Genomic DNA, 144,179 nt, shown 5'->3' with positions numbered 1-144,179 from the left:
ATAAACAGTCAGTGATCACTGTCGACCTCTCTCACTTTTTTTTTTTACAACTGTTCATTCTTAATGGTTAGTTTTTAAACCTTACGATGTAACTACGGCCTAGCCCATGCAGCAGTATGTTAATGACTAATCTAACATTGTGGATGGATTATCTCAGTTGTTCTCCTGTGTGAAGTTTGGTCTGTTTACAGCATCCTGCCATGTGATTGCATTTGTCCCTAACTATTGGGAACCCTCACATAAACTTTTATTGAGTGGAAAAAAGTTAGCATTCATCCTCCAGCTTCACTGTGTTTAAGTTATGCTAACCACAGCTATGTATGGCGTTATTTTTGTGCCACTATTCTGAGTGCACGTAAAAAAAATTTGAGGCATGTAAAAATGTTTTGCAGGAGCAATTGTTGCATTTTGAGGAGAAATTTACTTTGAGCTAAATTTGAGTGAACAAAATTCATTGCTGCGTGCAAAACCTGTATTTCAGTTTTTGCTATTATCCATATACACACACACATAGCTGCCCCTCTCGCTCAGTTTTTGCATTTGTGCTTGCTCGCAATGTGTTGCTTGCGCTCTCAACATTTCTGTCCGTGTGTGTTCAACTTTTCTGTACACCGTTATCTTTGTGCCACAAAACCAAAAACTCACAGACTTGAATGCAAAAAAAATCTAAATTTAACTGTCACATCCTGGGTCGGTGACCCAGCGTTTTCTGTTTTGTATTATTAATCTTTGATTTCTTTATGTCTTTGTTTGTTCATAGGTGTTGGTTATCGGGTCTCTGTTTTGTCAGTGTATGTTTCCTGTTTTACTTTGAAGGTTAATTAGTTCCAGCCATGTTTCCACCTGTTCCCCATCTCCTCTTGTTTGTTCCTGCCGGTGTATTTCAGTGCCTTGTCAGTCAGTGCTCGTCGTCGTATCGTTAACGTTGGTTCTTCCCCATGCTGTGTGGTACCTGTGTTTCCCCGAGAGTGTAACTGTTATCATTTTCCAGTTTAGTTTTGTGTCACCTTGTTTCATCTGTTTGCCTGCAATAAAGCAGTGGATTTGAGTTTAAGTTTCCGCCTCAACGAGTCCTGCATTTGGGTCCACCATCCTGCCTGACTACACACTGACCATGACATTAACTTGGCAAGCTAATAACCAGACAGGTTCACATGAAAAAAACAAAAATATAAACAACAAAAAAAAAAACAACAACTTTTTTTTTGAATAAACTTTAAATTAGCACATTTTCTATGTAACAATTGTTACACTGCAGTGATTCCGTCTTTCTAGTGCCTAAAATAATATACTTCTGAATGAACAGAACTGTATTGTTTGTAGCAAACCAAAAAACATGAACACAAAATTATGTGAAAGGTTTTTTTTGTTGTTGTTTTTTTTACCTCCGCCCTGGCGACATTTACCAAAGTGATGCAGTCCCACCAACAACAACAGAGCACTCAATGAAATAGTGGCAATGATCCAAGATGTGGCACATGACGTCTCGTTGAGACTTTCTGAATGAGTTGTTGAATGTTAAAGAGTTAAAATTGTAAGGGGAACATAAACAACCCTAAATTTTCATTTATACTTCTTTATAGTGCAACACTGTTTAAAATTTGACATATATGCATTCAAAACTTAAAAAAACTCCAAAAAACCTTACTTTACATTTGATTATCGGAAGGTATATTTTGCACATTTCATAATATTTATTTTTTATATTTCCTAATATTTCTAAAACACGAATAGATTCAACGGCTTTGCTTAAAAATCAATGATTGAAAATGTGTCTACATTTCAATTACATCACACGCCTGCACCAACCTTATATTAAAATGTAACACAAAAGATACCATACACGGTTCCTCCACATGACTTAGCTCAGAATTACAAAGTGATGCAGTTGTAATAGTACTGCCATTAAAAAAGAAAGAAAAAAAGATATGACCTCTTCAGGGTCTTACCTGTGACACTGAGCCAGCTCTCCAGTGACTGTCCACCTCCTGAGATGTTGAACGTGTAAAGTCCCTCATCTGACTTTGAAACTCTGTGGATTATCATGTCTTCTGTGGCGCTGCTGTGAACATGAGCTCCATCTTTATAAAAACTAGAAAGTGCATTTCTGAAGAAACTGCAGTGTGAATGCTTGAATCTGAATGTATGCACTGAAATGAATTAATTGCTGAATTTTGAGTTAAAAATATTGAATGAGATAAAAAAAAAAAACAAAAAAAAAAAACGAATTTAACCTGAAAACAAAGGTGCTGAACTGCTAAAAGCTGAAGGTTACACAGAAGAAGGAGTTGGAAAAAAACTGAAAATGTTTTAAATGTAAATTAGAAAACCCTAAGAAATGAGAAAAGAACATTTAGAGTGAGAAAACATCTGAATGAATATTAAAAGGTCATATTCTTTGAATCACTGAATGACTCAAATGTGATCCCTCCACTTTGATCCACACAGTTTAAAAAGTTTAAATGCCTGAGCTTTGAAAGATACGGTGTTGGAAAGAGAACAATAATGGCGACAATTTGAGGGTAAAATGATGGCTGTAACACTGTGGACACAGCAGCAGTTGAAAGAGAAGTGTTTAAGATGAATCTTGGTACAGTGGCAGGCAGAGCTCGTTAAGCAGGCAGGTGTGAGCCTGGTTGCTATAGTGACCGCACCCAATGGCTCCATACACACGTACACAGACATGCGCCTCACTTTTGCTGCTTAAAATGAACAGAAAAGTCAGGCCGAAACAAATCGTTCCCAAATGAAAAGTAAAAGTCGTATTGACAAAATTCTTTCACCGTGAGCGACAGCAGCTTCTACTCTACTGAATTCTCAGTTTTCATGTCTGTGGAGTTTATTATATGGACGTGGTGACAGTGGAAAGACACCATGCTCTTCTGATTTTCAAACCAACCTTCTGAGCCAATTTAACATTAGAGTCTATGGAAGAGTTGGAGGGAGGAGGCTGTGCATTGGTGACATTTACGAAAGAACCATAACACCTACTACAATAGTAAACACATTGGATGAAAGAGGACAGCCATGGCTACGTTTTGAGGGTAAAATCATACCTGTAGAGCAAACGCTGCGGACACAGCAGCAGTTTTAAAAAAGATTTTAAGATTAATTTTTTTGCTCCTCTCACTCTAGCAGTTGAGCTGCCTCACTCTAGCCCCAACATTCCGTCCCATACACACCCATTATAAACTCTGAAACGGCTGAAAAAACATCATGAAACTTAAACTGGAACTGAAGAAAAAGTATAATAGATATTGAAAAGATAAATACAAGTTGAATAGTTGAATGTCTTGTCTTCGTTTTAAAGTTTGAATGGTGGCTCTATGTCAATGTATGTGGAAGTAGTAAGAGTTTAAAAATGAGTAAGTTGAATGAGGATTTGAAGGGTCTCCCCATTGAAATACATTATAAATTTTTGTTGAATAAAGTTGAATAAAATTAAAAATATAAATGTTAAAAATATGAAAAATAGAAGCAGTGTTGTCCAAAAGAATAGGAATCTAACGGTGTTTGAATGGTTTTTCTAAGTTGAACGGTTTTGAAGTTATAGGATTACAAAAAACGTACGGAATACAGAATAAAATATAATAATAATAATAATAAAGATTAGAATAACAATACTGTGAATGCTTTTCAAGCATTCACACTAATTAGAGGTGAAGTTGGAGGAAGCAGTTTTGTTTTTGCAGCGAAGAGTCACAGCTTCACCCTGCATCACAGGAACAGCAGGACTCTCCAGGACCACAGATCCAGCTGAATGACAAGAATCTGAGATTTAGTTGCTGTGAAATTTATTTAAACTAAGTTTGAAACAAAATGTTGTCCCGGTGCAAACTTACCAGTAACAGTAATGTTGATGCTGTCGCTTCTGTTTGCTCCTTTAGTCTCACACCAGCGCTCCACTCTCATCTGGATACACACTTTTTATTATGCACAATGATCCTGCTTTTCCCTGGTTGTTGTGACTGCATGAGTTTATTTTCCCTTTGGAATTATGCACAACTTCCCAATAAACAGCATCCTCACAGTAAAATATCACTGATTCATATTCAAAGAACTGCAATCTGTTTGGAACGATACGAAGAGAAACTGCATCTGTGAAAAAGAAAAAAAAAAGAAAGGTACAGTTTAGACTTGTACCAAAACTGCTGTGGTTAAACAATGAAAAAAATAACACTTGAGTAAATGAAAGCAAATTAACTGATGAAGTGACTCATGACTCCGACTGATTACATGTACCAAATGTGCAGGTTCACTAGAAACAGAACATATTCTTTCCATACTTTTCATACATTGTCTGCTCCCCGAAGCAGAAAAAGAGTAAACATCATTCATATCAACAACCAAATGCATGATACACACCAACTTCCTGGTAATGTGTACACAGCAGGATCACTGAAGAGACAAAAAAATAGTTAGAGATTACAAAAAAACTCTTGTTGGCTCCCACAGCTGCTGGCAAAGGTATCATAGCATCTCATAACTACTGAAGTTTAGTTTTTATGTGGAAATAGACGTGGTACTTACATAATTTGATGCACATAGCTCTGACCTCCATGATGCCGTGCTGCTGACTGTGTCGGCACGTGACAAATGTAAAAAGCAATGAGCAGGGGCGTTTTCCTGTGTGGCTTCTTTCTGCACTTAAAGCAATGCTAAACCTTTAAAAAGAACTTTCAAAGAAGTTGTTGCCTTCAAGTTACCAGCAGTGTTTCACTTCACTATGAAAGAGGCAACAAAGACAGAATAATGCTGCGTTCAATACTTTTAATCATTTAATATGCATTTATTTTTTAATGATGTTTACTTTATACCTTTATGTATTAGCATGCTAACATACATTTAATTGTACTAAAACTAATAAGCAACTTAAGATTTGAGTAGTAGAAATGCCATCACCAAATTTGAAGTAATAATAATAAGAATAATAAGAATAAGAATACGAATAAGGATAAGAATAATTAGATTTACTAACCCTAACATCTGCAATAATGATAAGCAGTGACAAAAAGTTGGTTACCAACTTAACGTCATTTCAATGAGATTAACGCTGACAGCACTAATGGGAACACAACGAATATGACTGCACATTTACTCCGACATCATCCTAGTGCAAAGACAAGTGGAAGCAGACAAAAACAACAAGCATGCATGCTACAAACTTTACCCGAGTCATTTAGACAGCCGTTAGCACATGATTCTCCTTATGGGGACCTGATATGTTTAATATGCTGCTGAGAATATAGCCCAGAAGAAGCGTATAGTATAGCTTTTATTTTGGAAAGAGCCATTTCTCTGTAATAAACTCTTTTCCAAAGATGAGTGATTCCTCGACCAGATAGATTTATTTTTTTTATTACTTTGTTGTTTCAGCATCATTAAATTTAAAAACTGTACTTTTGAGTTAAAATATATATTTATAATTTTAATAAATGACAAATTAAAAAGGCATGAACATTTTTTTTTGTATCGAAAAAATATCGAACCGTGACACCAAAGTATCGAACCGAACCGTGAATTAGTGTATCGTTGCACCCCTAGTGTTTAGGGTAATGCAGCCTCTCAAGACCACAAAGGGGATAATTTAGACTTTAAAGACTTTTGAGTACAAATTTGAGTACAAAAATATATAATATATATGAAATATAGAAGAATAATATAGAGCAATGTAATTATACATTTACATGTGAAATTCATTCTAAATATTTGTTTTCCAATTTAAATCTGTCTAGGGTGCAAAAACTGCAAGGACAACCCATTTTTCTACCTTATATTTTATTTCCCATTTTATTTTATAACACACAAAACAACCATTAAAGGTAAAAAAAGAAGTTATAAATTTAAAATCGCTTATAAATTTAATCAATGAGATGCAAACATAAAAAATATGTAGTAATACATAATATATAAGTAATAGGTAAATTATGACTTTGTAATACATGAATAAACTAAAAAAAAAACCAAAACAACATTCTAAGAGGCTGTGACTGAAGTCGTAGAGACAAAAAAAGTTAATGCTCAGTAAAGTTCATTTCTTAGTAATTATCACCCAATTAAACTCAACCCATTAAACCAGATGTCTATTAATGCTAATACTTAAAATAATTTTTACAAGCAGTACCAGTAAAGCTACTGTTTATTAACTATACAGGAGTTGGAATAAAATTACAAGCAAGCACCAGTGGAGAAAAAAAGTAAATAAACAGTGTACCTGCAATGTTCTTTTATGGAAAAAGAGGTTTAAGAAATAGAGTCAATTCAGCATCACCAGTTAATCATACATATCTTTGTGGGAGCCGAAGTTCCATTAGAGTTCATCTCGTTTTGCACTTCTGACTGACTCTTTGTTTGCAGCGTTGTTAATGTTGATAGCCGCCCTGATTGCAGATTTCATTGATGTCTCGATCCAACCATGAGGGAAGGCTGTGTGCTCACCAGCAAAGTGCACCTTGCCCTCATTTTTAAAGAGCTCTGCAGCATATTCTAAGTGTTGGTAGGGTGTGAATAAAGCAAAGGCACCCAAACTATAAGGATCCAAGCTCCACTTCTTCACTATGACCCCTGTGCAGAGATCCCTGACCTTCTTGCCATGAATCTTTTCCAAATCTCTCAAAGCCAGCTCTTTAAGGTCTTCATCGTTTGGACCTAGGAATAGTAGGGAGTTATCAGACCAGGTGTAGGAAGCCAAGAGGACACCGATGGTCCTATTTTTTGGGAAACTGTGGCTGGGGTAGTAAATGAAACGAGATGGCCCATCTGTGATGCTCTTCCCCCCCCGGATGCCATCATCCTCCCAGAACCTGTTTTTGAAGATGAGCAGGACTTTAGTGGAGCTGTCGTAATGGACAGACCTCAGGGCATCCATCTTTTTAATGGAGAGAGGGGGATCGAAATCTATGAAAAGAGCCGCTTTGGCTGTTGTTGTTACCAGGACAAAGTCAGCTTTAAGATCAGTAAAATTTGACTGTTGGCCTCTTTGATATGACACAGTAACTTCATCTGAATGGCTAATACGCTTGACTGTAGAATTAAGAAGAATGGGGACATCAAGGCCATTCAGAAAAGCTTTGGGGAGATGTTCTGACCCACCAGTCACTTCAAAGTACCTTTAAAATAAAATAAAGAAAAACAGAGATATATATTTTTCACATGAATTTGTTAGTAATCAATGTCTAGTAAATATATTTTACATTTTAGCTTAATTTAACAATAAATTGAGGTCTCAAATGTTTTCAGTTTCATAGAATTAAATAATAAAATGTAACATGTACAAGTGCAAAGAAAACTCTGTATGTACCAGACCATAGGGTGAACCGGATTATAAAACGCATTAAGTAAAACAAAGCAGTCAGATAAGTCAAACTTTACTCAACTTATTCTTATTGCTTCCTCTACTTCTGTATCACTGATTCATTAATGTTGAATTTCCTCACTGCTGCTCTATTCTCAGGTTCTACTGCATGACTGATATCCATGAGTTTAAAATCTGCTTCGCAAGCATGTCTCTTAACAGGTGCCATTTTGTACACACATAATATAATATAATAATATTATGTTGTTGAAGCACAGTAAGTATTACTCTGCAAAGCTCCTGACTACGGGAGCCGTAATGCTCCGACAATCCATCAAGTGGTGCGGCTTTGTAGCTTACCAAAGTCATACTAAAACCTTTTTTGACAGATTTGAGTGCCATGTACCACATAAATTCGGTTCGAGGTCAGTTAGCACAACCAGAATTCATACATAAGGTGCACCAGATTATAAGGCGCACTGTCGCTTTTTGAGAAAATGTAAATATTTTCAGTGTGCCTTATAGACCAAAAAATATGGTACTGACTCCTGCTGACAGCAATACAGCCTAAAGTCAAATTTTCATTTTTTTCAAACAGAAATGATGACACATCACATCAGGAAAACGTGCTATCAGGTTAAAGCAGGGTTGGGCAACACCAGGCCTCAAGGGCCAGTGCCCTGCAGGTTTTAGATATCACCCTGGGTAAAACACCTGAATCAAATGATTTGTTCATTCATTTAAATCAGCTGTGTTGGATCAAGGACACATCTAAAACCTGCAGCACCCCAGTCCTTGAAGCCTCCCTCACTCCTGGTTAAAGCAATGAATTGTTATATCCTCTACTTCAAATAATTAAAACCTACAGCTCATCTAAATGAACAGTTGAAGCACTGATAAGAAGTTTATTCTTAATTTAAATAAGGAAATAAGAATTTCAGTTCAATAACGGAACATTTCATGATTTGATTTACTGATATATTTCACTTATGTTTATGAACTCTTCTATGAAAGAAGTTATATTTAGTTTAGTTAAAAGGTCTTACTCGACGTTGTCATGAACATCAGTTTGGTCATAGATCATTTCAGTGAGTGCAGTGTACATAAGGCCCTGCTCGTTAAGTAGGTCTCCAATCATCCTAATGGCTTCAGAACTCAGACCACCTTCTTCTTTCAGGTAATCCTATTAGGAAAACAAAGTTTCTGGTTATGAAATCAAAGTGGGTCATAGAGAAAAAATAAAGTTTAGCTCTTTTAATTAATTAATTATATAATTTAAATTTACCTTCACAGAATAGCGGTCAAATTTTTCCAGTGCAGCTCTACAACCATTTTGTGTGACTTCGTTTTTCACCTAGAGAAGTAAAAATCATTGAGACAATGTCATGTATAAATATCTAGCTGCATATCAACACAGTCAAATTTTATGGCAAGCAGATGTAATACCTGAATGAACTACCTTAGAGCAGTCTAACCTGATGTTAGAGTTGTGTTAACCTTTTAGAGTGTTTACCAAGTGTTTACCGTCAACTAATCTAGGATTTATTATTTATTTTTCTTTTATTTTATTGACAAGAACTGTGGGCCAAACCCCATCCCTGAACTTAGCAGTGACTGCAAATACATGTACAATGAGCAGTTAACGAAGTGCACTCATCAGAATTCAGAAGGAGACTAATTTAACATTCGTGGGAGGCATAATAGAAAAATCATTGGTTTCAAAAAATGACATAAAAACAAAACTACCGTGAAGAAACAGGCAGAGAGCGTGGAGTAATTAGGCTTGAGCAGATATGCCTGTTTGACCAAATTAAACTGTTTTCAAATGTGTTGTGTTCAAGTCAATCTTCATTCTTGGCACTGTATGAAATAAGAACAAATGTTCCGAAATACTAAAAAGTTTCCATGTGATGCACTTCTTTGTTCACATGACTATATATTTTTACAGAATTCTGGTTTAACAGCTTTTTTAAAATGAAAATCTTTAAAATAAGTGTTTGTATAAAAACCCATATTCACACAACTGTTCAGCTTGAAAATGGGTCTGTTAGATTTAGACCAAACAAAATCAACTCAGTTTTGGTGTTTATGTTGAAACATTTAACGCCAACTGGAAGAACTAACCCCTCCACATACCTTTTCTAATGCTTGCTGTAGGAGAGCGTCAGCTGATTTATGCTTCTCACTTGGTGATAGATTGTATTGCAGGATGTCAGGCTTTTCCTTCACTTTGTATGTCCTTTGTGGCTGTATTCCATTCACCAGGTAGAAAGTATTGTTGTCATCCATGATGAAATTATTCAGCTCAACTCCCAGATCGTTTGCAAACTGAAGGGCAATACTGTTGAAAAAAACAATCAGATTGTGAGTTTCCTCAAGGTTCGACAGATAAACTAGGAGCAGAAGTAGCCTCTATCACCACTGTGGTATTAAAAATGGCCACCTTTTAAATAACTGATTTTACTCACTGATGAAAATCAGGGATCCTCATAGCACCAAGTTCAGCATACCAGCCCTCTTTGTCATTCCTGTAGGTCTCCACACGTCCACCAATTCGTCCACTAGCCTCTAATATGGTGACCTTATTTAAATATTACCAAACACAAGTACATATTATTTAATATGTATGAAATATTGCTTGCTTTGTTTATCTACACACACTAATCTCGTTGAAAAGGAAAGTGTTATTATTAAAATTGCAAAATCTCCAACTCTTTTCACTACACCAGGACTGCTAATAGGACTTGCAGTACCTCTAGTAATTATATATTAAGGCTTGAAGAAAAACAAAGATTCGTCTGTCACAGATAATAGAACAAAATTTTAAATAACCAGAATATAAACATCTCATGTCAGACCTTATGTCCTGCGTTGTTAAGTAGCCTGGCAGCTGTCAATCCAGCCATGCCAGCTCCAACAATGACAACATGACGAGATGTGTTTGTTTGTGGAAGACCGTTCTTGGCTATCTGTAGAAGCTGCTCGTAGTCAGTGTCATTCAAACAATCAGCTAGAACAGTCTTCAGCCTGTTGGTAGTGTGACTTTGACATAGAGTGAGCCACAAAGCACTGACAGCAACTGCAGACAAAAAAGGACATGTTGTACATCAGCATGTAACAAAGCCTTCCAATAAATTTAAATCACCAATTTTTATGCTTAAAACTAAGCAAATACGTAGAGAGAATTTAAGGAAGCTACTTTGAATTTCAAAAACAGATTTTCATAAAAAAGTATTTTGTAGGATTTGTAACATATCAGTATTAAATTAGCATTTTGGTTTCTTTTCAACTAGTTTTTAAACAGTTTAACATCTGGAAGCTGACACTACTTCAGTAACAGTGCAAAATGTCACATACTCACATAATTTCACTACAAGTGGATCCATTGTTCACGTTTGTCTGCTTTTCTTCTGAGGTGACATGAGAAGGAATGTACACTTCAACACATATGAAAATAAATAAATGAACAAAATGCAACTGTTTGTAGTTTTAGCTGTCTCATCCTTTTGTGACATAGCACAGCATATAAACTTACTCTGTTCTGGTTAAGAAATCCTAACACTGGGATAGAAATGTCCTCAGTCTTTGTTATTTGGGACAGTAGTGAGAGATATAATTAAACATAATTATTAATTAATATTTTGTGCTTTACTTAGGAAAACTGGCTTTAACGTCCTACTTTCTAATTTATAATGCTAAACATTGCAAAACTATTTAATTAACTAACTGTTGTCTGCCATATATATATATATATATATATATATATATATATATATATATATATATATATATATATATATTAGTTTTACATCACTCAAAAAAAGCTTTCAAAAAAAGTTTTCATTTACAACTGGCTTTTAAAAGAATCAGTTATAATAATCATATTACTACATGCATTCTTGCTTTTTTTAAACTACTTTCTGTAGATCTTGGCTATATTTCTTCGATTTAAATCAAGTAGTAATTCTTACCACGTGAAGCTCTGTCAGAAATGAGACAGAAACTATCATGAATGGCCTTATATAGCGAGAGACTAGGTATTATCTGGAAAGGTGTGTATGTTTTGTTCCTCTGAATTTTCTTAGAAGAGTTTTCTTCTGACTATGTGACACTATGTGTGACACATAGGGATGGATATCGAAAACCGGTTCTTGTTGACAACCGGTTCCCACTGTTTCAATTTTTTGGAATTGTTTGCCATTTTTGCAAATGATTCCCTTATCGATTCCAGTCGCCCCGAATGACGTCACCACGTTGCAGAGCGTCATTTACCTGGCAGGAAACATGGCGGCTCAAACGCTAAAAAGTTTGGTTATACTTTACAAAAACGGATGACAACAGGGCAACTTGCAATACTTGCAAAGTAGATATTTCATTTAAGGGAGGAAACACTACGAATATGCAAAAGCATTTGCTCACAAAACACGCGATAACCTTAAATGAATGTTGTGTTTTTAATTCCGCAGTTCCGTCAGTTCTCGCTGCAGTCTACCGGTAGCGTCTCCTTTCAGGCCAGGATAGACGAATGTCACCGAGCAGTGACTAAGTTTGTGGTCAAAGGCTTGAACCCATTTGCCACAGCAGATGCCCCCGATTTTCGGTAAGTGAATGTGTTTAATTGTAGGCAGGGACATTACTGGATATTCTTGTGTAATTGCTACAGAATAATTTATGTTATACTTTGTTATTGCTACAGAAGAATATTTATTTTATTATTTTACATTTACAATTTTTTTCCTGGGGACCCTGTGACACCACATTGAAGAGCCGTAGGCTGTGGATCTCTTAAGATCTCACTGCTGGGTTTGTAAGGCCATGTTACTCCTAAATTTCTATCTTGTTCAAAGAGAAGATATAAAACAAAGTTCTAAGCTAATCGACCTTAGTGTTCTCCTTTTTTTTAAAAAAGAATCGATAAAGAATCGAATCGTTAAACAGAATCGAAAATGGAATCGGAATCGTGAAAATCTTATCAATACCCATCCCTAGTGACACATAGTGTATGACCACTCCTTTGCTGTTTTTCTACTAGAGATCTCCTTCATGATCATTCATAGACAAGCAGGTGCCAAGACAAGCATTTCACCTCAACCGCTTTCACCACCATCCCATAGAAATACAAGCACACATGACAAGTTCAATTTCACAGTTTCAAAATTGTTTAAAGCCACCATTTTCCTTGATTTGAGCCACGCTGGATCTACATTGCATCTGAACAGCATCTATGCACAAAGATTTTGTAGAATACCTACAAATTTTAAAATTTTCATTTTTAAGTATTTTAAGTCACTTTGGGAATAGTAATGAATTTTGAGTGCAAAATAATCTTCTTTTGGATATTTTCAAATGAAAATAGATCGATTAAATCCTTGTATAGTCTTCATGTTTGGGACTTTCTCGTATCCCTTTGGGTACATTGATCCATTTGGAGTTTTAAAAAGAAGTGTAAAATTAAATTTTACTTTATAGACCATCAACATATGTTGTCATTATCTCAGTATCAGACAGTAGAGAAAACATATATGTTTAACGATTCCAATCAGTCTCTACCCAAACAAAGTTAACAATGGAAGTGTGATTTGTTTTTGCCATAAGGTTATAATTCACAAATCCACAACCCTGAACATTATCTTGGAAAAAAAATGGATTGAGACAATGTCTTCATTAACATTAATATGTGTTCAACCATTGTCAGCTTTGTCTTGGGAAGGTACTGACCCAGGTTGTATGATGTGTAAAAACTATTGTGGCCATTGAGGTCTTCAGACATATTTAGCACCACCCGTGCCCTCTATGGATTGACTGATTTCTAAATTGTCCTCATAGTGTGAGACTTCTTCTCTTCATCCTATCTTCCTCTTCTACATTGCTGCGTCCCTGTCTCTCTTCAAACATGAGGTCTAAAGTCCTTTGACAGCTAAATCCTTTGGTTATATTAAGCATGAAAGACTACTGTGATGCAGAAGTATTTATCTCTTCTGTCCTACCCCCTTGATGTGCAGGTGTGAGGTATATAGAGCTAGAAAATATGGAAAGACAAGCAATTGGTTTGCAGGTGATGGAGGTTAGAGTGTAAATGTAAACGCGTTGGGTATAGCAGCATATGTGCTCAGTTATTATTTTTGGTTTGGAAATTTTTGTCACAGAAAAAATTCTAAGGCTATTGAGTATCAGGTAGAAACAATTTAACTTGTACTGTTTGTTTTTTAACAGAAACAGGTCAATTTGACCCAAAAACCATACGAGGATTAAATCAGTTGTTTACTAAATTTTGAATGTGTTTATGCAGCAGCAATGTTTAGGTGGAAAAACAAAATCATCATGAATGTCAGTCATATATCTGTTTTATATGTGGGTTACTGATTGAAAATATTTCATGGATTATTGTAAAACATTTCTGTGCTTCCAGCGATGAAGCTATTAATCATTTTGTTTGGCAAATAAAAGACTGCTGGTTCAATTCCAACTGGTTCAGTTCCAGAGGAAGGGCCTCTGGTGTTAAGTGTAAATCAAACATGCAGCGCTACCCAAGGGAGCAGCAAAAAATGGCTTTTTATAATAACGTCTTCAGTGTTTAAACCTTGGAAGCAATCTATATACCTGTCCATAACAACTACTCTTTAAGTCATAAACAAAAGGTTAGACACAAACTTGTCTCTTAACACATAAAAACGGTGGCCATGACTAAAAGATTAACCAGCTAATATTTGTGTATTTAAGAAACATTTGGGTAAAGCGTAAAGCAACTGACCTCTGCTGTGCTTTCCACTAAGAAGAATTACCTCTTTGTCTGCACCCTAAAAATTGTGCAATCACTTGTCTGTTCTTTTCCGTGGAAAGGAGGGTAGAACAAATAAGCTAAGATTTTGAGAAGTTGCCAGTAAGATTGCATAAACAGCTTACAGTTGTTTTTCCTGTTTGAGCTGACATTGTGTGTATTTCTGCCCCCCTCTCTCTCTCTCGCTATATATATATATATATATATATATATATATATATATATAGGAGATAGAAGCCACTGGCATTTAGACAAGAAAGTTCATTACCATTAATGGAGGGTTTAACCCCAGGCTCTGTAACCTGGTGCTGCACGCTAAGCAGAGGGGAAGATGCCAAGGACTAGTGAGTGTCAGAACCATTATCCAAGATGAATCAAACAAGATCCATGGGGTCAAATGATGGCCAGAATCTAACACGTGGCATCCAGCACATAACAACAGGGTGCAAGATCCTAGCAGGCAGGGCATACATGGAAGGCCATAACTAAGAGGCCAAGAAAGTATATAGGAACATCTGTGTTGAGTATGGCCTGGGAGTCCTGAGGTCAAAATGGGACAGGCCCCCTAGGGTGGTTTTGAATGAGGTAAGATCCTGTGGGACTTCCAGATACAGACAGACAAACTGGTCATATCTAATGAACCAGACATAGTGGTGTTGGACAAGCAGACGAAGATGGAAAAAAATTACAATGTAACTATGAACGGCCAGATTTACTAAAAGAGCTAAAACAACATGAGAGCACAATCCCCAAAAAGTGCTGGTTGGTGTGCTTGGATTTACAGGTTATTTACCAAAGTTGTGCTGTTTTCAGAAAAGGTAAAGTCAGTTCATTTTAATATCAAGCACATTTTTTTGCATTAAATATCTGTGCAATTATTACTAAATTGCATGTGGCAGATGTTAGTAAATAATTTTGTATTTTTGATTTAACCCTCCTGTTCTGTTGCTGGTTAAACCCATTTTTTGTTTCATTATGAAACATTCTGCTTCACAATTGTACGTGATAATGTAACCAACATACAGTGGGGCAAAAAAGTATTTACCGTAATTGTCGGGCTATAAGCCGCTACTTTTTGCACAAGCTTTGAACCCTGCGGCTTTTAGTCAGGTGCGGCTTTTCTATGGATTGTCCATGAGCGGATTTGTTTTGTTTGTTCCGCTGTTGTACGGCACTACGTTGCCTGGCGGAAGGATCGGAGTTCAAAAGTGGTATGTTAGTCACATGTCCATCCGCCAGGCAACGTAGTGCCGTACGAAGTAGCGCGAAAAACAAACTTCAAAGTAGCGCTACGCGTTCAGCGGGAGGCGTGGATGATGAGCGGCGATAAACTTGCAAAAAGCAAGTTATGCCCAACTCCACCACTGGATTCTGACAGCGTGGGAAAGTGTGAAAACATCCACGATCACCAACGGATTTCGAAGGGCTGGACTGCTGCCTGATGGAGAGGAGGCTCTTCAGAAGGTGTTCGACTCTGACACTGACAATGAGGATTTCTTTGGTTTTGAAAGTGACAACGAAAGAAAGGAGCTGAGAGTGGATGATGAAGCCACCCTGAGCCTGTTCGTTTCCGACACTGGAGGAGAGGACTTTGGTGGTTTTAGTGCGCAGGAAGAAGAGAAAGATGGTGGTGAATGACTGACTTTTCTTCTTGTTAAAGCCGTGTCACTGCACCTGAGCCTAAAAGGTAGTCTGAATCTGTTTTTCTGGTGTGCTGTAGGTTATTGTTATGTACTACATTTGTTACTCATTTATGAAGCACAGTACATGTTTTGTACTTGTAATTACCACTACTTGTACACATACCCTAAAAGGTTATGCAAATATGTACCTGAAGGAAACGGTTTCCAGGGCCTAATCCGTGGATCGACTTCCTTCGAGGTGTGGACGTCTATCAGCAGAGAATGTACCTTCACCTATCAGCAGAGAATGTCCCTTAGTCTGTAACACAGTCAAATATATTCTCAAGTAATATTCAAGCATGCCATTCAGCGTGTTAGTACGAGCTCGGGAGCAGCTTGGGAGAACAAGAAAACAGAGACTGCTTCAGGTTGTCTTCCCAAATTGACTCAACTTTATTCACAAGTACAACAGTTTATATAGAGGGTAAAATTCATGAGACAGCAGATTATCAGTTTAAACCAGTACAGACCAAGATAAGGGAGCGTCTTCCTGCCCTTGGGTGAAGAAGCATCCTTTGTGTAGTTTATTAGTTCAGCTACAATTGTGATTATCTCAGCGACATATTTTCAAGGCACAAAACAAAGAGTTCTTTCATTAGTGAAATCTGAAACAAAGCATTTGGCCTTCAACAGGCGTCTAAAAGATTAAGAAACTAATGTAGCTGAGGGAGTGATCTCTGTGGTATTTCAACCTTGTACCAGCCTGTGATTCTCACACATCAATTCTTGGGTCAAAGAGAAAAATAACTAAAACAAAGGGGCCTTATTGAATGACAGAGTTTTCCTGCATAATGTCACTATAAAACAATATCCAGTAAATGCTCCCATGGTACTAAAATACCTAACAGTACCCATAACTTGTTTTTCAAAATATTAATAAAAGTGGTGTGTCTCCAAACAGCCATCTCTTTCCTGACAATTCGATTTGTGCATATTCTCTTACATATGATAAGTCAACATTGAAACACCTGCGGCTTTTAGTCAGGTGCGGCTAATGTATGTACAAAACAGGATTTTCCCCTGCTTTTAGCTTGTGCGGCTAATATTCAGGTGCGCTCTGTAGTCCGGGAAATACGGTAGTCAGCCACCGATTGTGCAAGTTCCCCCACTTAAAATGATGACAGAGGTCAGTAATTTGCACCAGAGGTACACTTCAACTGTGAGAGACAGAATGTGAAAAAAAAATCCATGAATTCACATGGTAGGATTTGTAAAGAATTTATTCGTAAATTAGGGTGGAAAATAAGTATTTGGTCACCTCAAACATGGAAAATCTCTGGCTCTCACAGACCTGTAACGTCTTCTGTAAGACGCTTTTCTGTCCCCCACTCGTTACCTGTATGAATGGCACCTGTTTGAACTCATCATCTGTATAAAAGACACCTGTCCACAGCCTCAAACAGTCAGACTCCAAACTCCGCCATGGCCAAGACCAAAGAGCTTTCGAAGGACACCAGGAAAAGTATTGTAGACCTGCACCAGACTGGGAAGAGTGAATCTACAATAGGCAAGCAGCTTGGTGTGAAAAAATCAACTGTGGGAGCAATCATCAGAAAATGGAAGACATACAAGACCACTGATAATCTCCCACAATCTGGGGCTCCACGCAAGATCTCATCCCGTGGGGTCAAAATGATCATGAGAACGGTGAGCAAAGATCCCAGAACCACACGGGGGGACCTGGTGAATGACCTGCAGAGAGCTGGGACCAAAGTAACAAAGGTCACCATCAGTAACACACTACAACGGCAGGGAATCAAATCCCGCAGTGCCAGACGTGTTCCGCTGCTGAAGCCAGTGCATGTCCAGGCCCGTCTGAAGTTTGCCAGAGAGGACATGGATGATACAGCAGAGGATTGGGAGAATGTCATGTGGTCAGATGAAACCAAAGTAGAACTTTTTGGTATAAACTCAACTCGTCGTGTTCGGAGGAGGAAGAATACTGAGTTGCATCCCAAGAACACCATACCTACTGTGAAGCATGGGGGTGGAAACATCATGCTATGGGGCTGTTTTTCTGCCAAGGGGACAGGACGACTGATCCGTGTTAAGGACAGAATGAATGGGGCCATGTATCGTGAGATTTTGAGCCAAAACCTCCTTCCATCAGTGAGAACTTTGAAGATGAAACGAGGCTGGGTCTTCCAACATGACAATGATCCAAAACACACCGCCCGGGCAACAAAGGAGTGGATCCGTAAGAAGCCTTTGAAAGTCCTGGAGTGGCCTAGCCAGTCTCCAGACCTCAACCCCATAGAAAATCTGTGGCGGGAGTTGAAAGTCCGTGTTGCTCGGCGACAGCCCCAAAACATCACTGCTCTCGAGAAGATCTGCATGGAGGAATGGGCCAAAATACCAGCTACTGTGTGTGCAAACCTGGTAAAGACCTATAGTAAATGTTTGACCTCTGTTATTGCCAACAAAGGTTATGTTACAAAGTATTGAGTTGTATTTTTGTTATTGACCAAATACTTATTTTCCATCCTGATTTACGAATAAATTCTTTACAAATCCTACCATGTGAATTCATGGATTTTTTTTTCACATTCTGTCTCTCACAGTTGAAGTGTACCTCTGGTGCAAATTACTGACCTCTGTCATCATTTTAAGTGGGGGAACTTGCACAATCGGTGGCTGACTAAATACTTTTTTGCCCCACTGTATAAAATGAATGAAACAAATGTTTTATTTCATATATTTTCACAGTCACACATTTGACATCAAGTCAGCTTTCGAGTTGGTCATGTCCAACTCAATACAAAAACTCATTCTGAAAAAGACTAATTTAAAAGGACATTGTACATATTTGGGGAATTGGAAGTAAATGAATAAAATCCATTTGCATGGATTTAGATGGCTATTTGGGTCCTCATCCTGGCTGTCTATAAGTCAAGGGATGAATCAACAGCCAGGCTATGGGCTTGAATGTCTCTGGAGTCTCTGCAGACATTTTCTCCAGAGTAATATAATTTGAGTCCCAAAAGGTTGATTCTGTTCATCTGGACGTAGCTTTTTCAGTTTTAAGACAATTTAACCCACTTTGGCAAGGACTGCCTAAAGTTTGATAAGAGCTGAGCACTGTCAGATGCGAGACAGACAAGCTAGCAGCTCCATAAGAAATGCACCTAAGAAGCTAACATAACAGGAGGTTTAAACACTCTCCTTCCTGTATTTCGAGCCTGGAGAAAGGAACTCCCACAAGTACATGTGCAACAGTTCCCACCTGTAACGCTCAATCTTGTCACTGCATGCTCTTGTTGTAAATGCCGGCAGCACATTTTTTTTGCCAAAAGCCAGTTTATAATGCAACATGTTCTGGCCTTAAGTTCTTGTCTGCATGCAGTTCACAGTGAACAAACAGTTTAACATTTAACAGTTAACCCGAAGGATTAAGCAAGCTGAGTTTTGCGTTACAGTTTGTGGGCAAGTTCAAACATGTGATTTCAGTGTGATGAGAAAACAGAGGTGCAAAAGCTGTCAGCAGTCTGGTCTTCTTACCTGCAGAAACTTTAAAACACAGATATTTAGCAGAATTATTTATGGCAACATTATTACAGCATTAAATGGCATAATGTTAATTCAATTCAATTCAATTTTATTTATATAGCGCCAAATCACAACAAAAGTCGCCTCAAGGCGCTTCATAGATACAGAGAAAAACCCAACAATCATATGACCCCCTATGAGCAAGCACTTTGGCAACAGTGGGAAGGAAAAACTCCCTTTTAACAGGAAGAAACCTCTGGCAGAACCAGGCTCAGGGAGGGGCGGCCATCTGCTGCGACCGGTTGGGGTGAGAGAAGGAAGACAGGACAAAGACATGCTGTGGAAGAGATACAGAGGTTAATAACAGATATGATTCAATGCAGAGAGGTCTATTAATACATAGTGAGTGAGAAAGGTGACTGGAAAGGAAAAACTCAATGCATCATGGGAATCCCCCGGCAGCCTATGTCTATTGCAGCATAACTAAGGGAGGATCCAGGGTCACCTGGTCCAGCCCTAACTATATGCTTTAGCAAAAAGGAAAGTTTTAAGCCTAATCTTAAAAGTAGAGATAGTGTCTGTCTCCCGAATCCAAACTGGAAGCTGGTTCCACAGAAGAGGGGCCTGAAAACTGAAGGCTCTCCCTCCCATTCTACTTTTAAATACTCTAGGAACAACAAGTAGGCCTGCAGAGCGAGAGCGAAGCGCTCTAATAGGGTGATATGGTACTACAAGGTCATTAAGATAAGATGGGGCCTGATTATTTAAGACCTTGTATGTGAGGAGCAGGATGTGAGGAGTTAATATACACACGTGCTGTCTCTGCTTGTAAATATGACTGTACCATTAGTCTGTATAGTCTTGTCCTGTGGAGGTGGCTCTTCTGTGTTGTGCCATGCGCTTGTGAAGTGGCTCCACAGGACAAGACTCAGCTGTTGTTAAGGTTCAAAATATTGGGGATGGAGACAAGAGAAAAAACCACAATAACAACACTGGTCCGGCCGGGTTGAGTCAAACGATGATTTTAATGAACACACGCGTGGGAGATGGACACTGATGCAGACAGCCTCAAAATCTCAAAATGGTGGAGCATTGCTCAAACTTTTATAGCCTCTGGTGCCTCCACCTTATCATACAAAGCCTAAACATTCACATGCTTTCTCTCACACAACGCCTAAGCTACGACCTTGGCTCCCTGTTTATCTGCTCCTGCTGAAATGGGGCAGAAAACTCCAGCACACTCTGTTCTCTTCTACTCAGACAAATTAGATTTCTTATAACTCAGCAGTATAATGCATCATAAAACAATATCATTCATTCACAACAAGTCAGCAATTTAATGTAATGCAAATCAGTTTAACTAATCCAATAGTTATCAGCTTCTTCTAATTCAGGAGAATAATGCAAACTAAAACTACATATTAATTCACAATCTTTAATTAGGGGTATAACATGGCATAAAATAATATTATAATTTAACACTGTCCATCCGCATCTTAAGGATAAAGGACACTCTTTCGAGGATGCCAATGTTCACATTGTGGACAGAGAGGACAGATGGTTTGAAAGAGGAGTGAAAGAAGCCATCTATGTTCACTGTGAGCGACCATCTTTGAACAGAGGCGGGGGTTTACGACACCAACTCTCTGCCATCTATAATCCAGTTTTGAGATCCCTTCCCAGACACCTTAACGCCCACTCACATCCTGGGCCATCTGATTTCAGGAATTCGCATGATAAGGTGGGGCCAGGTTTCACAATGAACTCACCCGAAACTCTGGCTGATTGGGACCCACACCCAGTTTCACACCTTGGCTCAGGCGATTAGAGGATCATCAGGGGGTCCTTTTGTCCCTCTGTGGGGGGTTACTCCCACTAGGTTTATATCTGGGACTCTCCACCATTTGACCTTAGAACTGAAGAAACTTCTCGGATGAGAGGTGAAACGTCTTCAAGTAACTTAAAGAAGTCCAGACGCTTTTCTTTGCAAGCTCCTTTGACTTCTTTATATCATATTAAGATATCTCAGGGATTAAACATCTTTAATTTACCAGAAAGTTTCACTCATCTGGCCCACTTAAAATCAAAGTGAGCTGTATGTGGCCCTCAATGCAAAATGAGTTTGAAATCCCTGACTAAGACAAATTACTGAGTGATGTTTTTAATATCTCAGTCCACTGATTAAAATGGCTTTGAATTAGAATCAGTCTCACCTTGTGGTTGAGTGTCCCTTATGGTGTAGATGTAGTGAACAGGTCTAGAGGGCAATAAACCATCATCTTCTGATGGGGAGGGACAGTGGAAGTGAAGGGATAGAATAAAGTTACGTTGAAACCAAGCACACCATTGTTTTTCTTGTGACATTACCAATAAGTTTGATGTGTCACATGGCCCTCTTCCTATTGAAAAAACAAAAGTTGTATCCAAGATGGCCGACTTCTAAATGGTCACCACCCATCTTGAGGAGTTTGCCCCCTCACATCTAATAATGTGCCACAAACAAGACTTTAATATCACCAACCATTCCCATTTTATTACGGTGTATCCATATAAATGCCCCACCCTGTACATGAATGTGAGATGAAGCTACCTGGAGTTACTCATACATGTTTTAAACTAAAGATAATAAAAGCAACAAAGAGCCTTTCACAACTCTTTGTGGGCATATGTACTACATCCACAAATCTTCCCTTTGATCATCCTTTTTTCAGCTGGCAGCTCCATGCAATATATCCACTACCCTTCCTCTGAATATGTCCAAACCATCCCAGCCTTGACTGGAAAAAAAAGTCATAATTTCGTTTGATGATTATTGATTTCTGCAGCTACAGTTGGATGGTTGGGGAACAGTGAGATGCTTTTCATGTCAAAATGGACCAAAATCTCTGAGGAATGTAAAAGAGGGTGCACTATTTTTTCCCTCTAACTTTGCAGTAATTAAATCATGTCTTAATTTCAGCCCAACTCTAGAGTGCATCATGAAACATTGTCTTTTTCTTTTTTCAGTTGAGAAAAAAACAAACCAAACAAGAAATATGTTACATGCAGTTTGTCACTGTACACATGTGGATGACACTTTTATGGATTTATTATGATTTAGGTCACATAATTAAACAATTTTAATGACTAGAAAATATTGTTTGGCATTTATTGGTGTTACGTCCCCACAAATGAGGTCTAGGGGAAGGTGTGGGGAGCAATGACAAACAGGAAAAAATGAAGAGGAAACCAAACAGAGGTGTTTAGCTCATATTAAGGTTTTATTTGAAATAATCTTAACACAAAGAGACCGCAACAACGCTTTATCAATAAGTCAAAAAAAGGAAAATGGTCACAACAACAAAGAAAACAACAAACTAAGGTGCACTTTCGAAGGCCCACAGGGCCACCCCGTCGCTAGCTGCAGCAAGCTCTACTGCTGTTGAGGCCCACAAGTAGTGAGGTGAGTAGTAATATTTTTTTGCTCCCCACCCTGCGCGTCCATGTGAGTGCATGTATGTGTGTACTGGCTTTGCACGTGCATGTGAGTTCAGGGGTCATGTGAGTTCATAAGTGTTTAATTGCGCTTTATTTAATGAAACCATTATGTGTTTTAATTAAACTGTTTTTAAGGATTGTATAGGTCTCAGCGCTGTTATTTAGACATAGGTGATTTAATGTAACTAGTTTAGGAGCATTTCACTTTCTTTAGCGCTCCGAAAGACAGTTTTTAAACAGAGCACCACAAACAACATGCATTCCTTTAGAAAATCACTTTTCTTGTGATAAATCTAAAACCACATATTCACACCTGGCCACAGTAGCACTGTATCAACCCCCTACAATTATCTAGTAGCCACACTATGTAACAGTAAGACTCAACTACACATAGGGGGCTGCAGAGAGGGCCCCATGTGACACTCACCTCTCCTCTCTTGAAACTGGTAGATAGTGATGGCCCGCTTGAAGCTGACGCTCCGGAGCGTGTGTCGAAAAAAACAACACACTGGTTCAGAAGCACTGTGTCGAGGCTTGCTTCGTTTGGCAAACGTCACGTGACCAGTGACGTCCGAAGCTTCATTACGCACGTAACTGCTTCGGTACCTGATTCAAACGGACGGGATTCGTGGAGTGTGCTGATGGTGACAGAGAGCGAAGAGGTGATCATTCCACTGACAGATATGGAGCCAGCGAGGAAGAGAGGACGTTATGGCGTGTGGAAATATTTTGAGTTGATTTTGCTCAATTTATTTTATCTGCCGAAGTGAAAAACCTGAAATGTCCAAAATCATGTTTTCATAATGTAAATATCATTACAGCATATGACTTTAGGAACACTTCCATGTGAATTAAAGCTAATGAAGACTACAAAAATGTATTTGACACTATACGTACATTACATTGCTACAGTTTAGAAAATCATTTTGTTTATTGTTTTTAGGTGATAGTCTGCAGGACCCAGGAATACCTGCATATCTACCAGCTTGCAGTGTGGTTCCTGCACTCCACAGCCTCTTCTGTTCCATGCAAGTGGATTTTCTCCAGGGCAGGAGAAACTATTTCTAAGAAAAGAAACAGACTCAGCCAGCGCACAGTAACACTAATCCTCTTTTTAAATGTAAATAACAAAAGGGCTACCTTACATAGATCATGTTTTTACTTTGCAAGTTCTTGATTAGGGGTGGGTTTTGATTATCGCTTTTCTGATTACAATCCATGCTAAATTGAATAAAGTGATATTGATTCATTAAAATCCCGTGTCGATTTGTAAATTAACGTTATTATGCCTGAAACGCCAGCATCTCAGGTTAAACCTCACAACATGTCGTCAAACACCATGCAGCTAAAACAGTAACTGGGTTTACGGATTCTGCATACAAACGTGAACACAGAGCGCGGACCCGACGCGTCAGAATCAGATTTTGGTGTGTTGTCGGGTCCGCGCTGTGTTTGCCTCTTTTTTTTTCGCTGGCTTCTGCAGCTGCAGGTTTCATAACTCTCTGTTTACATCTCTAATTAAGGCTCACATGTGTCAGCTTTCTTTTAATAGATACGAAATTATGGATATATACTGTTAAATGACCAGAATTGTAATATTTCTGACTGAGGCAAAACTTTCCAGATTCCAATCAAATTGAATCGGATCCTGTATCGAATCAAAATGATTCTACAAATCAGTGACGATGCAGCCATACTCAGCCCCCTAAGCATTTTCCCTTTCCAGTTCACAATCAATCCCACCCCTAGGTCAAAAATATGTATAGGACAATAGGCCTCATCTAATATTTTGTATGAACCTGTCCAGCTGTCCAGTGATTAAATGACAAGTAGATGGAGGCAGGACTCCACAGCAGGGGCATACTCCATAATGTGCTGTGCATTATCATATGTATATTATATATATTGCTCACTTATTGTATTTACCAACATCAAGGAGTTATGAGCAAAGAAAGGCCACCATAGTGCATGTTTAAATAGGTAAAGTTTATTGATCAAAATGTATTACGCAAATACACATTACATTTTTTCAGCCCGCCAATCGAGAAAACAAAACCAATTACATGTTCAAAGCAACGGAACGGTGGCCCAATATCAGAGAGAACTCCACTCTTGAGCAGTGATAATTGAGCAGTCCGTTTTATTTTGCAGATTCAAGCTGCTCTTCAAAATTTTCACCACCAGATGTCACCGGAGAGGACTGTGTTGAAAAGCTTCGAGTAATGAACCATTTTTCAATACACGCTTCAGTGCTTCGGAAAGCTTCATTTGGCCATCACTACTGGTAGTGATGGGACGTTCTGTATCGAGGCTTCGGAGCGTGTGTCGAGTAATGGAGGGGGCGTTTCCGCGAAGCGCGTATCGAGGCTTGCTTCATTTATGGGAGGAGCTGAAAATGATGACGTCCGAAGCCTCGCTGCCCGGCTGTACCACGTGACTGGTTCATGAAGTGGTTCGAACTTTGCCGCGAGATATGACAGATATAAACCCCTCAGACTTCATTCAAAAATGTGGGTGTTTGATGGAGAGTTGCGGTTAGTGAGAGTTTGGAGACCGTTTGGAGGTTTATGAGAGTGAGGAGAGAAAGTCAGGAGAGAATGGAGCCAGCTAAGAAGAGGAGGCTGTCCTCCCCTGTGTGGGAACATTTTGATCTTATTCCTCCCAACAAGGTATGTAAATTTCTACAGAAGATGTATTTTCATGATACTGATGGTGCAATACAATTTATGTTAAGTGGCTTTACTTTTGTACAAGGTGAAGTGTTTGCTATGTGCCAGGGAGCTGGGATATAACAACAACACCTCATCCATGCTTATGCACTACAGAGCTTTGCATGAGAATAAGAGGAACACCGATTGTGGAGCAAGACCAGGTGAGCCATCAAATGAAATGATAATATAGCATGCAGTAATGTTACTAAATGATATAACAATATTATACAACTGTTATAAGTTACGTGTGTGATATTTATATTTGTGCTTTGTCTTTATTGTCTTTCCTCAGGAGAACAATCTCAAATAGATGAAGACCTGGTTAGCATGGTGATTGAGGACTCCCAGCCATTTAGCATTGTGGAGGACAAAGGATTCAAAAGATTTGTTAAATCATTAAATCCTAGCTATGTTCTCCCCACTAAAAAGGTCATAAAAGCAGTGAAAATTTAGTTTTTACAGAATAAAATGTGAACAGGCAGGAGTGTGTAGCTGTCCATACCTCAACGTTACAAAAGCACAACCACTGTCCACACCCCAACCACACCTCACCTCACAGTAAATGATCATTTCCATTTTAAGCATTTCCAAATAATCATTTTCCATACTGCCACTATAAATATACACAGTATACTGCCATCACTACAATATACATGTTTTACACACTCCTTTTGTTGTTGACATTTACAGGCTGTGTGCAAAATGCCACACTCTTCAAATTCATGCCAGCTATTATTTTTACGTCCAGTAGGTGTCCTGCTAGAGCAAATGAAGCTTCATGAAGCTTCGCGTTGGGGTGAACCAATTGGATGAAAAGCTTCAGTGCTTCATGGGGCTTCATCTGCCCATCACTAACTACTGGTAGAGACTGGCTTTAAATAGGGCCATCAATTTCCCTCCAATTGCCCAGCCAGTACCACTCACTCAAACTGAGGGACCTAAAACTCTACACAGATGATCTAAAAACACAAAACCTCTACACACTTCTAATATGCACATTTACACAACTAAATGGCAGTATTAAGGAAAGGAAAAACATTCAACAAATCCCTTTAAACCTTAACACCAACAAAAGGAAGCATCTCTATGGAAAAAGAAACCCCTCCACTTGGTTTGACCTGCTGATGTCATATGTGACATCATCAAGACTTTAAAATGAGGAAATGCCAGGCGGGTGTTTCCCCCACACCTGATCCTCACGAAGACTGAAGAGACAAACAAAGTAAGTATGAACAAATGACTTAATCTGTAACATAATAAAATATAAAGAAACATGTAATTTGTATTTGCCTTAATTTGCAGAATGTTTAATTTGCCGGCAACAAAACGCTTACACAAACAAACTCAGGATAGTGAGTGAAGCAATGTTATTTTACAAATAGCAAATCATAGCAAATACATAGAAACAGAATAATGTGTACAAAGTGCAAAAAAAAAAAAAGGCAAACACATATGGGACAAATGGAGAGCATTACAACTGCTCCTCCACTTTGTCACACCCCAAAGGTCAGAAAACATTTAAAGAGGCTTCCTTATCAAGAGCATCCCAGCACACACATCCCAACTGTACCTCCATAGTTTACACCTTTTTCATTGTAAACTGCTCCTTTATCTCACCATGTCAGAGGTCAACTGAAACCATGTCCAACTGAACCTCCAAAGGTTTTTAAACCTTTTTTTCTTTACATCCTACTCTTTTATCTCTGCATTTCAGAGGTCAACTGAAACCAGCCCCACCTATATAAAAACACCCTAATCAGACACACTGTATTTTTCCTCACTACTACAAAACAGCCCTCGCGAGCACAACACTTCGTTCAGCAGAACGGTCAGCAAAGCTAACAGTGTTTTTTTTTTAATTTTTTTTTAATTTATTTATTTTTTTTAACATGGACTTCATATATGGTAAGTAAAACAATACTATTATTGTATTTTTAAATTTATATCATAGCATATCATAGGATATTCAATCTGTTTTCTTTTCTAAAACAAAAGCCTAATTTTTAGGCGCTCGTCACAATAGGACAGCATACGTTTCACACAAGGCTGGTGTTTCTTCTTTTTTTTTTTTTAAATAGTCATGCGCTCACGCAAACCAGTTTGTTTTTTTTTCTACGATGTCTCATTGTTTTAGAAACAATCTTACCTGTTTCTTATATAGTAACATTTAAAATGTATGTTTCTGTCTTTCTACAGGATCACAGGCAGGTCAAACTACACCTCTAAAAAACACAAGGTATACACAGTGTTACACACATTTTAAATATAAGTATGTTTTGTTTAAACCGTGTATTAACTGTGCTTTTCCCCCGGGCATAGGGTCAATAAGCTGTCCAGAAAAACTTACAGAAGCGGGGGCGATAAGACCAAACCTTACGTTAGGTATGTATACAAGTCTCAGTATACATGTCAACCAATTTAAAGGAAAAAAGTTTAAATAATTACAAATGCTCTAATACACCAGGCCTGAGACAGAATACAGTGCGAGTGGGTGAGTATAGTCATAAATAAATCAAGACGCAAGCATATACGGTTTTTGAAATGATAGTGTGTGTGTGTGTGTGTGTGTGTGTGTGTGCATATATATTTATAATGTTTTTAACACACGTCTATCTCCACAGCAATCACACAACCCCTTCCCATGAGGTGGACCATGAAGACCCCTTGATGCTTTTGGAATATTTACGTGATATTCAACTCCCAGAACAACAACAAGAAGAAAAACCACAAGCTTTGTGCAACAGAGGAGACTCAGAGCCATTCTCCATCATACCCCAGAGTGAGTGCCTGCCTTGTGATTTCAGCGATGTTTTTGAGTACAGTCTATCAGATTTCAATATAGTTGACATACCCATCACGCCAGAATGTCTCAGAAACAACAGTGATTCAGACATAGGTTTTGAAGAAGGCTGCATAACAGACTCTCAAATATCACAGGCATATGACGCATACTTAAATGCTACAAGCACCTCTACTTCAGAACAGAGTCATTCTGCTTCAAAAACGATATACTATCTTTGATCGATGCTTGCCAAAATCAACAAGCAGTACAGAGGAACCTGCAAGAAATGGCAGCTAAACTCAACCAACAACAAGAAGCAGCACAGGGGGACCTGCAAGAAATTGCAGGTGGTCTAACTGGTATCACCCAGGCAATACACAATACCTGGGGTTTATTAGATCTCATTAGTAGCAGATTTTTAAATCGCTGACTTTTAAAATCCACACCATGGACCCACTCCGTAAATTATTCAAACACAATTTTGGTACCTTCACTCGGCTAAATGGTTTGACTTTGAGGCTTTTAACTAGTGGGCTGCGCAAATAATAAACAATTCAAAAGTTTGCATGCAAGACTTAATAGTGTCACTGTAGTAGGCAGTCTTGTGTCTAATGCACGTCCTTGCCCAACTCATTCTGAACCTGATGCTGTTTATATTGATGCTGCTGATCATGCAACCGATTCACATCCAGATTTGCCTGTTGCCATGGCTTCTGCAGGGACTGTTGTTACTCAGGCTACCACTGACTGTCTTATTACTGAGGCTTCTGTCACACCTGATCGGGGGTGTGCACCTAGCGTACATGCGTATCTGGGTGCTGCTGCAGCTGCTGCTGACGCATCACCACACAACCCCTCAAACAATGGAAATTCCTTAAGTGTTAACCATTCACAAACAGGTGCTGCAGTAGTCGAGCCCATTGTTCAGTTTGGGTCTGGCAGTCAGTCAACTTGGCATTAGAGAGATATCTAATTTCAACGCCCGAGACTTGCGTGAGCACCTTGATTTTAGGGACATAAGTCTTGATGATCCTGAACAACTGCCAGAAAGAGTTAGAAACTGCTTCGCCAATGTGATAGAGCTGTGGATGGATCTCAGCAGGGCTGTGTTCTGAATGTGGTCCTGCGAGGGCCCTCATTGGCTTCTGATGTTCAAGCTGTTTTAAATCCTGATGATCAGTATGACCTTGACCTGTTTCTCAACCAAATAGCTCAAGTTATGCAAAGTAATGACGAATCTATCGGTCATGTTGAATTAGAGTTTATTGTCACGGTTGCTCAAAACAGTAGCGATGGTGCTCGCTTAAAACTGGCAAACATCTCTTATGATGAGATTCTCTCAAAGAAGGGTAAACATTTGTACACACCAAACAACACACACAATTTGTGCTTCTCCCTTTGCATAGCACATTCATTAAATTCAACATCCCCTGAGCATGAAAAACTTGCTACTGCTAAACAGTTAAATGCTCAAGTAGGTCTATGCACTACAGCCAGTGTCATTCTCTGATGCCGGCAAATTTGAGAAACACCTAAACATTAAGGAAGTAATCTATTATCACGCAGCAGGGTGTAAACGTCTGCATAGGTTTTTCACACATGATGAGCCAAATCCAAACACTGTAATGATTGTACCTGCACAATGAACATTATCACCTGATTGAAAAGCCATCAGGTTTTCTTGGGGCATGCTATGTTTGTAATTTCTGTTACAACACATAGGAAGCACCGCTCTATCACAGCTGTAAATATAGATGCAACATATGTTTCACACTCTGTCATCACCACAGTGGTCCCACCGTGAAATGCAGTGACTGTAACCACATCTGCAAATCACAACACTGTTACCGACAACACAAATTACCAGAAATAAAACACAACATGGTCCCATGTGACAATATGAAGTATTGCATGAGTTGTGGTGTCACATATAAAGAATCAAAGAAATCACCACACAGATGTGTCCAGCCTAAATGTGAGCACTGACACGAGCCTAAATTAGCCAGGGACTCTGAGCATCAGTGTTTCATACAGCCTGTTGAAAAACGGAACCCTTGTGATGAATATATTTTATATGATTTTGAGACACGGTATCACAACGGCAGACATGGGGCCAACTTTGTGTGTGTGTGTCTGATCTGAAGGGTAACAAGTTCACATTTAATACATTAAAATGTGTGGAGGCGTTTGTGCAGCATTACAGACGTCCGAGGTTTCGTGGGTACACATTCATAGCCTATAATGCATCTGGCTTTGATAACTACATACTTCTGGAGTACTTTGTCATGCAGGGCATAACACCTACCGTCACAATGAGAGGGAGCCGTGTGATTCTGATGCATGACAGGGACTATGACCAGCGGTGGATTGATTCGTTCAGCTTTTTGCCCATGGGACTTGCCAAAATACCCTCTGCTTTAAGTTTTCATGACCTGCAGAAGGGCCATTTCCCACACAGATTCAACACGAGGGATAATGAGTATTGTGTTGGTCCGTACCCAGCCCCATCCTTCTATGGCTATGAGCGCATGTCTGAAAGTGGTAAGGTGAGTTTCATGGAATGGTATCAGACCGCCTCACAGAACCCCTTTGATTTTCAGGCTGAAGTCAGACGCTACTGTGTTAACGATGTTGATGTCCTGCGTAAAGCATGCACCAGATATTGTGACACTCTACTGGGTTGTACACAAGTTGATCCATTCATGTATACCACCCTGGCTGCGTTCAGTATGGGTGTGTGTATAAAACACTGTTTCTGCCTAGAGACACGCTCGCTCTCACGTATGATGGTGCATACGTTGAGCAGAATAAGACGTTTTCAAACGTCTCTATTGAATGGCTGTCCCACACTACCAACACAGTGATAAAACATGCTCTCAAAGGAGGCGAACAGAGGGTTGGGCCATATTTTTGTGGACTGCTTTGACCCCACAAGTAAGAGGGCTTATGAATTTGCAGGATATTTTCACCACGGCTGTGTTAAATGTTACCTGAAAGTGAAGCTATCCCACAGTGCAATCTAAAAAAGATTATCCTGTAGGACACCCTCAAATCATTTACACCAACTTTGACAGACTAGAAAATTATTTCGGTTTTGTTAAATGCACAGTCCTGCCTCCAAGAGGTCTTTTTCACACAGTCCTTCCCTACAGGTGCCATGGTAAACTGATGTTTCCGCTCTGCAGCATGTGCGCTGAAGACCAGAACCAGCACACAGCATGCGGGAACAGTGGGTCTCATTTGAGCTTGAAAAAGCTGTTGAGAAAGGATACTGGAATGTTTCTATTGATGAGGTGTGGCACTTCCCCAACAAGACTGACACAATGTTTAAAGACTATGTGAAAGCTTTTCTAAAACTTAAACAGGAGGCCTCAGAGTATCCAGAACATGTGAAAACACTTGACAAACGGCAACAAGTTCAGCTAATGTTCAGCGACCAGTACGACATGCCGCAGTTTTGTTTAATCTCTGACGACGTCGCCATGGTGAAGTGGCGCCACGCTGATGGTAGAGCATCCCGCGTGAAGAACATTAATGTCCTTGTGGGGGCCATGAAGACTTCAAGACACGCCAGACTCATGCTGTATGATTTGTTAGATAACTTGCAGCAGCGTGTGCTGTATTGTGATACAGACAGCGTCATTTTCACAGCACGCCCTGGCGACTGAATGACTGGGGGGATCTCACCAGCGAATTAGACTCTGGAAAGGGAGGTGTGGAGGATCACACAATAGAATTTGTTTCCGGTGGGCCAAAATGCTACGCGTATCACACATCGCTGGGCAAGACCCAGGTCAACTGTAAAGGTGTAACACTGAACGCACTAAACTCCAAAGTTGTCACCCACAAATCCTTAAGGTTTAGTTCACAAGTTGTAGCCAATCAGACACACGCCTAGTGGCTGTGTCTGATAATATCAAACGCGATAAAAAGAAGCTTCATTTGAAGAATGAAACCGTTGTGAAGAAGCTTAAAGTTGTCTACAACAAGCGCCGTGTGCTCCCAGACTATACTACACAACCTTATGGATTTTAAATTAGATCATGGGTTTGATGCCAGGTTGCAGCACCCGTTCAGCATGGTGGTCAGCGGTCCCAGTAACTGCGGCAAGACTTTTTTTTTTTTTTTTTTTTGTCAAAAATGTCATTGAAAATGCTTCCAGGATTATTTCACACAGCATTGATAACATTGTGTATATATGCTCATGCTGGCAGCCACTCTATGACCAGCTTCTTAAGATAAGATAAGAGACATAAACTTATACCGTTAACGGTATACCCAAATCTCTGGCTGATGACACCCTTCTGCCTACAGACAAGAATAATTTTTTAATTATAGACGATGTAATGAACGATGCCGCCAACAATTTAGAAGTACAAAATGTGTTCACAAAGTATGTGCATCATAGGAATTTGAGTTGTATATATCTGGTTCAGAATTTGTTTATTCAAGGAAAATCCAGAAGAACTATTTCCTTGAACACTAACTACCTAATATTGTTTAACAATCCTAGAGATAAATATCAAATCATGCTTTTAGGTAGACAAATGTTTCCTGGTAATACTAAATATTTTAGGGAAGCGTTTAATGATGCCACACCCACAACATATGGGTATATTTTAATAGACTATAAAGCCAAGACCCCAGATTATTTAAAACTCAGAACAAATTTGCTGTCATACCGTCTGGTTGTTTATATCCCAAAACAAAAAACAGTGAAGAGGTGAAAGGATGTCATCACGCATGCGGAGGAATCTGTCTCTGTTGGAGTTGATATAAAAGTCTCCACCGGCTCTATGCAGAGTTATTATTAGCAATGCTGGCTTGGATTTCATCAATGCATTGTGTGAGATAGCCTTTAACGTATTGCAAGGTAACATTCCGCTGACCAATCAGCAGTACAAACGGCTAAAAAAGAAAACATCTCTAATCAGACTGATTGCTGATAAAAACTTTGGTTGATTGTCTTTCTCTTTTTCAATCTGGAGGGTTTTTACTACCCTTATTAGGGGCTGCAATCCCTTTTATAACCAGTCTGATAGCAAACAGGTGACAATGGAGCATGTGCAAAAGATGTTTTTGGTGCCTCAACATCAGCTGGACTTATTGAAGCAACCGCAACAGCACACAGGCAACATCAGACAACAGGCTCAGAAAGACTTGGACAAGGAGATGCTTCAAGTGTTACAAGAATCAGACATAGATGTGTATGAGAAAGCTAAAAAATATGGCGATATTCTCCAAAGATACCTAACAGTTGTGAGACAAGGGGCCCGTGAAAAGAGTGTTTTGTCTTTATCACTACCGGAACAGTTTAACACAGATGTGCAAGTCCCACCTGCGGTCACCCCTCCTGTTTATGGTGATGTTGGGGTGAAGGATTTTATTGCAGAGAATGTTTTGACACACATACCTAAAAGGAGAAGGCGGAATGCAGAACTCATTCTGTCAGCTCTGAACCATTCGCCGGACTTGATTTCTTACAATGACAAAGGTGAAATTGTTGTTGATAAACGCACCATCCCGGGTTCACACATTTACGACCTGATTAAAGCTGTCACAACCACACACAGATCTATAGGCTGGACAGAGTTTTTAAAGGCTGTTTCAGATTTAAACATACCGTTATCAGCGTACATAGGACCATTGCCTTGTATAAAGAAGGTCACACACTGATTGACCCTTGTCAGTCCCACTGCGTGATAGTACATTTAAAGAAAAAATAAAGAATAAAAAATAAATTAAAGGGTGGTCCTGTTGAGTGGTTGGATTTTTGAATTCAGACTATATCTTATCACAGCTGTAATGTTGTTTATTTTTCTGCCAAAAATATTGACTGTTGTTTTTCTGCTGTAATTTGTTTTCACTAACTGCTGCGGTTAGATTGTTTTCTTTTATTATAGTTAATGTTTTTTCTTTTATCAATGTTAAATATATTTTTTGTTATTAATGTATTTTTGATTTCTTTATTACACTTGAAGCATGTATGATGTGACTGTATAATATATGCAACAATTTTTGATAATAAATACCATTGACTCGATTAAATCATGCTCTCATATTGTCTTTTATTATAGCCACTAGTACATATGAGTATCCACGTTGCACACACACATAATCGCTGCATACTGCCACAGGTTCTATGTTGTTGACAAAGCGACACACCAAGCCAGTGTTCCCCAGGCATTGTAGAAGAGTGAGTGTTTACAATAGCCATAGCCGGGAGTCCTTGAAGCTGTGCAATGGGTAGCTGATTGCATGGCTAACACACCTAGAAAATGTGTTTTTATTGATAATCCTGCCCATCACGGCTGATAGTTGTATAGTTTTTATAGTGTTCATGACAGTGTTTGTTGTCTCAATAGTAATCCAAGAGCACCTGTCTCATGTTAGCTATTTCAATGACTGAATCAAATACGGAATAGCACAAGATGTTCATTGTGCGGGGTAGTGGGTTTCTGAAATGGGTTTCAAGCCTCGCGTTCCCATTTTTAATTAACGATACATTGCCTGAATGTCCTTTGTCAGCTTCCAGATTGAAACAGAATAAAGTTTACCCGCTACCAAAGTCGTCACCAGTTATGGCAAGTAGTCTGTCCTTTAAATGTCTTCCAGCGGTTTGTATCAGCTGATAGAATTCTCTGGTATACTGTTTACTCTGGAAATTTGGCTGGAACGGTTTAGCAGGATAAGCCTGACCATCAGCATATAAAGAAATTAATTCTATATCACAGTTTTTGAAATTAAATGGATTACAGGTGAGGCTGCCTGTGTAAGCTTCGTTATCAATGAAGGCAATGATGACAAATTTAGGTATAAATAAATTGTCAGTAGTTATCATTCTTGCCCCAGCAGGTATGGAAAAAGTCTTTAAAGATACTCTGTCTATAGTGTATTTTGCATTTGCATGATGCAATGCCTTGCTGTGCGCAAGTGTGACGCTTGGTGAGACGCTTATGATGACAAATTTAAGTATAAATATGCCTTGCTGGTATAAATGAGACGCTTACTTTTTTGACAAACAGACTGGCTGAGACAATTTTAACTCTGTACGCATTGTCATCCGCTGTCATGAGAGCAAATTCGTCTTTATAGCGCACAAATTTCAGTGACAGATCTATTCCATTAAGTAATAGTTTTTTCTTGAAAAAACAGGTTTGCATGTACAGGCGCTATCAATTCAACAATGCTGCTATTCGCTGTATATCTGCCTCTGGTCACAAGGCCTTGGTTGTCCCCTTCTATGGATGTGTCATTCATGTGTGATGATGTATCCTTACAGAATAACCCGGTGCTGAACTGTGTGTCTAAAGTGTCCTTATTATAATTGATGACATTCTATCACACCTCTGTATGGATACGTGTTGGATGATTGGCTAGTGAGTCTATCTCCCAAATTAACATAGACTTGTTAGAACATCCAAGATAATTAACAAATCCTACATTTGCATCCCTAGTCAAGTTTGTGCCATCGGCGTTTGTGATTCTCACACGCGTGTAGATATATGTGTCGTTTAGATCCAGGTAATCTTCTCCAGACGATGAGATGTAAAACTCGATCGGGCCTCCGTCAGTGATTGCCAACACTGGAAGTATTTCAATAAATGTGCTTTTCTCAATGCTAGTCTGTGTGTAGGGAATGGTAAACCGGTCCAGCTCTGTTTTTACACATTCTCCAGATTGACTGTGTAACAGTGCCATTTAGAAAATGTCAAACGCTGTAGTTTTTGAACGACTGGCTCTGGGTTTTTTTTCACTCCGCGCGATGGTTTTGCTGGGTCTCCTGGCGGGTTTTGTGGTTTTACACTTGTTAGACATAGTGTGTCCTGTGGGTGGGGTCTTTGAAGTATTGGGCGTATACACATACACTCCGTTACCATCCTGCTTAGTGGTTGCGGGTTTGGTTATGTTGGATACGACATCAGACACTATGCCTGATGCGGCAGTTTTTAGGTGGGGTTTGACTATACTGACTCCTTTTCTAAACAGCGGTACTGCAAATCTAAACAAGCTGCGGAACAAGCCTCCCAGTCCAGCCCCATACTGCATGCTGGTGCTGATATACCCTCCAAGCTCTCCCCCAGCCTGATTCAGATAATACCGTACATATTTTGCTTCACCTGTGTTGTAAACAACCATCCTTTATTTTTTTTTAAATGCTGTCTTATCGGACAGAAGTGTAGCTTGACAAGCACCTTACCGTATAAAAAGGGTATGTGTTGATTCTGGTCGTCTTTCAAATCAATTTCTATGTCGTCAATTAATGTCTTTGACACGGGTGTGTAGTGTGGGCTGTCAAATTGTAAAATGGTTACGCGCCATCGTCGCGCATGGGCATCACCCACAAGTTGGTAATCAGTGATATCTGCATAAATAAACATGTTGTATTTTCTGCCATACAGTGGGGCAAAAAAGTATTTAGTCAGCCACCGATTGTGCAAGTTCCCCCACCTAAAATGATGACGGAGGTCAGTAATTTGCACCAGAGGTACACTTCAACTGTGAGAGACAAAATGTGAAAAAATAATCCATTAATTCACATGGTAGGATTTGTAAAGAATTTATTCGTAAATTAGGGTGGAAAATAAGTATTTGGTCAATAACCAAAATACAACTCAATACTTTGTTATTGCCAACAAAGGTTATGTTACAGAGGTCAAATGTTTACTATAGGTCTTTACCAGGTTTGCACACACAGTAGCTGGTATTTTGGCCCATTCCTCCATGCAGATCTTCTCGAGAGCAGTGATGTTTTGGGGCTGTCGCCGAGCAACACGGACTTTCAACTCCCGCCACAGATTTTCTATGGGGTTGAGGTCTGGAGACTGGCTATGCCACTCCAGGACTTTCAAATGCTTCTTACGGAGCCACTCCTTTGTTGCCTGGGCGGTGTGTTTTGGATCATTGTCATGTTGGAAGACCCAGCCTCGTTTCATCTTCAAAGTTCTCACTGATGGAAGGAGGTTTTGGCTCAAAATCTCACGATACATGGCCCCATTCATTCTGTCCTTAACACGGATCAGTCGTCCTGTCCCCTTGGCAGAAGAACAGCCCCATAGCATGATGTTTCCACCCCCATGCTTCACAGTAGGTATGGTGTTCTTGGGATGCAACTCAGTATTCTTCGTCCTCCAAACACGAGGAGTTGAGTTTATACCAAAAAGTTCTACTTTGGTTTCATCTGACCACATGACATTCTCCCAATCCTCTGCTGTATCATCCATGTGCTCTCTGGCAAACTTCAGACGGGCCTGGACATGCGCTGGCTTCAGCAGCGGAACACGTCTGGCACTGCGGGATTTGATTCCCTGCCGTTGTAGTGTGTTACTGATGGTGACCTTTGTTACTTTGGTCCCAGCTCTCTGCAGGTCATTCACCAGGTCCCCCCGTGTGGTTCTGGGATCTTTGCTCACCGTTCTCATGATCATTTTGACCCCACGGGATGAGATCTTGCGTGGAGCCCCAGATCGTGGGAGATTATCAGTGGTCTTGTATGTCTTCCATTTTCTGATGATTGCTCCCACAGTTGATTTTTTCACACCAAGCTGCTTGCCTATTGTAGATTCACTCTTCCCAGTCTGGTGCAGGTCTACAATACTTTTCCTGGTGTCCTTCGAAAGCTCTTTGGTCTTGGCCATGGCGGAGTTTGGAGTCTGACTGTTTGAGGCTGTGGACAGGTGTCTTTTATACAGATGAGTTCAAACAGGTGCCATTCATACAGGTAACGAGTGGGGGACAGAAAAGCTTCTTACAGAAGACGTTACAGGTCTGTGAGAGCCAGAGATTTTCCATGTTTGAGGTGACCAAATACTTATTTTCCACCCTAATTTACGAATAAATTCTTTACAAATCCTACCATGTGGATTCATGGATTTTTTTTTTTCACATTCTGTCTCTCACAGTTGAAGTGTACCTCTGGTGCAAATTACTGACCTCTGTCATCATTTTAAGTGGGGGAACTTGCACAATCGGTGGCTGACTAAATACTTTTTTGCCCCACTGTATATGTCTGCAGGATGTGGGGCGTATGTGTTTTTATAATGAAGTACTTCTGTTTTGAATCCTAGGATTTCTGCCAGTCTCCCTCTAAATGTGAGAACACTGCCTTTAGGCCCCATAACACTGACATAGTTACTAACTGGGCTGTATTGTGTTTTAATGTCACTGCACTGTGCTGAATGAATGACTGCAGAGCTATGTCGTCTGGTTAATCACGCATCGATGATGTCTTCTTCTGAAATCCATGAATTAAAGCTTGCAGGCCATCCTAACCATTTTACTAGAGCTATCTTTTTCCGGGCCACTTTTTTTCTAGCCAATATGCTTTCAATATTTTGTTTTTATCAACAATCACGCGCTGTATTTCAGGCTCATAAAATGTACCTCTTTGTTGAGAAATGTTTGATGTTATCAGAATACTTTATTGATCCCGATAACTTCAAACATTTCTCAACAAGGAGGTCGCTTTATCGCTTCTATAGCTGTTTAACGGTTGTATTATAAAACTCTTTACCTTCATCTGTTTCTAGTTTCATAGGGATCCTTCCCTCAGTAAGTATATCCTCAAAAGCGGCTGATGCAGCAGTCCCTGTCTTGTTTGTGAGGCATCTAACCCATGCATATTTTGAGAATACATCTATACATGTTAGCAGGTATCTAACATTATCAATATCTGCCATATATTCAGACATATCAACCAGATCGGCTTGAAACTGTTTGTCGATTCGCGAACGAAATGGCTCTTAGAGCCGGGTCTTTGACGTGAACGACGCGAGCCGGCTCATCGCGAGGCATGTTTTTTTTTTTTTTTTTTCTTTCTCTCACCCTCTCTCTCGCACTTTTTTTTTTCGCTTCACTCAGCATGCGAGCCTTGTGCTTTACGCTGGAAAGAGGGGGGTGGATGGTAGTTACACTCAGTAACACAGGAACAGAGCCAGAGGGAGAGACAAAGAAAGAGAGCCAGGGACAACAACGTCACATTAGAAAGGTATAGTAATCATCCACAACTATTTTCGGTTGCAGATGATAAAGGATTCAGAAAGTTTATTCATGCAGGTCCATATGACAGAATATGCAGCTTCTTTTTGTTTTCATATTATAATTTATATTTAATTGTGTTGTGGTTTGCAGTGTTTTGTGTTGTTTCACTTTAAATTTGTAAAAGGAAAAAGCTGAAAATTGAAATAGTTAAAAGTTGAAATGTGAATAGTTGATTTTTGTATTATATGATTTATTTATTACATTTTATGTGGAGTGAATAAATAAAATTATATTTACGGTGGCCCCTAGAGACAAAGCACATTCAAACTCCAAAGCACGTACAAAACACAACAGAAGTGCTCCAGGATGCTAGGGGCAGTGTTGAAATTTTGTTACCTAGTGGCTACACAAGCCAGCAAGTACCAACGACTGGATTTGGTGTGTGGTAGTAACAGGTAACTGAACTTTTTTTATTTTTTTTTTATTTGACTATATATGAATGCTTGTGTATAAATACACAAACAATACACACATGCTTTCATGCTTTGAATTGTGTAATTTAAGTGATCTAGGTAGCTCTGCTTTGGAAGTTCAGTTCATGCTAGAAATGTTTTTTGGAGTTTGTATGTGTTTTGTCTCAAGAGGCCACTGCATATATTTATATATAAACATAAATAAAACCACTTTTTTTTTTTTTTTTTTTACATTAGTAATTCCTTTTGTGCATAATTTTATATTATTGTTAATAATAAATTAATTAATGCAACAAAACAACCTGAAGAGCCGGTTCGGAGCCGAAAGAAATCCCATCACTACTATACATAGCTTATTTAAACTGGCCAAGCCTGCAGGATGGGCCGGATCATGATAAATTTTAGACAAGGTGTTTTCCATGATGAATGCAAGACACAAATGACTAAGATGCTGGTGTTAACATGTCTTTTTATTTCATTCACACAGACAATGAATACTGAACAGCATACATTAAACCATGTGTCACCCAGCCCTGTAGTTACCAATCATGCGAAGCATGGCTGGTTTAACACGACGGGCATAACGACTTGCTTCTAACAGTTGTGCAATATTGTCATTAATTGTGCATACTATATGTTGTGATGATCTCAGTTCGGTCATGGTGTGTTCTGCAAGCCTGCGGAATTGTGTTCCAGTCCCAGCGACTGTGTATGAGCGTACAAACAGGTGAATGGCTGGGATGAATCGGTCTGTCTGGAGCCTTATCATCACATTGTCATAGTAGGTGTCAAAGAAATACTCTACCAATTCAAGCAAGCAGCTGTGTTGCACCTGACTGGGATGACCTGTTTGACATCCGTAGCATGTGTCCTGTAGAAAGTCATTTAGCACCAACATCAGTAGGTGGTGGGTTGCAAGCTTGATGTCGATTACCGTTTCCTCACACAGACCTGATCAAGTCTGAGAGGTCCCACGCATGCATGTCTCCCTCTCTAAAATGAAAACAATAAAAAGAGGTTATAATTTGTTGCACAGACACACACACACACACACACCCACCCACCCTACCATTTGGTTTATTTAGTTGTCAGACGGCCTTATGATTTTAGGTTTGCACAGGGTAGAAGGCAAGCCAGTCTTCGGACAAGTCGCAAAATCATCAAAAACCAGGCGTTTTCTAATACCCTCCTACGCAGTGTTGAGCCTATGTTGACAATGGTGTTGTCAATCTGGCTAAACAGACGCAGCATAGCTCTCCAGTCGCACCACTGTATAAAAAAAATGTCCTTAAACCATATAGTGCTCTCTTCTATGCTTAGAGGGTAAGGATTTAACCTCCAGTTTTCAACCCCTCTGGCAGCAATAAGACTTTCCCTGTCATCACATACACTGAGAAAAATAAAGTCATCGGGCTGCGGTTGAAGCGATCAGCCTCAACCCTGTAAAGCTCAGGGCCTGTTGGACTGTTCCACTGGGAAACATACAGCATCTCTGGGAAGCCCACATTGTCCAAGCCCGCACAAACAACGGTGCGAAAGAGTTTCCAGTTTTTAGTAGACATGACTTGTGACTCCCCCCAAAACAGTCCCTCACCACAATCTACATGAAGTATAACTGCACCACTGGTATATTTAACGGTATACACATACTCATTACTGCCTCGATATTCTAACTTAAATTCAGCCCCATCTACGGCGTTTTCACAGCGTTGCTTTTTACGATGAGGGCCCCTCATATTCATATATATATTCATATATATTCATATATATATATATATATATATATATATATATATATATATATATATATATATATATATATATATATATATATATATATATATATTATTTCACCCCAAGTCCAGCACCCTGAGGCTGTACGCTAAGCGGAAGGAAGGGGGCCGGGGACTGGTGAGTGTCAGCACCACAGTCCAGGATGAGACAACGAACATCCAAGAATACATTGGGAAGATGGCCCCAACTGACCGAGTGCTCAGTGAATACCTCAGGCAGCAGAAACCCAAGAAAGAGGAGGGAGACGAGGAACCATCATGGAAGGACAGGCCCCTGCACGGTATGTACCACCGGCAGATAGAGGAGGTGGCTGATATCCAGAAATCCTACCAGTGGCTGGACAAAGCTGGACTGAAAGACAGCACAGAGGCACTAATCATGGCAGCACAAGAACAAGCTCTGAGTACAAGATCCATAGAGGCTGGGGTCTATCACACCAGGCAAGACCCCAGGTGCAGGCTGTGTAAAGATGCCCCAGAGACAATCCAGCACATAACAGCAGGGTGCAAGATGCTAGCAGGCAAGGCATACATGGAACGCCATAACCAAGTGGCCGGCATAGTGTACAGGAACATCTGTGCCGAGTATAACCTAGAAGTCCCGAGGTCAAAATGGGAGATGCCCCCAAGGGTGGTGGAGAATGACCGAGCTAAGATCCTGTGGGACTTCCAGATACAGACGGACAAAATGGTGGTGGCTAACCAACCGGACATAGTGGTGGTAGACAAACAGAAGAAGACGGCCGTAGTGATCGATGTAGCGGTTCCGAATGACAGCAATATCAGGAAGAATGAACACGAGAAGCTGGAGAAATACCAAGGGCTCAGAGAAGAGCTCGAGAGGATGTGGAGGGTGAAGGTAACGGTGGTCCCCGTGGTAAGCGGAGCACTAGGTGCGGTGACTCCCAAGCTAGGCGAGTGGCTCCAGCAGATCCCGGGAACAACATCGGAGATCTCTGTCCAGAAGAGTGCAGTCCTGGGAACAGCTAAGATACTGCGCAGGACCCTCAAGCTCCCAGGCCTCTGGTAGAGGACCCGAGCTTGAAGGATAAACCGCCCGCAGGGGCGTGCTGGGTGGTGTGTATATATATATATATTGTTATGACCCAGTGATGTGTATGTTGGTATTGTGCATCCCACCGGAGGATGGTTGGTGGTATTTTCCCTTTTCTTTCTTTTTCCCTCTCCTAGAAGGTGGACACCTAGGCGTGGCTGCTAAGTATCCGGGTGGAGTCTTTACCTATCCTCGGACTGGATAATTGATGGACCACCTCCAGTACTTAACGTCCGGATGACAGACACCTGGCAGTGCTTTTGGGGAACCCCGTTGACTCGATCACGGAGTTGTGTGTGTTGTTATTGTAGTGCAGGCTGGAGTATTCACGTGTACCTCTAGCCTTGCCATGTAAATAATTGTAAATAGGTTAACAAGTGGCGGTCACTTTTTTTTTTGTACCTTTGCTGTATAACTTTCACTGTCGCAGCCTAGTAGGCGTGAGAAGCCGTTTCTTTTGTTGAACAAGTTTTCTCCTGTTTTTCGTTAGGTAATTAGGTAAGAGACTTGTCTTTTGTTTTGTTTTTCTTTTTTTCTAGGGAAGTGTAGGGAGTGGGTTTTAGGGGGTTTTGTTTATTGTTTTGGCATTGCTCACTGCCGATGAAAATAAATGGCTGCTTAAATACTTGACAAAGGTGTCTTTGTTGGGGTTTGTGCGTGGGTGGGAAGTGAGTGGGGCAAAACTTTTGTTGCGTTTGATTGCTTGCCGGGACCAGAACGTAACAATATTAAATAAATAATATTTTGTAACTTCTGTCAGTGCTGTGCTTTTTGGAAACCGAATTTCCCAGAGGAACCCACCCGAGGGATTAATAAAGTTTTATCTTATCTTATCTTACATGAGGTGGTTGTGGCATTAGTAGAAAATTTTAACAGATCTTTTTAACCTGTTAAATAGAAGTTTACTTCATTATACTTTCACCAATTCACTCAACCTGCAAATCTTAACTTCAGATACTAATAACAACCATACAAATGTAGAAAACTGATTTCCCTTTGACTTTATTGAACAGTTGAAATTTTCACATTACTGTTGCATTAAACACACTCTTACTTTGTATGTGTACTAAACCTCACTTTAATCAGCAATATGCTCAGGCTATGCAGGTATATTTCACTGCTGACCACAAAGTTGATGTTTCTGATTAGTGGACAACCTCAGTGAGTCCTTTTTAAAGCTCTTTTCTTGTAACAGCATTCATACACTTGTAATAGGACGAAGCATATGGAACAAGTTGTTTTAAGTTCAGCCTATAAACTGACAGATGGCTGCTTTTGTTAACATTCAAATTTTATGTGTTCACAATGAATTGGCTCTAGCATCCAGCTGTACCGAATGGAACATACACAAGCTATATCAACTTATAGAGATGCACACTGAAGCTGAAAATGCACAGCTTGTTCAGTTACAAAAACAATATGTAAAAGATCTGGGTTATCTGGGTCACTCTCTCAGATGTGACTGTCTTCAGTCTCTTTGTAACCTGTAAGAGAATAAAAAATTAAAAATGGTAGAAACCATTATTTGTGATGCATATTATATACTACTATTCACTTCATAGAGCAGTTTCAATTTTTGTCATGATACATGTTCAGTCATCCAGTGAATAAATCCCAAAAGGCTAATTCTGGTCATGGTAATCATACCAAGACCCTTTAGACTTTTATGAGTAATCCTCTTTTGTGTCAGGGGTTGCTGTGTGGATGTGGAGAAGAGGGACCCAAACGCAGGACTAGTGGTGAGGGTTAAGGGTGTTTATTGTAATTTACGAATGAAGACAGCAGGAGATGGCTGACTGAACTGAACACACGGCAATGACAACATCAATGAGAAGACTGTGAACAGAAGGAAACTAGAACACAATGCACAGAGACTGACAAAGGGCTGACATAATAAAACAGGACGTGTATATATGGAAACTAAAAGTAGAACATGACTAAACTGAAAACACGGGGTCAACGACACAGGAACCCTGACATTTTGTCTGCATCTGAGGCTGAATCGCAGGTGGTTCCTGTAATCAGCGATCTTACATGCTGTTTGTTCATACTGATGTGCCAAAGTGGGTTAAAATGGACAGAATCAACCTTTTGGCATGGACATTTCTGAGGTCAGGTGGTAATTGTTTCTGGTGGATCAAGCAAACAGTTTCATACTTATATCTTGGAGGCATTGTCTAATATACTGTAACGGACTGGTTTACAAGTTAGTTTTCCTGTTGTTTTGGCATTGGCTATGGTCTACAGTAGCCTGTGTTACTGGTATTAATAAACAGCCAGTAAACACAATACCAATCGTCTCTGTCTTCTGTCAGAGGGATGCTACAATACTGTAGTTTTGGATTTTTACAGCTTGTAAGACTGCAAATACAACTATGAGAGCTGCAGAACAACAAGAAATACAGAAAGCTGTCTAAACCTAAGGTCTTAGAAACAGCCAAGGAAAGACTCACACCCTTGGCTCACCATATAGATAGAAGCCGGGGGAATAAACTCTCTCTCTACTGAACCATCCAAGGTGTTCTCTTAGTGGCAGGGGAACAATATGAGAACAGAACCAACCCACCTGAGTCCAGTAACCATCACAGTGGAAGCTGTCCAAGAAAGAGTCATAGGCAGCACCATTCCAGGCTGTTACATTGACATGGCAGATGTTTCCAGTAATGCTAACTGTACTAGTGCAAACCCACATATGGTAGTGTTAGTGAGGGCCAGGGGTTGCACCCACGTTCTGAAACAATGTGGCGTTTAGAGGTGGATTTGGAGGTTCATCTTTATATAACAATGGCTGGGATGTTGACTTGCTTCAAATTGTGGGCAACTGGAAGCAAAATCTTTTAAAAATACTGGATTCTTGTTCAAAGGGAACACTCTCATACAGACAGCCCAGCAGTGTGAGATGCACTGGTCAATATTGTCTGGACGTTGACTGTGAATGAATGATGGTAACAGTACACCTATCTTTCTTGGCTGTCAAACGATTGGTGTCTTTGCTCCACCATTTGACAGCCAGAAGAGGCAGACCCAGACCAGAAGTCCACATTTTGAGAATCTCTATCTAATATATCTAAATGACGGTTTGAATAAAAAGAAAAAAAAAAACGATATTAGAGAAGGAACATAAACCACCCACATGTTCATGTTAGCTTCTTAATACTGATACATTTAAAATATAATCCAGTCTAATTTAAATTTTTTTAAAAAGTTCTAGTTTTTTAAACCAGCCATTCCAGTTTGCACACGACAAATTACTTAGCATCCCACCCCCACATTTACAAATAAAAATTATTTGTAAAAGAATTAAAAACCTATTTTAAAACATCTCATCTACCAACAGGGAAAGTATGACAGGGCCATTAATATATTGGTCATTGTAGCAGACTGGCACTGAAATGATGGAAATGGAAGCGTTTTTTTAAGCACGGCAAACATCGCAAATTTACTCAGGCACATTTTGGATACCCTTTAAATTCACTTACATATTCTCATTTTCTGCTGCTACTTTAAAGAAATGCATCTCTGTAATGTCACTTTGTGTTCTGTTAACTCCCCTTGTCTACAGCATCAATGTGTCAAATATAAGCTTTTTCATTATGACCCAATCTGGTCTTTTGTGAGCCATTTCCTTTTTTTCATGTGAAAATCAATCATGATGTGGGGGTGGAAAATTGTGATGTAATAATTAAGAGTAACTAAAAGTAAATTAACAGTAACAGATTGTCAAATGTTTACTGTAATTACTTAAGATCAGGCCCAGAGGCACTGAGCACCACCTTCCACCATCAAAATCAAATTCCTTTCTTGGCTTTTCATGGTTTCATTAACTCTCTTTCAGCTTCTAAATTTTGTTTTCAGACACAGTCTAACACTGGCCATGCAGATAGTCTCACCTTTGGCTTTATTGAACAGCTGAGGTTATCACAGTTCTGGAAGACAAAACAAGCTACAACTTATTCTGTCTGTGTACTAAACCACACTTTAATTAAAGATATGCTTTATATCAAACTACAAAATCATATTTTACTCTTGACCACGCAGCTGTTTTGGAAAAGGCAACGCAACACTCAGATTAGCAGTTCACCACAGTGAGTGCCTGTGAGCTGCAACCATACATATGTGAAAAGAGAAAGCAGAAGCCACAAGTTAGCTTTAATTAGATGTAAACGTAGAGAAAAGCAGAACAGTGTCTGTCTTGGTAACTGAACGTTCTACGTACTTTGAACCACATGGGTCTATTTAACTGAATGCACACAAGCTATAACAGTTTATAGACATGCAAACCAAACTCAGTGTACAATGTGTACAACTTCTTCAGTTACAAAAAAAACAATACAGTATAATTCTGGGTTGTTTTTACTCTCTGTTAGTTGAAATTATGTCTTTATTCAGCTCTCTCAGCAACCTGTAGGACACACAGAAATGACAAAAAAGAATATTTTATACATTTATTTTCTTTCTTTACTTTTAATGATGGAAAGAAATTGCTTTGGTGCATATTACACACCAATGTTTAACTTAAAACAGAATGAATATATTTGACCTGAAACATTAGCATTCTTATTGTCTCTGGTGGGTCAAGCATTAATTCTGCATTTGTATTATGATAGGATCATTTTACACATGACTTCTGAAAGGATGAAACCTCACAAAGATATACAGTGGAATCCCAGCTTACGAATTTCCCATATATCAAAAAATTCAAGTTACGAAGGCACTTAACGGCAATATTTCAGCCCATTACGAAAACTTAGGAAAGACCTTCGGGAACTAATTAATTTCATAAGTCGGGATTCCACTGTGTGTGTGTGTGTGTGTATGTATGTATGTATATATGTGTATATATAGATATATAGATATAGATAGATATAGATAGATATAGATAGATATATAGATAGATATAGATATATAGATAGATATAGATATATAGATAGATATAGATAGATAGATAGATAGATTCGTTATCTATGTTTATTAGTATTTACTGACCATTGCGCATTATCTGAATGTGACAAATCAGGAACTATTATTGCCAATCTTACCTATGATATTATAGAATAGAAGGGATCTGCTGATACAGGTTGGTTGATACATGTTGAGGGCATTCTTGTGATGGGTCCCGGTTCTGCTTCAGCAACATATGGAATTAAATCAGTTGTTAGCCAAAATGTTTATTTCATAAAACATTTATTTCGCTATATGCAAGGTGCTGCTAACAGGGCTAACAAAAAAGGTGAATCTCTAATGGCGTTTCTGCTTTCTATTTGCCTGGCAGTTCCACTTTGATGAGAAGAAAATGTATTAGCCCAAATGGCACACCACCTGTAGGAGATGTCTTAGGGATCGGGTGTAATTTATGTTGGGAGGCGGTAAAGGGCAGTGCCCCTGGTGGTCCATGGTTAAGGGGCTATGGAATTTTAACTCTAGTTGTCTTCAGTGAAAGTCAATGTGGAGAGCAGAGTATTCTTTTTATCCTTCTGCCTTACTGATTATCAGAGGGTGTCTTGTTGTTTCAGTACCTTCTTGAAGTTGCTTCTCCACCTGGCAATTCTATTGTCCTACTGACAGACATCAGTTCTTGTGTGGGCAATGAGATCTGGAGAGGCATGACTGTGACTCACTCTGAACCAGAGTGGTGTTTTGTTCATGAACTTCTGTGCAAATCACAGTTTGCCCATAAAAAAACACCATGCTCTAGCATAAGGGATTTCATAATTTGCAGATCCAGGTCGAGACTCATGATCAATTTTTCAGTCATGATCAGATTTGGGTCTGTATTGTCTGGAAACGTGGGTAATGAGAGAAAGAGCTGAGCTCTCAACTGATCACCACCTGGTGGTGAGTTGGATTAGTTGGTGGGAAAGGACACTGTAACATACGGCTTTCTGCAGGATTTTACAGCATTTCAAGAGAAGCTGGGTACACTGAGAGTTCAGTACTTCTGTTGTTCAGGTGACTGTACATTTAATAGGTTGCTGCCCGCTGTGGTGGTAATCCCTGAATTGGTTTCACTGAGTAAGTTTTTATTTCTTTATACAATAATACTAAAAACATTGTGTGTTCTGACCTGTTTGATCCTCGATCAAACTATATTCCTTTGCTGACAGACAGAGTGATGCTGAAACAGAAGAAAGTAAACAAAAATGTATCATTATATAGCCATAAAAAAATAGATATTGTCCAAAATGAATTAATAAATAAATTAGATCCAGACATTACCACACAAGAAAATAAATATTAAGAGAGAAAACACAAGCATAGAAAAGAAAACAAACAAAAGATACAGCATAAATTACCTCTGTTTTTTCTTACAACAGCATGTGTTTCTTTCACTGCATTCACTGTACTGGCTTCTGTTGAAACTGGGGGAAAAAAGAACATGCAACGACTACTTCTAAATCATTTAGGTTGCCCCATGTGAATTTAGCTTAAGTCACTTTAATTAATACAAACCTCTAATAGGAAATTTCAGTTTTATTCTAGATATTAAACCAGTGTTTTACTATTACTATTACAATAATATTGAAACAGTGTTTGTTTTCTTACCTGTTTGATCCTCGAATGAGCGAGAATCATCTACCTTTGTTGACTGACAGAGTGACACTGCAGTAGAAGAGGGGAAAAACAAAAAAATAAACAACAAAAAAAAACAAAAAACTTTTTTTTGAATAAACTTTAAATTAGCACATTTTCTATGTAGCAATTGTTACACTGCAGTGATTCCGTCTTTCTAGTGCTTAAAATAATATACTTCTGAATGAACAGAACTGCATTGCTTGTAGCAAACCAAAATCCATGAACACAAAATTATGTGAAATGTTTTTCTTTTTCTTTTTTTTTTTTACCTCCGCCCTGGCGACATTTACCAAAGTGATGCAGTCCCACCACCAACAACAGAGCACTCAATGAAATAGTGGCAATGATCCAAGATGTGGCACATGGCATCTTGTTGAGACTTTCTGAATGAGTTGTTGAATGTTAAAGAGTTAAAACATAAACAGGGGAACATAAACAACCCTAAATTTTCATTTATACTTCTTTATAGTGCAACACTGTTTAAAATTTGACATATCTGCATTCAAAACTGAAAAAAACAACAACCCACAAACCTTACTTCACATTTGATAATATCAGAAGGTATATTTTGCACATTTCATAATATTTATTTTTTTATATTTCATAATATTTCTAAAACACGAATAGATTCAACGGCTTTGCTTAAAAATCAATGATTGAAAATGTGTCTACATTTCAATTACATCACACGCCTGCACCAACCTTATATTAAAATGTAACACAAAAGATACCATACACGGTTCCTCCACATGACTTAGCTCAGAATTACAAAGTGATGCAGTTGTAATAGTACTGCCATTAAAAAAGAAAGAAAAAAAGATATGACCTCTTCAGGGTCTTACCTGTGACACTGAGCCAGCTCTCCAGTGACTGTCCACCTCCTGAGATGTTGAACGTGTAAAGTCCCTCATCTGACTTTGAAACTCTGTGGATTATCATGTCTTCTGTGGCGCTGCTGTGAACATGAGCTCCATCTTTATAAAAATTAGAGGTGAAGTTGGAGGAAACACTTTTGTTTTTGCAGCGAAGAGTCACAGCTTCACCCTGCATCACAGGAACAGCAGGACTCTCCAGGACCACAGATCCAGCTGAATGACAAGAATCTAAGATTTAGTTGCTGTGAAATTTATTTAAACTAAGTTTGAAACAAAATGTTGTCCCGGTGCAAACTTACCAGTAACAGTAATGTTGATGCTGTCGCTTCTGTTTGCTCCTTTAGTCTCACACCAGCGCTCTCCACCGTCATCTGGATACACACTTTTTATTATGCACAATGATCCTGCTTTTCCCTGGTTGTTGTGACTGCATGAGTTTATTTTCCCTTTGGAATTATGCACAACTTCCCAATAAACAGCATCCTCACAGTAAAATATCACTGATTCATATTCAAAGAACTGCAATCTGTTTGGAACGATACGAAGAGAAACTGCATCTGTGAAAAAGAAAAAAAGAGAAAGGTACAGTTTAGACTTGTACCAAAACTGCTGTGGTTAAACAATGGAAAAAAAATAACACTTGAGTAAATGAAAGCAAATTAACTGAAGAAGTGACTCATGACTCCGACTGATTACATGTACCAAATGTGCAGGTTCACTAGAAACAGAACATATTCTTTCCATACTTTTTATACATTGTCTGCTCCCCGAAGCAGAAAATAGTAAACATCATTCATATCAACAAGCAAATGTATGATACACACCAACTTCCTGGTAATGTGTACACAGCAGGATCACTAAGGAGACAAAAAAGAAAATAGAGTTTACAAAAAAACTCTTGTTGGCTCCCACAGCTGCTGACAAAGGTATCATAGCATCTCATAACTACTGTAGTTTAGTTTTTATGTGGAAATAGACGTGGTACTTACATAATTTGATGCACATAGCTCTGACCTCCATGATGCCGTGCTGCTGACTGTGTCAGCACGTGACAAATGTAAAAGCAATGAGCAGGGGCGTTTTCCTGTGTGGCTTCTTTCTGCACTTAAAGCAATGCTAAACCTTTAAAAAGAACTTTCAAAGAAGTTGTTGCCTTCAAGTTACCAGCAGTGTTTCACTTCACTATGAAAGAGGCAACAAAGACAGAATAATGCTGCGTTCAATACTTTTAATCGTTTAATATTTATTTATTAGTGATGTTTACTTTATACTTTTATGTATTAGCATACTAACATACATTTATTTGTACTAAAAGATTTGAGTAGTAGAATCACCAAAACTGAAGTAGTAATAATAATAATAATAATAATATAATTAGATTTACTAACCCTAACATCTCCAATAATGAGAAGCAGTGACATAAAGTTGGTTCCCAACTTGCAAGGTTAACTTGGTAAGCTAATAACCAGACAGGTTCACATGAAAAACTGTCCCAGCAGCACTGTTGGTGAATTTACAAAGGACGATAAAACCACAATGTTGCAAAAAGCTGAAGAGGTTAAAAACATAATAAAAAACAAAAGTAACACAGCCGCTGCAGACAAAGCAGCAGTGTGAGTGTGTGTTCTGTAAGAGCAAAGGTTAAGTTCAGTTTAGTTTACTTTAGTTCAGTCTTAAATATACTATATAAATGTGCGTGCACTTTAAAAGTCAGTAAGACTGGGAAAGAGTTGCTTATGAATATGTTTTGCCTATTTGAAAATGGGAAGAAAATCTGCCATAAAAGCCAGCTGTCCACTTTAAGTTAACAGACATACCAAAATAAGAAGTGTATCATAAAGACTGCTCCGAGACAAAAAAAAAATATATATATATAAAAAGAACATACAAACATAGACTATTCTGTTCTGAGATGTAACATTTTTTTATAAAACAATAAGATTTAGGAATCTACATAGTTATTATTGATGTTCATTGGTAACAAACAAAGTCTTCTGATGTTATTATAAAATTCAGTCCCTCGTACTATCCATGCACAGAGCTATGCTGTTTTCCAGAGAAATGATTGGTCAGTAGGTGGTAATTGGATATCTGTTGATCGCTAATGGCAAACATAACCTGCTCCAGAGTAGTTTAGGACTGAAGGATACCGTAGCATAAGGATATACCCCTGGTAAGAAGTGGACCACCTTTGAAGTAAAGAAAACGCAGGGATAACGCTGAGATATGACATAAGCCTGTTCTGTAATACAACAATGGAGATGTGTTGATATCACTGTTTCTAAAAACCCATAACAACTAAGAATTTTCAAATCTGACTAAAACAGCATATTCACATATGTGGGATGAAGCTATTTGAATAATATGCCTATTTGTACACCCAGGACCTGTGTGATTGCAGAACTAAATCCACAAAAGATTATATCAGTATGGCCTCATATAGCATTTTAATCATAAACAAACATATGTGAGAATCCTTTTCTCTGATTACAGCTCTGAATGCAACACATTTGTCCTCAGTCAGCAAACATCTCAACTTGGGTCTTGGTTACTGTCTCTGATCAAATTGCCCACGAACAGCCAACTCCATTATATATATATTTTTTTTATTTTAAAAGCAAAACATCAGCTGTATTACCTACATACTCTCCATACTCTCACTTCAGTTCTGCTCAAGGCCCTCGAGGCATGACAGCATAGCTGCACAGAAGTCAAAAGGAAGAGTCTTTAGAGCGCCCCCTCCCTCTAAAGTGCATTCACTACATGCACAAATAATCTCTGCTTACCTTTCTATAAAAGTTGCCGCATGCCTCTGGTTTAAAATTGAATAGATTTATAGTAATGGCAGCACGTTTCACAACAGTCCTACTCTGCTTCCTACTCTGTGTCATAAAACATTACACTGTGTTTTATTTTGTTTATTTTTATTTTTTATGTTTTGTTTGTTTGTTTTTTTCTTCTTTCTGTCTATAAAATAAAGTTAAAGACAGTTTACACTGAGTACATATGCCTGATATTTTATTGGCACTAAAAGCAATATGCTTATGCAATGAAATCCAATGTATCAATGCAATGAAACTTCAGTGTCTTCATTATTTCAAATGTAAATAAATTGTATAAATGAATCATACACGCAATGTATCATATAATACATTGTATGTACGATCCTGAAGGATGTAGCAGGACTGGAAATTGAGATGGATTGACAAATATTTCATAAACTGCTGTGAGACCAGATTGGGCAATGTCATGGTGGACAGAAGGTCTTCTTGTACTTTGATAGTTCCATATCTATTCTGAGGCATACAGTTATATCAAATTATAGAATCTCATACAGTTGTGTAGATATGTGTACATATCAAAACAAGACATTTCTTGTTCCAAAATTATTCTGTAAAAATGATTGTCACAGTGTTTAGGGTAATGCTGTCACGGTTGACGATGGCCAACCGTGGGGAAGTGAGGAAGAAGAACCCAGGCGCAGAGCTCTGAATATCAGCAGTGCATTTATTTACAGTGAATGGAAAATAACAATAAATGCCCGTGATCTCCCCTGACTCCCGTGTTGTGTCTTCCCTGACAAGTCCGTGTCTTTGTGCTCTCCGCTCCCGTGTCTCAGCACTCCTCGTGCTTCCTGCTGTCTGGCAATCCACACCTCCCCTGGGGACACAATAGAAGCAGCAGTCAGGACACATACAACCGAGGGGATACACACGTAATGATCCCGCGCCAGAGGAAGCTCCATCGCTCTTCTAAATAGCTCCCCCGACAAGCCCAGATCAGCAGCAGGTGTGCGGCAAGGCTTCGTGTGTGGCCAGTCCCCTAGCAGGGCCACACCCACCAGGTCTGAAGGTGCCTGTAACTTGGCCACAGAAAACAACTAAAGACACATGCACACACCAACTAATAACAATAACAACATCAACAACAATGATAATAGTCCACACTTCTCATGGACCCCGAGTCCTCCAGAGCTGAGTCCGTGACAAATGCAGCCTCTCAAGACCACATACAGGATAATTTAGACTTTAATTTAAAGACTTTTGAGTACATATTTGAGTACAAAAATATACAATATATATGAAATATAGAAGAACAATATAGAAGAATGTAATTATACATACACTAAAATAAAACATTATAAGGTGCTGACTGAAGGTTCAATTTCATTTCTTAGTAATTATCACCAAGTTTAACTAACTAAGTTGTAATAAAATTACAAACAGGCACCAATGGAAATTTTAAAAACATGAAGTAAATAAACAGTGTACCTGCAATGTTCTTTTATATAAATAGAAGTTTAAGAAATACAGTCAATTCAGCATCACCAAATAATCACACATCTTTGTCTGAGCTGACTGTTCATCTGGTTCAAATCATCTATACGCTGCAGTCGTTCCATTAGAGTTCCTCTCATGCTGTGCTTCTGACTGACTCTTTGTCTGCAGCTTTGTTAATGTTGATAGCCGCCCTGATTGCTGATTTCATTGATGTCTCGATCCAACAATGAGGGAAGGCTGTGTGCTCACCAGCAAAGTGCACCTTGCCCTCACTTTTAAAGAGCTCTGCAGCATATTCTAAGTGTTGGTAGGGTGTAAACAAAGCAAATGCACCCAAACTATAAGGATCCAAGCTCCACTTCTTCACTATGACCCCTGTGCAGAGATCCCTGACCTTCTTGCCATGAATCTTTTCCAAATCTCTCAAAGCCAGCTCTTTAAGGTCTTCATCGTTTGGACCTAGGAATAGTAGGGAGTTATCAGACCAGGTGTAGGAAGCCAAAAGGAACCCGAAGGAAACAAGATGAAACGAGATTCTGATTGATTCTCTTGCAGCTGCTCTGTTCCGTCAACTGCGTGACTGATAGCCTTGAGTTTGAAATCCAGTTCATAAACATGTCTCTTAACAGGTGCCATTTGGGGTCTTTATACACACACAATGAACATTATTTACAGGAAGTTTTACTCCGCGAGGCTCCTGACTACAGTATGCTCTGACAATCCATCAAGTGGTGCAGCTTTGTAGCTTACCAAAGTCATACTAAAACCTTTTTTAACAGATTTGAGCGCCGTGTACTATATAAAATTGTTCTGAGGTCAGTAAGCACAACCAAAATTCATACATAAGGCGCACTGTCAATTTTTGAGAAAATGTAAATATTTTCAGTGTGCCTTATAGGCCCAAAAATACGTTACTGTTGACTCCTGCTGACAGCAATACAGCCTAAAGTCATTATTTTTTATTTTATTTAACATAAATGACACAGACTAAAAAAGCTAAAACGAAAGTGAGCACAATCCCCCAAAAGTGCTGGTTGGTGTGCTTGGTTTTACAGGTTATTAACAAAATTTGTCCTGTTTTCAAAACAGGTATAGTCAGTTCATTTTAATATCAAGCAAATTACTTCCATTAAATATCAGTGCAATTATTACTAAATTGCATGTGGCAGTTGTTAGTAAATAATTAGCATTTTGGATTTAACCTCCTTGTACTGTTGTAGGTTAAAGTGACCCATTTTGTTTTGTTTTATTATGAAACTTCAAGTGCAAGTGTAATAAAATGAAAATGTTTTATTTGATATATTTTCACAGTGTCACATGTGACATCAAGTCAGCTTTCGAGCTGGTCATGTCCAACTCAATACACAAAATCATTCTCAAAAAGACTCATCTATTTGCATGGATTTAGATGGTTTTTTGGGTCCTCATCCTGGCCGGGGTCTGGAAGTCATTTTAACCCACTTTGGCAAGGACTGCCGAAAAATTGTAAAAGAGATGAGCACTGTCAGATGGGAGAGAGACAACCTAGATGCTATTATTATACTTCATAAGAAATGCACATAAGAAATGAACATAACAGGAGGTTTAAATATTCTCCTCCCTGTATTTTGAGCCTGGAGAAAGGAACTCCCCAAATACATTTGCAACAGTTTCAAGATTCAAGACTTTTCATTTTACATGCATAGTTATACAAGGACAACACGCAGTGAAATGTGTCAAAAATGTAATGACATCATTCCTGGTTGGGCTCAAACCACCATCCTTTTGCTAACAGCCAAACACACTAAACAATAACCCTAAAGACAATATACAGGAGGTTGAAACTGAGCACCTTTGAATCCACTATCCATCAACCAGCATTGCAGATTTTCTTAAATACATATTGCAAGTTAAATATATTTGGAAACACAAAGTCACAGCTCACACGTGTGTCCACAAACACAGCACAGAGTACATTAACAGGCATTTGAAAATGGTCCTAAAACAAACCGACACGCAAAAAAAACCCAGCCAAAGTTTGATGGCCAAAATCATCCTAAAAGGAACATTTAAATTTTAAAAAAGTAAAAGTAAAGTGTAGCTTTAGCAGAGTTTCTGCAGATAAAAAAGGAGGTTTTCTTAAATACTTGAATAAATTGTACTCAATATACTATCTGACAATACGTAACTGGACAATTATCAGCTGACATTTGGATTCTCATTACTTGGACGGATTCATTTTGTGACATTGCAACAGCCTCAATAGGAGTATCATAACTGGTGGTTGTAGCTCGGGTTAGTGAGATCCCTGGCTGTTCCAGTCTGCATGCCAAATATTCTGACAAGATACTAATTAATACTAATAATTTGAGTATTAATGTCTGTGAATGTTGGATAGTAAGCACTTAAACATTAAAAAAAGTCCTGTTGTACATCGGTAAATGAGGTATGCTGTATAGAATAGAATATAATGCATTGTATTGTCACTATACACATGTACAATGAGCTACAGAGCATCTCCTAATCAGTGAAGACATGTGGGAAAATACATGGGATGAGGTGCACAGTTCTGCAACACATATACAAAAAAAATATGAAAAGTACTCAAAAAATAGCAGATGTACAAATATCCAATCAGGTTATATATTTAAAGTCTGGGTTATTGCACATAAATTAAATATTGCAATGTGGTGATAGTAGTTGTCTCTGTATAGAGCAAAGTCCTTGGATAGCAGAAAATCAATTGCGGAACTGTGTTGTCGGTGTATGTGTGAGTTCAGGGAAGAATCTATTTGCCAGTCTATGGGTCTTTGTGCTGATACACCTGCAGCACTTCCCTGAGGGAAGCGGGTTGAACAGGTCAAAACCAGGGTGGGAGCTGTCTTTGATGATGTTTGCTGATCTGCTGAGGCAACGGGAGGAATAAATGTCCATCAGGGAGGGGAGAGGGCAGCTGATGATCTCCTGTGCTGCCTTGACTACACTCTGAAGCCTTACTCTATCTACCTTAGTGCAGCTGCCACATCATACTGTGATGCAGTATGTTAACAACTGTTGATGGAAAAGGTGCTTTGAAAGTTCAAGTAGAGTAAGTCATGTAACCAGTCAATTTACAAAGACAGGAGAAACCAAACTTCTCAAATTTGGACTCACCAGACAAAGCACAGAATTCCATTGTAATTGTGTTTCTTGGCAACAAAATTTAATTCTGCTTGTTGCTTTCCTTTGTAGTGATTTTTTTTTAGCAGCAATTTGACCATAAAGGTCTAATTGACACAGTCTGCTCTGAACAGAGCAGATGTATCTGCTACTGGAACTCTGTGTGGCATTTATCTGGGCTCTAATCTCAGGTGCTTTTAACCTGTGCTTGCTGAGGCTGGTGACTGATGAATTTATTCTAAGCAGCAAAGGTGACTCTTGGTCTTCCTTTCCTGGGGCAGTCCTTGTGTGAGCCAGTATCGTTATGATGCTTGATGGTTTTTGCGACTCCACTTGAGGAAATATTAAATTAATTAAAAATAGCAATTTTTAAGACTGCCTAAACTTCAGTCCTTAAAGTAATGATGAACTGTCATTTCTCTCATCTTAGATGATTGATTCTTGTCATAAAATATATTCATAATTCATAATATGGCAATAATATGGGCGATCGTGGCTCAAGAGTTGGGAGTTCGCCTTGTAATCGGAAGGTTGCCGGTTCAAGCCCCTGCTTGGACAGTCTCGGTCGTTGTGTCCTTGGGCAAGACACTTCACCCGTTGCCTACTGGTGGTGGTCAGAGGACCTGGTGGCACCAGTGTCCGGCAGCCTCGCCTCTGTCAGTGCGCCCCAGGGTGGCTGTGGCTACAATGTAGCGTGCCATCACCAGTGTGTGAATGTGTGTGTGAATGGGTGGATGACCGGTTGTGTAAAGCGCTTTGGGGTCCTTAGGGACTAAATTAATTAATAATTAATTTAATTAATTAAAGCGCTATACAAATACAGGCCATTTCATTTGTCAAATAGGGCTTTCAGCTGTGTGCCAACCTGGCTTCTGCACAACATGGTGGTCCCAGCCCATTAAGAAGGCGAGAAATTCCACACAAGATCCCTGAAAAGGCACACTTGTGAAGCAGGTAAATAAACCATGAAGCTCATTGAGAGAAGGTCAAGGGTTTTCAATGCAGTCAACAAAGCAAACAGTGACTACTTTGAGGAGTCTATAAGGCATATTTAGAATTATGTAATTTTTTTTCTTTGCTACATAATTCCATATATCTAGCTTAACATATTAGGTTTGTATCTACAATGTTGAAAGTATTAAAATTAAAGAAAAACCATTAAATGAGAAAGTGTGTCCAAATTATTGACTTGTAGTGTAAATAGTGTTTTCATGAATTAGTAAAATGAGTAACATGCATTACTCATTTAAAGATAAAAACAGTCACAGAGCATCCAGTATGATATGACCTCTATTTTCCTTTCATTCCTCAAGTCCTATCTTTGCTGTAGAGGACAGTTTGAGCTGGAAAATTACAGTGTCAATAGATAAAACTTTGCCACACGCCCACAGACACACACTCACAGTTTCACAGTTTTGTATGCAGATTTAATAAGACTGTAGATGCCATTTTATAACTTTTCTGGTCACCTTGCATAGCAATACCAACAATAACCATTAGATGGGAGCAGAGCAAAGGTTTTTTCTCAACTACTGATCTGTGATCTTTAACAGATTACCCGTCACCACCAAAACATCTAAAAAAAAAAAAGCTTTAGCATTGCGGAGCTCTGTGTGGTGTTCATGTTGTTGTTGCTACTTCTGATAGACTAAATTCTGAATGAAAGTGTAGTGGGAGAGAGTCAGCCGAATGCTGGCTGTTAGGTCTGTGTTTCGCAGGCCCCGCTGGTTTAGACTTATTCCCATGAACAAAGCAAGACAGAGCTCGATCCATTTTAACTTGCAAGGGGAGCTGATAGGACCAGAGTCTTGGAGCTGCAAGCTCCTCACCTGATCCCAGACAACTCCCAAGAGCCAGCCTCCCCTACAGCATTTTATTAACTCTGTGGTCACACAAACATCTCATTAATCATGCAACAGAAAAAACACTCACATGTGAACATGTGTCATGTGTGTCTGCAACAGAGAACATCTGATGTGTGTGTCTCTATGAGCATGTGATGTGATCAGTGATATGTGTGTGTGTGTGTCTTTGTAGGAAACAGAAGTCAGCATTCATCCTTAAGAATTAATCACTCTGCTTCAAATCAGATTTTATATTCTGCACAAAAAATAACCACCATTTGTGCACCACCTCACTTGTCTTCTGTATTATAACATCACTAACACCCACTCAGCTCCTGTCTTCTGTTTTCATACAGTCTGATCCAACAAATATAGAAAGGCTTCTTATTTGGCTTTATTGAATAGATGTAGCCACAGCCGTAAACAACACACCACTTTTTCACTTCAACCACATTTCAGTTACAGACATGCACAGAGTCGTGCTTCACAGGTATATTTGACTGCTGACCACAAACTTGGTGTTTCTGTTTTGAAAAAAAAAAAAACAGTTTAAAAACACCTTAAGATTAGGGGTTGACCACAGTAACTGCCTTTGAGAGCTAATGCAGCTCTTTTCTTGTAACAGCAATTATACACTTGTAAAAAAAAACATCTAAATAACAAACTTGTGCTTTTGTTAGTATTCAAACTTTATATATACTAAGAACCACATGGGTCTGGCTTGCACTTGTACCTAACTGAATACACACAAGCTATATCAATTTATAGACATGCACACTAAACCTGATATGAAAACGTACTGTACAGCTTGTTCAAGTACAAGCTGGATAAACCTGGATGACTTCATTGTCTGACTGTCATGACTTCATTCACTCTTGCTTATGTCATCAGTCAGTTCTCTCTCTGCTCACTGTGAGGCATAAAGGAAGGGCAAGGGAAAAATAGTAACTAAACTATTTATTTTGTTTTTGCTTTCGATTTTAAACATTAGCTTTTAGAGCATCTGTTGCCTCAGTCAGTGATTTTCTGCTATGGCTTGGGCATAGTAGGAAATACACAAGCTGTGGGCAATTCTGCGATGGTTCCTGGTTCTGCTATGACAACAGGTGGAATTAAATCAGTTTAGCTAATACTTTATTTTTACTTAATAAAACACTTATTTGCCTTAGATTGTTGCAAAGTACTTGGGAATGTTTCTAATATTGCTTAATATTATAATATAATGCCAGTGTTATAATAGGTTTTAATCACAGTTTAGTGTCACACAGGCCTAAAGTCTAGTTATGGATCTAGAGGACAGTCCACATTCGTCTTGTGTTAAAAAGACACCAAGACGGGTAACTACAGTAACATCAGTGATGATGTTTACTGTTCACTATAGTTATGACTAAGTCACAATTTCAGAAGATGGATTTGTTGGATTCATTTTTTGAACTAAGCTAAAAAATTATAACTGACTGTACATTAATGCTGCTCTTAAACCAGCGGTATCTGGCCATACTCTCAGTGAGCAAAGTCACTTTGAACATCAGTAGTTCAGTACATCAAGTCTGCATTTGGTATTTAATTGATATTAACTTTTATTAGGGTTAATCATAAAATAATGTTCTTTCTGCAAAGGTCCAAGTGGCAGAGTTGTTGATAATGTTGCTTCTTTTTCCTCCTTCAGTCTCAGTACACTCCACTGTAAATTGTACAAATATTTTTAATGATGCAGGATGATCCTGCTGGTGTTGACGTATTAATTTTGCTGCAGCAGGACCCCTTCACAATAAAATGTTACTGTTACTGTATTCAAAGAACTGTAATCTGTTTGGAATGATATAAAAAGAAACTGTATCTGAAACAAAGAAGATCCTGTTTATTTTTCAATTCCTTTATTTAATGATTAAACAAAAATAAAATAAAACACTACATGTCCATGGATAACACCTATGTTGAACAAGTAAAGAAATAATAATAATGATGAGAAGAAAAAACATTACGAGATCGTACGGTTACGGTGTAACCTTGGTTCTCTTAGTGAGAGACTATCTCTGCACCGTGAGGCCACTTTAGCTTGAATCAAAGACTAAAGAATAAACAGTTAAAAGTACTGTAGAATCAGTTTGGGCAGTTCTAACATGAAGTGGCCACCTCAGTTTTTAACGTCAGTTTTTTCTAAGTCTAGTTCTTGGATTATTTAGGATCATTTCATTGGATGACCTTATAAGAGTGTGACCATGAATATTGTCAGACTGATGCAGCGGTGTCAGCCCATTCAGAATCATGATCATAAAATTAATTAATTAAATCTTTAAAAAGTGTTCCCTAAAATTGACAGAAAGTCAACGAAGGGAGCCTTGAACCTCAAAAATGACTTCAAAATTATGAGGATGGAGGGTTTTGTTTTCTGAAGACCAAATGCTATGTCCTCATGAAGTACACAGACACACACCTACACACACAGTACTTGGATGCAGGGGGCACAAAAATCCACACAGAATAAAATCATAGTACTTCATTCATTATATTAAGTTATAATGACATTAATAGCTGATTTGTGAAATATATCATTAGCAATACATGAATTATTTTATCCATAACCATGTTTATAGTTGGACCATGCTAACAAGGTTGGAAACATGACTATTTCTTTTTTATGCCTTTACTCCACTGGGCCTCATTTGTAACTGAGAAAGAAAGCTCAAAACAAATAAAGTCCAGATGATTGAGCTGTTATCTAATGCAATCACCTGTAACATTTGGAACTCAATTTAATTCAATTCATTTGTGAATTGACACCAAAATCTGAAGTAAATTTGTTTTCACATTTCTAATCATTGTGAATTCTTTACGTATCATTATACAGAGACCTGTAATACAGTAAGCACTTACGAATACACAATACACAGATTTTAACTGACTGCAAAAATGATACACGATAAACAATACGGGATGTTTCTAAGTTACTTCCTTGTTTTCAGTCTCACTCAGTGATGGGCATGTTTTTTAATTGTAGAATAGAAAGGTTCCTCTGCCACAGGTTGGTAGATATCTTGTGAAGGTTTGTATGCAACAGCAGATTTCACTGTTTCTGCTTTGAAGAGAGATAGAATTGAATTTGTTGGTTAACAAATTTGTATGCAATTCAAACAGTTATCAGCAACACTTTTCATCATATCTCTGAAATAACATTGTTCAAATTGTGATAATAGATGCAATAAACAGGGAGAACAATGTAATTACAACATAATTAATTATAACATTATTAAGGGAATTCAAATAACAGCTTTGGATTTTAGCTGAATAATGTCAAACTGAAAATGTATATGATGTGGTAATCAACAGAGGCAAGACATGTAACAATACCTATGTAGCAAAACCAGCAACAATGTGATACTATTGATAGACTAGAATAGAATAAACCTTTATTATCCTACGAATGAAAATTTGGGTGTTACAGTTACTGTTACAGTGAAAGGAATAAAGAAAAAATAGAAAAAAGACACAAGCTAGTCCTATATACAAAAGCAACTGAAACACAAACAAATAAAATATGTACAGGGCTATGTACACGAGAGAGTGTGTGTGTGTGTGTGTGTGTGTGTGGTGGTGTGTGTGTGTGTGTGTGTGTGGGGGGGGGGGGTGGATGAAATATACAGTGTATAGAGAATAATTAAACAGCTGATGAGGAAGCTGACCAAAAGAATGTTAAGCTGTGTTACAGTCTGACAGCTGCTGGTAATAATGACCTGCGGTAGCGCTCCTTCCTACACTGTGGGTGTAAAAGTCTACTGCTGAACAAGCTGCTCAGTGCTCGTACAGTTTCATGCAGGGGGTGGGAGGTGTTGTCCATGATGGATGTCAGCTTAGATAACATCCTTTACTCCCCAACCTGCTCAATAAACTTCAGCGGACAGTCCAGGACAGAGCTGGCCCTTCTGACCAGTTTGTTGAGTTTCCCCATGTCCCTCTCTGCCATTCCACCACTCCAGCAGACCACAGCACAAAAGATAGCAGATGCCACCACAGTGTGGTAGAAATACTATGATAGCATCAAAATAGTAATGTATTTGCAGTGTTTGGAAGTAAACGTTTTTGTTAGAAGGATGGTTTTGTGAAATTATGAAAATGACTGTGCTGAAACATGTTCTGTCAGGGTCAAGAAAGTGTTTGGTGGACAGACGAAAGAAGACGATGAGACTTAATGGCGGAATGAATAAGTGTAGGTAAGAATTCAATAGAAGGGGTTAACCTCTAGCAGATCATTACATGAAGGAACCTTTTAAAAAAAAAAAAACAAGCGCGTCCATGCTCACAGGTGTACCACGGGTGATCACACCCACAAACTACACCCTTTTTGGCTCCTACCTCAAAGCACACTGTGTTGTGTTGATCTTATGTGCTGCACAATAATGTGTAATATTTAGTATTTACTGTCATATTCCCATATATCATTGTGATGTTGTTTATTCTATTACTCTTGTTCTCTTCTGCTTGTTTTCTTTTTTCTTTCTCAGCAGGTGACCCAGGTGATTGATATATGCATTTTTTTCTTTTCTTTTTCTGCTCACTCTGTTGGTTTTTGGTTTTTGCCCTTCTCCCCCATCCCTCTTCTCAGCTGTTTCTCTTTCCCTCTTTCTTTCTCCCCTTCTTTCCCCCAGTCAAGTCTGTCCCGTATTCAGCAAGTGAAAATAAAATAAACAATAAAAGGTGAATCAAATGGACCATTATGGCAAGGCTGGGATGGTCAATTTGGTAAAGTAAATCCGTTGGGCATCTTTCTTTGCCTTTAGACAACAATTCTGATGGCAAAAGAGCCAAACGTGACAGGCAAAAAAAAAAAAAAAAAGAAAAAAAAAAAAGAAGGGGTTAGCAAATGAAAGAGCATGAGCGAGGGGGGGGGGGGATCGAGGAGAGTTAGTGAATCAGCAAGTACAGCGGATTAGTAAGGAAGAAATTAAAGCAGCTATAAAGATAATGAAGGGTTGAAAGATGAGTGTTACTGATGACTTAGGTTTTTCCAGGGGAGACAGCAGATTTTACTAAATGTTATGACTTATTGCGTTTCTGTCACATTATTACCCAAACAGAAATATACTGTAATATCACAATGAATCTTACCAAGAGGTTGAGTGCCACCCTGGCCCAAAGAATCATAAACTGGATTAGGACACAATTCAGCTTCATCTGATGGAGACAAACAGTGGGAGTGAGGGAGCAGATAACCATAGTAAAATTCGTGATGACGACCCATGTCTGCCTTTTCTTGTATTTAACAGAACTAATGTCATGTTTTCTGATATTCCAAATTAGGAAACATAACCTCACTGCTAACAGGAAAAGCACAAGCTAGCTGTAAGCTATGTACAATTCCTAAACACACGACTAAACACTCAATACTAAATACTACACACTGTACTTGATTTAGAGATTCACAAAAAAGCGAAATTTAATCATTTAAATTTGTTGAGTTTCCGGTGTATTACTTTAGGTCTTTACATTACAAATATAAAGTACCTCGGGTGACTATTGCTGTGATTTGGTACTTTAAAAACAAATGGAATTGAAAAGGGTGTATTTCTCCTTCACAGTTATTAAAATAAGTAAATAAATAAAAACCATCGTTCATTTATGCACAATGAAATGAAATAAGTTCATGTTTTTGTGTTTTTGTTTTGTTTGTTTTTTAACTTGTGGGCTTTTTAAGTAATAATTTTCATGTATATAATCTAAAAAAATATTTCTAATTTACATTAGTTCTAATGGAGGCTGAAGGCATGCCTCGGGTTATAAAACAAGCACAACCATTCTCACTTTTATCAGCAAACTCATGACCTTCATATAAGATACTTTATCTGAGGTGTAAGTCCAGGAAGTGAACATTCAAACATGCCTTGTTAAAAAGTGATGCCTATCTGATCATTAATAATGAAAACGTGTACCATCAGATTCCACAGTATTTCTTAAAGGTCTAAAAATCCCCCAAAACTTAGGTTGGGTTTTAATAGCTTTTTATGTGATCTAAGGGGCTTAGAAAGAAAAGCGTCTGGACTTCTTTAAGTTGCTTGAAGTAGTTTCTTCAGTTCTAAGGTCAAATGGTGGAGAGTCCCAGATTTAAGCCCTGTGGGAGTTTCCCCCAAGAGGGCCAAAGGACCCCCTAATGATCTTCAACCTAGTCACATGAGCCAATGTGTGAAAATAGGTGTAGGTCACAATCTGAATCTGTCATGATCTGAAGAAGCTTCACAATCATCCAGGGTTTCGAGTGAGCTCGTTGTGAAACCTGGCCCCACTCTATCATGTGATTTCCTGAGATCAGATGGCCCAGGATGTGAGTGGGCGTTCAGGCGTCTGGGAAGGGATCTCAAAACTGGATTATAGATGGCAGAGAGTTGGTGTCGTAAACCCCCGCCTCTGTTCAAAGATGGTCGCTCACAGTGGACATAGATGGCTTCTTTCACTCCTCTTTCAAACCATCTGTCCTCTCTGTCCAAAATGTGAACATTGGCATCCTCAAAAGAGTGTCCTTTATCCTTAAGATGCAGATGGACTGCTGAGTCTTGTCCTGTGGAGGTGGCTCTTCTGTGTTGTGCCATGCACTTGTGAAGTGGCTGTTTGGTCTCTCCAATGTAGAGGTCTGGGCATTCCTTGCTGCACTGTACAGCATACACCACATTGTTAAGTTTCTGTTTAGGAGTTTTGTCTTTAACTTCTTTAACTTCTTCACACTTGCATAGTGTTTAAAGACATCTGACCTCAGGAAATCACATGATAGGGTGGGGCTATGTTTCACAATGAGCTCACCTGAAACCTTGGCTGATTGTGACCTACAGCCATTTTTACACCTTGGAAAACGGAAAGCTTTTCTTTCCAAGCTTCTTAGACTATGATGACCTGGATGACTGAGTATTTTCACAGACTTTTTATGTGATCCTAATAAATGGAGGCTGGCTAGTGCCCCCTAATAGTAGATTTCTTACTGTTTGTGTTCTGTCCTGTTTGATCTTCAGTTGGGCCTGAACCATATGCCATTGACCAGTAGTGAAAAAAAAAGGGGGAAAAAAGGAAAAATTACTGCAACAACAGAACTTAAAGAAACTCAAGAAACATTAGAAATTTATTTGATTTTTTTTTTTTTTTTTTACCTCTGTACCAATCTTTGCAGAAGAGATAGAGTCCCATCACCACAATAATCAGAGTGGTCAGTAAAATAGTAGCAATTATCCAGGGTGTGGAAGCTGTACAGTGAAATGGTAATTAACTTCTTCGCACTTGCACATTGTTTAAAATGTTACAAATCTTGCAGTCAAGTTCTCTAGAAGATTCAAATAACATTCTTAAATAACTGAGGTTAAAGGAAACCTCAGTTACAGCAACAGAACAGAAACAAAGGAAAAACAGACTCAACAGCTGTGCTTAAAGTTTTTTTCAGGAAGAAAATAGCATCTTAAAATATTTGTTTCACACATATGTATAAATATTTTTGGAAAATTGCTGTTTCTCACCTGTGAGACATGGCGCAGAGACAGACAGCCAGCTTTCTGGGGATTCTCCACCTCCTGAGATCTTACATTTGTAAAGTCCTTCATCAGACTTGGAAACTCTGGTGATGGTCAAGTTTCCTCTTGAGCTGCTCCCTATGTGACACCCATATTTATAGAAATCAGCTGCGATGCTGGAGGAAAGGATCTTGTTTCTGCAGCGTAGAGTCACAGCATCTCCCTCCATCACAGGAACAGCAGCAATCCCCAGAATAACAGAACCAGCTGAACAGCAAGTGAGTTAAATTTATAAAATATTGAACTTGTGTTTGTTTGTGACAAAATATTACTGCCTTTTTTCAATCATACCAGTGACAGTGATGCCGATATTGTTGCTTCTCTTCCCTCCTGCTGTCCCACACCAGTATTCTCCACTGTCAAGTGCATGAAGAGGATTACCGTAAATGTCGGGCTATAAGCCGCTACTTTTTGCACAAGCTTTGAACCCTGCGGCTTTTAGTCAGGTGCGGCTTTTCTATGGATTGTCCGTGATTTTTGTCATATCGTAAGACGATTTGTTTTGTGTGTTCCGCTGTTGTACGGCACTACGTTGCCTGGCGGAAGGATCGGGGTTCAAGAGTGGTATGTTAGTCACATGTCCGTCCGCCAGGCAACGTAGTGCCGTACGAAGTAGCGCGAAAAACAAACTTCAAAGTAGCGCTACGCGTTCAGCGGGAGGCGTGGATGATGAGCGGCGATAAACTTGCAAGTTATGCCCAAAAAGCAAGTTATGCCCAACTCCACCGGTGGATTCTGACAGCGTGGAAAAGTGTGAAAACATCCACGATCACCAACGGATTTTGAAGGGCTGGACTGCTGCATGATGGAGAGGAGGACACCGCCACGGCCCTTCTGAGGGTGTTCGACTCTGACACTGAGGATTTCTTTGGTTTTGAAACGAAGGAGAGAAGAAGAGTGGATGACGAAGCCATCATGAGCCTGTTTGTATCCGACACTGGAGAAGAGGACTTTGGTGGTTTTAGTGCGGAAGAAGAGAAAGATGGTGAATGACTGACTTTTCTTCTTGTTAAAGCTGTGTCACTGCACCTGAGCCTAAAAGGTAGGCCGAATCTATTGTTCTGGTGTGCTGTAGGTTATTGTTATGTACTACATGTGCAAATATGTACCCATAACTTGTTTTTCAAAATATTAATAAAAGTGATGTCTCCAAACAGCCATCTCTTTCCTGACAATTCCCTTTGTGCATATTCTCTTACATATGATAAGTCAACATTGAAACACCTGCGGCTTTTGGTCAGGTGCGGCTAATGTATGTACAAAACAGGATTTTCCCCTGATTTTAGCTTGTGCGGCTAATATTTAGGTGCGCTTTGTAGTCCGGGAAATACGGTAATTGTACACTCTGAACCTGTTGTTTTCTTGCTGGTTTTGTTGCATTGCTTTGCTTCCTCTGTCATCTTATATAACACATGTCCATGAGAGATCTCCCCACAGTAAAAGCTGGCTGACTCATATTCAAAAAACTGGGATTTGTTTGGAACAATACGAAGAGAAACTGCATCTGAGAAAAAATGACCAAAAAAACAAAAATGGATTCAGTTTATTAATAAATTAACAAACTCCTGGGTTTTAGTTTTACAATAAAAAACCCAAAATGAAAACTATAATAGCCAATAAAATATGCAATAAAATGTGACTAAACCCAGTACAAGTGGTGATTGACTAAAATGTTCTTTTTTGTGTTTAAATAAATCATATTTTCCACTTATAGCAAAATGACAACAAGTACACAGATATTACCCACCAACTTTCTGATCATGTGCACACTGCAGGATCAGCACAATTATCACTGAAAAGAGAAAAAAATGTTACCAAAAGATGTCAAACATGCCAACTCTTAGAGTTACAGTTGCTATTCCTTATTACGTTTCTAAGGTGTCACCAAAGGTTTCTGCTACATGAAAGCTTTAAATAACCACAGCCTTTTAACAACATTGTTAACCTTAACAAACTCTTTATAGTTTAATTTTCATGTATAAACTGAGACACTACTTACACAGTCTGATGCACAGAGCTCTGACCTCCATGATGTCTTGCCGGAGACCAACCAATAGATGCTTCCTGTATGACCTTTGTGAATCAACTATGTAAAGATTGTAAATAGAGAAGCAGAGCTGTTGCTGTGGTAGATGAAAGAGAACACAGACTGACGCTTTCAAATCTATTTGTAGCTTTTTAACATTCACCTTTGTTATACTTACATTATACCAGTGATGGCTTAGTCAGTCACAGTAATACTAACAGCTTATAACTAAATTTTCATGTAGCACTACAGGAAAGCTCAAGTAGCTTTAAGTCATTGGAAATCCTCACCAATAAGAAAGCACTGACTAAATGAATATTTTGCACCGTGTAGTTGTACAGATATTAAACTGGTGTGACACCAGAGTCAACAACAGAGCTGTTTTCTCACAGTCTGACACAGAGACAAACACTGAACTCAGTGATGTTTTTGCATCAGACACAAAAACAGACTTGAAACAACTCTAAATAGTTTCCAATCTGCTGTTATATGGGTTAAACCTCAGTAATTCCATTTATAACCAGAAAGTCACACTAGTGCTGCCTTCAACACAACATGTAGTCATTTCACATTCACTTTTTTATTCTTGATTCATAGCACTGAACTAAATCAGTTGCGATCTACAGTGTTGCCAGAGTTACCAGAGTTATATTTACATGTGCATACGGGTTTATGCCTCCGACATTCCCCTAAAGAGTAGGTGTTAATACTCAGAGCAAAGCTCTATTATGGCTACGTTTACATTTGACCCAATTGTTTCAGCACTAACATTAGCCCATTGAAAATATCCTAACATTAGCAGAGACACTTTAATGATGCAATGATGTTATCATCAGTTTTAAAAGGTAAATATGACTGGACTGCTTTAAGGATTTCTGTGAGAGATGATAAGGATTTTGTACATGAAGCACAGTGATCTGGATGGTGCCTTTATGAGGGTTATGTTGCCAGTATTTTAAAAGAAAGATGAATATGACATGAGCTTGTTTACAGCTTGACTGCAGAACTTGCATCTAAGGGGGTTTCCATTTCTCCTTAGCGCCATGCACCACCTAGTGACCTTTGAGTAATATCAAAGGAATCAGTAAATAAAGACAGAATAAAGATATGATAAAAATATTATTTGACTCATGAATTGAATTTTGAATCCCCACTTATGTTATTTATCAGTTACAATGATCTTTGAGCCTCAGTCTGCCTCTCTCTCTCCCTCTCTCTCTCTCTGTCTCAATCAATAGCATCATTCTAGCTTTGGATTATCAACATGGGGAAGGTCATAGGACGAGTCACTTTATTATCATGCCTAAAGCTGAATATTTATATTTCTAAAAGAAAGTCAAATATCAAGTATATAAGCTTGAAACAAACAAGAAAAACACATTAACCACTGCACCTGACTTATTTCAGTGGACCAGCTTCTAGATATATTACACACCCATTAGAGTATAAGCACATATTTTCAACATGTAGGTCATAACAGTGTACAAATACCTTCAGAAAATCACAAATTACTCGACATGACTTCATCTTCTGGGCCTTGTGTTCAGCATCATAAACAACAGTCAAAGACAACACTGCGTAAACTGAAGGTCCTGGCAGTCCTAAATATTCTGTTCTCGTTTTTTCTTCCTCATTTGAGCACCTCTTTTTTAGCTTAATTTTAAAAAGTATAAAATAACAACAAAATAATTAAAAAGGCCATTGCCTCACCGAGTGACTGTCAACTGATTTGGGGTCATCTTGCACAAATTATTTGGGAGGCTCATTTCTATTGAGTTGCCTTCCTGGTCTCCCCGTTTCCCACACCTTCAACTAATAATTCATCACCTAAATATTTAAGGAATAGTGGTTGATGTGATTCTCTGCAAGACCGTGATGGTAGCTACTAGAAATTGACTGATCCAATATACAGTATTGCTATCAGTCTGATCCTGACCTAAGTTACTGGATCGGATATCAGGGAGAAATAAAAATGTGATCCAATCGATTAAATATCACAAAACCACCTCTGAGCATCTCTATCCCAGAGAATTAAAGCAAGTGTGTAAGTTCATCTCTGAATGGTTGTAAAGCATTCCCACGATAAGCTTAACAACCAACACTTGGACTACATCGTGATCATCATCAAGGACTCCAGTCACCCCAGCCATAAACTGTTCAGACTGCTTCCATCAGGAAGGAGGTTCTGCAGCATCCGGTCCCGTACCAGCAGACTGAGAGACAGCTTCTCCCATCAGGCCATCAGACTGCTGAACACGTCATAGACACCTCAGCTTCACTACTGGAACTTCAACATTATGCACTACATACTGTATATAAATGCCACTTGTTTTGCACATATTCAACTCTGTATATATTATTTTATATATTTTATTATTATTATTATTATTTTATTTTATTTTTTTACTATTTAATTTGTAAAAATGTGTATACATACACACACACACACACACACACACACACACACACACACACACACACACACGTAGGAAAATATTTAGTATACACATCCAGAAATGCATACACTATTATATATTGTACATATATTTATTAGTTTCAGGTTGGCCATTCTTGTATTTTGCTCGTTTGTGTTGTTGTGTTTGCACATCTCTGTTGCTTGTGGGGCTCGCACACAAGAATTTCACTCGCATGTGCTGTGCCAGTGTGCCTGCACATGTGATGTGACAATAAAAAGTGATTTGATTTGATTTGATTTGAAGCTCATTGAGAGAAGGCCAAGGGTTTGCAGTGCAAAGCAAACAGTGACTACTTTGAGGAGTCTATGTTATAAGGCATATTTAGAATTATGTATTTTTTTCTTTGCTACATAATTCCATATATCTAGCTTTGCATATATATATATATATATATATATATATATATATATATATATATATATATATATATATTAGGGGTGCAACAATACACAAAATTCACGGTTCGGTTCGGTTCGATACTTTGGTGTCACGGTTCGATATTTTTTCGATACAAAAAAAAGTTCATGCCTTTTTAATTTGTCATTTATTAAATTTTCACGGCACATTCCGCACCACATCTCTGTGCGTTCATCATTTGTTTGAAGCCAGCTCACCTCCTGCAACTACTTTTCCGACAATACGTGCTTCTTTTGTGGTTCGGACTCCTTCTGACATTTCTTTGGAGGTGGAGGAACATCACAGTAATTGCTTAAAGGAACTTGCTTCTTCGACATCTTTAAGAGTTCTAAACAAATGTCTGTCCTCCTCCTGAAAATCTTATGTATGCAAACACGCGTTGCAACTTCTTATCTTGTGCCCGTTTTTTATTTTGACAGCGAATGCGCACCTGCGGACCACTTATGTGCAGCCCTGGTTATTTCGCTTGTCATATTGCAGCCACAGAAATTCTTTTGTCCATGAAACCATAAAGCTGCACTTTCTTTTTGCCTTATAGTCTGATTTGTCATAACTTTTCCGTTTTGTGGTAAGTTTTTCTTTGGCTGTCACTTCTTCACCCTGACCTGTCTTATTTGGCTCAGCAGAACTAAAATATTGTGGCGAGCTCAGACAAGGAGGAGACGGAGGTATCGTTTGGTCTTGCTTCCCGTGAGCTAGCCAGGGAGCACAGCCGTTTATTGACATCTGCAGAAGAACACTGCCGCTAGCTAACTGCTCAGCGCGGCAACAGCACAGCAACAACAACAACAACAACAACAACACCACCACACAGGGCGCCCTCTGACCCCGGAAGGACACACCGTCGCAGCGAGAGGGCGTCACCCGTCACTATGGCAACATAAACAAAACATAACTGTACAAACAGAACCCCGAACAGCCCTGATCCGCTACAATATATATCCTGCTGCTTTTACACACGCACTCACATAATGCTCAGCGATTCTCTGCACGATCAACCTCTCACATGTTTAACCCTCCTCTCGTGTTAGGGTCGGCACCGACCCATTTTAAATTTCAAATGCATAAAAAAATCACATACATTTGTTTATTGTATCAAGGCTTTTTGACTTTGTCAGGAACCTCTATTTCTACAAAATAAAATAAAAAAAATTATTTTCACTAAATTATAAAATGCCCTAGTTGAAATTATGACCTTTGTGTTGTTAGGGTCGGTTTCGACCCAGGTATAATATTATGAGTATAAAGCAATAATTAAAGCCAAAACTGAAATCATAAGTGCACTGTCAGCTAAAACACTTACAGCAAGCGCCTCTCCTAATCATATGAGCTTTAGGGGATTCTTATTTTGCATGTTTTTTGCAGTATACCTGCACAAAAACAAAACAAAATAAACACGGGCATGTGAGGTGAATTCACTATTTGAGTGGCCATTTGACTTCCAGAGTGCACATTTACAATTTGCAGCATACAAAAAATGAGAAGAAGATTCACAGTGAGCTAAGTTCTGGATCATATTTTTGGTGAAAATGAAGGAGAGGACACAGAGCAGCATAGCGATTCAGATGGGCAGGTTTCTAAGGAGGAAGACAATGTGGACTATCATCCAGAAGACACAGACACATCTGATCAGAGGTGGAGGTCGCTGGTGCTGAAGCTACTCCTGCTGAAAGATTCAAGTCCAAAAATGGTAAGATCTTTTGGAGCTCAGTACCTCATGATGTACATGGCAGGGCAGCTGCTGCAAATGTCATCAAAATGACCCCTGGAATCACAAGGTTTGCTCTGACCAAAGTCAGTGACATCAAGAGATGTTTTGAGATATTTATGCCATTGTCACTAGAAAGAATCATCATTACTATGATAAACCTTGAAGGAAAAAAAGTCAATGGCGACATGATGAGGAATACCTGGATGCTTTCATTGTTCTTGCTGGAGTGTACAGATGCTGCAATGAGGCCACTGATCGTCTATGGGATGCATCGACAGGCAGAAACATTTTCTGGGCAACGATGTCACTTCACACATTTGATATCATTTTGATTCAAGAGTCCTCAGATTTGACAACAGAGAGACCAGACCGAGGTCTGACAAACTTGCTCCCATCAGGGATGTCTGGGAGAGATGGGTGCAGCTTCTTCCACTGATGTTCATCCCAGGGCCAGTGACAGTGGATGAATGTCTTGTCCACTTTTTGAGGAAAATGCCCCTTCCGGCAATATATACCCAGTAAGCCAGGGAAAAACAGCAGAAAAATCTGGGAAGCCTGAGATGCAAAAACCAACTATGCCTGGAATGTACAGATTTTCACAGTCAAAGCTGCGAGTGGCACCCCTGAGAAGAAACAATGAAAATGTGTGGTCCTCCATATGACCACTGGACTGCAGGATCACAATATCAGCTGTGATATTTTATTTTATTTTTTATCAGATATGACCTCGGACAAGAACTTCACAAAGGAAACTGAGGTGAAGCTGTATCATTGGGAAGTGATAAAAAGCCCACAATTACCCACGGCTATAACCAAAACAAAGGAGGAGTGGACTTTTTCTTTTTTTCAGTTTATATTAAAGGTCTACTGCTGAAAAAAAAAAAAACTTTTTTTGTCTTTTCTTGATGTAAATGTCTATGGGTCAGAATTGACCCGTAACACCATAGATGTCATTTTAGTTATTAATCTTAAAATGAAAAAAATCAATAAAACAGATTTATTTAAGAGATGTGTCCTATACCCCTCAGTAATACTCAGGTAACACAGAAAACTTGTATTTATTAATATGATTCTCTTGAGGTTAATTTTACTTTTTTTTTTTTTTTTATTGAAATCGAGGGGTATAGTGACAAAAAAAGACCCAGATGCCCACACCAAAAGTATTAAAACCAACATTTTCATGGATAAGGAAGCCTAACAAGGTAACCAAGAGACGAGAAACAAATTGGATGATAACTTATTGTTTTTAGTATATTTTATAGCTGATTTAATTCACGGGTCAAAACCGACCCGCTAACATAAGAGATGATAACAGAAAGCTAACACGAGAGGAAGGTTAAGCTTGTTGCGGGAGATTTTACTTGTCATGTTTGCATAGTAAGCTAACGATTGATAAGACAACGTCAGAGGAATTGGTGCGCAAATTATCATCACTCACAGATCAGTACTGTCGCTCTCTATACACAGTTCGCGCGATTGCAAAGTGAAAGCAAAAAAACAAGCGCAAATTCAAACGCGATTTCAATATGTCACATATTGACAGTGGCTCACCGATGTCAATGACATAATTACCCAGCTACATTTCCGAAAGAATGCAAAAGCATTGACATAGATTTTTCCTTCCTACAATAGCCCGACGGGCAGGGTAGCCCATCTGAAAAAAATCGCTAGCCCCAGGACGTCGGGCTAGCGATTTTGCGAGCCCTGTATCTGATTGAGGAATCACTCATCTTTGGAAAAGAGAGTTTATTACAGAGAAATGCCTCTTTCCAAAATAAAAGCTATACTATCCGCTTCTTCTGGGCTATATTCTCAGCAGCATAAGGAGAATCATGTGCTAACAGCTGTCTAAATGACTCGGCTAAAGTTAGTAGCATGCTTGTTGTTTTTGTCTTTGCACTAGGATGATGTAAATGTGCAGTCATATTCGTTGTGTTCCCACTAGTGCTTTCAGGTTAATCTCGTTGAAATGACCTTAACGCCACAACACGGCAAATCTCCGTTAACGAGCTACCACCGATCGCCCTGTGCATGGGGCTAGACGGCCAACACGTTAACGAGCTAACTGCGCTAACACACTAGCTCCCACCCATGTAATTGAGCATTGCATGGCACATCCAACATACTGTTTTACTTTAGTCCATGACTCGCTTACCTTCAGGGTCATACATCACATGAAAACCAAAATAATTCCAGATCTGAACGAGGGTGGGGGGGGGGGGGGTCCATGTTGCAAGGAGAGCTTAACTTCTGTCTTGCTAGCTTGCCCTGCGCTCTTCCTTCTGACTATGCTGTCTGTGTTGAGCGCTCAGTGACTACTCAGCCTAGGCGGAGTAGTCGAACGCAGATTCACTGAGCGCTCAACACAGACAGCATAGTCAGAAGGAAAGTTGATAAAATAAATTACAAATGTTGTATTGTTCGATACATATGCGTACCGAACCGAAAGCACTGTATCGAACGGTTCAATATCGATACGAATATCGTTGCACCCCTAATATATATATATATATATATATATATATATATGACCCAAAATGCAGGACTCTTTGGTCCAGAAAGTTAAATATTGCACAGTGGTGATAGTAGTTGTGTAGTCTGTGTATAGAGGAAAGTCCTTGGAAAGCAGACAATTAACTTTCAAACTGTGTCCTCAGCAGTGTTGGGCAAGTTACTTTGAAAAAGTAATTAATTATAGTTACTAGTTACTTCTTCAAAAATAGTAACTGAGTTACAATATTCTAAAAGTAATTAATACTTGAAAAGTAACAATTGAGTTACTTTAAAAAAACGTTTAACCCTCTGGGGTCCAGAGTATAAATGGCCATTTTTAACTACTTTTGATTTTCCCTCCACATTTTACCTTTAAAAACTATTTACTTTGCCTTGTTTGGTATCATCCTTTTCAGCACAACCTCACATGTCTGAATTTATAGTGATGTTTTCATTTTTTACATACTATATTAACACAATTGATCTAAAATCAGACAAAAAACATAAAATCAGAGTCGAAAAAGTTATATTTTTTACTGTAACAACCACAAAACATGTTTAAATGAAAATCTAAATTGTCAGTTTTAAAATCCTATGCACAAGTTTTACAAACAACACAGTTATTTGCACCCATTTACCTTTTACCTTGATTTTTAAAAAATAACCATTTCAAACTATTTACAGAACAATCAGCTGTTCTGCATTCAATAAGATGCCACACAAATTATTTGTGCCACTCCCAAAACATAATTTCTGTCCACTATAAAGGAGAACATCACAGCCTGATACCTGCAGGTCTGACAGCAGCAGGTGTATCACGCCTGTTTTATACTTGGAGACAGCAATCGCCTCATTGTTCTGACACACAACTCAAAACTATCCACAACACTACACACTAACTACACACTCCAAACATGCTAAACGTCACAAATCTCTCACATGTCAAAACTCGCTCTGTCTCATTTTCTGCTGTCTTTCTCTCTCTCTCTCTCTCGCCCTCACTCCTAAAACTTGCCCTGTTTCTCTTTCTCTCTCTCATAAGCAGAGAGTGTTTGCTAGCGCTGTCCTTAGACAGTAAACGTGACGAAACTATTGAGGAAAAAACGCCGCGTATATATTGTTTATCATGACTCTGGTTTTACGTGGCCTATCAACACAATTTAAAAACTGGTATATATCACCTTGTTGCTTTGTCTTTAAGTGGTCATGTGATTGGATTACCACGACTACTTTATTCTTCCTCAGTCAAACAGCAGCACTCATGCGATTGTTTAGTCCCTTTAGCTCCAGGTGTTGTGCTAGACAGTGATCGTCCGCGGGAGAGCACACAGCTGCTTAAAGCTGTAGCGTCCAGATTTTTTTTTTTTTTTTTTTTTGTGTTAGTGACTCTCAACGAAAAACGTGCTTTGAAAGGTCATGTAGAGTAGAAAAGTCCTGTAACCAATCCATTTAAAAATACAGGTAAAACCAAACTTCTCAAATTTGGACACATCAGACCAAAGTGCAGATTTCTTAGCCCAAACAAATCTCTTCTGCTTGTTGCTTTCCTTAGTAGTGTTTTTTAGCAGCAATTTGACCATAAAGGTCTGATTAACACAGTATCCTCTCAACAGCTGATGTGGAGATGTGTCTGCTACTGGAACTCTGTGTAGCATTTGTCTGGGCTCTAATCCGAGATGCTATTAACTTTAAGCTGGCCACTTTATCCCCAGCAGCAGAGGTCACTCTTGGTCTTCCTGTCAAGTGCGACTTGGGGTCACATTTGAAGTTTTCCACACTGACTGACCTTCAGTTCTTAAAGTAATGATGGACTGTCATTTCTCTTTACTTAGCTGATTGGTTCGTGCCATGATATGAATTCTACCTGCTGTCAAATAAGGCTGTCAGCTGTTTACCAACCTGACTTCGGCACAACACAACTTGTGGTCCTAACCAAAGCAAGAAATTCCACAAATGATCCCTGACACACCTGTGAAGTGAAAAGTATTTCAGGTTTCACGTTATGAAGCTCATTGAGAGAAGGCCAAAGGTTTGCAATGCAGTCAACAAAGCAAACAGTGACTACTTTGAGGAATCTATATTATATGACATATTTAGAGTTATGTATATATATTTTTTGCTACATAATTCCATAAATCTAGCCTAATATGTTTATATATTAATAATATATTTAGTGTCTTTATTTTGTATCTACAATGTTGAAAGTATTACAAATAAAGAAAAACCATTATATGAGAAAGCATGTCTAAATATTTTGACTTGTAGTTTTAATAGTATTTTCAAGCATTAGTAAAATGAGTAACATGCATTACTCATCTAAATATATATTAAAAGCATTTAGTATGATATGACCTCTGCCCTGTTACCAAATCCTAAAAGGGGACAGTGCACATTGTTTTTTTCCTTTCAGTGATACCTCAAGGTTTATCTTTGCTGTAGAGGACAGTTTGAGCTGGAAAATGAAAGCGTCAAGAGAAACTTTGCCACACGCCCACAGACACACACTCACAGTTTCATAGTTTTTTATCCAGAGTTAGTAAGTCTCTAGATACTGTGGCACTTTTTATTTTTCTGGTCACCTTGCATAGCAATACCAACAATAGCCATTAGATGGTAGCAGAGCTGATCTGTGATCTTTACCAGATAACCCGTCACCGCCAAACCATCTAAAGAAAAAAAGCTTTAGCATTGCGGAGGTCTGTGTGTACTCAGCCAGAATATATCAGTACCATATACATGTAAGTAAAAAAGCTTTATGTTGTATAAATGTTTACTTTATCAAAAGCAATAGTTGTCAGGGATTAATACTTAACATTTCTACTTTTGATCATTTATGAATGAAAGTGTAGTGGGAGAAAACACATTGCAGTTCTCCTTTTTTGTTAGTTTTGGGCCTAGAATAGAATTTAGATCAGGGAGTATCTCCTGATCAGGTTGAGCTTCTGGATGGCATCTGGGTTAAAGAAATAAGCACTATTTGTGCACCACCTCACTTCCTTCATTATCATAGCATCACTAACACCCACTGAGCTCCCGTCATCTGATTTCACACAGTCTGACCAAACAAATATAGAAAGTCTTTGGCTTTATTGAGTAGACGTGGCTGCAAACAAGACACCATTTTTTTAATCAACCATATTTCAGCTACAGACATGCACAGAGTCGTGCTTCACGGGTATATTTGACTGCTGACCACAAGCTTAGTGTGTCTGTTTCAGAAAAGTTTCAAAACACTTTAAGATTAGGAGTTAACCACAGTGAGTGTTTTTGAAAGTCAGTGCAGCTCTTTTCTTGTAAAAGCATTCATACACTTTTAAGTTAAGTTCAACATCTAAATAACAGACATGTTCTTTTGATAGTATTCGAACTTCACATATGCTAAGAACCACATGGCTTGCATCTGTAGCTAAATGCATGCACACGAGCTATATCAATTTATAGACATGCACACCAAACCTGATCTGAAAATGTACTGTACAGCTTGTTCAAGTACAAGCTGGATAAACCGCTGCTCACTGTAAGGTATAAAGGAAGTGCAGAACAAAAAGAAACTAAACTATTTGCTTTTCAGCATATCACACACCAATGTGTTTTTGAATTTAAACATTAGTTTTCGGAGCGTCTGTTGTGAGTCAATTAATGATTTTCTGCTATGGGTTGGTAGGGACCCGCTGAGGGGATCTCTGCGATGGTTCCTGGTTCTGCTGTGACAACAGGCTGATTAAATCAGTTGGATGCCACATTTTTGCTTAATAAAACACTCACCTTTGTTGCAAAACTACTTGACAAAGTTTTTAATGTTGCGTAATATTTACTATTAAAATATTTTTAATCACAGTTTAGTGTCACACATGGCTATGAGTCTAAAGGACAGTTCACATTCATCGTATGTTGGAAAGCTACAGAGACAGGTAACTACAGTAACATCAGTGATAATGTTTGTTATGACTAAGTCACAATTTCACTGGGTGGATTTGTTGGATTCGTTTTTTGAGCTAAGCTAAAAATGTATGATTTTTTGGATGAAATAAATAAATCTAAGCATTAAGATCACCCTTTTCTACACTTTAGCTCAAATACTTACAGGTACTGAATATATATAGTTAAGATTCATTGACTCCACTTTAATGCTGTATCTGGCCACATTGTCAGTGAGCAACGTCACTTAAATTATTTTCCTTGCCGATTCTGATTCTGATTTTTGAACATCAGTAGATCAGTACACCACGTGTGCAGTTGATATTTAATTTATATTAACTTTTATTAGGCTTAATCATAAAATTTTCTGCAAAGGTGTAATGTGATTTATTTGAATTTATTTATTTGCCTATTTGCACTACTATGCCTCCTTACTTGAATATTGTATTGTATATCATTTAGAAAAAAAAAAAAAAAAAAAAAAAAAAAGAATATTGTATATTGCATAGCTTTTTTTTTTTTTTTTTTGTTATACGTAAAATTGTATTGTATTTATTTAAATTTTTACTTTTTAATTATTTTATTTGCATTTTTTAATCACTAGGGTTTGAGAGTAACGAAATTTCTATTCTCTGTATGTCCTGTACATGTGGCAGAATTGACAAATAAAGTTGACTTGACTTGACTTGACTTGATCAACAATTGGTTTGAACTGACAAATAATAGAGGATAAACAAAACCGGATAATTCTGAGTTACTTCCATGTTTTCAGTCTCACTCATACCTGAGCATGTTTTTCAAAGCTTTTCTTTCATGTATCTGTCTCTCTTGCTCCCTCTGTAAAGTTTAAGATAAAGTACAGAAGAAAATTCTGAACAGTATAAAAAAACATAAAAACCGTATGCCATCAGTTGATAAACAGCAACTTTTAATTTCAAGTTATGATTGATAATTTAAAGTGAGATTTATCTTACAAAAGGTTGGGAGTGATTACAGTTTACAAATTTTATATTTCATTTGCATTGTGTAATTATGATTTCTTGCGCCAGCTGATGGCTTTTTATACGGGGTCTGCATGTTCTGTCTATGAACTGATTCTGAGTCTACTCTCCCAGAGTACTCAAAGCACTTTATACAGCATGCGTTATTCATCCATTAACAGAAGCACTTTCTTCTATGCTTAAGTGCTTTTTTAGCATTCACACTCTGATGGATGCATCAGAGAGCAACTTGGTGTTAACATCTTGCCCAAGGATCTTTGGCATGCAGACTGGAGCCGCCAGGGATTAAACCACCAACCTTCTGGTCACTAGATGTTAAAGAATCAGCCCTATTTCATCTGCTTTTACTCCTTAGTGGCTAAGGGTTGTCCTTCCAACTTGCAGGAAGCTGCCCACCTCCACTGATGGAGATGATCTCAGTCCAGGAGGGAAATACAGCATTCTGGTAAGGTGCCAAGGGCATACACAGTGGGCTGTGGTAGACTTATCCAATTTATCAAAACCCTGGTCCTGGTTTGGCCTGGGGTGTTGTTCAAGGCGGAGTTGGCGGAGATCAGTGGTTTACATGGGTATGTTCACAAATATCCCATGATGCCTCCACAAGTTGAGGACATGCTACAGACCCATGATAGACTAGCGACCTGTCCAAGGTATACCTTTCCTAGGATCGACTCCAACCCAACAGCAACACTGAAATCAAGGAGCAGAAAAGAATGAGTGGATGAAATAAATTTAACATTTTGTTTGTTTTATATTTGAATTTTTAGTGTCTATGATACAGTTATGTTACAAAAGACTCATGTCACATGAACTAATGCCAAGAAACATTGATATCTGTTGTAAGACAAGTTTGTTATTAAATGTTACTTTTTTGGAACAGTGAGTTCAGCTTCACTAGTCATACCCAGACATGAATATTGCCACTCTTACTGAATCAAGAAATCACTTAAAAAGAACCAGAGAAGCAGGTTAAAGAGCAACATGATCATGCCACGATTGAAAAGAAACTAAAGCATGGAGAAACAAAGTCATCTGGAAAGAGCTGCAAAACCATTTTGAAGTGAAAGACTCAATGTCAGGTATCAGAAAACGTGATTGCCAATGGTGTTGCAACCAGTGATTCATCAGTAATTTATTAGTCTCAACCATTCATCACATGTTAGGTGAATGCAGAGCATAAGGCATCATTGTTCTCAGTCTTACCTACGGTATTGTAGAATAGCAAGCATCCTCTGCCACGGCTTGGTAGATACCTGGTGAAGCCATGTATGCTACTGTGATTTTCACTGTTTCTGTTTGAAGAGAGATGAAATTGAATATGTTGGTTAACAAAATTGAATCTAATTCATCCATCCATCCATTCGCTTCCACTTTCCTTTTCAGGGTCGCGGGGGGCGCTGGAGCCTATCCCAGCTGTCATAGGGCGAGAGGCGGGGTACACCCTGGACAGGTCGCCAGTCTGTCGCAGGGCCAACACACAGCGACAGACAACCATTCGCACTCACTTTCATTCGCACATTCACACCTAGTGACAATTTGGATTATCCAATTAACTTATCCCCACAAGCTGTATGTCTTTGGACGGTGGGAGGAAGCCGGAGTACCCGGAGGAAACCCATGCAAACACGGGGAGAACATGCAAACTCCACACAGAAAGACCCCGGTCTGATGGTGGAAGTGAACTCAGGACCTTCTTGCTGTACGGCAACAGTGCTAACCACCGTGCCACCGTGCCGCCCTGAATCTAATTCAATCACTTATTTACAACACTTTTCATCACATCTCAGCAATAACATTGTTTAAATTGTGATAATAGATGTAATAAACAGGGAGAACAATTTAATATCAACATAATTATTAAAGGACTACAAAATAACAGTTAGTCATAGTATTGTATATTTTGGCAACAATGTGATATTATACTAGCAATAAAATGTTCATTTCTTATTTCGTATTAGGCAGAAGAATGGTTTTGTGAAATGATCAAAATGGCTGTGCTGAAACATGTTCTGTTAGGAAAAATGTCAAAGTGTTTGGTCGACAGACCAAAGAAGGTGATTAGACTTGATGGCAGAATGAATAAGTGTAGGCGAGCATACAAAAGAAGGGATCGGCAAATAAGAGAGCGCTGAGGGCAGTTCGAGGAAACTTAGTGAATCAGGAAGTGCAGAGCATTAGTAAGGAGGAAATGTGAAGCTGTGAAGATAATGAAGAGTTGAAAGATGAGTGGTACTGATGACACAGCTGTGGGGTTATGGAAAATTCTAGAGGGTAGAGCAATTGTACTTTTTAACAAGATTTTACTAAATATTATGGTGCAGACTTATACTATAATATCACAATGATTCTCACCAAGAGGTTGAGTGCCACCCTGGTCCAAAGAATGATAAACTGGATTAGGACACAATTCAACTTCATCTGATGGAGACAAACAGTGGGAGTGAGGGAGCAGATAACCACAGCAACATCAGTAATTACGACCCATGTCTGCCTCTCATAGTCAATAATAGGATCACACCAGATAACACAGTTATTATTAAATAAGGTAAAAAAATAAAATAAAATACAGTAACAGAAAATGAAATGAAATGAAATTAAAAAATAGATTTCTTATGAGAAACTTAATCTAACGGGGTGTTATTGCTGATAGTAAAGCACCATAATAGTAAAGGCATTTCTTACTGTTTGCGTTTTGTCCTGTTTGATCTCCTGTTGAGCCTGAACCACATGCCATTGTTGACCAATAGACCAAAGCTGCAATAAAAAAAGGAAAAATAACTGCAATAACCAATAATCAAAACAGATGAATACAGCAATTAAAGAAACTGAAGAAACATTAGCAACTGAAGAATAAAGTATATGTATATATCTATATATATGTATATATCTATATACATATATATATCTATAAATATGTATATATATATATATATATATATATATATATATATATATATGTGTATATATGTATATGTGTATATATATATGTGTATATATATGTATATATATGTATATGTGTATATATATATGTGTATATATATATATATGTGTATATATGTGTGTATATATGTGTGTATATATATATATATATATATATATATATATATATATATACGTATATATACATTTAATTATATAAAAATGTTTCCCCTTTTTTTTACCTCTGTAGCAGTCTTTGCGGAAGTGATAGAGTCCCACCACTGCAATCAGAGTGCTCAGTAAAATAGTGACAACGATCCAAGGTGTAGTAGCAGCACAGTGGCTCCTCTTCTTGTAACTGTCTAGATAAGTTGCTGAATGTACATTTATCGAGTTTGAAGAAAGATTAAGTATAAATTTCACTATTAATAATTTCACACTTGCATGTTTAAAATGTTACGAATCCTATACCAAAGTCCTCTAAAAGGTCCAAAGAACCTTCTTCAATAACTGATGATTAACCCCACAAAGAAAAAAAAACGTATTGAAAAGCTTTGCAAATATTTGTTTCACACATACGTATAAATATTTTTGAAAAATTGCTGTTTCTCACCTGTGAAACATGGCGCAGAGACAGACAGCCAGCTCTCTGGTGATTCTCCAGCTCCTGCGATTTTGCACTTGTAAAGTCCTTCATCAGACTTTAAAACTCCTTGGATGGTCAGGCTTCCTGAGGAGCTGCTCCTGTTGTGAACTCCATTTTTGTAGAAATCAGCTGCGATATTGGATAAAGACGTCTTGTTTCTGCAACGCAGCGTCACAGCTTCTCCCTCCATCACAGGAACAGCAGGACTCTCCAGGATCACAGAACCAGCTGAATGACAGGTGATTTCAAGTTATAAAATGTTGAACTTGTGTTTGTTTGTGACAAAATACTGCCTTCACTAAAACATACCAGTGACAGTGATGTTGATAATGTTGCTTCTCTTCCCTCCTGCTGTCCCACACCAGTATTCTCCACTGTCACTTGCATAAAGAGGATGAATGGTGCACTTTGATCCTGTTGTCGTTACTGTTGTTTTCTTACTGGTTTTGCTGCATTGCTCTACTTCCTCCTTCATCTTATATAGCACATCTCCATGAGAAGGCTCCTCACAGTAAAAACTAACTGACTCATATTCAAAAAACTGGGATTTGTTTGGAACAATATGAAGAAAAACTGCATCTGAGAAAAAAATGACAAAATACAAAAAAAGATTCAATGTTATTGCTGAATTAACAAAGAGCTGGATTTAAGTTTCATCCAATCATTCGCTTCCACTTTCCTTTTTCAGGGTTGCGAGGGGCGCTGGAACCTATCCCAGCAGTCTTAAGGCGAGAGGCGGGGTACACCCTGGACAGATTGCCACTCTGTCACAGGGGTAACGCATAGACACAGACAACCATTTGCACTCACATTCACTCCTGCATTCACACCTATGGGCAATTTAGACTTTCCAATTAACCTATCCCCACTAACTGCAGATGGCAGCATGGTGATTACCACTGTTGCCTCAGAGCAAGAAGGTTATGAGTTCAGTTCCACCAGGCCAGGGTCTTTCTTTGTTGAGTTTGCATATTCTCCCTGTATATGCATGGGTTTTCAACGGCTTCCTCCCACAGTCCAAAGACATGGATTTAAGTTGTAAATTAAAAATGTGATAACTAATAAAATGTGCATAACAACTTTTGTGACCAAACCCAGTAAAGGTGGTGATTGACCAAAATGTTCTTTTTGGTGTTTAAATAAACCATCTTTTCCTCCAATCACAAAATGATAAATAAGCAAACAGATATTACTCACCAACTTTCTGAGCATGTGCACACAGCAGAATCAGCAGAGTCATCACTAAAAAGACCAAAAATAGTTACTATAAGATGTACCCACATCTTCAGACATCTTTAGAGTTGCCAACTCTTAGAGTTAATAGTGCTATTCCTTGTTAAGTTGTTGATTAGAAACATTACTTTGTACTTGTTATTTCTAAGGTGTCACCTTAGGTTTCTGCCACATGAAAGATTTAAATAACCACAGCCTTTTAACAACATTGTTAACCTTAACAAACTCTTTATAGTTTAATTTTCATGTATAAACTGAGACAGTACTTACACAGTCTGATGCACAGAGCTCTGACCTCCATGATGTCTTGCCGGAGACCAAGCAAAAGATACTTCCTGTATGACCTTTGTAAAACAACTATGTGAAAATAGTTTTCAGAGAAGCAGAGCTGTTGCTGTGGTAGGTGAGACAGAGCACATACTGATGCTTTCAAATCTATTTGTAGCCATTTAACGGTTTTTATGCTTTCATTATACCAGTGATGGCCTAGCCAGTCACAGTAATCCTAACAGCTTATAACTAAATTTCCATGGTAGCACTAAAAAAAGCTCAAGTAGCTTTAAGTCATTGAAATTCCTCACTAATACAAAAGCACTGACTAAATGAATATTTTGCACCGTGTAGTTGTACAGATATTAAACTGGTGGGAACCCAGCATCAATAACAAAGCTGTTTTCTCACACAGAGATAAACATCGAGCTCAGTGATGTTTTGCATCAGACACAAAAACAGACTGGAAACAACTCTAAATAGTTTTCAAAGCTGCTGTTATATGGGTTAAACCTCAGTAATTCCATTTATAACCAGAAAGTCACACTAGTGCTGCCTTCAACACAACTTGTAGTCATTTCAGATAATCTGCAGTGGAAATGTCACTATATGTTGCAGCAATGTGTACCTTACAAAGTCCTTAAAAGTATCTTTGCTTATACATATTACACTGCAAGTGTGCAGAGACGAATTTACAAGTCAGTGCCTCTGTAGTACTGGCAGTACCTTTCAATACATGTATAAGTACATCATGAAGCAATGCAAACATTTTCCCACACAGCAACACACACTTATGCAGATTGACATGGCTGATCTGAGCCTTTCATTTCCATTAAAGTTCCTTAATACCAGAGTGATATTTACATGTGCATATTATGAGAAGTTTATGCCTCCCACATTCTCCTAACGATAAGGTGTTGATACTCAGAGCACTCAGGCTCTATAATGGCTACTTTTACATCTTTTACATCTGATCCCATTGTTTTAGCACTCATATTCCCCCGTTGAAAAGATCCTAACATTAGCAGAGCCCCTAAAATTATGTATGGATGGTGCCTTCATGAGGGTTATGTTGCCAGTATATTATAATAAAGAGGGACAGAACATGAGCTCCCAACATTAGCAGAGCCCCTATAATGATGTTATCATCAGTTTTAAAAGGTAAATATGACTGGACTGCTTTAAGGATTTCTGTGAGAGATGATAAGGGTTTTGTACATGAGACACAGTGATCTGGATGGTGCCTTTATGAGGGTTATGTTGCCAGTATTTTAAAAGAAAGATGAATATGACATGAGGTAGGGGTGGGCGATATAAACGATATACGATAGAAACTATATAAATTTGGCCAACGATAGAGATTTTGACTATATCGCTCTATCGCGATAGCGCATGTTGATGATGTCATCAAGCTGCGCCTGTTTTGGTTGAAAGCATGCAGCGGCTAAAACCATTATCATCTGCAAATTATGCCGGGTGACAGTCATAGCAAAGAGATGAAGCACTCTTGAAATATGGGGAAAGCCATTAACTGCGCTTCCTCCACTTCCGTAACATTGATTCATTAATGATGAATTCTCTCGCAGCTGTTCTATTCCCATGTTGTTGCAGTATATTAATTACTAACCTGGTATTGTGGATGAATAATCTCAGTTGTTCTCCTGACTGAAGTTTGCCCCGTGTACAGCATCCTGCTATGCGATTGCATTTGTCCCTGACCACCAGAATCCCTCACGTTAACTTTTATCGAGTAGAAAAAAAGTTAGCGTTCATCTTCCAGCTTCACTGTGCTAATGTTATGCTAACATAGCTGTGTCGCTAGCAATCACGTAGCACAACATTATATACCAGGTAGTCCAACTTCAGTAACCCTGCAAACGCCACTGCTGTTTAGTTTCCTGTCTTCATTTATATCGGAAGTGGTAGCAGAGCTGTACGTTTTAATTAGTTTCAAAAATCTCTCAGTCAGAACATGGTATGAAATGTTTAGGTGTAAACTAGCGAGCTAACTTCCTGTTAACTTCTAACTCCATTAAATTAAATAAATTCTGTTTTCATGGATGCATGGATTTAAAATTTAATTGTTACACCCGATAAAGCAGCAACGCTGATGATTTTATTAAAGAGGAAAGAATTTAGACCGTTTTTAACTCTTTTGACTTTGGGACCTGAAACAGACGGAGTTTTGGACCCAGATTACTCCGCGAAGCTCCTCGCTACAGCAGCCGTAATGCTCTAACAATCCTTCAAGCAGTGCGGCTTACCAAAGTTGTACTAAAACATTTTTTAACAGATTTCTGCACGGCAAAATCGGTTTGAGGTCAGTAAGCACAACCAGAATTCATACATAAGGCACAATCTCGATTTTCGAGAAAATTAAAGGATTTTAAGTGTGGCTTATAGTGTGGAAAATACGTTATACAGAAGAAAAGAATATATCGTCATATATAGCGTTACTGCACATGCTTCAAATTATATCGTGATATGAATTTTAGGCCTTATCGCCCAGCCCTAACATGAGGTTGTTTACAGCTTGACTGCAGAACTTGTTTTTTTCTTGCTGTGTTTATTGTATGGTTGTTTCATAGCTGTTTGTGGTTGTGTAGTTTGTGTTTCAGTTTGACAGGGATGGCGTCCGGTGGGACGCTGTCCCTGTCTTTGAAGCATGGAGTCAGGGTGGTGCCGCAGCCGAGCACCACTGTCGAGCAGGTGCTGTTGGCTGTAGGTGAGTGGGTGGGGCATGGAAACATATCGTTTGCTTCACGTATGAATAAAGCGGTTGTCATATTCTTGAAAGAGCAGGGGTTTGTCAATCAGCTGATAGAGAGTGGCCTGTATTTGAACGATGAATTTATGCAGGTTTCACCCCTCGCAGTGCCCTCCACTCGGATCACTGTGTCGGTGGGTGCCTCCGTTTATTCCCAATGCGGCTTTAGAGCAGGAACTGAAGCGCTTTGGGAGATTTGCCAGTGGCTTCCGGACTGTGAGTCTGGGCTGTAAGGACGCCAAGTTGACGCATGTTCAGTCCCTTCGGAGGCAGGTGTTCATGTTTTTGGACTCCCCCACACAGACACTGGATGTCTCCTTCCGTGTCAGACATGAAGAAGGGCTCTACATGGTGTATGCTAGTTCTACATGGGAACATGAAATGTTTTGAGTGTGGAGATGTGGGTCATAAGAAATTAATGTGTCCTCACAGACAGCTTGCGGTGGGACCTGCTGTGGATGATAGTGGGGAGGGGGTTAGCGGGCAGCAGGTGTTGGACGTTGCTACGCCTTCGGCGCGGGGTGAGACCGCTGTTGCCCCGGCTGAGGCTGTGCCTCTAGTGCGGGACGAAGCTGCTCTTGTCCCGGCTGAGGCTGTGTCTATAGTGATTCTGACTCTGATAATGTTTCTGTGGCAGACAGTGTCTCTCAAAATGCGGATTTGTATTCTTTGGAGGAAATCGTTGCTTTTCTGGATGGCACCTTTGGTAGAAAGGTGAATGTTAGGGAATATTTCCCTGATGTTGAGAAATTCGTTCGGTCAGCTATGACTCTTCAGAAGGTTGTGGGATTGGACTTGCTGGATGGTAAAAAGCGTTATCGTCTGAAGAAACATGTTACTGGTCTGAGGAAACAGTTGAAGCGTCTGAATCGGTAGAGACACTGGAGTTTTTTACGCTGTAACGTTATGATCATACAACACTGGGTGTTTCATCTCTGCTGGGTTTTTCTGTTTGCTTTCTTGATGGCTTCCTCTTATGTGCACGGGTTGAGGGTGGCCTCCTTGAATGTGAATGGGTGCAGGGATGCCGATAAAAGAGCCTTATTAGATGAGGTGATCAAACAGAAGAGATTAGATATAGTCTTTCTCCAAGAAACACATACTGACAGTTTAAATGAAATAGACTGGGATCTGTGGTTGGGGGGCAGAAGTTTCTTAGCCATGGGACAAATTTTAGCGCAGGAGTTGCTATTTTATTTTCTCCTTCTCTAAATGCGAATATTATTTTCAGCATAGAGATGGTAAAGGGCAGAGTCCTTTTGGTGAGGGCTGAAATTGAAGGTTTTATTTTTACTTTTGTTAATGTCTATGCACCAACCTTAGGGTCTGAGCGTGAGATTTTGTTTAAAACATTGAAAGAAAAATTAAGTGGTGCTGCTCAAGGGGACTGTGTTGTGTTGGGTGGGGACTGGAATTGTTGTCTTGACTTTACTTTGGACAGGACTGGGGCGGAGCCGCATCTTCAGTCATCTTCTGCTTTATCAGGAAAATTAATTTGGTTGATGCGTGGCGGATGAAGCATCCCTCATCCAGGCAGTATACCTTTTGTGAAAGTGACTGATGGCAGGATTAGTGCAGCGAGATTAGACAGGTTTTATGTGTCTGTTTCATTTACTGCTCGAATTGTTAACTGTCAGTGTTTTCCCGTTGTTTTTACGGATCATCATTTAGTTTTACTGGAGCTGTTTCTATCTCCCACCAGCAAATCCAAATCTTTTTGGCGGTTTAATATAAAATTGTTGCATGATCGGATATTCTGTGACAATTTTAGGTATTTTTGGGATTACTGGAGATCACGGAAGGGTGATTTTGATTCCCTTACTCAATGGTGGGAGGTAGGAAAGGCCCAAATTCGTGTGTTCTGTCGGCAATATAGTTTTCTTTTGACAGCCAATATCATGAGAACTGTGCAGGACTTTGAAAAAAGGATAACACATGTGGAGACTGTCTCTGGTTCACAGTTTGGTCAGCAGGATAATGCCTGTCTTCATTCTAAAAGGCAAGAGCTTAACCATATTTTACATGAGAGGGCTAAAGGAGCTTTGGTTCGAGCACGTTTCACCAGGCTCCAGGACATGGACGCTCCAACCACGTTTTTCTTTAATTTGGGGAAATCTGTGGTTCACAGAAAGCAAATGGTGTGTCTTCAGCTTTTGGATGGAAAGATGACTGAGATCCGGCTGAGATGAGACGGCATGCAGTGGCCTTTTACACGGACTTGTTTAGTGCGGATGGCTGTGATGTGGACTCTGCTTCGGACCTTCTGCAGGGGCTTCCTCAGCTGAGCCCAGGGGATCTGGACGTTTTGAACAGGGATATAACCTTGGATGAGCTGTCTGCGGCGGTGTCTCAGAAGGCTTCAGGCAAAGCTCCAGGAATAGATGGTTTACCTTCAGACTTTTTTAAGCACTTCTGGAGTCTTCTGGGTTGGGACCTGCTGGACATGTTTAAGGAGTGTTTTGTAGGAGGGATACTTCCAGCTTCCTGCAGGCGTGCAGTTATCTCTCTCATACCAAAGAAGGGGGATTTAACCCTTCTTAAGAACTGGAGACCAGCGGCCCTTTTATGTGCAGACTATAAGATTCTCTCCAAGGTTTTATCGAACAGACTGAAAATGGTCATTGACCTGCTGATTGGTGTGGATCAATCTTACTGTATTCCAGATAGGTCTTTGATTGATAACTTGTTTTTAATGAGAGATGTGTTTGATATTTGTGAAGTGTACAATGCTAATGTTGGCATCGTTTCTCTTGATCAGGAGAAGGCTTTTGACCGTGTGGACCATGATTTTCTTTTTTCTACCTTGCAGACCTTTGGTGTTGGGTGGGGGTTTCTGACTTGGGTGAAGCTGTTGTATAGCGATGCTTGCTGTGTTGTGAAGGTGGGAGGAGGGTTGAGTTGTCCTGTGCCAGTTCGGAGAGGGATTAGACAAGGTTGCCCTATCTCTGGACAGCTTTATAGCATTGCTATTGAGCCTTTTCTCTGTAGACTGAGAAGCAGGTTGAGGGGTTTTTCTTTGCCGGATATGGTTCAGAGCCCTCCTGTCATATCCTGTCGGCATATGCTGATGATGTTAATGTTTTTATTATGGATCAAAGGGATGTGCAGGAATTGCAGGAATGTCTGGTTTTGTATGGAAACGCTTCCTCAGCTAGGGTTAACTGGGGTAAGAGTGAGGCCTGTTTGGTGGGGCAGTGGAATTTGTCGAGTATTCCCAAGCTTCCTGGGAACCTTTGCTGGGTCAAAGGGGCATTAAAAGTCTTGGGGTTTACTTGGGGAGTGATGACTTTGTGAAGCAGAACTGGGAGGGAGTGCGGGAAAAGGTGGAGGCTGAGCTGTCTAAATGGAACCGGTTGCTCTCCTACCTGTCCTACAGGGGTAGAGTTCTAGTAGCTAACAATCTAGTTGCCTCATCTTTATGGCACACATTACTTGTTTTAGTGCCACCACCCGGTCTGCTGGAAGAGGTGCAGCGGCTTCTGGTGAAGTTTGTCTGGTCGGGACAGCATTGGCTTTGTGCGGCGGGCCTGTATCTTCCTGTGGCGGAGGGGGTCAAGGCCTAATAGATGTTTTGTCCAGAACAGCAACATAGACTACAGATGGTACAGAGGCTGCTGTGTGTCTGTGGTCACAGCTGGATGACTTCTGCTCAGTTGCTGCTTAGGAGAGCGGGCCGGCTTGGATTGGATAAACACCTCTTTCTTCTGAAGTTGGATCAAGTGGATCTGTCTGGACTTGTGCCATTTTACAGCTCGGTGGTTAACGCCTGGCGGGCGCTGAAGGTCGCACGTACTCCCGACCCCAGACCTGGGATGTGGCTTTTTGAGGAGCCACTGTTTTTTAATGACTTTTTTCCCAGCACTGTATTTTATTCTGCTACAATAAGGACCAAGTTTGTGGAGGCTGGCGTTGTCAAACTGGGTCATCTTACAAGGATGTCTATGGGTGCACTTGGTGGTGTCACAGGGATTAAGTCCTACAGAGTGCTGGAGAGAATTATGGAGGAAGTTTGGCACTCTCTATCGCCATCACTGAGAGACTTTGCTGGAGATCGTGTTCTAGCTGATCAATGGGCTGATGACAGCGAATATGTGTCAGGGTCCTGGGTCTCCTGACCCAGCGTTTTTAGTTCTTTGTGATTTTTGTATTATTGTACTTGTGTGAGTTATTCCATTGTTTCTAGTTTCAATCCCTTGCCCTTCATGTTTCTCTGTGTCCCCTCTGTTCTGTGTAAGTCTGTCTCTACATGTTTGAGTTTCCCTCTGTGTCTTTCGGTTCTTAGAGTCCTCTGCCTTATGGTTTATGTCTCTGTGTTTCTTAGTTGCTGTCTCCACTGTGTCAAGTTTGCGTCTCTGTGTGATCCTTCCTGTTTTACTTTGAAGGTCCGTGTCTTATGTGAATGCGTCCTGCTTTGCTTGTCTCGTCAGTCCTGATTTCTCCCAGCTGTGCTCTCCTTCTGTGTCTCATTCCCCTCGTTACTTCCCAGTGTATTTAAACCCTGTGTTTCTCTGAGTCAGTGTCGTGTTGTCCCTCATCCTGTGTGTGATTCTGCCCATTTCTTCTGGTATGCATTATAATTAGCTTTTCCCAGTTTAGTTTTGTATTACTTGTGTTCTATTTTCCAGTAATAACGCTGTGCTTTTGAGTTCAAGTTCTGTCCCCATGAGTTTGCGTTTGGGTCCAATCCCTGCCTGCCACACAGCCGAAACATGACAATATGTTTTCCCTTCATTGATGGTCAGTCCTGCCTTTGAGGAGCAGCCAGAGGGGAGTGGCATGCTGCTCTCCCTGGCGACACCAGTGCTGGATAGTTTCAGCTCTTGTGGCAAGAAGCAGCTTTATTTATGCTGTGTTAAGGTGCTGAATTTCCGCTCTCTGGTTTGGAATCAGGGAGTCAAAATGGACTGAGTTTTTTGCTTCGGATTCTACCCCTAAAGGCAGGTGGAGGGTCCTGTATAAGCCTCCTGTTGAAAAACGGATGGCTGACCTCCAGTGGAGGATTGTATATGGAGCAATAGCCACGAACAGACACAGAGCCCACCTGGACCCAAGCACTGGGGAGGGTTGTCCTTTTTGTTCAGAGAGGGAGACGTTGGAGCACTTAGTGGTCTCTTGTCTGCGGCTAGTGGGTTTATTTTCTTTGTTGCAGGAGTGGGTGGAATCTTTAGGGGAGACTTTCTGTGTACCTTTGTTTGTTTTTGGCCCTAGGTATTCAGTGCAGAAAAGACGGACCTTGGTTCTGATCAATTTTTTTTTTGGCACAGCTAAGCTGGCAATATGGGAGACTAGGAAGAACCAGTTGCTAGGTCAGGGTTGGACTGATGTTGTGCAAAGTCTAAAGGGTCTGTTGGCATCCCGTCTGAGAGTAGAGCATGCTTTTTACTCTGACTAATAGTCTGGACTCCTTTGAAACTATGTGGGGCATTATAAGGGTTTTGTGTTCAGTAGGAGCGGATGGGACACTTGTGCTTAACTTTTGAGTGTGTGTGCTGGGTACCTTAGTTAATGTTTGGTGTACAATGAATGTTGTGATTATGTGGTAGAATTTTTGTGTCAGTTTTTTTTGTTTCTGTTTTTGTTTTTAATTCGGTGTAAATAAAGTTGTGTGAAAAGTCTCTGTCTCTCTCTGTCTGTCTCTCTCTGTCTGTCTGTCTCTCTGTCTCTCCCGCTCGCTCTCTCTGTCTCTCTCTCTCCCGCTCTCTCTCTCCCGCTCTCTGTCTCTCTCAATAGCATCATTCTAGCTTTTGATCAGCACCATGGGGAAGGTCATAGGAAGAGGCACTTTATTATCAAGCCTAAAGCTAAATATTTATATTTCTAAAAGAAAGATAATTATCATGTATATAAGCTTGAAAACGAAAGAAAGAAGAAAAACACATTAACCACTTCATCAAATAAACACATTTATTTAAAGGAATTATTTAAGTGGACCAGCTTCTAAATATATATCACACAAACATAACAGGATAATTTCAACATGTAGGTCTTAACAGATTCAGAAGACTTTATTTATCCCCAAGGGGCAATTAAGAGACTGACCTTGCCGACCGTACATACAATACACAAACATCACATTGGAGAGACAGGTCAGGCACGGTAGGTGGCCGGTCAGCTGCACGAGCAGCAACCCGTAACCAAACAATGGAAAAATGCACAAAATCAGGAAGGACAAGGAGAAAAAAGAACTACCCCAGACTGAAATCCAACAGGGAGATCAGTTTGAGAACAGAAAAAAAACCTCAGCGCATAGCACATGAAAAACTCTTAATACACTATAGAAACACACTAAGACAGTGTCCTTTGCCCTGCCAGGCTAAGTAAACGTCTTCCAGCCAACCCAGGTGGCCTTGCGTAGGATAGGAAGGAACAGTCTAAACACAGTCTGTTATCAGGGAGAGTTTGTTCAGCTCCAGCCTTGAGACCACAGCTGGCATTGAAATGATTACCGGATGAAATGATAGTGGTTTATTCTTTAGTGCAAACAACTCATGTGAATTTCAAAGCAGTTCTAATGTCCAAATACAGAATCACAAATTACTCGACATGACTTCATCTTCGGGGCCTTGTGTTGAGCATCATAAACAACAATCAAAGACAACAGTGCTTAAACTGAAGGTCCTGACAGTCCTAAATATTCTGTTCGCTTTTCCTCTTCCTAATATGAGCCCCTCTTTTTAAATATAGCATAAATTGTACCACAATGATGGCCACTGCCTCACCCAGTGACTGTCAGCAGATTTGGAGGATATCAGGGAGGAATAAAAAATGTAATTAAATAAAAAATGTAATTAAAAATCACAAAAGCGCCTCACAAAACTTGTGACATTGTATAACCGAGGTAGTGACCTCAGAACGTCGGAGCATCATGCATCACATGACAGAGTGAGTTAATTCACAGTGAAAGCACTAATACCTACTGAGCTTCTGTCTTTTGCTTTCACACACTCAGACCAAACACATATAGAAAGTCTTTGGCTTTATTGAATAGATGTGGCTGCAGCATTAAACAAGACACCACTTTTTCAATTAACCATATTGGCAATCAACCATATTTCAGCTACAGACATGCTTCAGAGGTACAATTGACTGCTCACCATAAGCTCGGTGTTTCTGTTTCGAAGAAAAAAAAAATTTAAAAATACTTTAAGATTAAGAGTTAACCAAAGTGTGTCTTTGAAAGCCAGTGCAGCTCTTTTCTTGTAACAGCATTCATACACTTGTAAAAACACAAAGACAATCAAACAAGTTCCATCAAGTTAAGTTCAACATATAAATAACAAACATTTGCTTTTGTTAGTATGCAAACTTTATATATACTAAGAACCACATGGGTCTGGCTTGCAGCTGTAGCTAACTGAATGCACACAAGCTATATCAATTTATAGACATGCACACCAAACCTGATCTGAAAACGTACTGTACAGCTTGTTCAAGTACAAGCTGGATGAATCTGGATGACTTCATTGTTTTCACGCTTCCTTATGTCATCAGTCAGTTCTCTCTCTGCTTACTGTGAGGCATAAAGGAAGTACAGAACAAAAAGAACTAAGCTATTTGCTTTTCAGCATATCACACACAGACATGCTCTTGATGTTAAACATCTAATTTTCAGAGCATCTGTTGTGCGTCAATCAATGATTTTCTGCTATGGGTTGGTAGGGACCCGCTGAGGGGATCTCTGCGATGGTTCCTGGTTCTGCTGTGACAACAGGCTGAACTAAATCAGTTGGATGCCACATTTTTGCTTAATAAAACACTCACCTTTGTTGCAAAAGTACTTGGCAAAGTTTCTAATGTTGCGTAATATAAATGTTACTATTAAAATATTTTTTAATCACGGTTGAGTGTCACACAGGCTTAAAGTTTAGTTATGGATCTAGAGGACAGTCCAGATTCATCTTGTTTTGGAAAGACACAGAGAGGTAACTACAGTAACATCAGCGATGATGTTTACTGTTCACTATAGTCATGACTAAGTCACAATTTCAGCGGATGGATTTGTTGCATGTCATTTTTTTTTAACTAAGCTAATACTGAATATGTGTAGTTAAGACTCATTGACTCCACATTAATGCTGCTCTGAAACCAGAGGTATCTCGCCATATTGTCAGTGAGCAAAGTCAAACTGTATCTTCCTTGCCCATTTTGATACTGATCTTGAACATCAGTAGTTCAGTACATCGAGTCTGCATTTAACCCTTTAGAGCCGGTCGGAGCGGGCACGCTCTGTTTTGCGTAACTATTTTTAAATCCCAGTAGCTCTGCAACCACGTAAGCTAGCACAATAAATTTTTTTGCATATGAAACCAGAGGAGTTGTACTTACATCTTATGCCATCAGCTTGTCCTAGGTCACGGTTTCCTTCCACATAAAGCTTTGCAAAAACTGCATAAAAAGCGCTTGCAGGAACAAAAACATAATATTCCAGAAACACGCTTTGCCGATCCGATCGGCTGTTCATAACACTTCCTACGTTGGAATAGACGTCAGCGCGAACTTTAGCATTTCCGCCATTACCTGCCCGAAACCGGAAGTGACGTCATTTTCGCGGAAATGTAGTTTTTTTTACCATCAGGGCCACAGGGCCTATACTGGTGCTTTTAAAAGTTATCTTTGACTTTATGACTTTCTGTGTCGTTTCTGGGATGCTTAGGACTCATATTGCACTGCTGGAAATAGTTTATTTTGATGCACATGCTGCTTTTTTGCAAATTTGCAGTATAATATTTATTTTCATTTTTCCTGCAGTGTATAAAAATTGGTGTATTTCAAAAATAAAACTATGAAGACACTCAAAATAAATTTCCTGTGGTAGGAAACTATTTTGTGCAACTTTTTTGTATGTACAGTTTTGAGGGATAAGCCTCTTAAATTTCTCTAACTAGAAATATATGTTAAAAAAGCAAAAACGATTTTCAATTTTTTTGTAGTTTATTGCACTTTTTTGCAATTTATGTAATTACTATGCACTTAATGCAGACATATTATTAAAATCTGGGGTATAATTGTTGTATTGATGTATAGCAACTTGAAATGCTCCCAAAAATGGCTCCACACCATGTAAAAATATAATATAAGCTCTGGCGGACTTGGTTCTATGGTAGGTCTTAAAGGGTTAAAATATTTAAATTTATATCAACTTTTATTAAGGTTAATCATAAAATAATGTACAAATATGTTTAAAGATGCAGAATGATCCTTCTTATGCTGACTTAATAATTTTGCTACAGCAGTCTATTTTCCATTTTATGCTCAACAAAGGACCCCTTCACAATAAAATGTTGCTGTATTCAAAGAACTGTAATCTGTTTGGAACAATTCAAAAAGAAAGTGCATCTGAAACAAAGAAAATTCAGTTCATTTTTTAATCCCATCATGTAATGATTAAACTAAAATAAAATAAAACACTACACATACTACATGTCCATGGATAACATGTTGAACAAGTAAAGAAATAATAATAATGATAAAAAGAAAAAAAATACAATATCTTAAAGTTTAGCTCAAATCAAAGACCAAAGACTTAAAAGTCGTGGAGAATCAGTTTGGGTAGTTCTAACATAAAGTGGTAATGCCTTCCAGACATTTAACGGCAACAACTGGAAGAGCTCGGCCACCTCAGTTTTTAAGTCTAGATCTTAGATCATTACTTCACTGGGCCTCATTTGTAACTGAGAAAGAAAGCTAGAAAAAATGACATGCAGATAATTGAGCATGTGATCAACTTTAACATTTGGAATTCAAATGACTTACATTTAATTAGTGAATTAACAGTATTTAGGGAATTAACACCAAATCTGAAGTAAATTTGTTCTCTCATTTATAATAATTGTCGAATGTTTATGTATCATTATACACAGACCTGCAATACAGAAAGAACTTGAGAACACACAGTTTTAACTGACTGCAAAATAATACATGATATACAATACCGGATAATTCTGAGTAACTTGTTACTTGTTTTCAGTCTCACTCATTGATGAGCATGTTTTTTTTTTTATTATTATTGTAGAATAGCAAGTATCCTCTGCCACAGGTTGGCAGATACCTGGTGAAGCCATGTATGCAACAGTGGGTTTTGCTGTTTCTGCTTTGAAGAGAAATAGAATTGAATATGTTGATTAGAAAAACTGTATGTAATTTAAACACTTATTTGCAACGCGTTTTATCACATCTCAGCAATAACATTGTTTATATTTTGTAATAATTGTAATAATAGATGCAACAAAGAGGAAGAACAATGTAATTACAACATAATTATTAGAAAGGAATACAAAAATGCACTGTTGGATTTTAGCTGAATAATGTCAAACTGAAATTTATATAATAGGGTAATCAACAGAAGCAAAACGTGTAACAATGCCTAAGTAACAAAACCAGCAACAATGTGATACTATGCTATCAATAAAGTGGTAATTTATTTGCAGTATTTGGTAAAAGGATTTTTTTTTTACGATGAAAATGGTTATGGTGAAACATGGTCTGTTAGGTAAAATGTCAAGAAAGTGTTTGCTGGACAGACAAAAGAAGACAATGAGTCTTAATGATGGAATAAATAAGTGTAGGCAAGCATTCAAAGGAAGGGATCAGCAAATGAGAAAGCGGTGGGGGGCAGATTGAGGAGAGTTAGTGAATCTTCAAGTGCAGAGGATTAGTAAGGAGGAAATGAGGGCAGCTATGAAGATAATGAAGAGTTGAAAGATGAGTAGTACTGATGACACAGCTGTGGGGTTATGGAGATTTCTAGGGGAGACAGCAGTTGACTTTTTAAGCAGATTTTTCTGAACTGCCTTATTGTATTATTATTGTATTATTATTGTATTATTATCGTATTATTACAAAACAGGACTATGTTATAATATCACAATGATTCTCACCTAGAGGTTGAGTGTCACCCTGGCCCAAAGAATGATGAACTGGATTAGGACACAATTCAACTTCATCTGATGGAGACAAACAGTGAGGGAGCAGATAACCACAGAAACATCAGTAATGTCAACAAATGTCTGCCTTTTCTTGTATTTAACAGAACTAGTGTGATGTTTTCTGATATTCCAAATTAAGAAACACAACCCCTGTTGTGAGGTTGTGTTGGAAACAATGGCAATTAAGCACAAGCTAGCTGTAAGTTATGCACAATTCCTAAACACAACACTAAATACTCCAACATAAATGCTACACACCATGCTTGATTTAGACATTCAGAAATAAGTCAAATTGCATCATTTAATTTTGAGTTTTCTCTGTATTATTGCAGGTCTATACCTAACAATTGTTGTGATTATGTACTTTAAATGGAATTGAACAGGTACATATCTAGATTTTCCCACACATTCATATCGATTAAAATGAATACATGAAAAAAAAAACCTTAGTCTATTTATGCAAAATGAAAAACAGAAATAAGTTCATGTTTTGTTGCTTTTTTTGTATTGTTTTGTTTTTTAATTCATGGGCTTTTTAAGTGCCATATTTTTCGTGCCATAGGCGATAAGGTGCATTAAGCGAAACAAAACAGTCAGATAAGTCAAACTTTAATCAAGTCATTCTTCTTGCTTCTTCCACTTCCGTACCGTTGATTCATTAATGTTGAATTCTTTTGCAGCTGCTCTATTCCCATGTTGTTGCAGTATATTAATGACTAACCTCGTATTGTTGATGGATTATCTCAGTTATTCTCCTGACTGAAGTTTGGTCCATTTACAGCATCTGCATTTGTCCCTAACCATCGGGAACCCTCACGTTAACTTTTATGGAGTGGAAAAAAGTTAGAGTTCATCCTCCAGCTTCACTGTGTTTATGTTATGCTAACATAGCTGTGTCGCTAGCGATAACATAGCACATCATTATAAACCCGCTAGCCCAACTTCAGTAACCCTACAAAAGTCACTGCTGTTTAGTTTTCTGTCTTCATCTATGTTGGAAGTGATAGCAGAGCCGTATGTCTGAATTTGTTTCACAAATCTCTCAGTCAGAACATCATATATCATGTTTAGGTGGAAACTAGCGAGCCAACTTCTTGCTAACTTCTAACTCCGTTAAATTTAACCCTCTGGGGTCCAGGGTATAATTGGCCGTTTTTGACTACTTATTTTTTACCTCTATATTTCACCTTTAAAATATGTTTATCTTGCCTTGTTTGATATCATTATTTTCAGCACAACCGCAAATATCTGAAATTTGAGTTATTTTTTTTAATTTTGGTATACTATATTAGCACAGTTGACCTAAATTCAGACAAAAAATTCAAAATCCAAGTAGAAAAAAGTTTTTTTTTACTGTAAAACCCACAAACATGTTTAACGAATCATTTTCATAACTTGAAATGCAAATAGAAATTGTACATTTCTAAAAATTATGCACAAGTTTTGCAAACAACAAAGTTATATGGTACTATTTACCTAAAAATGTAACCATTATATAACCATTTAAAACTATTTATAGAACAATCAGGTGTTCTGCATCAAATAAGAAGGCACACAAATGTTTTGTGGCAGTCCAAAAAAATAGTTTGTGTTCAGTATAAGACAGAGGAGAACAGCACAGGCCTAAACCCTGCAGGTCTGACAGCAGGAGGTGCATCAGTCCAGTTTTGCATGTGGGAACAGCGTTTACACTGGAATCTGCCTTTTATGGCTTTTTTGGAGCAAATGTGAAATTCAGCAGTCTAACTGACACGCAATACAAAACAATAACTACACAACACACTAACTACAGCCTCCAAACACGCTAAACGTCACTATTGTCTCACATATGAAAACTCGCTCTCTTTCTTTCTTTCGCTCGCCCGCTTTCCGTCGCGGGTGTCACTCCTAAAAACTTCCCCTTCTCCCTAAACAACTAAATATCACATGTTGCCATATCATTTTTTTGATTGGCTGACATGGTAAACTCTAACACCAAAAGGGAAGGGGTGTTTTTTCTTTCTGTTTGCTAGCGCTGTCTGTAGAAAACGTCGTTTTTACCGTTCTTCCCGCTGTAAACGCCACTGTTTTGTTCAGAAAATAAACATTGCGTGTATTTTTTATCATAACTCTGTTTTTTTTTTTTTTTAACATGGCCCATCGACACAATTCACAACTGTTATATAGTTTGAAGTCTTGAAGTTTGAAGTTCAAATGGAGACTCTGAGTCGCTGCATATTGTAGCCGTGTTATCTTAAATTGGTCATGTGATTTTGACGCGCCGGCACGTCCGTCGACCCCAGAGGGTTAAGAAATGTTGTTTTCATGGATGCCTGGATGATAAACTTAATTTTTACACCTGGTAAAGCAGCAACACTGATCATTTTATTAAAGAAGAAAGAATTTAGACAATTTTTAACTCTCAGTGATCGTTTGACCTGAAGTGGAGTTTGGACCGAGATTACTCCGCGAGGCTCCTGACTACAGTAGCTGTTGCTCCGACAATCCATCAAGCGGTGCGGCTTAGTAGCTTACCAAAGCCGTACTAAAACATTTTTTTTTGACAGATTTTTTAGCACCGTGTACCACATAAAATTGGTTCAAGGTCAGTACACACAACCAGACTTAATACATAAGGTGCACCGGATAATAAGGTGCACTGTTTTTTGATTTTTGAGAAGATTCAAAGATTTTTAAGTGCGCCTTATTGTGCAAAAAATACGATAAAAATTTTTAAGTATGTACAAAATTCCAGAAATTATTTCAAGTGAAAGTTCAAGTGAAAACCAAAGGCATGTCTCAGGTTATAAAACAAGCAAAACTATTCTGACTTGCATTAGCTAGATCATGACCTTCACATTAGATACCTTATCTGAGGTGCAATTCCAGGAAGTGAACATTCAAACATGCCTGTTTTCAAATGTGATGCCTATCTATAAAAAAAAAGGTTTCTTATGAGAAACTTAATATAACTTTGGTTTTGAAGGGAGGCTGGCTAGTGCACCTTAATCGTAAAGGCATTTCTTACTGTGTTCTGTGTTCTGTCCCATTTGATCCCTTTTTGAGCCTGCAGTAAAAAAAAAAAAGTAAAAAAAAGTAAAATAAATAAATAAATAAAAAAAGTTAAAAAAAGTGTGTGTATATATATATATATATATATATATATATATATATATATATATATATATGTATGTGTGTGTGTGTGTGTGTGTGTGTGTATATTTACTTTACCTCTGTAGATATCTTTGCCGATAAGATAGAGTCCCACCACCACAACCAGAGTACTCAGTAAAATAGTTGCAATGATCCAAGGTGTTGAATCTGCATAGTGGCACTTCTCTTTGCAACCATCTAGATTAGTTGTTGGATTTATATCTTGAGCGTATGAAGAAAGATGAAATGTTAATTTTGCTTCTTCACACTTAATGTTTAAAATGTTACAAATCTTGTAATCAACTCCTCTAAAAAATTTCAAATAACCTTCTTAAATAACCGATTAATTAACTGCACAAATTTCACAGCTTTGCTTTAAGCCTCTTTCAGAAAAAACAAAAAAGAGAAAAGGCAAATATTTGTATCACACGTTTGTATAAATATTTAGAAAAATTGCTGTTTCTCACCTGTGAGACATGGCGCAGAGACAGACAGCCAGCTCTCTGGTGATTCTCCACCTCCTGAGATTTTGCACTTGTAAAGTCCGTCATCAGACTTGGAAACTCTGTTGATGGTCAAGTTTCCTCTTGAGCTGCTCCCTATGTGACGCCCATATTTGTAGAAATCAGCTGCGATGCTGGAGGAAGGGATCTTGTTTCTGCAGCGCAGCGTCACAGCTTCTCCCTCCATCACAGGAACAGCAGGACTCTCCAGGATCACAGAACCAGCTGAACAACAAGTGAGTTAAATTTATAAAATGTTGAACTTGTGTTTGTTTGTGACAAAATATTACTGCCTTTTTTCAATCATACCAGTGACAGTAATGTAGATATTGTTGCTTCTCTTCCCTCCTGCTGTCCCACACCAGTATTCTCCACTGTCACGTGCATAAAGAGAATGAATGGTGCACTTTGAGCCTGTTGTCGTTACTGTTGTTTTCCCACTGGTTTTGTTGCATTGCTTTGCTTCCTCTGTCATCTTATATAACACATCTCCATGAGAAGGCTCCTCACAGTAAAAATTAACTGACTCATATTCAAAAAACTGGGATTTGTTTGGAACAATATGAAGAGAAACTGCATCTGAGAAAAAATGACAAAAAACAAAACAAAACAAACATTCAGTTTATTGCTAAAATAACAGATTCCCATTGAAATGTGATAGCCAATAAAATGTAGAGGTAGAGAGTGGTGATTGACCAAAATGTTCTTTTTGGTGTTTAAATAAACCATCTTTTCCTCCAATCACAAAATGATAAATAAGCAAACAGATATTACTCACCAACTTTCTGAGCATGTGCACACAGCAGAATCAGCAGAGTCATCACTAAAAAGACCAAAAGTAGTTACTATAAGATGTACCCACATTTTCAGACATCTTTAGAGTTGCCAACTCTTAGAGTTAATAGTGCTATTCCTTGTTAAGTTGTTGAATAGAAACATTACTTTGTACTTGTTATTTCTAAGGTGTCACCAAAGGTTTCTGCTACATGAAAGATTTAAATAACCACAGTCTTTTAACAACATTGTTAACCTTAACAAACTCTTTATAGTTTAATTTTAATGTATAAACTGAGACAGTACTTACACAGTCTGATGCACAGAGCTCTGACCTCCATGATGTCTTGCCGGAGACCAAGCAATAGATGCTTCCTGTATGACCTTTGTAAAACAACTATGTGAAAATAGTTTTCAGAGAAGCAGAGCTGTTGCTGTGGTAGGTGAGAGAGCACATACTGATGCTTTCAAATCTATTTGTAGCCATTTAACGGTTTTTTTATGCTTTCATTATACCAGTGATGGCCTAGCCAGTCACAGTAACAGCTTATAACTAAATTTTCATGGTAGCACTAAAAAAAAGCTCAAGTTGCTTTAAGTCATTTGAACTGATCACCAATAACAAAGCACTGACTAAATGAATATTTTGCACCGTTTAGTTGTACAGATATTAAACTGGTGGGACACCAGCATCAATAACAGAGCTGTGTTCTCACAGTCTGACACAGAGGCAAACACAAGAGTTTCAGATTATTCAATTTACTGGTCAAAATCTACAGTTCTTCCAATTTTTTGCTCCTTCCATAATTCTTCTTCTACCCCACTCCAACCTGGAAATATTAAATACTTAGGTATTAATATCTCTCCTAAGCTTGCAGATTTAACAAAGTTAAACCACATCCCACTTCTAAAGAAAGTAGAAGGTGATCTGGCTAGATGTTAATCTCTACCCATATCAGTGATGGGAAGGAGCACTGCTATAAAAATGATGGTCTTGCCAAAAATAAACCATTTATTTTCAATGACCCCGAACGAACCATCACAAGATTGGTTCAGATCTCTGAATTCATATATTTCTTCCTTTGGAAAGACAAACCCCCGCGTTCAGCTACAAAGGACCAAATATAAAGGAGGACTAGATCTGCCTAACTTTCAACACTACTTCTTAGCCAACAGGCTTCCGTTCATGTCATACCCCCTTAGATGAGCCTTGGCTAGATGTAGAACAGGCACTATGCAATAATCTAGAGATTTCAGACTTACCATTTATCAGCTCAAACATCAAGCGACATGAATGGTTTAAAAGCATCAATGTCAGCTCTTCTTTGACAGCATGGTGGCATTAACCCAAGACAGCAGTCAAACTCATGTTTATTTTCTTCTGCAAATTAGCAAATCTAAATAGAGTTTTAGTTGAACATGTGAAAATATTTTTTTGAGATGTTATGTTCTAAGATGAAGGCATTGTATACGTTTTTGTTGTTCAAATTTAGATGATGAGGATGTAAACCTGAGGGGGTAGGGCAAAATAAGTATATACTTCTGCCTACTCCTTTTCAAACAACTGTATGGAATGATTTTATGAAACGTTGGTGAATGTATATGTTTGAAATAAAAAAGAACTGAACTGAACTGATTCTTAAAATAACGGGTCTTCATTAACCCATGCAAACGTACAGGGGATGTGTGCATAAGGGGTGGGAGTGCACATTTGTGCCTGTGTGCACCTGTTCGTCTGTGTCTATATGTCAGGTCGATCCCAGACTCCACCTTTCTGGGAACATCTCAGGCCCTCCAAAGTAGGGATGGGTACCGGTATCCGGTATCGATACCGGTGCAACCGTGCAACCTATCGCCCCCTGGTATAGGTCATAAACCCCGCCTGCTCCGTGTTAGCAGATGGGACAATAAAATAATAAAATAAATAAATAATCCTCAGATAATTTTTTTCCAAAGATTCTTTCTTTTGTTATCAATAGTTCTCATCACGCTGATTGATGTCCAAGGGGTCTCCTCCATTCTAATTCCCACCCATGTTAAATTGGGGTGAAACGTCATCATAGCAGCTTTGACTGGCAGCTGCAGTCATGGAGAAACTTGCGTATCTCTGTTCGGGAATAGCAGATAGAGCGTAGGCTCTGAGAGGAGGGCCAGCGTTTACGTTACGAAAACACGACCGACTGTTTTAACCTGACAGCCTGAGGTGTTCTTCAGTAAACTGGACTACCCGAAAGAAGGACCCGAGGCCCTGCTGCTTACTTTTTCGGTAAGTTAAATGTGTTTGTAAGCTAATCCGTAACTACAATCCTAGCTAAGATGAGCACTCGGCTGTCAGGGTTCAGCTCCTGTGCAGAGCTGAATATTAAATATGTGCAAACAACAGCATGTTTTCAGTCTCTTGCCACATCTGTAAAGACAATAACTTTAAAAAAAAAAGCTTGTACCTTGTAGCTCCTCATTAATCAGTAACTATGGATTGAAGTACTGCAGTGTACTGTAATACTGAAAAAAATGTAAGAGAACAACTTCAGATCCTGAGTGTGTGAGGACAGAAGAATCAGCTTTATTTCAGATTGGAGAGATAAACTTTATATTTTAGTTTGTGATGGTTCTGTTCTCTTTGTGATTACAGGAGCTGCCCTCAGATTCAGACCTCAGCACCACCCAGTGACAGCAGACAGATCATCCAACATGTTCACATGTTAACTTCAAAATGAACTGATGTAAACAGTACAAAGGTTAAAGTACCACATGTGCTGTAGTGAAAGCTGCAGCTGTTTTATTGATGTCAATAAAAAAATTGTACTTAGTAGTCAGTATAAGCTTTTAATGATCTAAGTTTACATGTGATAGAATACTGCATGATGACCTTTTTATTACTTAGACTGATTGTTCACTATAAGACTTGTTCTGTTCTTATCAGTTTCTTCCCACAGCGATAGTAAGAGCTGAACAAGCAGTTTTCACTCCCTACCAGAAAAAGGAGCTGCTTCCCACAAACCGCACACACACACACAACCACATACGCACATGCTCACGTATCAACATTCCACTGAACAAATGTATTCACTGTTGTATTACTCTTCTTGTGTATAAATAAAGACAAGCACAAGAACAGAGCGCGCACATCCCAGGCCCCCACTCTGGTGTGAGCGCTCTATGACCGCCCTTGCAAGTAAAATCTGCAGAGTGTGTTTTTCTACTCTCTGACTCTCAGCTGAAGAAGTGTCTTTTAGAATAAATCTCTTGACAATTGATAACGTTAAAGACAAAAAGTCAAGAGAATGAATCACCCCTGTAACTATGTCACTTTATATCAGCATTAACAGGACCTCAGTTAGATTAGATTAGATTAGATTAGATTAGATAGAACTTTATTAATCCCTCTGGGAAATTCGATTTCCAAAAAGCACAGCACCGACAGAAGTTACAGAGTTACAGAATATTATATATATATATATACACACACACACACACACACACACACATATAAATACAGAGACAATATAAATAAAATATACGAAGGGGATAAATAGAATAAATAGGAATAAAAAATAAAAATACAAGTGAATGAATTGCACATTTCAAGTATTGAGTCTATTGCACTGTTGACTATTTACAAAAGTATTGCACAAGGTATTGTACAGTGAGGTGAAGAGGCACTACAGCTTAGTTGTTCCCTCCTTTGTCCTCCTGTTTCCCCTCCCTCTCCCCTCCAGAGAGGAGTTAAACAGTTTGATGGCGTGTGGGACAAAGGAGTTTTTAAGTCTGTTAGTTCTTGTCTTGGGGAGAAGCAACCTGTCACTGAACAGACTCTTCTGGTTGTTAATGGCCGTGTGCAGAGGATGCCCAGCATTGTTCATAATGTCCATCAGTTTCTTTAGTGTCCTTTTCTCTGCCACTGTCACCAGAGTGTCCAGCTTCATGCCGACCACAGAGCTAGCCCTCCTGATCAGTTTCTCCAGCCTGGATGAGTCCTGTTTGTTTGGTGTTTGGTGTTTCAGAGAGCTGCTGATCTCAGACCTGCACACCTTCCATTTTAAACACTTGATGTACTCAGCTGCATGAAGAGCATATGAGATTTTCTCTGACACAATTAAATAAAACCTGATGAAAGTCAAAGGTCGTCACTTGTATGATGAACTACAAACTTGTGATCTGGAATTCTTTCACAGTTTTTTGCAGATGGTGTGTTATTTACCATAAAGTGATTCAGAGTTAATCATACCAGAGTAACCAGAGAGGATCATATATATTTTTAAATATATAACTTTCTACAGGACTGAATATAATATCTTTGTGTATGAGTCCAGAGCCCTTTACACAAACCAAAGGTCTCATCACAGTGTTCATGAAATGCTGGGTTTATCCATCTTGGGCCTACGGAGGAGTGATGAAGATTTCCCTGTGAGGGAGCTGCTGGTGAAGATCATGAGTCCTGCTTGATCAATGCCATGAGCTTCAGTGTTCCTGGTGTTTCTTAAATGAAGCCTCTCTCAGTGGGTCAACAGAACTTCTGGCACAGGACAGCTGTGATGAAAGAAAGGGAAGAAGTTTCTCCAAACTTCTGGACCCAGAAACCCAGCTTGGTCCTGATGGTCTCCCTCACTAGTTTCTCTCCAGGGTGAATGTAGCTGTTGATATAATATGGACTCTATTATTAAATGAAAAGAACACATTAGACTACATTACTGAAACGTTCTGCTGATGTTTTCAAAGTTTCCATGTTACCAGGATGTAGAGGGCTCTGAAGATTTAAACTGTTATAGATCCATTACACTCACAGTCTTATGTTAAAATCTCAAAGGACAGCGTTATATTGTTGATATTAACAGTAACTCTTGGCCTCTGTGGAGTGAGCAGCTGATCTTATCGCTGTCTAAAAATGGAAACAAATCCTAAGGAGTCCTGAATCCTTCAATAACACAGACTATTAGAGTAACAGGTGTGTAGCATCACTAACTAGCTGGCAACAAGCCCCCAACACAGTGCGTATGCTTGTGGCTAATCTAGCAAACGAATTAACAACAGAGTGATTTCAGATGTTGTAGAACTATAAGATGATAAGCTGTTTGTCTTTTTTTTTTTTTATTACAGTCACATTGTTGTATTTACCTTGATTGAACGAGTCATCAGTCTCGGTAAACCAGCAAAAAACGTCCAGCAGGTGTGTGGGCGGAGGCGTTACACAGTCGCTCCACCTCAAGTCACTACTGCGCAGACTCTGGCTCCAAAAATGCAAGATGGCAGCCTCCACAAGCAGGATATATTGGCTTCATTTTTTTACAATGGGAGGAGGCGGTGTCGCGTCGTCCATGTTTTCTACAGTCATTGGTATGGTGCGCGTCTATCAAGCGATAGTTATGGCCAGCGATAGTTATGGCCAGCGATAGTTATGGCCAGCGCTGGCGGTCCAAGTGGAGGAGCAGAGAAGTTTACGGCATTTAAGCAGCCCTATGCTGCCCAATCCAACCGGGCTAAAGCTATTGCAAAAGCTATTGGGGTGTTTAGCTGCAGACGGGAGGCCGTATTCTGTTGTGCAAAACAACTATGATGAACGTACTTGAGCCACGCTATGATATCCTGTTGTGCGTCCACTTTAGTGGCAAGATCATTCCAAGCATGTATGAGCAGGAAAAGTTTAAAGTTATGGCTGAACTGTTCCAGGCACCTTCTGTTACCCTAACTACAGATGGGTAGACCTCCGAGGACACGGAAAGCTACGTGACCGTGACCGCTCATTATATCACAGCGGAGTGTGACATAATGAGCGGTATGTATTATTGTAGGGTCTACCTTACAATATCAGTTGCCTTGAGGCGACTGTTGTTGTGATTTGACGCTTTATAAATAAAATTGAATTGAGTGGTAGATACAAAGCTCTATACTGCCCTATATTGTACCATAATTTGTTTTTATATAATTGCGTTGAATGAGTCTTGAGTTGAATGTTTTTACAGGCAAAAAATACTTCAATAAGTAAATGTTACATTTTTGTCATTTTTTCTTTTTTTGCTGATCCGAAAATTGATCCGATCTGTGACTTAAAACAGTGATCCGATCCGAACCGTGAGATTTTTGATCCATTGCACCACTAGTGAGAAATATAAGTCCAGACATGTGTGGTATCCACAGAAACCTCTTAATCTAAGCTAAAGTCTCATAGAGACCATTTCTACAACCACCAAACTCAATGAAAACAAGCCATGATTATACGAGCAGTTATGTAAATGCGCACAGGTCCGCTAAACAAACAAGGCGAACCAGAAATTCTCCACACTTCATGTCACCAGCTAAAGATAGGCTGGTTATGTTCCAGAGCTATCACTACTTCTAAACACCAAGTTTCACCACACTCTGACCAAAATTCACTGAATGAGCTGCAAAAGAAGACCACAAAAACACACAGCGACGCAAATGCGCGAAGACAGTAATTGGCTTACCGTCCAGATTTCCTCACCTATAGACATGTGACTGGACAGACATCACATGCAGTAAATTTGGGCCCACGTGGGTTTTGGCCTTGGAACGTCTGATTGGTTGAAGTAACGTGAAGGTGGCTTCATTACTGTGATTCTATTGGCTCAAACAATTAAAAAGAGGCGTCAATCATGCAAATTGGCCAAAAGAATCAAAAGTTACAGCCCCTCAGAGTTTAAAGGGCCAATTAAGCGCTCCATGCGCACGGCAGAAAAGGTCCATTATCATGTAAATGTGTGGTTAATTCTTCAAAAATATATTTAAAAAAATCATTTTTAGGCATGTTAATAAAATTTATTAATTTCTGCTCTTAAATACCTGAAAAATTCAACTGGCATGGTGTACAATTGTGTGCCAAAATTGGACATTTTTGTACAACGTCTGGATATTCGTGCATTGACAGCGCTGCAATTTTTCACTCTTTCACTTTAAAAACATAAATCTTTGCACAAATGATGTTTATATGTTGGTTACTGAATTTCTGTAATGAAATGTGAACTGAGTACCGGTACCGGATAAAACCTAAACGATACCCATCCCTACTCCAAAGTGTGGAGGCTTATCTCCCTTCACCATACTTCCTGCCAGTGGCTGATGCCCTCAGGCGTCAGTGCGTTGGTGTTTCTTGGTGTCCAGGGCTGGGCGCTCAGGTGTGTACTGGCTCACTCCCGGTGGCAGCATGGCGGGGCCTGCCACCCGTGGCTCAGTCCTCTTCCAGGGTGTGGGGGATCCTCAGCCCTCCTCAGCCTCTGGGCCTGTTGCTCAATTCCCTCTGGCACAGCTGGCTTCCTGCAGAGCCTGCAGGCACATCACTGCAGTCCCCTCTGGCTTCTGCTCCGTGGCTGCTGGGTGACCCCTCATCTGGGGCTCTCCTCAGCTCTTCCCAGGAGGGTGGCAAGGATGCCCCTCCGGTGGTCCTCCTTGGGCTCTTGCACTCCGGGGAGTCTGGATCTCCTCCATGCCTGCTTCATGCCCTGGGGGACAGAGCTCTACACCCTCTAGCAGATCGTTACTTGGAGAAACCTTTTGAATACAAGTGTGCTGATCCACACAGGTGTGCACAAAGGTGTTAACAGACACCAACTACACCTTTCTTGGCTGCTACCTCAAAGCACATTATGTGCTGTCCGTCTTGCGTGCTGCACAACAACATTCAATATTTAGTATTTACTGTTATTTACTGTTATCTAGATTAATGCAATGGTGCTGTGTTTATTATGTTGCTGTCTTTTTTTGTTCTCTCTTTTTATTCTCTCTCAACAAGTGATCCAGGAGATTTTTTTCTTTTAAGTGTCCTTCCTCACTGTCCTCCTTCCTCTCTGTTTTTCTGTTCCTTCATCTTTCTCTCTCCCTTTCCTATCCCACCAACCATGTCTGTCCCATCAGTAACAACTGAAAACCAAATAAAATAAATGATAACAACAAAGGTCGGTCAAATGGACCAAAATGACAAGGCTGTGATGATTCACTTAGCAAAGCAAATCCTTTGGGTATATTTGTTGGTTTTCACAGATAAATTCTGACGGCTAAAAAACCAAACAGGACAGGCAAAAATAAATAAATAAATAAAAAAGAAGAAGAAAAAAAGAAAGGGAGACAAACACTGAACTCAGTGATGTTTTGCATCAGACACAAAAACAGACTTGAAACAACTAAATATTTCCAATCTGCTGTTATATGGGTTAAACCTCAGTAATTCCATTTATAACCAGAAAGTCACACTAGTGCTGCCTTCAACACAACTTGTAGTCATTTCACATTCACTTTTTTACGCTTGATTCATAGCAATGAACTAAATTGGTTGTAATCTGCAGTGGAAATGTAACTATATGTTGCAGCAATGCGTACCTTATACATATTACACTGCAAGTGTGCAGAGACGAATTTACAAGTCAGTGCCTCTGTAGTACTGGCAGTACCTTTCAATACATGTATAAGTACATCATGAAGCAGTGCAAACATTTTCCCACACAGCAACACACACTTATGCAGATTGACATGGCTGATCTGAGCCTTTCATTTCCATTAAAGTTCCTTAATACCAGAGTGATATTTACATGTGCATATTATGAGAAGTTTATGCCTCCCACATTCTCCTAATGAGAAAGAGTTGATACTCAGAGCACTCAGGCTCTATAATGGCTACTTTTACATCTGATCCCATTGTTTTAGCACTAATATTCCCCCGTTGAAAAGATCCCAACATTAGCCGAGACCCTAAAATTATGTATGGATGGTGCCTTCATGAGGGTTATGTTGCCAGTATATTATAATAAAGAGGGACAGAACATGAGCCTGTTTACAGCTTGACACTCTTGCCTCTAAGGGGGTTTCCATTTCTACTTAGCGCCATGCGCCACCTAGTGACATCTTGGAGTAATGTCAAAGGAATCAGTAAATAAAGACAGAATAAAGATATTATAAAAAAAAAATATTATTTAACTTGTGAATTGAATTCTGAATCCCTACTTGTGTTATTTATCAGTTAAAATCACCTTCAAGCCTCAGTCTGCCTGGGCCTTGTGTTCAGCATCATAAACAACAATCAAAGACAACAGTGCTTAAACTGAAGGTCCTGGCAGTCCTAAATATTCTGTTCTCTTTTCTTCTTCCTCATTTGAGCACCTCTTTTTTAGCTTAATTTAAAATAGTATAAAATAATAACACAATAATCAAAAAGGCCACTGCCTCACCCAGTGACTGTCAACTGATTTGAGGTCACCTTGCACAAATGATTTGGGACGCCCCTTTCTGTAGATTTGCCTTCCTGGTCTCCCCGTTTCCCACACCTTCAACTAATAATTCATCAGAGACCTCCATATAGAAGGAATAGGTGTGGGTATGATTCTCTGCGAGACCATGGTGTTATCTACTAGAGATAGACTGATCCAATATACAGCATCGGTATCAGTCTGATCCTGACCTAAATTACTGGGTCGGAGATCAGGGAGAAATAAAAAATGTAATCCAATCCTTTAAATATCACAAAAGCACCTCACAAAACTTACCACATGACATAATCCAGGTAGTGAGAAGTGTCCGTCACATGATAGAGCGAGTTACTTCACACTGAAAGCATTTGGAGCATCTGGAGTCTCAGTCTGTGCTGCCAAACCAGCATTTCATCTCCGAGCAGGCCAACCCAGACAAGTAAAGCAGGTGAGTAAGTTCTCTGAACGTTTGTAAAGCATTCCCACCTTAAGCTCAACAACCAATATACGGAGCTCCAATGTCTGTGTGTTGTCATTGCTAAGTCTGACCGTACGATGGATAGACTCAAGTTTTACAAAAAGCAGTGTTGCAGGCTAAACAGTTTTGTGGTTCTAAAATAAATTTATGAAAAACACAGTTTTGTATAGAAATTACACAAAATTCAGGACATCCATCTTGATAAAAGATGAGTGTCATGAAGCTGTGTCTGCATTTATTTGCACTGCTTTCCACTCTGGATGTCTTGCTTATGTTGAGCTGTAAGTATAAAAGGGTCCATTCTACAATCAGATTTTTTTAGGTTGTTGAATAGAAACATTAATTTGTACTGATATTGCGCTTATACTTATTTTTTCAGAACCAGAGTTTTTTAAATCTGCATAAAATTGCATTATAAATTACTTTTTATTATTACTTTATATATTACATATATATTATATAAATTACTTCATTATTACTTTTATTACTTTAAATACTTAGGTTTAAAGTTCTGCTAAAAGTTAAAATAAAAAGATCAGTATTGCTGAACTGCAAAATATTTTGGGTGCAGTGTATTTTTTGCATACATATATAATAGAGTAGCTTTAGTGTTTTTTGTTTGGTCTTTTTAAATTTGAGTACTAACTTGTACAAAATACAGCAAGACATTAAAAAACAGTTTTATTGATTAGAAAATACACTAAATCGAATTCATATCGGTATTGGCAGATATCAAAATTTATGATAGCGGTATCGGACATAAAAAAAGTGGTATTGTACCATCTCTTCAAAATACCATCAATTATTTAATATATTGTCAATGCCCATTCACGCCTCGTGTCAAGACAAAAACTGAGTAAATAGAACTGTTTAGAAAATGGTTGTAAAATTGTGGTGAGCCATGTGTAAGGCAAATGATATACAAGCGTTTGCAAAGCTTTGAGTGCTTCCAGATGCAACTCCAGTAATTGCATGACAGAAGTTAGAGCTAAGACCCAGTTTGGCTTGGAGTTGACCAAATTAGGCAGAAAGACATTAAGGGATTCATTATGTTGCTTTCAGCATCTCTGTTACCACGTTACTGTTTTCTAAGAGACATGTTTTTGAATGTGCTGCATGAAAAACGTTTGCTGTGTGTGTGTGTGTGTGTGTGTGTGTGTGTGTGTGTGCGTGTGTGTGTGTGTGTGTGTGAGTGTGTGTGTGTGTGTGTGTGTGTGAGGGCATTTTCTTCTTTGTCTGCAAAATTAATCACATAAAATTGAGCTGTTAATATCACAAATGCCTTTCCAATTTGGTAATAGAACAGACTTAATTTCTTCTTCACATATCCAAAACACATCTGCTAGTGGATAAGGTCCATTTGTTAAACTATAAACATTTAACCATTGGGAATAGGATTTATTATGACCTAATATATATACACCCCGCCCCATTTTTGGCAGGTCATACATGTTCTCACATATTCTTTTGCTGAAGTTTCAAAATTTATAGTGTAGAATTGCCGGTTTATCATAAAGACCATCCCTCAGATTATCCCTCCTGATGAGCCATGGCTCAAAACCATGCCTCACTAGAGCGGCTGTTTTGTGTAATGACTTGGGAAGAATGGGTTTTCCTGCTATTTTCACTATACATCAGTGTCTAGTACTGCTCCGTGTTTTGCTTCTGTTCTCTTGGTGATGCTGCTTTTTGTTCGCCCTGCAGTACAGATAGTGGACTGGTGTGGTTTTCATGAGTTGTTAGTAAGACTGTGGTTGCTGTGGCTGCTGCTTTTGCAGCTTTGTCAGCAAAATTGTAATTTCAGAGTCATCCTTCTGATGTGCTGCACATTTGCAAATTGCTAAATGTCGCGTAACATGAGGAGTTTGCTCCCATGTAAACAGATGTGTGCCATGATAAAACCTTCCTCCACACTAGAAATAAGAAACTGATTTCAACCCTCTGTTACTTCTTATTCTCTTATTTTATAATCCACTCATTTTTCCAAATCTAGTATCAATCAACAAATTTACATATCAGCTCATAATGCGCTACGTTGAGAGGTCAACAGAAATACACGTTCAAAATATTATCACAAAAGAGAATTTCCTTCATACAGTAAATTACTTGTGTTGCATCAATCAACCAGAAAGCATTTCACAATTTATTGTATTACCAACTAAATGTATTGTCTGATTACTGCTGGGTCATACCAGACTCTCTTTGTCTTTATTTTTTCTTTTCTGTTTTCACAAACGTTTCACCTATTATCAAGCTGAAGAGTTAAATGTCAGCAGTGGATAAATTCAACATTTGATAACAAAACTCTGTTAAGTCTTTCCTGCTTTAACACCAATGGGAGATATAGGCGCATGTATAGTGTGTGCTATAGTGTAAGCTTTTCTTCATTGCATGTATGTGTATTAGTACGCTTGCATGCAGGACCTGTAGGCCTGTCTCACTCAAAAGGGCATTTTCTTAACAGCTGCCTTTCTCTCACGTGTGTTAAGAAAGGCAAATGTGCTTGTAGCAGTTGTGAGATTATTATGCTGTTATATATTACATTATACCTGTAATCAAAATGAGTGAATCATGATACTGCTGTAGGCCACATCATACTTCTTGTGTAATCAGTATGTAGTTTTAGTTTGCATCACACTTCTGAGTTAAAAGAATGTGAAAATCATTAGATGTATTAGATAAGTTTGTATCATCCTATGCTGCTGATTTTCTGTGAGTGAGTTAGACTATTTCATGACATTTCATATTGCTGAGCTATGAAGAGAATATTGTGTTCAGAGAGTCAGGGACCCTTTCTTTTCCCCTGATAGAAGAGACAACAGAGCACATTGCATGGGAGCTTCACCCCCACCTTTTGTTGAAAGCAGAAAAACAGGGAGCCAAGATCATAACTCATGCTCACTGACATTCACAGGATGTGAATGCTTAGTTTGTGGCTGTGGCGCATTTTGTATGGCTTCTTTTCTTTTGTTCAGTAGCTTTCTGCCTTCACCTGAGAGGGTGTGCCCTAGGTATGTGCCTTTAGGTCTCCATAATTAGAGTTTATTTAAAGATACCTTGTGGCCCTAACTTAACCAAGTGGCGTAACATAGCCATAGTATTTTGCTTACACCCTTCCTCTGTGTGGCCAGTCACTAAAATGTCATCTACGTAGAGTGGAAACTGTCTCTGCCCCTCAAAAGTGAAGCCAAACAGGTGTTGTGGGTCAGGGTGGAAAGGCACTGAGAGAAAAAATTCAATTCAATTCAATTCAATTTTATTTATATGGCGCCAAATCACAACATAAGTCGCCTCAAGGCGTTTGATAAGTCTATCACTGAAAACCACTGTTCTTTTGGAGTGACTGGATTCAGTATAGTGTGAGGATTTGCTACTACTGGTGGCATCATTTCAGTGATTTCATTTATTGCTCGCAGATCATGCACTAGACGGTATTTTGCAGTATTAGCTTTCTTCACCACTTAAACAAAACATCACTCTTTGTTTTATTATTATTATTATTATTATTATTATTATTATTATTATTATAAAAATTACATTTTCCTTTCTCAAAAAACAGAAAATGAAATTGTAGTTGTTTATGGCTGAGAAACACAAAACCCCCTTTTTTTTGTTTAGCTTTCAAGACAAGAAACTAAGTTTTAACTTTTCTACCATGTCACCTAAAACAAAGCAAACAACCCAGCTCTCAGCTGGCTCTGAACTTATCATTATCAAGGTCGCATGGTGAGAGCTACTTCAGAAGTCACAGTGCTCCTCACTCAAGCAACATGTCAAAAACAAAAACAAAAAGCAAAAAACTCAGCACACTACACAGAGAACAACAGTCAAGACACAACTGAAGACGCTGTTCTTCTTCTTCATTCTCCTTGAACTTTAGAATAAACTTCATCTGCATTAGTAAATCATATACCTAATCATTATATGTCACTGTGATCCACGAGTGTGATCACAAAGTTACTTATTTTTCAAAACAAAACAAAAGCAAACAAAACAAAACAAAAAACAAATTGCTGATCACATGAACGCTTTACACACATGAGTCAGGATGCAAAAAAGGCTGCTGCCAAAAAAAAATCAGAAGTATGAGAGAAGAAAAAACTGAGCTCACAGACAGCTGCATGTTTGAGCTCTCATGCAGCTCCTGCTCTAGAAAACGTGTTAATTGCTCATCAGCTTACAGTGACCACATATTTAATTCAGCTTCTCACTCTTGTAGCTTTAGCTGTTGTATGCAGGGTTTAGCTTATTAGTTGTTAGTATAGGTGTGCTCTATATCTCAATAATGTCTCATCCAGAATGACAGGTTTTCAAGCAGGTCAAGTGCCTCTATGCACCTAATTAGTTTAGATATTCTCTTTATTTTCTTCATCTCATATATCATTGTACTGAATTAAAGCAACCTTAAGCTTGATGCAGACTATTTCTAACAATTATCCACCTCACATCATAACTGACTAAGGTTCCTCTTCATATTAATATTATTTCATTATTAATGCTATTATTTTTATTTAACAGCAATATTTTATTTATTTTTTATTTTGTATCCACCAAGGGCTGCGGGTGATCTGCAGTTTCACCCTTTTGCAAGCTGGAGACATTTTCCACACTTTCCGTGGCTGAACAATGACACAACCTTAATATCCCTTATGCATCTCTCTATTTCGTTTAATATGTGTTTGTGTGAATTATCTGCTTTCATTCATTCTATTCATTCTGGGCATGTCTCATTGTTAATACCAGTTTACAGGTTGTTATCCTTGCTATTATTAGTTTGAATACATTACAGTTAAGCTCTAATGTAATTAAGCCTTTGGTTTATTTAACTTTATTCCTCTTGTATTTATATGTATTCAGTCGGGTTTGTTTCCAGCCCTTTTTAAACTTCTACTTTGATCTCTAATTTTTCACTTGGTGAGGGATTATTACGTTCTTCCTGATCTGAACTGCTCTCATCACCTGAGCTGCTATCCTGTTCTGAGTCTCTGTCTTCTTTGTTTGTTAATGCTTTTATTCTTTTTTGCCTGTCTGCCTCTCCCTTTCATCTGTCTGGGTGGTGGCAGCCACAGTGGTTGCAGCCAGTCATTCTGTGCCGGGCGTTCTCTGTGTCTTACAGTCACGTGCAAGGCGTCCCTTTTTCCCACACTCCCAGCATGTAGTGCTAAAGCCACTGTTTGGTGTGTGTCTAAACCTGCCTCTACCTCTTGCTCTTCCACTCTGCATTCCTCTCCCCTTCTTTTGGATGATTCCTGCTCCGGCTTGTTGTTTTTCTAACCACTCCTCATCAGGTGTTAATTTTGCTTGTTTATTCCCCATTTTCAAAGATTTTGCTGGGCCGTCGCTGGCACGCTTGACTTCAGAGTGGTTTATTGATACGGCCTTCGACTTCACCCTAAAGGTGAAGCGGTATCACTTTTATGAGATGAAACTCAACCGTTCTCCTTTGTCACCAGAACGTGAGCCTCAGCAAAGAAAACAAAATGGAAGTAGTTCAGCAGCGTAATGTGCTGTAAAATCAACTTACTTCCAAACACATACACACATAGACATTTTATGGCTACTTCTAAAACTAGTCTAAACTTAGTTCTTTTTGGCGAACTTAACCTATTTTATCACCTTAGTTCACGCGTTTCGCCAGACTGAATCCCACCGCCGTGGACCAGACTATAAACACCGGCCTGGACCCAAATTTACGTCGCGGGGCTTTCGTCCTCGTCTAAGAGGGCTGTCAACAGACTTCAGTGCTGGCTTCCCACGGCGTCAGGAATCAGTCCTGCCAGATCCTGGAACAGAGTCACAGATAACAGTTCTGATGTTTCTGCCCCAGCTACGAAGGACCAAAATGATTGTCAAGAGATTCATTCTAAAAGACACTTCTTCAGCTGAGAGTCAGAGAGTAGAAAGTCACACGCTGCAGTTTTTACTTGCAAGGGCGGTCATAGAGCGCTCACATCAGAGTGGAGGCCCTGTGAAGTGCGCGCTCTGTTCTTGCACTTGTCTTTATTTATACACAAGAAAAATGAAAACATTTGTTCAGTGGAATGTTGATACGTGAGCATATGCATATGTGATTGTGTGTGTGTGTGTGTGTGTGTGTGTGTGTGTGTGTGTGTGTGTGTGTGTGTGTGTGTGTGTGTGTGTGTGTGTGTGTGTGTGCGAGCGAGGTCAGAACTGCTTGTTCAACTTCCCACTATCGCTGTGGGAAGATTCAGATAAAAATATCAGAACACATTTTATAAAGAACAATCAGTTCTAAGCAAGGAAAAGGTCATCATGCAGGATTCTATCACATGTAAACTTATATCATTAAAAGCTTATACTGACTACTAAGTACAATTTTCCATTGACAATTAACCTTATGAACAAAATAAAGTTCAACATCAGTAACATAGCTGTTCGGTTTTGTATTGTTGATTGTCATTTATGCTTAGAAATATTTAACCATTTAAGCTTAGAAGTATATAATCATTTGTAGATTGAAAGAATGTCTCATCCTAGGTCTGTAACAACTCTGTGTAAGCATGAAGAGGGGGGGAGTGTGTTCTGGCATAGATCACACACCTCCTCCTAGGAGAGGTCGTATCTTCTCTTTCTGATATATGTACACATGTATATCTCTTTAAGTATAAGAGCCTTTTGTTCAGATGGACCGCTAGACTCCTGGCACCAGCTTTGGGGAGGCTTCACAGGGTCACATCTTGACCTCACACAAATCACACACACACACACACACACACACACACACACAGGCATGGTACTCTTTGTGTGTATGTAGACGTCATATGTTAATGAACCTATGCATATTCATGTAACCTCAATAAAAGAACAGTGGTACGGGAGAACGGACGAGAGCGACTGGGGTCAAGCGAAGGAACGGCGTTTGTCCAGCCTCTCCCGTGCACGAGTAACATGAAGAACTGTGCCTACTTCGTGTCTTGCTTTGCTGTGTAATTATATTGTCTTTAACGTTCCAGCGAATAGGTTCAAGCTACAAACCTATCAATAGCACCCACCCAGCTGTATAGAAACTCCGTCATGCTAGCTAGTACCCAGTACGAAGAAGTCAGCGTAAGGAAAATAAACTCCACCTAAACTTGGTTTATATCTGACCCAGATAGACTGCAGGTTATAACTTCTTAACTGAAGTTCAGTCCACCTAACACTCAGGCCGGCAGTCTCTCTTCCTCCTGCATCCCCTTTCCCTCATCCACCTGCTGGCCTCCACCACTTGTTAATGTTACTGAATCTGTGGAAGCGCTGCGATAGCCACCACACGAAGTAACAAATAACGACCCTAAATCCCAGTAACGATTAACGCATTCCTGATTTTGCCATAATAACTAGTTACCGTGCTTGTTACCACAATAATAACGTAGTTACTGTAACGTGTTACTTAATAACGCGTTAGTCCCAACACTGGTTGTGTTTACAGACAGAATGAAATGCAAATACTACCAACAACATGAGCTCCTTGTTGAAGGTAATAAGAAACTGCTGAAACTATTTTGTGCTTTGGTTTACACGTGATTTACACAAGTGAACCTGTCCCTGTGTTCATAGTGCTCACTGTTCACCTGATGAATAGACCAAGGAATTCTAGAAGGTGATCAGACTGGATTGTCTGGTTTTCAGTGACTCATTAATTCTTGTCTCAGTTCCTGCTCGTCTCCAGTAAGTCACTTCACTTTGACAGCAACAGTTTGGATCACTGTGTCGGAATCTGGGGTCTTTATCTGTGGTAAGTCTATTTTTTTATTTGTTCGTTTTGTTTTTCATTTGTTTTGAGTAAGAGAACAAACAATCAAGAACACAAAACACTAACAATTAATTTCAAAATTAAAGGTCATAGTCTAAGCTGATCTGTGTTTCTGGTGAGTGTTTGATGGGTCACCTCCAGCCTTGGCTGAGCCTTTGTGCTTTTCTTTAATGTATTTGCCAAATAAAGATAAAACACAGAGCTGACTGCAGCAGCTCAAGAGCTGGAGAAGGAAAAAACGAGATTGAAGAATGTCTACAGAAAACTGAAGGACTTTCAAAGCTATCAAATGAAGGGATTCGAATAATAACAGCTGAGGATAAACAAGTGAAGACAATAAAGAAACCGAAAGATGAAAAGCAGGGAAACACAGGCACTCAGAGAGTACAGTGCAGGTAGATTCCAGGAAATCTAAGATAAGGAGAATTTTCTGTTCAGCCAGAAAGACATGCCAATATCCTCCCAGCAACCAGTCTATTCATTTATGCCCTCCATAATGGGCATTTCTTGATCTATACCTTTTAAATTATTTAAGCTACCCTACTAAGTCCTGATGTACGAAATAGAGAACATCCTGGGCTTTCCATTGATATTGTCACGGTCTGGCTGGCAGACCGTGGGGAGATGGGGAAATAGGACCCAAACGCCGGACTCTTCAGTGCAACAGTGTTTATTTACAAGGTGGTGAAGTAAACAACAATAAATCCCCAGTTTCCCAGACTCCCGTGTAGTGTCTTCTTCCCAAAAGTCCCCGTGTAGTGCTCTCTGCTCCAGTGTCCCTGCACTCCCCGTGCTCACTGCTCCTTCTCGTCCCACACTCCTCCTGAGTGGAAAACAATAGAGGCAGCTGTTACAACTTATCCCAGCAGGCATACACTCACATTTCACTTGACTTGACTTGCTAGAAGACTGACGTGTAGTCAAACGCAATAATCCAGCGTGGGTGGAAGCTCCATCGCTCATCTAAATAGCTCCCCCGACGAGCCCAGATGAGGAGCAGGTGTGCGGCCAGGACTTCGGGTGTGGCCAGCCCTCAAGTTAGGCCACGCCCCCAGGGCTGAAGGTGCCTGTAACTTGGCCACAGCAGAAAGGCAATACACACACACACACACACATACCTGCCTACATACAGATGTGCCAAGGGGCAGTGCAGACAACACACCAAATAATAATAATAACAACAACAACAGTCATAGTCCCCACTGCCCACGGACCCCGAGTCCCCGGAGCCGGGTCCGTGACAGATATCCTGTGTTTGGGTGGTTTCTTTTAGCTGCAACGAGGCAGGAAGTCACATGAAGTTAAATGAGAATCTTAATTTTCTTTTAGTTCTCAATATGATATGTCTAAAACTGTGATCAAAAAAATAAATAAATAACCAGGGTGTTGAGGTTAAACAGACTCGAATTCAATACAGTGTAAAGTAGTAGCAGATCCTAAATAAATATTTATTTACAGAGCTTGCCTATAAAAGCTAAAAAATGATCTTCTGTGTTATTTATAAATACCTCTATTGCGAATAACGGTCTTAAATCTAACTATTGTCATTGCACTGAGCCTGTGACCCAGTGTTCATGCATTTTCAGGTTTAAATTATCCTCTGGGATTTAGTCCCTAAAAGGTTCATTCTGTTTATCTGGATGTAGCATTTACAGTGGGAGAAATGTTTCCTCAATCTTCCACTTTCATGAGTGACTTAGATTAGAAGCTAATCTTTCCCATAGAGATTGTAACAACTATTCTGCGACCAGACCTCATCCTTTGGTCTAACTCCTGAAAACTTGCTTACGTCACTGAGCTGATGGTACCATTGGAGGATGCAATTAGGAAGCATTTGAGTGTAAGAAACTGCAGTATGCATACTTGGTAGCTGAGGCAGAGGACAGCAGTTGGAAGATCAAGGTCTGCTCAGTGGAAGTGGGGTGCAGGGGCTTTGTTGCCAGTACAACAGCAAAACTACTTAGAGAGACTGGAATCAGAGGAAAGGCACAAAGGCAGGCTATAAGAGAATCAAATAACACTGCTGAGAGGACCAGTCACTGGCTATGACTAAAGAGGGCTGACATCACTCAGGCAGCTAAGGTAGTCAGCTAACCGTGAGACACATGCCGAGGATTACTTGACCCATGGTGGGCCTGTCTCAGTAGAGGGCGTCAAAAGGGTAGAATATCTAACACTAGAAAATTTACTGGTTGACTGATACAACTCTCTCAGGGATTCCTGGGGGCTGTGCAGTTAACCTGATGGTAGTGAAACCTAGGGATGGGGATCGTTTAGGTTTTATCCGATACCGGTGCCAAACTGGTACTTTTGAAACGGTGCCGGTGCTTAAACAGTGCTCGAACCGGTGCTTATAGAATGGAGAACACACACTTTGTCCAAAAACCTCTCATGTTCAGCTGTTTTATTGTAAAAAGATAACAATGTTAGCCTTTTCTGCAGCTATAGGGCATATATGGTATCACTCTTGGCTGGAAGCAGTGCTTAAACATTGGAAAAAAACACAAACTTTGTCCAAAAACCTCTCATGTTTAGCTGTTTTCCACTTTTCTTTGGTCATTTTGGGTGAAGGTAGTGTCTGCCATCAAACAAGAAGACAGCCGCATGTAACTATGTGTTACATGCGTGTTTGCTAGTTCACCTTACGTACATTAATTTAATAACATAAAAAATATATATATGTTACTCTTCTCCCCTCCCCCTCTTTTTCCCTTTTCTGGGAGGCAGTGGGGAAGTAGAGCGTACAGTTCGATCCAGCGGGGAGGTGTGGGATACCAGATCAGGTGCCCCCCTTCTGGCACAGAAATAACAGTTTAACATGAATCAGTGACACTGATCAACCCTGGCAATGCCTCCTTGGATGAGGATGTTTACTGTAAATGGCAAAACACCCAATGAATGCATTGGGTAAAAGGATTGTAAGGATTGTAACATCTCCTTTTACTGAATCAAGCAACTTCTTCAGTCTCCTCCTCCTTTATTTGTGATTTAGTATTGTTCATGGTTCAGTTTCCTTGTTTTTCTCTCGTACATGTCTCCCAGTTACTGTTAATCTTGCATGTCTTGAGTCTCTGTCTGTTCCTGTTTTATTTTGACAGTTCCAAGTCCTGTGTTCAGTGTTTTCAGTTTGCTTCCTCCTTGTCTCAATCCTTGTCAGATTTGTTCCAGCTGTGTTTTCGTCCTGTGTCTCATTCAATTGTTATTATTTGTGTATTTAGACTCTGTTATTTCCTCTGCACATTGTTGCGTTGTCCCACGTTGCTGTGTTGTTTCTCTGTGTTCCTTGAAGCTGTGAATTTCCTCCTGGTTTGTCTAGTTCTAGTTTACCAATTTCCCTGTTTTCTAGTTTTAGTTCCTTGTTTCTAGTTTGCAGTTTTGGTTTCGTGTCTCCAATTTACCATATTTTAGGACCATAAAGAGCACCGGATTATTAAGCACGCTGCCGATGAACGGGTCTGATTTCATACATAAGGCACATCAGATTAAAAGGCACATTAACCCCTTAAAACCGATCAGAGCGGGCACGCTCTGTTTTGCGTAACTATTTTTAAGCTGGCGCAAAATTTTTTTTTGCATATGAGACTGGAGGAGTTGTACTTACATCTTATGCCATCAGCTTGTCCTAGGTCACAGTTTTCTTCCACATATAGCTTTGCAAAAAACTGCATAAAAAGCACTTGCAGGAACAAAAACAAAATATTCCAGAAACACACTTTGCCGATCCGATCAGCTGTTTGTAACACTTCCTACGTCCATCAGCACGAACTATCGCATGTCCGCCATGACCTACCCAAAACGTGACGTGACGTCATTTTCGTGGAAATGTAGTTTTTTACCATCAGGGCCTCATGAGCCTATACAGGTGTTTTTAAAAGTTATGTTTGACTTTATGACTTTCTGTGTCGTTTCTGGGATGCTTAGGACTCATATTGCACTGCTGGAAATAGTTTATTTTGATGCATATGCTGCTTTTTTTTGCAAATTTGCATCATAATATCTATTTTAGTTTTTCCTGCAGTATATAAAAATTGGTGTATTTCAAAAATAAAACTATGAAGACACTCAAAATAAATTTCCTGTGGTGGGAAACTATTTTGTGCAACTTTTTTGTATTTACAGTTTTGAGGGATAAGCCTCTTAAATTTCTCTAACTAGAAATATATGTTAAAAAAGCAAAAACGATTTTCAATTTTTTTGTAGTTTATTGCACTTTTTTGCAATTTATGTAGTTACTATAAACTTAATGCAGGCATATTATTAAAACTTAGGCTGTAATGGTTGTATTGATTTATAGCAACTTGAAATGCTCCCAAAAATGGCTCCACACCATGTAAAAATATACTATAAGCTCTGGCGGACTTGGTTCTATGGTAGGTCTTAAAGGGTTAAGCAAAACAAACAAGTCAGATAAGTCAAAAAAGTTAGCATTCATCCCCCAGCTTCACTGTGTTTATGTTATGCTAACATAGCTGTCACTAGTGATCACGGAGCACATCATTATATACCAGGTAGTCCAACTTCAGTAACCCTACAAACATCACTGATGTTTAGTTTTCTGTCTTCATTTGTGTCGAATTTATGTTGAAGTGATAACAGAGCTGTACGTTTGAATTTTTAAGAAATCTCTTAGTCAGAACATGGTATATCATGTTTAGATGGAAACTAGTGAGCTAACTTCCTGCTAGCTTCTAACTACAGTAAATTTAATAAATTCCGTTTTCATGGATGTCTAGATGTTAAACGTAATTGTTACACCCAGTAAAGCAGTAACGCTGATCATTTTATTAGAGAGGAAATAATTTAGACAGTTTTCAACTCGTTTGACTTTGGGACCTGGAGAAGACGGAGTTTGGACCCAGATTACTCCGAAAGGCTCCTGCCTACGGTAGCCGTAATGCTCCGACAATCCATCAAGTTGTGCGGCTTCCAAAGTCGTACTAAAACATTTTCTGACAGGTCTTTGAGCGCCGTGTACCACATAAGTTTGGTTCAAGGTCAGTAAGCACAACCAGAATACATATAAGGTGCACTGGATTATCAGGTGCACTGTCGATTTTTGTGAAAATTCAAGGATTTTAAGTGTGTCTTAGGGTGCAGAAAATAAGGTAGTGTTTGAAGTTTTTACAATGAAATTAAGCTCCTTCTTCATGTTGTTCTTATGAGTATTGAGTCCTGTTTTTGGGTCCTCATCCTGCCTTGCACAGCACATTTACATGACAATCTCACTGTTACAACATCTGCCATAAAATCCTCAAAAACACAGACACATATATGGAAAAAAAACATAGGTTTTGTCAGTTTTTTCATAGATAAGTAATGATTCAAATGTTTAAACTGGCATTTAAAGCGTTCAAACCTTGAAAATTATTTAATGTTTGATCATTTTGAAAAGCGCTCAAGTTGGTTATTTTTGGGGAAAAGGACAGAAAAAAATATTGCTGTATTAGGATTTTATGAAAGCTATTGTCAGTGTACATTTTTGTCTACAAAGGTGTTGCAACGGTGCAAAATTTGAGGAGGACATAAGGGCTAAAACAGATATTTTTGTGTCCTTTTATTTGTCTAACAAAAATGTAATAATATAAACTGTAACTGCCCACCAGAGACTAAAGACTCTCTGGCCTTAAGTACGAATTGCCTGGGTGCCTCCTCTCTGTGGAGAAATAGCTCTACACAGAGGTGGTACATAAGGCTGGAAAGAGGGTAGGACACGTCCACGCAGGCAACACAGCCAGTAAACTCTAAATGCTCTGATATGCCATATCAAACAAGCCTCATTAAACAAGGGACATATTGTCCTTTATCAATGATTAACAGATAAGGTTCTTCTGTAGTTGCCCCAGTTGCCTCAAGATGCTTTATATGTCTACAATTGTGATGTGAAAAGCTAAATCATAATTGTTTATAGTGGTTATTTGTATGAATAATGTTCAATTTTCTGTGCATTTTAGGATTTTTTCCCATATTTTTCACTTCAGTCTACATCTACAATGTTTTGCCTGAAGGATGGACGATGCTGTAAAATGCCACTTGGGGCCATCTGTGTCTTCCTTTTTCATCACTTTATTTTTTTCTTTCACTTAGCACAGTTTTGTGGAGGTAAATAAGTCTTATCATTATGGAGTTACACAAATTATGCAACACATCTAAGTCTATTAATTACACAAATATTTCTGTTATTGATTAAATGTCAGTCATTTAATTTATGCCACAGGCTAAAACAGCAAATGTAAAACACCTGGGCTTCTGAACCTCTGTTTAAAATAATCTAATCAGAAACTAATAAAACAATGTTTGGTAACTTTCTCAAAAATGACAAGTATTTGTAATTTTCCTTTAGGTGTGTCTCAGGTGGTTGGTCCATCTGAGCCAGTTGTGGCAATAGTTGGTGATGACACTGTGTTACCATGTCATCTGGATCCTGCTGTGAATGCTGCTGATATGACAGTAGAGTGGACACGATCTGACCTCACACCTAAATTTGTGCATGTTTGGCGTGACGGCGTGGAGCTCGTGAATAAAAAAAATGAAGCCTACATGGAAAGAACATCACTACCCATTAACAACCTGAAGCTCGGAGACATTTCACTAAAACTCTCCAAAGTGAAACTGTCAGATAGGGGATCATACAAATGCTTCAGTCCTGCGCTTAGTGGACAAGCTAGTGTTGAGCTTGTTGTTGGTAAGTGGAGATATAGTCTTTGCACAGAAAGCTCAAAATGAGATCTAATGTTGGAAATCATCAGTCAATATTTAGTTTAGAAAAAAAACAACATTGTTAGTAGTAAAAAATCATAAGGGTAAAAAATACAGAATAGTAGAATAGTGTTTTTCATGTCACTGTTAAATGGTTTAAATACAGTTGGTGTACAAGTATTCAGTGCATTTGCAATAAATTTAATGGCCCTTTAGTGTTGCTACTAGTTATGGTGACCAATGTGTTTTCCCTTTTCAAAATTAGGTGTAGTTTCATCACTTACCATCACTGTAATGAGGAACAGTGAGGACAGCGGTAAAGTGGTGTTACAGTGTGAGTCTGCAGGCTGGTATCCAGAGCCTGAGCTGCTGTGGTTGGACGGTGAGGGAAACCTCCTCTCTGCTGGACCTACAGAGACCCTCAGAGGTCCTGATGACCTCTATACTGTCAGCAGCAGAGTGACTGTGGAGAAGAGACACAGCAACAACATCACCTGCAGAGTCCAACAGAGGAACACCAACCAGAGCAGAGAGACACACATACATGTTCCAGGTAAAAAAATCAAACACACAAAGTATTTAGTTATAGTTTTATGTATTTTTTGTGTAAAATTGCTGCAGCCTACATGTTGATATCCTGTGTGTTCTCATTCCAGGTGATTTATTTAACCCCTCATGTAGTTCTGCGGCTCACATCACCATTGCTGTTGTTGTGACAGTCTTGCTAATTCTTGCAGTTGTCTTAGTTGTGTGGAAATATCGTTCTAAACACCGAGGTACAGTATCTTGTTGTAAAAAGTGACAAAAAAAATATTTTCTTAAAAAAATTATAGGATAATAGATTTCTGTGAATTTAAATGACTTTCTTTTGTACAACAGGAAGAAACTTCACAAGAACGTCCTCTGATCACAGATCACTTCAGCTCGACACTGAGGAGAAAGGAGAAACAAAGCATCTCACCGAAGACAGTGTTGACACTGTTGACATAAATACAAAACAAGAAAATCTTGAGGCTCAAAAAGAAAAACAAGCATTAGACAAATTTCATTTGTTAACGGCGGTTAACTTATTAATGAATCATAAATTTAATTTAGAAAAAGATATTGATGAACTTACTTCCGAAGTGCGGGAGCTAGAGAAACAGCAAGATAAAAATCAACTGGTGACAAATATGCAACAGACAGAACAAAATAATATACAGTCTGCAAAAATAAATCAAGATGAGGAAACAAAAAATATTTTTCGTTCAATGAAGCAAGCTCTTGATAAAAAAATACACGAAAACGAATCAGTAGTGTATGCGGTTCAGGTAATGACAGAGAAGAAGGAAGAATTAGACAAGACTTTAGAAACAATTCTTGAACAGTTGGAGAAAATAAAGAACAGAAATGAAGTTCAAATGTAACTCCAATCAGACAGACCAGAGGCATAAAAGTAAAGCCTAAAACAGTCACATTATTCATTTAATGAAGAGTCTCTAACATTGACATAACCACTACAGGAAAGAGTTCATAAATAAAACAACATCAACAGCAGCAGCTGAAGTAAAGAGAAGATGACTTTTATTTCTTCCACAGAAGAGACCCTGTCATCACCAGATTAACACAGTAGAAGGCATTGGTTGAGTTGCCCCACTCACACAATGTTTAAAATAACTCAGTGACCTCTAGTGGCCATAAGATTTATGACAACAGTATATGAGTAGATACCGATGCAAGATAGAGTTGTCTGTGTCAGGGAAATGGCATTTTTGTGTGGCTTTTTTCTTTTCTTACTGGTAATGACAACCCAACACTGGTGATGACCTTAATATAAACTGAATATTAGTGCATTTTGGTGCCATGTACCAGTTCATACATTCACATTCTACATCACAGTTTCCAAATCTATTTGTTATCTGATTGCTTTCTGTCTTTAATTTTGTCTTTCTAAAGCTAAAGTTTTGCTTTGGATATACTGCAAGTGTGTAGTTCTATTTTGTTTAAGAAAAAAAAAATTCACAAAGGTTGTGTCAAGATGTCAAATAAGACATTAAAACGTGTAAAATAAGTTAGTACCGTGACAGCAGAATTCACATTATCAGCAGAATGTACCATCACTATTAAATGCACCAGATATTTAAAGATAGTTATGATCTGTCACATGATGTCATGTTTTTAAGCCTGGTGTGTGTGTGTGTGTGGTTACAAGTGAAACTATCATTACCAGTCAGTGTATTAATAGCTCTTCATATCAGCAGCATCTTCTAGTTGACAGTAAAAGATGAACTGTTATGCTGAATGGACATCTCTTAATAAACAAACTCTGATGAACAGAGTAATAACCACATGAGAAAATTTCCAGTTCAGCTTATTTCCAGTTAATAGCTACTTCAATACATGGTGGCTATATAAAAAACTGTAAATGTAAACAGTGATGTCTTTAAAAAGTTACTGTCTTCAACAGTTTCGTAATACATTTACTGCAAGCTGAAAGTTGTACAAAGTAGGCACAAGTACCCAGCTGATACTTTACAAGTCATCTTGGAGGATGTTTTTACTGTACAGTTCTTAAACATTGCAAGGTGACAGATGTGGTAGAAAGAAAAAACACATCAAGTCTCTCCATTAACCTGATGTTTCAGTGCTTATATCTTCATTGGACGAGACAGATGAGGTGACTTGGATATCTAACGATCTTAATTTCATTTTTCCCCTAAAATGCAACAGTTGTCAAAAAAGGTTATTTCACAGATAAAACAGTACTTCTCCGTCCATCAGCCTAAGCTCTTCTTTCGACTATTCCCTTTGAGATTTGCCACAGTGGATTACTGATCTCCATCTCACCCTGTACCTAGCTTCCTCTTCCATCACACCAGCACAGAAATGACATAGAAACACAGAAAAATGTTTTTTTATGAATGTGTTTGTTAAAAGAGGGGAATGAAACATGGTGTATAGAGTCCATTTACTTTTCACCATCTTTAAATCATAAAACATGTCTCACTACTAGCTTGGAGTACTAAATGTTGCCCTTTAACATTGATTTTCCACCTGTACTGCTAAAAAAATATTTGTGTCCTTTACGTTCTTTGGTGACTAAACAAAGGAGGTTTGTGATGTTGATGTTATCACATTCATTTTGCATGCAAAAGTTTCCTGATTTGAAACCAGGAGGAGAAAAAAATACAACTTGGAGTACTTCTAGTTCTGGTCACAATGCTGAAGAAATAGCTCTGTTGTGTGAGGAAATAATTCTGAGATTAAATACCTTACTATGTCAATTCACTATAGCAACAATAAATAATTATATTAACCACAAATGAGTTGTTAGGCCAGTGTTTTTAATAAGAGTCCACACCAAACATATTACAAAAAATTAGAAATGAATCAATTATTTATATATATATATATATATATATATATATATATATATATATGAAAACAACTCACAAAACAAGCTAACAACATAATCATCTTAGATAAATTTCTTTTATAACAAAACGCAGATTTTTTTGCATTAAATTTATTCTCCCACCTTGTGTTGACAGTATCACCATCTTTACCATAAACGGATATTCTGTTGATAGCTGACACAACACTAACATTTGACACACTGTGTTGCCACAGAAGCCACAGTGAGTATATTGAAAAATTGCAACAGTGTATTCATATCTATAATGAGGCATGAGGCAAAGCAAATAGACCCGGGCTTCACTATTTTTAAAAAAAACTGCTACCCTTTAAAATAGACATGATGATGTGAAGTGGCAGACGTTTTACTCTCAGATGAAGAATGGAGATAATTAACAAAACAAACCATGAGGGTGAGATGTTTGCAAGTTTCTATAAACAGCCATCTTTTCACCAATTAGACATTTATTGTTTATACAAAAGGAATGAAATGTGCTAATAACAACAAAAATGTTTCATTGTATTTTATATAAATGCCAATTTTTCCAAAGGAATTAAAAGGCACGTTGAAGACTAGCATTCCCTTTACTTTTAATTTTGTATTGCACAGTAAAAGTTATCCGGATCCATGCTAGTAATTCGTTGACTGGCACCTCTCTGCAACCAGCTCGCTGCCGCCAGCTCTGTTTGGAGACACAATCAATTTCAAAACAGTTGTTTGGTTATTTTTAAATAACAACAGAGCTATATTGGAAATACTGGAAACTATATTTGAACCAACTAATAATTTCAAATTTTTTGCCAACTATGACAAATTAAGGCTTCAAATTTAAAACAGTGTTATCTAACTGTTTTAAATCTGATAAACCGAGGGGACTCATCAACATATTTTTTTTTTCAGTTTCTTGTGTGGGTTTTTTTTTCTTTCTGAGATTCACAAAACAAAGCTCAAAATAACATGAAACAACATGAAACACACACGGTGTGTTTAAAAGAAATATAAATCAAAAAGAAAAAAAATATATAACATCACTGTCAGAAATCCCCCAAAAGCACCAAAACTAAGATGCATTTTAGTTGTTCTCAAAACATAGTGGTGAGCATAAAGGATGTTAAATCGTTTCAGTGTCAGTTACCTTTCACATTGCTGGGTTTTCTGACTATAGAATACGTCTCCTGGACTGATTCAAGTGCATTGTCCTCTGCAGGCATATAACAACAAAGCATCATAAGAATGATTTTTCTTTTCATTACATTTAAATGTAAATTGTCCTCACTTATTTCCGGCTGTGAAAATGTGATGTGTGGACTTCTGGAAGATGTTACTTTTTATATGATAGCATATTTCTCTTCCACTAGGCCTTTTAAGCAATTAAGGGTATTATAATTTCAATGTTTTCCAGTTTAGGCAAATTACCTTTGGGCATTCTTGGTTTTGTGATGAGGGAATATGTCTCATTGTTTTGTTCAGCTCTGCTTACCACTGCAGGCACTGAAATATAGAGATAAGCCAAACCTTAAACAAAGTATAAAGATATGGGCAGACAATTTAGTTAAATTTTTTTAAATATCTCATTCTAGACACTTTCTCTATATGATAACCATCTCAAAGTAAAGATAGTAAAATGAAAGAGAAATGACAAAACAAGAGTGATGGTTAAAATGTTGTGTTGTTGTTTTTGGTCAACAAGTTACTACTAAATTAAATTATATTACTTATATCTTAGGACCCTGATAGTTTGTATTTATATTAGTTATTACAATGTCATTGTCTTTCCTAGCAACCACATACCAGTAGAGTGGCACATATTTATAGGATATATGCTTCTACCACATGAAAACACAACACAATTTGTTTCATAACAGTAACATGCAATTTATATACAAAAAATGATAACAGCATGTTGCCTAATAAAAATAATTGACCAATCTTGCTTGTGCAGTAAGGCTATACTGGGAAATGGTAAACCCTTTTTTTGCAGAGGGGAAGGTAGATCTAGCTCTCGTGCTCCCCGTGTCTCATGAAAATGTGACAAAATGTTAAGAGTAGATATAGAGACACATTTTATGTCAAGGAAAATAAGTTGTCTGGAGAAACACACCAGTCGAAATACTTCAAACTTTTATACTTTCTATTTCAGTCAACTGAATACATTTTTAGTCTCCTAAAGTCTTATGATATTTAGTCGACTAAAACTATGAATTTAGTTGACTAAATTATGACTAAAACAAGATGATGTTTTATTCAACAATTTTAATCAAAGGTCTGCTCTAATCAAAGGTATTAATCATATTCAGTCAACTAAGACAAGATTAAAATTCAAAAGATTTAGATGCCTAAATTTTGTTTTATTCACAAAACAAAATCAATTCAATTAAACTAAATTAAAAGCTGAATGAAACATTTGATATCGAAATTAACACTAAAAAAACCTGCTGAAGGACTAAAATCACAGACCAAACAATACAATAGCAGGTGCATGTCCTAGGGTATACGGTTTACTAAAGGGCTGTGTTTCAGATTTCCATGATCCTGCAGATTTGAAGTAAATGGTTTTTATTCTTAAACAGATGTTGGCCTTCCTCACCTGTTTGTGCAGAAGAGGGAGACTGGAAGGAGGCAGTAGAATTGTGAGCACCTGCTTATGAAAAAGACAAAATGAACAGGAAAAAAAAGTTAATTGGTGATGGCCACCAGGAATCACTAAGTATGCTTATTGTTATAAAATAAAAGTTCATCTTTTGATGAGCATACTGCCAACATACCTGGTGTCAAAGACATTTCTTTCGTGTGACTTCTGATGGTTTGTTGATGTTTATTACGTTGAAACACTCCTACCAATATTAGCAGAATGACCACCAATAAAACACCCAAACCAATGCAGAGCCCCATGTAGATCTCTAAGTAAGGCACTGTAGGATGACCTGCCGGAAAGACAATTGCAATGTGCATTAGAAAGGATTAAAATTATAGATATATATATATATGAAGAGTTTACATGGACAAGAAGCATGAACATAACCTGAACAGAATCGTGAAAGCCTTAATCTTGACGTGTTTTGGAGGAAAGAAAAACAGATGACCTGACAAAGACTGAATGACAACGCACAGACTAAATGCACACGGGAGGTAATCAAGGGAAGTGGAAACACATAGTGAAACAGTTGACACAAATCAACAACATCGTAGGAGAAGAGTAAAACTAAACACTGAACAAAGAAACACAAGACTTACAAAATAAAACAGGAAACATGTAGAGACGTAGACATGATAACATGATAACACAAACTTGACAACATGAACACGCAGACAAGAAACCTAAGACAGACTAACACAAAAGACAGGAAAAGACACAAACACAGAGACATGGGTGAAAACACAACTAGACTAAGCGTCAACTAAACCCTTACTAAGAATAACACCACAAGAACTTCAGATATTTCAATATAACCTAAAAGTTTGTTGTTAAAAAAAAAAAAAAAAGAGATGTCAACAACGACCACATTTTGACTACACATACCTGTGTACAGCAATCCTATGGACGTCAACACCAGACTATCATTAGATATCGAAATAAAGATGTTGCCTTATGTTACACAACAACCAACTTCAGAACTGAACCTCCAAAAATGACATGTAAAGGCATTATTCTGATGTCTCTTTGAACAGTGGCTATGTTCATCATGGACCATATATTATTTCTCATTTACACACTTTATCACGAAGCTTTAAAATATAGTTTGGGTACTGTGGCACGGCTGCGAGTGAGACTGACACACCTGAGCTGCATAAGCTCGTCACGCCTCCCCTGCATATAAGAATGAAATGGGTCCTGACTGTGTTGTTGCTGTGTACATGTGGCTGGCAGCTAAAAAGCTGCAGCTGTGAGTGTAAGACGCAACTGAGTAAATAAAGATGCTGAAAAGCGTTGAAGTGTGGTCAGATCCGTCTTTACTGCCACAGATACAAAGTTTGTCTCCATTTTTTGGGGAAAAATATTGCTGCATCTTACTTCCAACAGTTAGCCAGCTCTCTGGTGATTCTCCAGCATCAGCAATGCTACATTTGTAAAGTCCTTCATCAGATTTGGATACAGTGGGAATCATTATGTTTCCTGATGAGCTGCTCCCAGTGGAGACGCCATTTTTATAGAATTTCACAGTGTAGTTGGAGTTTGCATCCTTTTTTCTACAATGTAAGGTCACATTTTCTCCCTGCGTTACAGGTTGGGGAGGAATCTCCAGGATCACATGACTCTCTAAATCTAAATGGAAGAATGTGTAACAGTTATTGTTTCAAAAAGTGATATTTGTTAAAATTATACATATATGGAAATCATTAATTATATTCATTCATTACTAACAACAATAATAGCTCAAATCATTTTTAAATAGAAATCTCTTTCAAAACATATGCTACTTCTGATTATTACAATGCACATGCAGTGAATATATATGTATTTGTGTTATTTTATTATGATTGTGATGCATTTTATGAAGAAAAATTATCCCTTAGTGTTATGAAAATATATATCAAATATGACATTGTGCATTACTGTAATCGATATACTTAACAGAAAAAATGGTGAATGGACTAAATATGTTAACACATAATTGCTTTTCTATGGACATACCAGTTACAGTGATGTTGACAGAGTTGCTTTTTTGTATTCCTCCATGTTCACACCAGTATTCTCCACTGTCAGCTGATGGGTATGCATTACTAATTTTGCAAGGTCCAATCGATGTTTCCCAGGTTGAAGCACATGTTCTAACATCTCCATTTATCTTTTTCATCACTCTCCATCCAGTCATCCCATTTAGCCGTTCACAGCTGATAGTGATAGGCTCTGATTGAAAGAACTGCTGCCTGTTTGGAAGAACTTGAGGAAAACCTGAATCTGAGACAGAAAATCAAATAAAGACTCTGCCGCCAATGTCTGAATATATAGAATAAAACTTGGATATATAGAATAAATGAACCTTATGTTGATAGTTAAGGTTTTCTGAATTATCTGCCTTTACAAAATGGCAACAGCAGAACTATTTCAGTAGTTTGAAGAGTTTGACAACTGTTTTGTGACAGTTCTCTTCAAACGAAGAGAAGATTTTGCATAATACTTGAGAGAAATTATCAATCAAAGATGGAGATGTCAACTGAGATAACATGTCAAGCAGAAGCTGAAGCACATGATAACACATAATACCATATCACTGAAACCGTTATACCATTTTACATCCAAGATAAGGCATAAAAATGCAAACAAATTTAATGTCACTTTTCATTAAATATATTCAGAAGATCATTCTACATATATACAAATTCCATTCCATAAATACACACACACACACACACACACACGCACACATATATATGTATATATATATATATATATATATGCAACATATATATACATACATATAGGGGGCTATTTCAGAACTGTTTTAGAGGTTTATGTTGTAGCTCTATTTTTCGCTGGAAACAACAACTGCATTAGTTTCAAAAACATTCAGATTGTTAAGAGATTATAAAATCTATTACACACACTACTACATCCACACACACACAGACACTTAAAAAAACACAAAAAACAACATGGATAATTAAAAACTTACTATGTGTTTGAGAATCACTGAATTCAGCTACTGTAACCAACAGCAAAAGAACATTCAGCACTGAAAAGGTTAAGAATGAGACTTTTAATATTTAATATTTTTGTCAGTGTTTTTGATAACACTTTTTAACACAACCAGCTAATAATGCGCAAGTACCCTGTATTTACTTGCATTTTGCAGGAATCTACTGGCAGAAGATCTAAGATGGAGAAATATAGTTGTTGGGTTTTTTTTCCAGGATTTTACCATGAAATCACCCAGTATTAAAATTACCTAATTAAATTTTATGTTATTATTGAAATATTTCATATTTCATATTTCATGAAATTACAGGCTACTTGTGCCTTAGTCATGCATGCTACATTGTAATTGTTTAATTGTTTCGGGGGTCTTGCAGGTGACTCACATTTTAGAAAGTACACAGTACTTACAATCTACTTGTTTCATCGTTGACTTCAAAAACATGAGTTGTACTTACAGTGTACTTTGTTCATTGCTATTTGCAAAAACCTGACTTGTTGCTTGCAAACTGCATGTAAGTACGGTGTATTTGTGCCTTGTTGTCTGCAAAATCATGTTAGAATAGGGTACTTGCACCTTATTTATGGTTCATATTATAAAGCATGACCATGTTTTTTGGGGTTTTTTTTGCATCATTAATAATAAGTCCTATGCATTTATTAGTGAGCTGTTACAAACAGCTGTTACAAACAGCTCACCATAAAAATACATGCAAAATATATGGCTGTATTTTGGATATATTAATTTGCCCTACAGTCTATCCATGTATTTTTTTAAGACAATGTCAGTACTTACAAATTCTGATGGTGGGAAATCTGACCTCCATGCTGTCTTGCTGCTGACTGCATGAGCATCAGACTAAATTGAGGATATATTATTTTGTACGAACTTCCTCTTCCTGTGCTTCTGTGGTGACTGAGGCCCAACAGGGTTCCATTTCAAAGACATGTGATTGCATGAAAATGTCCCTACAGCCTATTATTTGTTTTATGCCCTTTTATTTATTGAATTTTGTGTTTTCTCAATTTTAGATTTTGATCAGTCAGCCTACTTTTTGGCATCTGGTGAAAATTTAAAAAATAAAGTAATTGCTCAGTCATAGAAACCCACAGTGCACCATGTTTTATTGTTTTTGTTTTTGCTGATGGCTGATGGTAATGCCATAGTTTAAGATTTCTGCAGTTACTCAGTCAGCAGAGTTTGGGTAATAGAGAGAACTTTAAAGCACTATGGCTCTAACCACTTGGCGACCCCTGCTTTGTAACTTTTTTTCTTCCACTTTGTGGCTGAGTTACTGTGATTCCTAAAAGCCATTTTGAAATAACACAACATATGACTGTGGAATTTTCCCAGGAGCGAAAGACAAACGGTCTTGTTCCTATTGCAGTACAACCCTTTAAATCAGTGACCAGGTTTGTAGAAGCATGAATAGGTGCTTGATTTAATGAGACTAAGAACAAATCATTGCCTTTTGACCTAAAGATAAAGGTGGTTTTGGCCTTCTGGACTTCATGGACCTGAACTGTACATTTAAGGAGAAAATGTACAGCTAAAGCTATAAGCTAAAAGAACGCTTAAAATCTCCTGAATCATTATGGCATTTTAATCCACACAACATTTTTAGGAAAGATTCAGATTAAGTGGTGTGGCATAATATTTTTTTCCATATAGTTCATGTTGTCCCAGGTATCCCATTATATTTTTTTAAGCTTCATTACAATTCATGAATAAATTATTACAAAAAGGCTTTTTATCTCCTCATGGCTCATTTGTACTGTACATATCTATTCTATGCTATACATTAAAACAGAGATGCAGTTTGGTCAAGAGGGAAACAAAATTTCATGCCAAATGCAAATATTATGAATTATGCATGTTGACTGTGCTGCTTATATGCATCCCTCCAATTTTGCACCAGTATTCTCCAATTATGTCTCTAAAATGTAAAATCTCTAAAATGTAGACTTAAAATGTGGACTTAAAATTAGATATCTAGAAAGCTACTCTTTCTGTAGTTGATAAAAATAAAATACATAAATTAATTAATTAATTAATTAATTTAAGAGTTAATTAGATGGTTGGGCTCACGTCGCTAACCTGGTCACAGAGGGAATACCGGTGAGTCCTGGCTAACACTGCTAACTCCGAAACGAGCGTGACACTACCTGGATTCCAGCTGCTGCGGGCGACCAGGACGAGAGAGAGCGGTAAGCAGTAAGCGGTAAGCTCAAGGGTTGTCAAGTCCTGCGCAGATCAACTGTGTGGGATGATGGAGCGCATCTTCAACCTGAGCCGGAGGGTGGGGAGAGTCCCACAGCTCTGGAAAACCTCTTGTGTTGTACCAGTGCCAAAGATTCCACGTCCCAAGGACCTCAACAGCTACAGGCCGGTGGCTCTGACATATCCAACTGATGAATTTTATTTTATTTGTTTTATTTATTTATTTACAAAGCACATTTAATAACAACAGAGAGTTGACCAAAGTGCTGTGCAAAGTAATAATTAAACAGTGACATTAACATCAACAACAGGTAAGAAAATTAGGATAAAAGAATTGGTAACTCTCATGCAGTATCGAAAGCCAAAGTGAAAAAAAAATGTTTTAAAATGGGATTTAAAAAGAGTAACAGTTGGGGCCTTTTTAATGTGGAGAGGTAGATCGTTCCACATTTTCGGTGCCACAACCGCAGCCCCCTGATCCCCTCTATGAACCATCCTAGACTTGTGTAAGGTAAGGAGTAAATGATCTCTTGATCAAAGGGCTCTAGAGGGCGTATAATGCTGCAAAAGGTCAGACAAATAGTCTGGTGCCTGGCCACTTTGCTCTTTATAAGTCAAAAATTAAATTCTAAAATGCACTGGAAGCCAATGAAGGGAAACAAGCACCGGAGTAATATGTTGATGTCTCTTCACACAAGTCAAAAGGCAGGCTGCAGCATTTTGTACAAGTTGGATCATAAAAATGATCTCACCTTGGATAGGAGCCTTAATTTAAAAAAGGAGAACTGAACAACTAATTTAATTTGTTTCTCAAATGTAAGTTTGTTCATTGGCAGAAGACTACCGCTAGCTCCTTGGTTACAAGGAGCTAGCGGTAGTCTTCTGCACAAAAATCCTCCACTGCAACTACTAAACATCCAAGGACAGTTTTAAGCCTTATCCTAATAGTAGAGATAGTGTCTCCCTCCCAAATCTAAAACTTTACAAGTTAACATGTTTTCATGTTAACTAGTTAACGTATACAAAGTTAACAGAGAAAATGATTTTTAGGGCCAAGTACAATAGTCTCAGTTTTACCTGAATTTAGAAGAAGAAAATTAGAGTCCATCCAGGTCTTTATGTCTTTAAGACATTGCTGCAATTTAACTAATTGGGGTGTGTTATCTGGCTTCATGGATAGTTGTCACGGTGGGTGTTTGGAGGACACAGATGAGGGGGCAAAACTTTTACTGAACTCAAAGCGAGCCTTTATTAGGGCCGGTAAACAGTAAAGCAAAAATAACCAAACATAAACTATGGCAATAACCCAAACAAAGAACCTAAACTGGGAAACAACTAAAGACTATCAATTACTAAGACTGTGACTTATTACTGTAACTATGAGCAATGAACAGGACATGAAAAGGCAAAGAACAGAATTCTGGACTGGTACATGAAAGACTATGAAAACACAACAGGAGCAGATAACTATGAACATGACAATAACAGAGTCTTGAGAACTATGAATTATGACGTGTAGCTAAAGTGACAGGGATGGTAACAGATGACGCGACGCAGACTGAATGAAACACAGAGGCTGTATCCCAATTCAGGGTCTGCACGCTTGAAATGCGCGCACTACGCGTACTGTAGTACGCGTAGTGCAAGAAGTACAAGAAGTGCGGAAGTAAGAGGCTTGTGAAATTGGACGGTCTAGCCTTCGTCGCACTGTTCAGGTTGCCTAGCAACCATGATACTAACCGCGAGAAACGTTACATACAGCTTTGTTTGACAGAAATGAAGGAGAAAAAATGTTTTGTTGGTCATTCATTTTTGTCATGACATCACTTTGATTAGTTGAGTATCTGAGGCTGAGACCACGGGACTGTAAAACATGATTGTTGGGCTTCATTTCTGTACTGAACAGTCATTTAAGATTAGTTAGTAAATAACAATTAGCTAATGTTGTTCATGAGACTAAAATCATCTCACTGTGGTAATGTAAATATAATATGGACAATATATGTATTGTCAGATTATTATGATGTATAGATATATATAGTGAGCTTGAACTCTTTTTTCAAGTTGCAGTTATTTATATTTCCTATCACCTTAAATCTTCACTCAAAGACAAGTGTAGATTTGACAGTGTATATACAGATGTATTATATATAAGAGACATATTATTCGTTTAGTATGGTAAATGGTCTGTATTTGTATAGCGCTTTACTTGGTCCTAAGGACCCCAAAGCGCTTTACACTATACACAATCATCCACCCATTCACTAGTGATGGGCAGATGAAGCTTCATGAAGCACTGAAGCTTTTCATCCAATTGGTTCACCCCAGCACAAAGCTTCTTGAAGCTTCATTTGCTCTAGTAGGACACCTACTGGACGTAAAAATATTAGTTGGCATGAATTTGAAGAGTGTGGCCTTTTGCACACAGCCTGTAAATGTCAACAACAAAAGGAGTGTGTAAAACATGTATATTCTAGTGATGGCAGCATACTGTGTATATTTATACTGGCAGTACGGAAAATGATCATTTGGAAATGTTTAAAATGGAAATGATCATTTACTGTGAGGTGAGGTGTGGTTGGGGTGTGGACAGTAGTTGTGCTTTTGTAACATTGAGGTATGGACAGCTACACACTGAGGCCTCAGTCCTGCCTGTTCACATTTTATTCTGTAAAAACTAAATGTTCACTGCTTTTATGACCTTTTAGTGGGGAGAACATAGCTAGGATTTAATGATTTAACACATCTTTTAAATCCTTTGTCCTCCACAATGCTAACTGGCTGGGAGTCCTCAATCACCATGCTAATCAGGGCCCTGTTTCAGGAAGCCGGTTTAGTGGAAAAACTGAGTAAGTATACCCTGAGTTAACGAAAACTCTGGGTTTTCGGTTTCACAAAGCGAGTTCAGATGAAGCCTCAGTGAGTCACTATGACGACACACTCCGTGAAGCTAACCTGCCCCCTAGCAGGTTTACTACAACTAACCCTGACTGTCTCCGCCCCTTTGTCGGAAACCTGACAGTAGGAAGTGTCGGACATGGCGTGCCACTTCCTTGAAGAGCCAGTAGATCGTGAAGCCCAAATTCTCCGCAGAGCTCACCACCGGGAGAGAGTGATCAGAGCGCGTTTGGACATTTTATCATTTCCTGATGATTTTCTGTGCGAACGTCACCGTTTCTCAGCACAATCTATAAGTTATTTGGATAACATCCTCAGGCCATATATTACGCATGTGACACATCGCGGACATGCTCTCAGTTCATTACATATTCTTTGTATTGCACTTCGGTTTTTTGCAAACGGGAGCTTTCTGTATAATATTGGTGACGCTGAGCACGTTTCCAAGGCTACCGTCTGTCGGGCAGTCAGGAATGTTACAGTTGCACTGAAACGTCTCCTGTACTCGTCTGTGGTGTTCCCCGGTCATAGACCCACAAGATTTATCAAAGAGGGATGCCACAAAATTGCAGGTATCAGGATGACCAAAACCTAATTTATGATGTGGTGATACTTGGACTACTACTTAAATTTTACATTTATTTTCAGGGTTCCCAGGCGTGATTGGCTGTACAGATGGCACTCACATTCCAATCATTGCTCCTTCAGTAAATGAAGGAGACTATGTGAACAGGAAGTCTTTCCACAGCATTAATGTACAGGTACATAGTTCCCTGTAGCATTTCAAACTAACAAATTATTTCATTATAGTAATGGATGCTAATTTGTGTTCTCTGCACTGTGAAGATCATATGTGATGCTGCCAACAGTAACACAAATGTGGAAGCCAAGTGGCCAGGCTCTGTCCATGACTCACAAATATTCCGTGAATGTACACTGAGCACAAAATTTGGACATGGTGAGTTGAGAATACTTTAAAATATATAAAGACCAATTGCTTCAGGGACATTTGAACTGAAGTGTATCCTTCTGTCTTAGGAGAGTTCACTGGCTACTTGCTTGGTGATAGGGGGTATCCATGTTTACCCTATTTGCTTACCCCTTACCCTGACCCTGAACCGGGCCCACAGCAGCGATATAATCTGGCTAATTGCAGGACAAGAGCCAGAATTGAAATGACTATCGGAATGCTTAAGGCCCGGTTCCAGTGCCTGCAAAGACTCAGGGTCACCCCAGAAAGGGCATGTGACATTATTGTGGCATGTGTGATTCTACACAACATTGCCACAATTAGAGGAGAACACTGTCCTTCTGAACCAAACATCAGCAGTGATCCAAACCATGAACATCCTGACCCTCCCACGGACATACAAGATGGAAGCGCAGTCAGAGACACCATATGTCACAATCATTTCCTTTGACCCATCACCTCAACATGTTGAAAGAAGAATAAACAGATTTTTTGTTCAACTGGCTTTATTGGTCGCCTGTGTTTCCTGTACACAAAGTATTAAAAGATGTAAACCTCATAAAGTGTCTCTGTTGCTTCCTCCTCTGTAACAGCTGTCAATGTTTCTTCATTATTTTCCTGTAGTAAAGAAATAGACAACATTGCTGTTCTACTGTAAACTCATATAATCTGTGGAGTATTACTCACAACTGCATGTTGGTCTGGCTCAACAGGAGGCTGCACCAGATGCAGTACACCACCACCATCAACTGATAGAATATGAGGTTTATACAGGTCACTTATAACTTACAAGGGACCAAATGGCAATTAACAAACATACCAATCACCTTACACTTCATTGTCATTATGCTCTCAAAGACAACCAAGGCTGAGGGAAGGCAAGATCAGTAGGAAAATAACTTCACTACAAAATAATCCATTATGGTAAAGAGTTTATCAAATGAATGAGTAGCACTGCAATGGT

At 38.7% G+C, this 144,179-nt stretch overlaps 7 protein-coding genes, 2 long non-coding RNA genes and 1 pseudogene across 10 annotated transcripts; 2 read left to right on the top strand and 8 right to left on the bottom strand.

Moving 5' to 3' along the window:
- LOC113015388 (uncharacterized) overlaps positions 1–4,986 on the bottom strand; it is a 7,315-nt pseudogene extending 2,329 nt beyond the window's left edge.
- A 1,004-nt stretch (positions 4,987–5,990) lies between these two features.
- LOC113019637 (L-amino-acid oxidase-like) lies at positions 5,991–11,279 on the bottom strand. Its single transcript, XM_026163402.1, has 8 exons — positions 11,266–11,279; positions 10,656–10,704; positions 10,153–10,373; positions 9,763–9,875; positions 9,431–9,635; positions 8,580–8,648; positions 8,341–8,477; positions 5,991–7,109 (listed from the first exon to the last, which is right to left on the bottom strand). Exons 2-8 carry the CDS (start codon positions 10,678–10,680, stop codon positions 6,311–6,313), a joined length of 1,569 nt encoding a protein of 522 aa, XP_026019187.1. The 5' UTR covers positions 10,681–10,704; positions 11,266–11,279; the 3' UTR covers positions 5,991–6,310.
- Positions 11,280–26,597: 15,318 nt separating this feature from the next.
- LOC113019645 (uncharacterized) lies at positions 26,598–50,354 on the top strand. 2 transcript variants are annotated; one of them, XR_003272070.1, is made up of 6 exons: positions 26,598–26,650; positions 27,625–27,664; positions 27,748–27,810; positions 27,893–27,919; positions 28,050–28,207; positions 50,303–50,354. It is a non-coding gene; the product is annotated as an uncharacterized LOC113019645 (long non-coding RNA). The 2 variants fall into 2 exon arrangements; XR_003272071.1 differs by lacking the exon at positions 27,893–27,919.
- Positions 46,855–51,354, bottom strand: LOC113019639 (uncharacterized). Its single transcript, XM_026163405.1, has 11 exons — positions 51,347–51,354; positions 50,948–50,994; positions 50,783–50,815; positions 50,258–50,515; positions 49,926–50,171; positions 49,353–49,475; positions 49,054–49,110; positions 48,804–48,869; positions 48,575–48,625; positions 47,550–47,632; positions 46,855–46,912 (listed from the first exon to the last, which is right to left on the bottom strand). Exons 1-10 carry the CDS (start codon positions 51,352–51,354, stop codon positions 47,550–47,552), a joined length of 972 nt encoding a protein of 323 aa, XP_026019190.1. The 3' UTR covers positions 46,855–46,912.
- Positions 51,355–62,129: 10,775 nt separating this feature from the next.
- On the bottom strand, positions 62,130–81,248 carry LOC113015380 (uncharacterized). The gene is made up of 10 exons (XM_026157401.1): positions 81,186–81,248; positions 68,764–68,887; positions 68,512–68,556; positions 68,096–68,268; positions 67,056–67,158; positions 66,711–66,971; positions 66,353–66,443; positions 66,186–66,235; positions 64,327–64,392; positions 62,130–62,299 (listed from the first exon to the last, which is right to left on the bottom strand). The coding sequence occupies exons 1-10, from the start codon at positions 81,246–81,248 to the stop codon at positions 62,193–62,195; spliced, it is 1,083 nt and encodes a 360-aa protein (XP_026013186.1). The 3' UTR covers positions 62,130–62,192.
- Positions 81,249–83,433: 2,185 nt separating this feature from the next.
- Positions 83,434–86,855, bottom strand: LOC113015369 (low affinity immunoglobulin gamma Fc region receptor II-like). The gene is made up of 7 exons (XM_026157395.1): positions 86,784–86,855; positions 85,876–85,999; positions 85,570–85,614; positions 84,682–84,951; positions 84,343–84,600; positions 83,969–84,061; positions 83,434–83,561 (listed from the first exon to the last, which is right to left on the bottom strand). The coding sequence occupies exons 1-7, from the start codon at positions 86,853–86,855 to the stop codon at positions 83,434–83,436; spliced, it is 990 nt and encodes a 329-aa protein (XP_026013180.1).
- An 11,740-nt stretch (positions 86,856–98,595) lies between these two features.
- LOC113015362 (low affinity immunoglobulin gamma Fc region receptor III-like) lies at positions 98,596–105,164 on the bottom strand. The gene is made up of 9 exons (XM_026157384.1): positions 105,139–105,164; positions 104,287–104,360; positions 103,981–104,025; positions 103,512–103,781; positions 103,167–103,427; positions 102,778–102,867; positions 102,575–102,613; positions 99,520–99,585; positions 98,596–98,732 (listed from the first exon to the last, which is right to left on the bottom strand). The coding sequence occupies exons 1-9, from the start codon at positions 105,162–105,164 to the stop codon at positions 98,596–98,598; spliced, it is 1,008 nt and encodes a 335-aa protein (XP_026013169.1).
- A 16,163-nt stretch (positions 105,165–121,327) lies between these two features.
- LOC113015355 (butyrophilin subfamily 2 member A2-like) lies at positions 121,328–128,899 on the top strand. Its single transcript, XM_026157372.1, has 5 exons — positions 121,328–121,383; positions 127,353–127,500; positions 127,742–128,083; positions 128,363–128,650; positions 128,754–128,899. The coding sequence occupies exons 2-5, from the start codon at positions 127,392–127,394 to the stop codon at positions 128,897–128,899; spliced, it is 885 nt and encodes a 294-aa protein (XP_026013157.1). The 5' UTR covers positions 121,328–121,383; positions 127,353–127,391.
- Positions 128,900–132,005: 3,106 nt separating this feature from the next.
- LOC113019646 (uncharacterized) lies at positions 132,006–134,101 on the bottom strand. Its single transcript, XR_003272072.1, has 4 exons — positions 134,079–134,101; positions 132,908–132,982; positions 132,627–132,692; positions 132,006–132,173 (listed from the first exon to the last, which is right to left on the bottom strand). It is a non-coding gene; the product is annotated as an uncharacterized LOC113019646 (long non-coding RNA).
- A 93-nt stretch (positions 134,102–134,194) lies between these two features.
- LOC113015345 (high affinity immunoglobulin gamma Fc receptor I-like) lies at positions 134,195–137,960 on the bottom strand. The gene is made up of 5 exons (XM_026157360.1): positions 137,923–137,960; positions 137,107–137,166; positions 136,125–136,391; positions 135,504–135,755; positions 134,195–134,415 (listed from the first exon to the last, which is right to left on the bottom strand). The coding sequence occupies exons 1-5, from the start codon at positions 137,951–137,953 to the stop codon at positions 134,195–134,197; spliced, it is 831 nt and encodes a 276-aa protein (XP_026013145.1). The 5' UTR covers positions 137,954–137,960.
- Between the last annotated feature and the right edge of the window lie 6,219 nt (positions 137,961–144,179).

Source organism: Astatotilapia calliptera, chromosome 3 (assembly GCF_900246225.1).
Source record: "Astatotilapia calliptera chromosome 3, fAstCal1.2, whole genome shotgun sequence".
NCBI classification, from domain to species: Eukaryota; Metazoa; Chordata; class Actinopteri; order Cichliformes; family Cichlidae; genus Astatotilapia; species Astatotilapia calliptera.
This window is presented reverse-complemented; position numbering and strand designations above follow the sequence as displayed.

Excerpts from the sequence above, each read along its gene's own strand:
- LOC113019637 (XM_026163402.1), bottom strand. The coding sequence starts at position 10,680 with ATGGATCCACTTGTAGTGAAATTAT. Across the intron at positions 10,374-10,655 it reads TCCACTTGTAGTGAAATTAT|TTGCTGTCAGTGCTTTGTGG; the intron begins GTGAGTATGTGA and ends TTTTGTCTGCAG. Across the intron at positions 9,876-10,152 it reads TTAACAACGCAGGACATAAG|GTCACCATATTAGAGGCTAG; the intron begins GTCTGACATGAG and ends TATTTAAATAAG.
- LOC113019639 (XM_026163405.1), bottom strand. Across the intron at positions 50,816-50,947 it reads AGCTATGTGCATCAAATTAT|TGATCCTGCTGTGTACACAT; the intron begins GTAAGTACCACG and ends TTGTCTCCTTAG. Across the intron at positions 50,172-50,257 it reads CATCAACATTACTGTTACTG|CTGGATCTGTGGTCCTGGAG; the intron begins GTAAGTTTGCAC and ends CTTGTCATTCAG.
- LOC113015380 (XM_026157401.1), bottom strand. The coding sequence starts at position 81,248 with ATGCTGTATTTCCCTCCTGGACTGAGATCATCTCCATCAGTGGAGGTG. Across the intron at positions 68,557-68,763 it reads AGCTCTGTGCATCAGACTGT|TGATAATTGTGCTGATCCTG; the intron begins GTAAGTAGTGTC and ends TTCTCTTTTCAG. Across the intron at positions 62,300-64,326 it reads GGGTGGCACTCAACCTCTTG|CAGAAACAGTGAAATCTGCT; the intron begins GTAAGATTCATT and ends CTCTCTTCAAAG.
- LOC113015369 (XM_026157395.1), bottom strand. The coding sequence starts at position 86,855 with ATGGGATCAGATGTAAAAGATGTAAAAGTAGCCATTATAGAGCCTGAG. Across the intron at positions 86,000-86,783 it reads CTGAGTATCAACACCTTATC|CAACAGCTCTGCTTCTCTGA; the intron begins GTTAGGAGAATG and ends CACCTACCACAG. Across the intron at positions 84,952-85,569 it reads TGCACATGCTCAGAAAGTTG|ATGCAGTTTTTCTTCATATT; the intron begins GTGAGTAATATC and ends TTTTTTTCTCAG.
- LOC113015362 (XM_026157384.1), bottom strand. The coding sequence starts at position 105,164 with ATGAACGGAAGCCTGTTGGCTAAGAA. Across the intron at positions 104,361-105,138 it reads GGAAGCCTGTTGGCTAAGAA|GTCATACAGGAAGCATCTAT; the intron begins GTAGTGTTGAAA and ends TGTTTTACAAAG. Across the intron at positions 98,733-99,519 it reads GGGTGACACTCAACCTCTAG|CAGAAACAGCAAAACCCACT; the intron begins GTGAGAATCATT and ends TTCTCTTCAAAG.
- LOC113015355 (XM_026157372.1), top strand. The coding sequence starts at position 127,392 with ATGTTTTGCCTGAAGGATGGACGATGCTGTAAAATGCCACTTGGGGCC. Across the intron at positions 128,084-128,362 it reads TAGTGTTGAGCTTGTTGTTG|GTGTAGTTTCATCACTTACC; the intron begins GTAAGTGGAGAT and ends TTTCAAAATTAG. Across the intron at positions 128,651-128,753 it reads GACACACATACATGTTCCAG|GTGATTTATTTAACCCCTCA; the intron begins GTAAAAAAATCA and ends TTCTCATTCCAG.
- LOC113015345 (XM_026157360.1), bottom strand. The coding sequence starts at position 137,953 with ATGGAGGTCAGATTTCCCACCATCAGAATTT. Across the intron at positions 137,167-137,922 it reads ATTTCCCACCATCAGAATTT|TGCTGAATGTTCTTTTGCTG; the intron begins GTAAGTACTGAC and ends TAACCTTTTCAG. Across the intron at positions 135,756-136,124 it reads TGTCAACATCACTGTAACTG|ATTTAGAGAGTCATGTGATC; the intron begins GTATGTCCATAG and ends TCTTCCATTTAG.